This window comes from Mytilus edulis, chromosome 1 (assembly GCF_963676685.1).
Source record: "Mytilus edulis chromosome 1, xbMytEdul2.2, whole genome shotgun sequence".
Lineage (NCBI taxonomy): Eukaryota > Metazoa > Mollusca > Bivalvia > Mytilida > Mytilidae > Mytilus > Mytilus edulis.
The window spans coordinates 54,273,249-54,409,289 of record NC_092344.1 but is presented as its reverse complement, the minus strand read 5'-3'; the positions used below and the strand labels follow the sequence as shown (position 1 = coordinate 54,409,289).

The following is a 136,041-nucleotide window of genomic DNA, read 5'->3' as shown; positions in this document are numbered from 1 at the left end:
CTTCCTAAGTCTATACAGTCCGACCAGGGATCAAATTTCATGTCAGGTTTATTTCAGCAAGTCATGTACCAGTTAGGGATTGCTCAGTATAGATCAAGTGCGTACCATCCAGAATCTCAAGGTGCCTTAGAACGTTTTCATCAAACATTGAAGAACATGATAAGAACTTTTTGTTTTCAATTTGACAGAGACTGGGATGATGGAGTTCACTTTCTACTTTTGCAGTCCGAGAGGCTGTTCAAGAATCCCTTGGATTTAGTCCCTTTGAGTTGGTATTTGACCATACTGTAAGGGGACCGTTAAAATTGATTAAGGAAAAGTGGCTTACTGAACATACTGACTTGAATATTTTAGACTATGTATCTAGATTTAAAGAAAAATTGTATACTGCTTGTCAAATTGCTCAGAAAAACTTAAAAAATGTACAGAACAAGATGAAAATATGGTATGATAAAGATGCCAGGGATAGAGTTTTTGAGCCTGGTGATAGGGTACTTGTATTTTTGCCAGTCCCTGGACATCCTTTACAGGCTAAATATTGTGGTCCTTATACAATAGAGAGTAAAATCAATGATTTGAATTATATTGTAAAAACTCCAGGTCGGCGTAAACAAAACAGAGTGTGTCATATTAATATGTTAAAGCCATATTTTGAGCGTACTAATGAATGTGAGAGTAAACCAGTTGCCACTTTAGACATGGTTAAATTTAAAAACAATCAAGACAATCCAGATGTAATTGAACCACCTTTTAGTTCTAAAACTATGGAAGAGAAGGTTAGATTGAAAAATTCAGAAATTTTGTCAAATTTAGACTCAAAACTTGCACATCTGTCTTTTGATCGTACAGAAGAAATAAAAACCTTTGGTATTTTCTTTTAAAAATCTTTTTTCAGATGTTCCAAACAAAACCACTGCTGTTTGTCATGATGTTGATGTAGGAGATTCTTCTCCAATTAAGCAACATCCTTACCGGCTCAATCCACTCAAACTTGAAGCTATGAGAAAAGAAATTAAATATATGCTTGACAATGATATTATTGAGCCGAGTAACAGTGAATGGAGCTCTCCTTGTCTTCTTGTGCCAAAACCAGATAAACCCTTTCGTTTCGTGACTGATTTCAGAAAAGTAAATTCAGTCTCAAATTCTGATTCCTATCCGATTCCAAGGATAGACGATTGTATTGACAACATTGGTCAAGCAAAATTTGTGAGCAAATTTGATTTGTTGAAAGGTTATAGGCAAGTTCCATTGACACAGAGAGCTCGTGAAATATCAGCTTTTGTTACACCAGATGGTTCATTTCAATATACTGTAATGCCGTTTGGCATGAAAAGTGCACCAGCTACATTTCAAAGAATGATCAATAATGTTATAAAAGATTTAAACTGTTGTTATGCTTATATTGATGATCTAATTGTATGTAGTGATAGCTGGGAACAGCATTTAACACATTTGTATAACACTTTTGATAGATTGTCACAATCAAATTTAACTGTTAATCTTGGTAAAAGTGAATTTTGTCAGGCCACTGTTGATTATTTAGCGCGTACAGTTGGCCAAGGTCAAGTGAAACCTATTATGGCTAAAGTGGAAGCTATTTCCAAATTTCCTCCTCCTACAAATAGAAAACAACTTATGAGATATTTAGGCATGATTGGATTTTACAGAAAATTTTGTTCAAATTTTGCTACTGTGGTCCGTCCAACCATTGACTCATCTTTTACGAAAAGATTCTAAATTTATCTGGAGTGAAAATTGTCAAAACGCTTTTGAAAATAGCAAATCACTTTTAATTAATAGTCCAGTTCTGATTACTCCAGACTTTGAAAAACAATTTAAACTTGCCGTTGATGCAAGCGATGTAGGAATTGGAGCTGTTTTATATCAAGAGACAGATGATAATGTTGAGAAACCTATATCATATTTTTCTAAGAAATTAGATAAACATCAGAAAAATTATTCAACTATTGAAAAAGTGTGTTTTGCAATGTTGTCAGCACTTCAACATTTTGATGTATATTTGAATTTCACTGTATATCCTATTCTTGTTTGTACTGATCATAATCCTCTCACCTTCATACATAAAATGAGAAACAAGAATCAGAGGTTGACGAGGTGGAGTTTATTGTTACAGGAATATGATGTAATTGTAAAACATATTAAGGGTAAAGATAATGTAATAGCAGATGCTTTATCTAGAGCTTATTAAAACACTTTTTATATACTATGCATTTTTGTTCATATTATTTATGATAAGTTTTTGTTACACTAAAACTTCTTTTAAGGGGGGAGGTGTTATGATATTGTAATTATTCTATTTATGTTGGCCTGATTTGTATTGTGTGGCCTGATAGTTGTTTAGAAATCTCTGGAACAATTACAGAATGATTGAAACTTTCCAGAATGATCCTAATAAAAGATGCATTTATATAAACTTCTACATTTTACTAGAAACTTCTGTTGTAACTTTCTAGGATGTTCCATTATAGACTGTTCTAGAATCTTCCATGACAAATATATATATATATATACAGACACTAAAGTTAAACTCACTCTAGAACTCACTCTTACACTTGGACTTAGACATCGATAGACATTAATATTCATAGCATTTGGATTGACATTTTTATTCTAGAAACAACATCATACTGGATTGTGACCTTAGTAGTGAACGTAATATTCAGATTGGATTCCGAAAGATTTCCTGATACAGACAAAGATAAAAGATTGGACTCATATTTTGACAGGTAAGTTGACAGTAATATTTGTGTAATACTTCTTGTAAACTTTTGTATAATAAATATTATTAAATTTTATTATTGATTTGTGTCTTTTGTTGGCTACAATTTAAAGGCGATTTCTGGCTGTAACAGTTGGTTTGTCCACAGGATTGTGCATACGTCTAGTGTGGTAAGAACCATAGGTTCTCTATCACCGCTGGCTAGCCTGCTTTTGCAGGTGAAGAGAAATCCGAGTGAGTAAGTCTTTTTGTCAGTACATAGCCTCTGCATTATTCAAAACTTCTACAATGCCTCCTCGCGACAGCACACGGTAACTAGGCATTGGGTCTAGCATCATAGGCAAAATTGTAGAGGATCTCGGAGCAGCAAGGGCCCCAGAGATGCAGTGTGTAAGCCCGTCTGCGTGTGGACATGCTCTAGCACTCATCAACCTTGCCCCAGCTATGGGCGAATACTAGTAGTTGTTCAGATGAAGATCATAGCTCTGTTAAAGCAGTTCATCTAAGAGAAGGAAATTTCGATACAAAACCAATGGCAAGATGGGAGTCATAAGCTTTGGCTAGCGACGCATCTGGAGGAAGGAAACCTTGATGAATAAATCCCTGGTCCTCCTAGTTAGGGAGTTGTGCGCTGAGCTAGCTACTCAGCCACGGAAAGACACTTATGCTACAGAAACAGAAACAAGAGAAAATCAATTAGTTCGGTGTAGACAGATGGAAACCTCTGCAGGAATGCAGCCTATGACGAGCGACAAGACTCCGAGAAACTTCATTCTGTCTCCTAAACAAACGTTAAAATTTGGTTGTTGGAATATTAGAACTATAAGAACGAAACAAGCAGAATTGCTCAAACAATTAAGGAATTGATATATTGGGTGTTAGTGAATGCAGATGGACTGATTCAGGAAAATTTAAACACAATTCAGGTACAGATATTTTTTATTCAGGACGTACAGATGGTAGACACCAGGAAGGAGGAGCTATTCTATTGAGTAAGCGAACAAGCAAGTCTATTGTAGAATGGATAGCAATAAATTGAAGAATAATGAAAATACGAATGAAGACTAGTTATGGGCACATGACCGTTATCCAATGCTATGCCCCAACAAATGATTATACAGATAATGAGAAAGAGAATTTTTATGATAAATTAAATCAGATCATTATGGACACACCAAAGCATGATGTACTTACCATCTTTGGAGATTTTAATGCAAAAGTAGGTTCAACTAACATAGGTTCAGAAGAAGTGATGGAAAAACATGGGCTTGGATAAATTAACAACAATGGTGAAAGATTAGTAGAGATGTGTACTATGAACAATCTGATAATTCGGGGAACAATCTTTGAACATAAAAACATACACAAAGCCACATGGGTGTCTCCAAATGGGAAAGTAAAAAACCAGATCGATCACTTACTGATTAACAAGAAATGAAGGTCATCATTATTAGACGTGAAAGTGAAAAGAGGTGCAGATGTATACAGCGATCATCACCTAGTCATTGGAAAGATCAGACTAAAATTAAGGAAAAATAAATGCAAAACACCAAGCACGAATATAGACTTTGGAAAACTTAAACAACATGAAATACAACAAAACTTCAATATAGAACTGAAGAACAGATTTGAGGTCTTAAAACTTGAAGAAAATGAGATTGACATAAACTCTAAATGGCAATATATGAGTGAAATTTATTTAAAAAGAAATGAAGACATCTAAGGTTACGAAGATAAAGAAAGAACGGAATGGATATCTGAAAAAAACCTGGGCTCTAATTATGGAAAGAAAAGCATTAAAATCAAAAACCAACAAAGCAACAGGAGAACAACGGAATGAAAGATATATAAATAACAGTAAGGAAAATGAAGTGAAAAAGAATGCAAAGGCAGACAAAAAGGCATACATAGATAAGATTGCAGAAGAGGCTAAAAATGCGTCTAAAGTTGGAGATATGAGAAAGCTATATAACATTACAAAACAACTTAGTAGCAGGGTAAATACCAACAGTACTAACATCAAAGATAAAGATGGTCAGGCAATATGCAAATTTGAGAAACAATTGGAAAGATGGAAAGAGCATTTTGAAGAGGTATTGAATAGGCCTGAACCAGAAATCTCAGTTGACAGGACAGAGGAAGCCCCAGCACCAATAGAAATAGAAATGGGACCCATAACAGATGATTAGATCAAAGTAGCCATTAAAAAACTTAAAAACAACAAGCTCCTGGGGTAGATGTCATACCAGCAGAAGTACTAAAATCAGACATAAATCTCAACGTGAACATCCTGCGTAATTTGCTGAATGAAATATTGGAAAAAGAAATACAACCTACTCAGTGGAAAGATGGTATCATCATAAAACCACCAAAGAAAGGTAACCTTACAGATTGTAACAACTGGCGTGGAATTACTTCACTATCAGTGCCTGGTAAGATACTTTGTAGAATAATTCTAGAACGAATCAAAGACAAAATCGATTCCATTCTACGGGAAGCACAAAGGTGATTTAGAACAAACCGTGCATGTATAGATAACATCCTCATACTGAGAAATATTACAGAACAGGCACTAGAATGGAGGTCGCCCATATATATAAATTATGTGGATTTCGAAAAAGCATTTGAAAGCGTCCATAGAGAGTCACTTTGGTACATCATGAGTATGTATGGAATTCCACAGAAAATAATTAACATCATTATTGAAATGTATGATGGTTTTAGATGTGCAGTCAGACATGATGGAAAACTATCAGATTGGTTTTAAATAACATCTGGAGTAAGACAGCAGGGATGCATAATATCTCCTTTTCTCTTTGTATTGGTGGTTGACTGGGTAATGAAGAAGACAACAACTGAAAATCATGATATACAGTGGGGACTAACAACATTTTTAGAGGACATGGACTTTGCTGATGATATCAGCCTCTTTTCTCATACACATGAACACATTCAGAAAAAGACAGATAAAGTTACATCAGAGGCAGCGAAAGTAGGACTAAAGATTAATGCAAAGAAAACTAAGGTGATGAAGATAGGTACAAAGAACAATAAAGCAATAACAGTGAACGGAAAAGAACTGGAACAAGTAAACTCATTCAACTATCTTGGTAGTAGAGTTAATGCAGAAGGAAATATTGAAGAAGAAATAAACATCCGTATTGGCAAATAAAGCAGCTTTTGCATTCAAAAACCTGAATAACACATGGAAAAACAACAAAATATCCAGAAAGACAAAGATCAGATTGTATGTGAGCAATGTTAGATCAGTTCTGTTGTACGGTTCAGAAACATGGAAAACAACCAAAAAAGTAGAAAGTCGAATTAGAGGATTCGAAGGACGCTGTGGCGTATACAATTATAATCCTGGTACTTTTGATAACTATTTGAGACGAATAATTTACATCAGATGGCCAAGTGTAATTTCAAACAGTGAACTATCAGAAAGAACAGGTGTGAAGAATATAGTGAATGAGATCATGAGAAGGCGGTGGAAATATATTGGACATATACTACGAATGGATAACAACCGGCATGTGAAAAAGGTATTGACATGGACACCACAAGGGACAAGAAAGCCTGGAAGACCGAAAGGCACATGCATGGAGAAGAGATATAGCAGAAGAGATAAAAAGACATGGTTACACCTGGAATCAAATAGAAAAAATCGCGAAAGATAGAACGAGTTGGAGGTCCTTGTTGATGCCTTATGTGTTCAAGAACATGACGAGGATTAAGTAAGTAAGTAAGGTTTATTGCAAATCAGCACTAGTGTGAATCTAGCCGGCGTTAATATTAATGAGGCTAGCCGTCAATAATATTCATGAGATGAAAACCGCGTTCGATGAAATGTTTTGGGTAGTAATGAAAACAGAAAGCAAAAATAATAACAAACAAAGACACATATTAAACAAATAGTACCATACAATCTACTTTATCAATTATGACCGTAGTTTCCTGTTTTCATTTAAGGAGGCTCTAGGGTATAAAAATTTCAAAAAAAAATAAACATTTATTTTTCATTACAAATTTTACTTATTACCTTGAGTAGTTGTTTCTTTACCATATGGTACAAAAATCATTAAAAAAAAATCACGTGTTGGCCCCATATGACTTTTAAAATGTAGATTTCATTGAAAAAGCGCCAAATTATCTCCCTTTGATTCAAAAATGCCATATTTTGCATTAAAATTGAAATATCTTTTTTGACTCATCGGTGACCTATATTTTTTAATATAATTTTCAAATAAGCTGTACTTAAACTAAACTATTGTAAAATTTGAACGATTTCTTTAATTAAGTTCTTTTTTTTAATTTCGATATTATATTGTTATATTATAGTTCGTTTCTGTGTGTGTTACAATTTAACGTTGCGTCGTTTGTTTTCTCTTATTTTTGAGTGTAAATTGACATTGCGATAAGACGTGTCACGGTACTTGTCTATCCCAAATTCATGGATTTGGTTTTGATGTTATATTTGTTATTCTCGTGGGATTTTGTCTGATGCTTGGTCCGTTTCTGTGTGTGTTAGTTACATTGTAGTGTTGTGTCGTTGTTCTCCTCTTATATTTATGCGTTTCTCTCAGTTTTAGTTTGTTACCCCGATTTTGTTTTTTGTCCATGGATTTATGAGTTTGAACAGCGGTATACTACTGTTGCCTTTATTTATCTCTATTTCTCCTATTAGTTCAACATTAAGTATAAGATAAAGTTCATTTATAGAAAAATATAGCGAATTGATTTAGACCCGCGAGCCCCTTTAACAAACAACAAAGTTTTAATAACAAAGTTTGTATTTGCGCCAACTTTGACAAAATCTAATCTTTCTTTTGCGCCACAAGGTTATATTTGTATTGCGCCAAAAATAAATCCTGCATTTGCGCCATTTTACAGGTCACATATAACAAAGAAATTTGAAATATCCATTGCCACATCGTGAATAAGATGAGTTTCTTTAAGTATTCCTCCCTATGTAACTAATTCAAAAAGTTCATACTTATTGTTTAATATAAAACAGCGAGTAACTAAGGTTTTATATTATATAATAGTGTCCACATGTATGAGGTGTTAAGATGGTAAATTCTGGTTAAGTTTCCCGTTAGTTTTCTCATAATTCGACTGTTTTATATTTTTCCTGTTAGTGTCTTTGATAGCTGACTATACGGAATTGGTTTTTGAAGGCTGTACGGTTGTCTGGTGGCTTTCATCCACTTCTTATGAACTTTTGAGATAGTTATTTCATAGCCAATGGGCATACACCGTCTCCTTAAGCATGCCCTCCTTATTTGTAAATACAGGAAATAAATCTGTTATTTTTATGACCACACATATAGGTTATCCAGTGTAAAAAAAAAAGTACATCCGATCCGTTGCTTACAAGTCTTCGTGCCAGAACAAACGTTTGCATGGTTTTACTCCAGTGTAGTCCATTTTTCAGTTTTTATGTTCTGGTCAATTTAGAACAGAACTGTGTTTACACATAATTAAGAAAAGTCTCTGATCAACAATGTATGAATGTCTAGTACTTTCTCAGTCATGTGTGTTTTATTTTTTGGATAAACATAAATTGGCAAAATATTAGCACAAGAATTGCTTCTACTCAACGGATTTCCACAAATCTTTGTACAAATAGCTGATGCTTGTGATATGTTATCTAACTTCACTTCGTGAATCTTCTCACTTTCACAGTCATTTACAGATTGAGACCCATTATATGTGATCTATGTTTTGGTTTTGTTGGTAAATGTGCAAAGCTGTTGGATGATTTGAACTTTTACAAATATGCACATGCTAAAAAACTTTAAAAATTAGTCAAGAGAAAGAAACTTATATTTAAAAAGAACTTATATAAATTAAAAGCATTATCAAATTTGCAAGAAAAGGACCCCCAAAAATATTGGGAACTCATAAAAAAAATAAAAAATGAAGACACTAAACAGGATGCTTGTTCAAATATTAACTTAAATAACTATGAAAAACATTTTTAAAATCTTGGTAAAGCTGAAATTAAAAATATGATAACTCTTTTAAAGAAAAAGTTAAAAAAGATTTAAGAATGCTTGAGAGTACAGCAGAACATAATATTTGTACTGATAGTTCATTTTCAATATCAGAAGTAAACAACTGTAGAAAATAATTGAAATCAGGGAAATGCGCTTGAACTGGCTTAATATCTAATGAAATTATAAAATGTAGTAGCATTGTAACAGTTACAGCCATAGTTAAACTTTTTAATCTTATTTTATCATCTGGTATATACCCCACCAGCTGGAGGAAAGCTTTTATTGTTTTAATCCATAAGTCTGGAGATAAAGAAGACATATGTAACTATATATAGAGGTGTTTCTATTTTAAACTGTCTAGCAAAATTATATAGCTCTATTTTAAATAAAGGACTAATAAAGCATTATGACAATAAGTCATCAATTTGGATTCCGTTCAAACAATAGAACGTCTGATAGCAAATTTAAAAACTCTTGTCACCAAATACTTGAAACAAAATAAGACAAAGCTGTTTGCTTGTTTTGTAGATTTGCGTGGTGCTTTTGACTCTGTTTGGCACAATGGCCTGTTGTATAAATTGATAAATGATGGTGTCGGTGATTTTTTTTATACTACTTTGAAAACTATGTATATAGCTTATCCCAGTCTGCACTAAAGATTGGTAATGAACACTCTTTGTTTTTCTCCAATTATAAGAGGTGTAAGACAAGGGGACAGTTTAAGCCCTACTTTGTTTAATTGTTATATTAATGATTTACATTCAGCTTTTGATGAAAATTGTAACTCTCCAGTTCTTGACACTTCAACTGTCAAACTCTCAGTTACGCTGATGATTTAGTTTTACTGTCTGAGGCACACCAGGGGCTTCAAAATGCGTTAGACAAACTAAATAAATATTGCATTAAATGACAGTTGAGTGTAAATACAAATTAGACTAAAATTCTAGTTTTTCAGAACATTTATAAACAATCCCCTATTGTTCAATAATAAATTTTTGACTGAAGTTATGGACTTTAAAGTTTCTAGGGAATATTATAAACTATCGGGGGAAATTTTACAAAAACTGCTGAAGAGCTGTCTAAAAAAGGTATTAAAGTTTTATTTTTATTGAGAAAATATATGTCAAATTTCAATTTTGTTCCCACTAATTTGTCATGTAAATTATTTGATACTCTTATAATGTAACGTGCAGGGGATCCCACACGCCAGATGGTACTTTGTGTACCCGTAGATCCGTACCAGGGTTACTTCCCTAGATTTGTTGTGTATCGTTGGTTAACCCTTACAAATAGTAACGTGTTTCCTGAACTAATTCAACCTTAGATATAAAAGCCTAATAACAATTAACAAAAGATTACTTCTAGTAAGGAGACAAAATGTAACCCTTAACCTAACAATGGAGTACAACACAAGGGACACTTAATTGGAGCTATGACTTAACCTTGGTTCAAAATTATATATATGACTATTAACCTATTTGCCTTTATACAGTACTTTAGTTCTTGATTCAAAGGTAATATGGAAATATGGTTTCCAGTGCGCCCCTGGTCCTTGTTCAGGGCCAAGGTGTCACTGGTCCAAAGGGACAGTATGACGTTGTCACCTTATTTATTATATACCACAGGACAATATGTCACCACCTTATTCAGATAGTACAATTGGCTCTTGCTTATAAAAGTTTAACCAAAGGTCCTTGGTAAGCTACTTCTTATTCAGAAATAGTAATAATTACCTTTTCTTTAGTCTTCGCTTTAGGAGCTCTGACGACCGAACTGATTAACGTTGGGAGAAACTCTACTTATATACTGGAATAATCTCTAACCAAAATGCATATAATCTCTAAACAGAAATAAATATATTCCGTATTACTGTTACGTTTTAGTATAACGCCTATAGTAATTTAATGTCAAGCACTTACTTTTCAACTAGTTAGGATCGGAACCAGTACCAAAACTTCGGAAATCGTTTTCCGTATTACAACCGTAATTAACGTACTTCATTAAAAAACGAAAGTGAAAGGATTTAAACATTTACCGACTTCCTAACAGATAAACTTAAAACTTCATAACATAATTAAGGTAACTGAATAATTTTCGTCACAATAAGACTTATTTTGACATACAACTCTGAAATTTGGTTTATGGATAATTTTCAGTCAACTTTTATGGCATCTAATAGAGCTGCTGTAATTAATACGTTTTGTGATACTCTTGCATTAACAGAAAAATATTCTTTTGAGAATGTTCATTCTAAATTTTGTAAAGCAGTATTAGGACTGAAAAAGACATCCACTAACATAGCTGTGCACTGCTAGATCAGAATTAGTAGATTTACTTTGGACTCTTATATAAAAACTCAAACACTCATGTACTTTTATAAAATAAACTGTAATGATAATCCCCTGTTTAAAGAATCTCTACAAACAAACATAAATTTACATTCTGCAGGAATTTATTCTTGGTACTCATATGCAGATAAAAAATTTAAAGATGTGAAAATAAACCCAAAAAAACTACTCTAATATCAATGTACCTTTTAAACAATCAAAAAACGTGTGCAAATGTAATATTAAAAAGTGTGTTTTATTTAAAAGTTGCTTATTGGTTTAACGCGCATAAAAAAAGTTATTATCTTGCTGTCTGTTACATCACATATTTCTTCGTGATATAATACTGCCGTCAATTATTCTGAAAAATACCTACTTTTGCACTCAATTCAAAATTACTGAAACATCTGTGTCATGGTTTGGTTCATTCGTGTCATGGTTAAGTTCATGTTGGACATGGTTCAGTTATGCAATTCTTGTCGTGTATAATGAAGAGTTACTATCAAAATTAACAACAATTGTTTCATTTGAAACAGAAAAAGGAAATAAGAACGCACATACAATGTAGTAATATGTTATCAGTAGATGCAATATGATTGCCAATGAGACAACTATCCACCTAAGATCAAATCACGTAGATGTTAGCAACTATATGTCATCAAGAGGCCTTCAACATTCAACAATGAGCAAAACCATACTTCTTAGCAAGTTATAAAAGGCTGCGATAAAATCAATAAGAAAACCACCGGCCTAATTTCTGTTCAAAATAAATAGCAAAATATGATGTACAGTTACAAACGATATTCACGGCATTACAGAAACAGTATATACAAACTATTGCGGAGTTAAACATGTTTGCGGGCTCCCCAACCTCTTCTTCGACTTAACCATGGCAGACATGCAAGATTTACCAGATCGGTTTTAAACAATAAAATCAAGTTGATTTAGTGGGACCTAGTTTCAAACCAATAACAAATTATAAAAAAATCATGATTCCAAGATAGCTTCCTTTTAAATTTCAGGATGGGATTCTGCTGCCAATATTGTGAGCTGTACAATTTAGATATATTTTCAATTCTAGGACACATACTAAATCAATACATAAAAGTAAAATATTGGAAAGAATTAAGTGATACTATACACGATGCATTTATGCAATATTACTGCCATTGTATATAAAGTACGAATCCAGTTTGTTCATTTTCACTGTTATATGCGAGTATTTCTATTGTAGAATAAAGGATGACGGGAAAAACTGCGTTTGTTTACTTTTTGAAAGTACGAAATAATTGAATTCATAATATCGTTGACTGGATGCTATTCATTTCAACTATAATTGCGATCAATTATCACTGAAAGTGCAATCATTTCTGATGTGGAATTTTTGCAGGTGCGATGATTTTTCATTATCATTTTGTATGATAATTCGAAATGCAACAACTGAAAATAGTCTTAAAAAATTACTTTAATACTGATGACATTTAAAAAGCAAGCTTGGTCGTAGATGATCATTTGAATATACACGGGTATAACCAACTTATGGTTGATTTCGGACATCGTGTACTGTTCATCGATATTTTTTCTGTACTAAATTTTATGGGTTTTTTTTCGTCATAGTTCTGTACCGTTCGTAAGTAAAACATCGAGAACATAGTTATGAGAAATGCTAACATATATCAAAGTGACTCGATTGTTGCTGGAACTTTTTTTACTGTATAAGATGAATATAAAATGGCATTACAAAAACTAATTACGCAGCCATCCAGACGTCAAATGTAAAGCAATTGTTTGTGCGAGACGAAAACGCTACCACTCATCAATCGTGAAATGAAGATCTTTATGTGACTTCTCTTTGATTTTCATAGATGCATCCATTAGAGCTATTTTCATAATGCTTGTAGTTAAACGGTTTGGATGGCTTGTTTGCTTTTTTTAGTAGAAATGTGTGCTCTATCTCAATTACAATGCCTAGGCAAACATGAATACAAACCAAGCAAGCAAGTCTTAAGTATGTGCTGTATATTTAGACAAAAATTGTAAACTGCTTTTCCGGTAGCAATATTCGTTTGATTTTCAGGGGAGGAGGGGTTACTTGAAATGGCACATTAGTTTATATATCAACATATTACTTTTTGAAAAAAAAAGAACAATATTAATGTGTTATTGAAGAAAATGAGTATAGTCTAATTTTCAAAATTTTCCATGGGGGGGGGGGGGGGGGGGGGGGGGGGGAGAGGACCCAAACCCTCCTAGCAGAAGTTACTTTGCCTGGAAAAAATTACAGGTTATTTTGAATTTAAAAACATACATTTTACTTTGGTTCAATGTAAAAAAATATCCAAAGCTCCCTCGCTCTCCCCCCCCCCCCCCCCCCCACCTTCCCCCAATCTGAGAATCAAATGGTAGCTACTTTAGCTGTCCAAGTTATATGTATAAAATAATGGCGTGTAAAAGGAAAGGACATATTTCATCTTACATATAGATCTGGGTCTGAACAAATTATCAGAGAATATAGGATTGACAATATAAAAAAAAAAGATGTGGTATGTATGCCAATAAGACAACTTTCCACAAGTGACCTAAATGACACAGACATTAACAACTATAGGTAACCGTACGGTCTTCAACAATGAACAATACATGCCATTTTTACGGCATTTATTGAAATATTACCTCAGACTTTCACGCTCACAAAGTATGCTTACATAATGAATCCTTCTGACTTCATAAATTATGTTAGAGAATCGGCTAAATTACGACTTTATATAATGAAAATTTATTAAAATCCTTCTGTGAAAATGCATCGCATATACAACATAATGAATCGCTCTACAGTGAAAAAGAAATTTATAAATCATTAGTCAACAGTAAACATGAATCGCATCACAAAAACAACAAAGTGGAATTTTGATTCAATATCAACAAGCTGAACAACAAACCCTATTTTAAGTTATACTACATTATTAACCTTGTTAAAACTCTTGTCCGCTCTGTTCGTTAACTATTCTTTATCAATCTGTGTATCAATTTTACACTTAGATGGCTGTAGGGTCCGCATGAAATACATTTATCATGAATTTATGAAAACAGTACGTATTGTATATTATATCTTATTTTATTCAAAAATCGTGAATTTGTCGTCTGTTTATTTATCATTCTACATAAGAAATTCATCACGGATACAGTGAAAATGGCATTTCAGGATCCGCACATTACATACACTGATTACAAATATTTTTATTGATTCGTAATTATAATTGATGAACTTGAACGTTATGTCGGCTTAAATCCAAATCGAAATTGTGATCTTTCATATTTTAAATTCGAACTTTGAAAGCGTTTTTTTTTATTGTAAATTCACATAAAGTTTTAAAACCGATATGTTTTAAAACTGGTGAACCATGTCAATCGCTTAACCAAACCATAGCAGTTCCGATATCTTGCTTATTCTGCATTAATTTCGTGAAACAACAATTCCAATGTAGATCGTTTGACATCCAATACAGATTCAAACATCGTATGTGCCCTTCCTCTGCTTGTGTGAATAGAACTGAGGCAATAGTTTAGAAAAGTAACATAAATTAACCATGTCAAAATTATCCAAACTATGACAAAATCACTGTACTAAACGCTCCTCGATATGACGACCTTACTACCTGTGCAGTTACTCTCAAAATTTAGACTTAGTGATTATTCCCTGGGCATTGAATTGGGAAGGTACAGAAACATTCCAAGAGCACAAGATTATGTAAAAAATGTGGAGTCCTAGATGACGAATTTCATTTCTTGTTGTATTGTGACATTAACATATCATTGGTTCGAATTTTTTGGCTTATCTAAAAGACTATGTACCATCATTCCAACATCTTGATGCATTTAATAAACTAAAACACATTCTAAACCCCATCCCTGAACTTGTTTGGAGTCTTCATTAAGCAGTCTTTAGAACTGAGGGGGTCAGACCCATGTCAGACAAGCTCATGATTGTGTTTTATACATAAATTTATAATTGAACTTTTAGAATATGTTCTATTATATTGTATTGTATTTCATTGTATTGCATTGTATTTAAAATGTATATTTGTTTGTTTGTATTGCTTGACCCTGCTAATTTATATTTATCATATGTTTAGTAGTAAATACAGTAGTTTTGCATATGTGATAAATAGCCTGCTGTTTAATCCATATCGCGCAACTTTGATGCGCACCCTTTATCGCATACCCTTTATCTCACCCCTACCCTTTATCGCCTACCCTTTATCACACCCCTACTTTTTTTTTTTTTTTTTTTTTTTTACATAAAGTCAGTTTTGGTTTTTTTTTTGCTTAAGAAAAATTTTCCTCAAAATAGGTAATTTTTTTGAATGACGTCATTGTTTGGTATGTGACGTCACGAACGTCGAGTTTTCACATTGTATGTGACGTCACGAACGTCAAGTTTTCATATTTTATGAAAAATACAAAACACACAAATTAATACAATAATAAACAAAATATTTTTAATACAACAGCACGCAAATTGTAAGATAACCCAGGTGCTTCGGATAAGTAATTGAGCAGTTCTTTTAAGGCCTTTGAAAGAAGACAAATTTAGTAGAACTGAAGGTAACCCAGTGCTATGGATCAGAAAACAGTTCATATAATATAATACTCTTCTGTTCACATATATGATAAAGCGTATAATACATGGCAAAATCCGTATCACATGCCGTATCACCCTCGACCAATATCATCCCTCGGGCCTAAAGGCCCTTGGGCTGATATTGATGTCTCGGGATGATACGACATATAATACGGATTTTGCCATGTATTATTCTCTATATATATATATAAAATTGAGAATGGAAATGGGGAATGTGCCAAAGAGACAACAACCCGACCATAGAAAAAAAAAACAACAACAGAAGGTCACCAACAGGTCTTCAATGTAGCGAGAAATTCCCGCACCGTCTATATATATCGTTTAGACGAGTTGTATATAGATATATATATATTTCTCTAATTCTTCGTCAATTTATCCCTTTCTGCACCCATTGTATAAAAAAATTTAATCAACCGTGTGGTTCGTTTGATCTCAGTTCTTCATTGTTTAAAATCCGATTGTGACATCGACTTTTAATAAATATTTTGATATGAGCGTCACTGATGAGTCTTATGTAGACGAAACGCGCGTCTGGCGTACTAAATTATAATCCTGGTACCTTTGATAACTATTTCTTGTTTTCCTCTGAATTTCCTTTTCTTTCTATGCGACGTCACGATAGGAAATTCAGAGGAAAACAAGAAAAGTTAACGTCACAATCGGATTTTAACCAATGAAGAACTGAGATCAAACGAACCACACGTTGATTAAATTTATTTATACAATGGGTGCAGAAAGGGATAAATTGAAGAAGAATTAGAGAAATATCTATATACAACTTGTCTAAACATCAACCCAACAATGTTAGATCTGTAAATTCGCTTTCGCAATTTTTGCATGAACCCCCTGAGGGGTTCATGCTTATATATTGGCGAGTTTTGGCTGTGTCTATGGGCCACTCGATATCTCTCGGCCGGAAGTCAGAATAAATTTCTCGGAACGTCTCGAAAGTTTTCGGTTATTTATACAGGTCTTAACAGGTCGTTATCAAGTCTTTGATGTGGTCCCTTGATGGCCCTTGACGATGCAATTATGTTTTAAAACGATCACTGTACACTGTGTGTATCTAGATCAATTATAGCGTGGTAGTGTCTGTTGTCTCGATAACATGTATTAAACTAATTATGTTTGAAGATTGAACCACGGGATATAACTGTGTATTTCATCATAGATTTACGAGAGAGAACATTCTGGTTAAAATATTAATATTAGATCGGAAAACAGAAAGATAATATTCTTATCAAATTTATTTCATTCAATCCGAATCAAAGAAATATATATAAAATATATACTGTCGAAGAAATATATATAAAATATATACTGTCAAAGAAATATATATAAAATATATACTGTCAAAGAAATATGTATAGTTCTGTATTTATGTTTCTGAAGAAACTAACAATGATTGAAATCAGAATGTTTTCAGAGTTGCAATTAAGAAATAAGCATTTTATATGACAAGATACTCTGCTTTGGTATTTTTAAATATTCATTTGTACAGGAAACATACCATTTTGTTATTTGGGTTTTATGAGTAATTATAATTATTTTTTTGTGTATTATTATAGATCCATATAATGTTATACAAGTGGTGAGACTTTAATAAAATATTGAATCTGAATCTGAATCCATAAAAACGGAAAGTAAGATAAATTTGTTAAATATTCAAATTTTAAACGGTCGTGAATAAAAATACTTGTGTGTTTTCAATTCATATTCACATAGTGGAATGTTTGAATTTGAAAATAGATTCATTCGAAAAATAAAATGTCCATCCGTTAATACTTGACGTTCGTGTTTATTGATATTATATATTCAAAGGATTTGAAAAAAAAATACTAACAGGAACGTTAGTTTATTATGAAATTTCAATTCAATTTTTGTTTGTTTGTTTTAATAGTTTAACCTTATAGCATCTACATATTTGTACTATGGTACGGTTTTGAAAATTGTATTCATTGTGTTGACCAGCTATCCGACACGTCTTGATTCATTCACATTATAGATCACATTTCAAAAGCACACTATCAGTTTGCATTCTCAAAAATTCTGGATAAAATGTCAATGAATCCGGAGTCAAAACATTTAATGTACAAAAAATGCAGACCGTTTGACATTCGAATTCAACTATTAGATTTTCCTGAGTATCAGTGAGATGCTTTCTATTTACTATTTAGTGCGCTAAAATACTACTTGCATGCATTACTATTAAATTCACTCGTGAACGCTTATGTTCGTTTTTGTTATCTAAATACAGGACACGGCAGAAAGAGCTTTACATGTGACTTTCAAGCACGGTCATAATTACTAACGGTATTCTGACCTCGAGTTGTTTCTATTTTATTTCTTTTTTGAGTTACTGTTCTATTATAAACTTTGACAAGCTAAGGATTGTCTACCCAAAGAATAGATTCCTTAACTTTGTAACGTACATGTATTTAGACTTTTAACTTTTTCATTCGAGCGTCACTGATGCTTTTCTTGTAGACTTAATTCGTTTCTGGCGAACATCATTTTAATTCTGGTATCTTTTAATATCTACATACCTTTTTATATAAATTGATTATTTCGAAAGTGTGTAAAGGTATTCATAAACTTCTGAATTAAGAAATTCTTCGGCAAAACTAAGTTTCCCTGTATAATGTTTGAATTGATTTAAGTAAAATCAGAAAATCCTTAAAATTTGAGATGTTTTATGAGACCAAAATAAGTCTCTTCATAAGAGGTCACAATCAATTGCATGCCACAGATTTCACCGCATACAACATCTACCATGAGAACAAAACTGAGTGCATAAATTTATATTGCGATAGGTTTGTGCAATTTGCATAAATCATCCGGTCAGTAGAAATTAGGATTTGCCAAAGAGTTATAATCGGAACCATTATGTACATTCCCAAGTAATAAATAAAATAGTCGAGCTTTAAAATAACTATTCAAATAGAAGCTGTAAATATATACTTTCAACTGGCTTCTTCTATTCACAGTCAATTATTTCAATTCAAAAGCAAACACAAATTCAGCAACAATCTTTTTGTGACCCGGCAGTCAGCGGTCTTAGGTTCATGCATTGCTTTTCTTTTTTTAAAGAAAGCAACTTGTTTTATTCCTCCCTCGCATGGAATTCGAACCCATGGTACTGAGTTATCGTGACACAAAATCGCCTGCACTGTAACCGGCGCGCTAGACCACATACGATAAAGATGAAGCTCTCGGTGGAAGGGTGTTACCTTTCCACGTCGGTTTTAATCTAGCGTCGTACTACAGTATATGCTATATAAGGCATGAAGATATTATTTTTTACAGATCAGATAAATTATCTATAGTAAAGGATCCTACAAATTAATGTAAGATACAGTCACAGAAATAAATATATTTATAAGTACGTCTGAGCCAGTGACAACTCTAAAACAGATTTCTCCATCGGATCACCAGCAGTGATGGTGATACATGGCTGTGTATACATTATGTATATAAAACTCGTCTAAACATCAACCCAACAATGTTAGATCTGTAAATTCGCTTCGCAATTGTTTTGTTCTTCCCTCGCCGTGATTCGAACCCATGCTTCTGAGATATCGTGACACCAAATCGCATGCACTGTAGCCATCCCGCTAGACCACACGACCACCTGGGCTTCATAAAAATGGAGCTTTCGGTGGCCGGGTGTTACCTTTCCACGTCAGTTTTAATCTAGCGTCGTACTACAGTACATGCTATATAAGGCATGAAGATGTTATTTTACAGATCAGCTAAATTATATATAGTAGAGGATCCTACAAATTAATGTAAGATACAGTCACAGAAAATAATTATAATTTATAATTACGTCTGAACCGTACTTATATATTTCCCTCCAGTTTATATAATCCGTTCATCCTATTTTGACTCTTTAAAATTCAAGAGTCTATCCTAAATTGAGGTAAATTAAATGGCCTTCCAAATACTTTTCGATCCCTAACATCACTGAAGAGACATTAGTTGTCGAAATACGGATATGGTGTAAAAATTTAGCACCCCGTGTTGTGGTTTACCATCTTTGCCGCAAGTTTATTGTTTCTACTTGGCATTGAATTAATATAGAGTTCCATTTTGTTACACCATGTGATAATTTTTTTCTGCAATCGTCAATGGCAGTCAACAGGGTTTAAGAACATCAGTTGTTCAACCTGTTAGTCAAATGTGTTTTGTTAAATTATATTTTTTCACTCTTTTTGGTCTTTTGGAAATGTTGTAAGGTTTGTGCTGTATTTAGACCCCTCTTAGTTTTCAGAATCCGGATATAGTGTAAATATTTAGCCCCTCATGTTGTGGTTTACTATCTTTGTCGCAAGTTTATTGTTTCTAATTGGCATTGAATTAATATAGAGCCTCCATTTTGTTACACCTTGTGATCAATTTATTTGGCAATCGTCAATGGCAGTCAGCAGGGTTTAAGAACATCAGTTGTTCAAACTGTTAGTCAAGTTCGTTTTGTTAAATTATATTTTTTCACTCTTTTTGGTCTGTTGGATAATGTTGTTTGTGCTGTATTTAGACACCTCTTCAAAGAAATTTGTTACATGGTCCGAGAACACAATTATTTCGTAGTGCATTTCTTTTAGAACATAAATGAAAATAAAAAAAATCCCACCTGCGCTTTCTCAAAGAAACTTTTACAGTGTGTTGTACTACTTTTGGGACAGATTATATCAAAATTATAGAAAACTTCATCGGCTCCAACTCAAAATATGGACAATTTTATGTTTAGGGCGTCTTGAAATCTTTTGACAGCTTCCGAAGTGCTAATTTTCAACCTTTTTCAGCTGGACCAAATCACTACTTTCCTTTAAAATTCTGGACCCAAATTTTTTTACAGCGTAATTTCACCCCCCTACTTGCAATTTGAGCCATTAAACATGGAGAAATAAATTTGGAAGGGGTATAAAAATTAATGGCAAGTAACCCACTGTCAACACTAGGGACTAAAATCAAGGGACGACAATTGTGGTTCTCGTATGAAAATTGCGGTTTTTATTCAACTAAATCATAGGTTTGAACGTTGTTTTCAATTTATACTTTTTATAATATCTTCATGCCTTATATATCATGTACTGCAGTACGCCGCTAGATTAAAACTGACGTGGAAAGGTAGCACACGGCCAGCGAAAGCTCTTATTTTAAGAGCCCAGGTGGTCGTGTGGTCTAGCCGGACGGCTGCAGTGCAGGCGATTTGGTGTCACGATATCACAGTAGCATGGGTTCGAATCCCGGCGAGGGAGGAACCAAAAATTTGCGAAAGCAAATTTACAGACCTAACATTGTTGGGTTGATGTTTAGACGAGTTGTATATATATATATATATATAGTTATAGTTATGTTTCATATACATATTACAAATTGGTATTGGTAAGAAACTTCCTTCGTTATTTTTTCTTTCTTTCAGATACATGTGCGTGTAAAATTTGCAATTTTGTATCAAAAAAATTTGCAATTTTGTATCAAAATGCACTCAATGGTTACTTATTGCTTGATAACTTCAGAATGACCAAAGCATTAATTAACCATATAATTCATAAGCTTAAAGTTAACTAATTTGATATTCGGGTTGTTTTTAAATGTCTAGTTCGATATATAGTACATTTATCTATCGGTTTCAGTTAAAAAGACGACGAATCTTAGTTATATGATGTGCTTATCTAAACATACTTTAATGTGCATTTTTCACTGAACATTTCCCTGTGCGATTAATTGTATTATGTATAAGTTTCATAAAATTTGGTTGAGACAAACTTTAGGCTTTGCTCATTGTTGAAGGCCGTACGGTGACCTATAGTTGTTAATGTCTGTGTCATGTTGGTCTCTTGTGGACAGTTGTCTCATTGGCAATCACACCACATCTTCTTTTTCATACTTAAAAATAAGATAGTGAACGGAAACGAAAAATTTAGCTATTTTTCCATTTGTAAAGGGGCATAATTCTTGCGCGTGTAAGAAGCCAACAAAATCCAAACTTGATCTGTGTTTTGCGGTAATAAGCATTGTGTATAAGTTCCATAATATTTGTTTGAGGCTAGATTAAGGAATCATTAAGTTAGAGAACGGAAATGAAAAATTCAGCTATTTTTCCATTTGTAAAGGGACATAGTTCTAGCCTGTTAAAGTGAATTTGACGCCACCAAAATACAAACTTGATGGTAATAAGCATTGTGTATAAGTTCCATAAAATTTGAGTGAGGCTTGCTTAAGTTAGAGAACGGAAATGAAAAATTCATCTATTTTTTTCCATTTGTAAAGGAGCATATTACTAGAACGGTAAAAGTGACGCCACCAATATCGAACTCCATCTGTGTTTTTGGGTGATAAGAATTTTGTGTAAGTTTCATAACATTTGGTTTAGGGCATTCGACACTCTAGTTGCTTATACGTGGATAAGTTTGGAATGGGAGTATACAAAAGTACAAAAATATGCAGCATAAATATTTAATTACTTTCTCCGTTAAGGAGCACACCAGCACACGATGTCCAACATTTTTTTTCGTAATACGTATGTAACAGTAATATCAGTTGTGTGAACAGTTGTGCATATAAATATAACAGGTTTCACTCACAACGCTTAAAAAAGATAAAGAAGTAAACAAAAATTACACGCTTAGATTGCAAAAAAAAAGACAACTAATGATTATTGGCCAAAAATAATAGAGGGAAAATCACTAAATTGATGTTAAACATATATAAAGCTTGATTTTAGAAATACACTTGGGTTAATTTGAAACATGCACATCTTGATAAAAATCACATCTTGATTTAAGAAGACATAGCTAGATTTTAAAATAATTGCACAACAAAAAAATGATAAAACATGACCAATTCCATACTTTTTATGTTGTTTAAACACTTAAATTACACATGGGATGCAACACGTCTTCCGATTAGCTAAAAGTCTTTTGTCTATCAGCTCATATATTATTTTGTCATGTGACTGTCACGTCATCAACGTTTTTCCATGATGTAAAAATTGGAATTTAAGAATTAAATTAAATACTGATCGATATCAAAGTTCGTTTTAACAAGATTTGTTAGTGAAGTTTGAACTAGCTTTATTAACATCGAATACTCATAGTCCGGTGTTTCGTGTTTTTAGAGCTGTTCCTGTGTGGATCTTATAAGTCATGTCCATTCCAATTGAATTTTACCGTAAATTTTTGGTTCTTAAATTTATCTATAATTGATGTTACACTTCTGTCCCGGATTAGATACATAGGTAAATCCCTCAGAAAAGTGCTTTAGCCTGCGATATTCATTTATGTGCCTGTCAGAAGTCATGAGCCAGTACTCCAGAATTAGCTATTGACTGTTGAGTGCACTGATGGTTTTAGGTCTATTATTTAAGCATACACTATGTCGATATTTTTTTCTCGATTCAATTGGTTTAGCTTTTGTGAGGTATCGCTTCACCATCATAAGAAACATCTATCTTAAGTTTCATGAAATTTGGATAAGCGGTTCTCAAGTTACGGTGCGACATGTGGACGCCGGACAGACGGACAGACAGACAGACGGACGGACAGACGGACGCCGGACATTTGTATACCATAATACGTCCCGTCAATTTAAAAAAAAAAAGCATTTGAATTCGACGAAAATTAATACTTAAAACTTTTATTTTCAGTTTTTGATAATAACTCAAAAAAGCTGCTATTCAAAGAAACATACAAGAAAAGATGAAAGACATTTTCAGTTTTACTCTTTGATTTTCGGTTAATGATATTTGCTTAAACGAAAATCTAGTGAATTACACCGGTAGTTATGTGTTTCTTAGGTATGTCATATGATATATAGATTCAAAAACTGCACCTTTTGTGAGGTTCGATATTGCTTTAACGTCTGATGGCTTTTAAAAAAAGAATAGGCCGTGTAACGTTACATTGCAAAATTTAGATATTGTCCACAATTCAATTATTATTGTACAATTTAGTCAAGTGCAAAAATGTTTCTAATTTTTCATCGAAATTTTAAGATTAAGATAGAAAATAGGCAGGATTGTTAGAATTTTTGTTATTAAATGTATTGCTTGCCGAAGCATAAGCCGGATAGTTTTATTCAGCAAGCTATCGAATGTTGGAACGAATAATATTAAGGACAATACATTATATAGTATTTACACAAAGATCAATTCTCCAAAGACTGACTGAATGCCAAATTTGATGTTTTTATTTCGACCTGAGACATTGCAACTTTTAGCACTATCCTACGACACCTATGCATATATCCTACTTAAGGACTAAATTTAGGAAATATCTTTTCTAAGAAGACTTTTGAAAACCTGACTGATGACTAAGTCATGTCCTAAGACATGATTTAGTCATAGAACAGCTTCGATGACATAGCCCCTGGTACTTAATACGACTGTATACATGTACATATACGAGTCATTTGTATTTAACTTTATTTTTTGTGTTCAGTTCAATTTAACCTACTTTCATGATTCTTATTTGTTTTACAATTGGCTAATTTGTTTATAAATACAAGTAAGAAAGAAAAAAAAACATTTAAAAATCAGTTGTTCATTTTAACTGTAATTTTACTTATATATAGATTCACAGAATAATTTTTCGGGGTTGAAAATTTCCTTTTTATTTTCAAAATCGCACATGTCATTGTATACGACTCTTTCATTCTTACAAACGGCAAAATATGGTGAGCCTTCTCTGCCGGTCCACGGATTTAATCCATTTGGTAATCCTTTACAACTCGGATATCTCACATAACAAGGTACACATCCTTGTGCAGATCTGCATTGATTTTCATCATAGTCGCCTGCAAAATAGTAAAAAAATATAGCGTGAACTCTTTACAAAATTCTTTGATATAACTTTTCTTAATTGAAATACGCAGGGTTTTTTTGTGTCTAGTGTGTTGTTATAGTATACTGTCTACAGTCATAAAAACTGATTGATTTGGAATATAATTGCTTATCTACTGGTGCAGGCATGATCTGTCGTCTCATTAAGATATTTTATCAAATGCACCCTCTAAATTGTGTAACATTCATGTTGCAGTATTACATAGAAATCAAACGTACATTTAAATATAAATTAATCAAGTATTTTTCTTTAACAAGGACACCGCCGAGATTACCTCTTATCTTTTGTAAGAACTAGTAGACATCGTTATCATCAGCTTATACAATAGTTATAGACGAATGATTTGACATTACAAAAGAATCACTTTCTGGGGGTCATCTTATAAAAAGTACAAACTAATAAAAATACAAACACTTACATGGATCTTTGTAAAGTATTCTTGACCCACAATTTGCTTTTTCAGGTTGAACACATCGGCTGATGTTTTCATCAAACAATAAAGGGTACGGACATTCTTCCACACTTTGCGTTGTGCAATCGATATATTTAGAACAACTTTCTTCATAAGTTAAAAATACAGAGTTAGATTTTTCACAGATGGCGACTGGTGAAGCATTGATTGGCAGATCTGACTTCTTGGAACCTACATAAAATTACAAAGAGAATAAACGCTTTCAGTTTAAAGTTTTACTACAGTTTAAAGAAACAAAAACATACCAAGCGCATAATATATTATCGAAAGATCTCGGTTGTTCAGAGCATGCACTTATTTGGCTTTTTTGTGTATTAATAGGTTCTTGAACAGTCCTATTCTTCATAGTCAATATTCATGATCGTTTTATGATATTTGTTGCAATAAGATACGGTCGTTGATTTCACAGATGAAAGAAATACTAATGCTGTTTCTCACATTTTTACTTTTTATTTACAAAGTAGATTTATTACTCTTAATTCAAATATCGAAAATATTCAACTTAGCAACTCTTGCACTGGCATGAACAGATGGATATTGTTTTGATTGAAATTTACTGTTATAAAACTTCGAAAATGATATAAAATTAAGGAATATATGAAAAGCTCTGATTCATTGTCCTGCTTTTGTTATACTTTAGATCATCTCTCAATACTGTATTAGGTTTTTTTTTTTATTATTATTTTGGGTTCGTTCATAACCAAAGAGACATAAAAATGCCGAAACGCGCATCTGGAGCAATAAAATTAGCACCAATCATGTTATTAGATGGGATTCCATTAAGACACTACATTTCAAGAGCAATTTTTGCTAAAGTCAAACAACAGAAATAAAACTAAGGATAGAAGGCAATGCATTTGCCTTATATATATATATTTGTCCAATCGATCTACACATGTGTTACACATGTTACACGCAGTGATTGAAAACAAAAATGTCAAAAACCGACATTTGAATTTCAAATAAAAACAGTGTCTACTTGAAATCTTGAAGTACTTGAGCATAATGAAAAATAAATATTTTTTTCGAAACTCGGTGCCGATATTTGTCGTTATTTTCCGTTAACTAATTCGATCCCTTTGCTCAATAACATGGCATTTTCTCACTTTCAATCTTGTTCAATTTTTCTTAATCGAATCTGCATTTGTTTTGCATTTACTAGTATTAAATTCGAGTTAAAAACTTGTGTATCGTAACTTTGTTAACTAATATATCATACTGAAATTGAGATTAAACTGATGTAACACAGTGGTAACCAATTCATGACAAAATAAACAGCTGCGTCATGAGTGCATGATACGCCCTTCGCCTTGTGTGAGAAGTTTTATGCTGCTGGACGTTTCGTCCCGGAGGGTATCACCAGCCCAGTAGTCAACACTTCGGTGTTGACATGAATATCAATAATGTGGTCATTTTTATAAATTTCCTGTATACAAAACTTTGAACTTTTTGAAAAACTAAGGATTTTCTTATCCCAGGCATAGATTACCTTAGCCGTATTTGGCACAACGTTTTGGAATTTTGGATCCCCAATGCTCTTCATCTTTGAACTTGTTTGGGTTTATAAATATTTTTGATTTGAGAGTCACTGAGGAGTCTTATGTAGACGAAACGCGCGTCTGGCGTACTAAATTATAATCCTGGTACCTTTGATAACTATTTACACCACTGGGTCGATGCCACTGCTGGTGGACGTTTCATCCCCGAGGGTATCACCAGCCCAGTAGTCAACACTTCGGTGTTGACATGAATATCAATAATTTTTATAAATTTCCTGTATACAAAACTTTGAACTTTTTGAAAAACTAAGGAATTTTTTATCCCAGGCATAGATTACCTAAGCCGTTTTTGGCACAACTTTTTGGAATTTTGGATCCCCAATGCTCTTCATCTTTGTACTTGTTTGGGTTTATAAATATTTTTGATTTGAGTGTCACTGAGGAGTCTTATGTAGACGAAACGCGCGTCTGGCGTACTAAATTATAATCCTGGTACCTTTTATAACTATTTACACCATTGGGTCGATGCCAAGTTGCTGGTGGACTTTTCGTCCCCGAGGGTATCACCAGCCCAGTAGTCAACACTTCGGTGTTGACATGAATATCAATAATGTGGCCATTTTTATAAATTTCCTGTATACAAAACTTTGAACTTCTTGAAAAACTATTTTCTTATCCCAGGCATAGATTACCTTAGCCGTATTTGGCACAACTTTTTGGAATTTTGGATCTCCAATGCTCTTCATCTTTGTACTTGTTTGGGTTTATAAATATTTTTGATTTGAGCGTCACTGAGGAGTCTTATGTAGACGAAACGCGCGTATGGCGTACTAAATTATAATCCTGGTACCTTTGATAACTAATTATGCAATAATCATAAATAATTTCTGAGATACGGCGTGACATGTGAAAAAAACCCCGTTGTTTTTACAAAAAAACTCACAACAACTGTAAAATAAAATTTTGAATCGTCACAACAAAATATACAGAGTCTTTAGAGTAATATAACTAATAAGTGTGTAAAGTTTTAAGCAATAGTCATTAATGGTTTTTAAAATACGATGCAACATGTGAAAACCCCCCTCTTTTTAACAAAAAAGTCAATAACTCCAAAATAACATTTGGAATCATCACCAAAAAGTATACAGATCTTTAGATTAATATAACTAAGAAGTGTGTGAAGTTTAAATCAATAATCAGAAATCGTTTTGGAGATACAGCGCGACATGTGAAAATTACACCCCCTCCCCTGTTTTAGTTATAAAGTCCCGTAACTCAAAAAGTTTAAATCCTATTTTCACAAAAAAAAAAAATACAGATCGCTTCACCATCATAAGAAACAACTATCTTAAGTTTCATGAAATTTGGATAAGCGGTTCTCAAGTTACAGTGCGACATGTGGACGCCAGACAGACGGACAGACGGACGGACAGACGGACGCCGGACATTTGTATACCATAATACGTCCCGTCAATTTAAAAAAAAAAAGCATTTGAATTCGACGAAAATTAATACTTAAAACTTTTATTTTCAGTTTTTGATAATAACTCAAGAAAGCTGCTATCAAAGAAACATACAAGAAAAGATGAAAGACATTTTCAGTTTTACTCTTTGATTTTCGGTTAATGATACTTGCTTAAACGAAAATCTAGTGAATTATAGTGATAAATCACACCGGTAGTTATGTGTTTCTTAGGTATGTCATATGATATATAGATTCAAAACTGCAACAAGTGTATTACGATATTTCTCCACTGGAGAGAGTATAATTTTGATATTTAAAGCGCGAGGCTTGTCGAGCTTTTTAAAACAATTAAGATTCAAATGTTGAGAGTGGAGAAATATCGTAATACACGAGTTATAGTGGTGAAATCTGTTTCTGTAATGATTTTTATCCTTCCTTTTCAAACATTTGCAGAAAGTTTTGTTCGTTATAATATATGACGCCATCAGGCATGGTCGCCTTTTTTCATAATGTCACAATAATTCAGAAGAAATAAAGAAAATTTAACATTACAATTAAATTTCAACCAATCATTTGCTGTGAACATATAATTCACTAGTGACGAGGAATGTCATTTTCTCACACCGCTCAGGAAATGTGAAAGTAGCACAAAATTTAGAGAAACTATATCATAAATTGAAAAAATCTTGCTAAACGGATAGTGATCCTAGTTACTTACATTTGTCATGGTCAGAGCCTTTTTCTACACATGTCTTTGTTTCTTCTTCATACACTTGATCTTTCTCACACTTATATTTATGCTGTAAAGTCCCAAAACACAAATAAAATACACCGCAGTCTGATGGATCCCTTTTCCAGTGTACTTTCTTTGACCCATCACAAATATTAGTTGAGCATACGGGAATAATGATGACAGTGAATGCAATGATAGTAAGAGTATTCATCTTTGTTTGTGTTTAAGGTACTTCGACTTTGAATTCAGTTGTTATGAGAATGAACGTACTCTTGATCTCTGTTTTAAACAAGTTAGTCCACCTACTTTCATTAAACAATAAAGCACTAATCATTACAACTACCACGCCAGATACACAAACATGCACATTTACCAAGTATTTAATGGACTCTCTCCCAGTAACATTACTATTTTGCTCGTCTTTTACTTTCATGTTTTATTTCCGTGCTTCTAATTTCTGACATCACAACCTGAAGAAGGGTTAGTCAGGTAATTTATTAAATTAATTGCATCTGTAAATATTTACTTACGATTGGGATGGTCTTACTATTTTGGCGGAAGTAATTTTAACATATAGGGACTGACATTCAAGTTATTTAAAAACAAGTTGCTTTCTTTAAAAAAAAAAAAAGCAAGACATGAACCTTAGAATCGCTGACTGACGGGTCACCAAAAGATCATTGCTGAATTTGTGTTTGCTTTTGAATTGAAATAATTGACTGTGAATAGAAGAATCCAGTTGAAAGTATATATTTACAGCTTCTATTTGAACAGTTATTTTAAAGCTCGACTATTTTACATATTTTTCCCGATGATAACCCATTGGCAAATCTAAATTTCTACTAACAGGATGACTTATGCAAATTACACAAACCTATCGCAATATAAATTTATGCACTCAGTTTGCTTTATAATCTGGAATTCTGGATGCATTTATTTTATCTATCATATCTTTTTATTTTGTTTCCTAAATGAATGCCTTTTTATTCTCAACTTGTATTTGAAGCTATCTTTACTCATGGTAGATGTTGTATGCGGTTAAACCTGTGGCATGCAATTGATTGGGACCTCTCATGAAAAGACTTATTTTGGTCTCATAAAACATCTCAAAATTTAAGGATTTCCTGATTTTACTTAAATCAATTCAAACATTGAGAAACTTAGTTTTGCCAAAGAATTTCTTAATTCAGATGTTTATGAATACCTGTACACACTTTCAAAATAAACAATTTATATAAAAAGGTATGTAGATATAAAAAAAACGCCAGACACGAGTTAAGTCTACAAAAAAAGCATCAGCGACGTTCGAATGAAAAAATTTAAAAGGCTAAATACATTACAAAGTTAAGGAATCTATTCCTTGGAAAGACAATCCTCAGCTTTTTGAAAAGGTCAAAGTTTATAATAGGACAGTAACTAAAAAAAGAAACAAAAGAGAAACAACTCGAGGTCAGAATACCGTTAGTAATGATGACCGTGCTTGAAAGTCACATGTAAAGCTCTTTCTGCCATGTCCTGAATTTAGATAACAAAAACGAAAATAAGCTTCCACGAGTGAATGTAATAGTATTGCATGCAAGCAGTATTTTAGCGCACGAAATAGTAAATAGGCGGCATCTCACTGATACTCAGGAAAAGAATACGCATTTGCGTAATCACATATCTGAATTCGAATGTCCAACGGCCTACATTGAATGTTTTGACTCCGGATTAACTGACATTTTATCCGGAATTTTTGAGAACGCAAACCGATATATATAGCGTGCTTTTGAAATGTGATCTATGATGTGAATGAATCAAGACGTGTAGAATAGTTGGTCAACACAATTAATACAATTTTCAAAACCGTACCATAGTACAAACATTTAGATTAAACTATTAAAACAAACAAACAAAAATTGAATTAAAATTTTATAATAAACTAACGTTCCTGTTAGTAATTTTTTTCAAATTCTTTTTAATATATATAATAAAAATAAACGCGAACGTGAAATATTTACGGATGGACTTTTTATTTATCGAATGAATCTATTCTTAAATTCTAACATTCCACTATGTGAATATATTACCGTGCAAAATATAAGCTAAGACTTCTAAATCCATACTAACAGTATAAAATAATCAACATTTTGGGTTGTAAATTAAATTTTGGTGTAATTATTGTAAATTATTTGTACGGTTGTTGTGAGCTGCAAGGATTTAAAATCATGCTTTATGAATTGAAAACACATAAGTATTTTTATTCACGACCGTTTAAAATGTAAATATTTAATAAATTGATCTTACTTTCCGTTTTATGGATATCATGATGATTACAATACAAAAAAAATAAAAAATAATTACTCATAAAACATAAAAACTTAAATGGTATGAAATAATTAATGTAGAAATATAAGATTATTGTTTATACACATTTTTTTAGGTAGGATGCAAGAATTTATTTAGATTTAATTTTTATGTTTCCTTTACAAATGAATATTTAAAAATACCAAAGCAGAGTTTCTTGTCATATAAAATACTTTAATTGCAACTCTGAAATTATTCAGATCTCAATCATTGTTAGTTTCTCCAGAAACATAAATACAGTATTTATTTTGTATATATTTGTTTGATTCCGATTGAATTAAATACTTTTGATAAAAATATTATCTTTCAGTTTTCCGATCTAAGATTAATATTTTAACCAGAATGTTATCTCCCGTAAGTCTAGTATGATGAAATACACAGTATCCCATGGTTAAATCTTCAAACATAATTAGTTTACATGAGGGTATGGATGGGGGGGGGGGGGGGGGTCTGTTATTCTGTAAACATTTAATTTTCACCCCATTTTTCTCTTATCTTTAAAAAATTAACCCCTTTTTTCTCTAATCTTCCAAAAATTAACCCTTTTATTCTCTAATCTTCTATTTTTTGGCTTATTATTCTCTAATCTTCTATTTTTTGGCTTATTATTCTCTAATCTTCATTTTTTAAGGGCATTATTCTTTAATCATTTAACCCCATCCAAACCCTCTTACATGTTATCGAGACAATACCACGATATAATTGACCCAGATACATACAGTGCACAGTGGTCGTTTTAAAACAAATATAATTGCGTCGTCAAGGGCCATCAAGGGACAATATCAAAGACGTAGATAACAACCTGTTAAGACCTGTATAAATGACCGAAAACTTTAGAGACGTTCCGAGAATTTTATTCTGACTTGCGGCCGAGAGATATCTAGTGGCCCATAGACACATCCAAAACTCGCCAATATATACTCATGAACTCCTCAGGGGGTTCACGCAACAAAAAAAAACTGGAGAGGAAATAATGAAAGATAAACGAACAAATATGTTAGTCGTTGGTTCATGTCTGTCATATTTGTTTTTCGTAAACTATTTTGTTATAAATTAGGCTGTTAGTTTTTTTCACGTTTGAATTGTTTCATATTTTGCATGTCGGGGCCTTTTATAGCCGATCATACGGTATGGGGTTTTCTCATTATTGAAGGCCGAACGGCTGCTTATAATTAATTGCTTTCATATACTTCATTTGAACTTTGGTGGATAGCTGTATCATAGGCCACTTCTCTTTATTTTTATACGAATTTTAATTTCCTTAATTCATACTTTTTTGTTGGTATAATTGCTTGTGTCAAGATTAAGACTGTTTTAATGAATGTGATGTAACATACCATATATTGACCCGAACGATATTAATCGTCTGAACGAAAGTATAAATAGAAACATTTCAAAAGACGAAATTAAAAAATGTATTAAAAAATTAAAAAAAAAACAATAAGTCCCCAGGGGAAGATTTGATTGTAAATGAGTAAATCAAGTCAACAGAAAATATATTCATAGATATTTACGAACAACTATTTATTATCATCTTTGAAACAGGTGATGTCCCAGATAGTTGGCTGATTTAAAATATTAAATCGTACCGTTTTTCATAAACAAAGGTGACAAAATGGACCCAAAAAATTATAGACCAATCACAATTCTGAGTTTCCTGCATGGGGAAACTCTTTACTGCAATTTTGAGTGAGCGATTAACTGAATTTTCAGACGAATTTCTTATCTTAAACGAAAATCAATGTGGATTTCGCAAGGGCTATTCAACAACCGATAATTTGTTTATAATTTTTAACTTTTTTGAAATTCTAAAAAACAAAAAGAAAAAATGTTTTGCTCTTTTATTGATTTTGAAAAAGCTTTCGACAAAGTTTGGCGGGATGGACTATGGTACAAGTTGCTAGTGAATAATATGAATGGTAACATGTATAATATAATTGTAGATATGTATAATGGTGAAGAGTATTGTATTTCTTATAATGATTGTAAGTCAGATTTTCCCCCGTGTAGAACTTGAACGGGGTACGCTAAGCGGAAAATTTATCTCCATTTCTTTTCGCCTTATTTATGAACGACCTCGAGTCATATTTATCAAACTGTAATTCAAATGGTCTGCAAACGATATCTAACGAAATTGAAATCAAACTTAATACATATTTGAAATTATTTGTAATTTTATATGCGATGATACTGTGCTAATGGCTGAATTAGCTGCAGATCTCCAAAGGCAACTTGACTCATTTCAAGATTATTGTACTTTATGGAAACTTAAAGTGAATGCTGATAAAAGTAAAATCATGGTTTTTTCTAAAGGAACACTTCCAAGAAACCTTAATTTCAATTTAAACGGAACAGAATTAGAAATAGTGAATAGTTTTAATTATATAGGGATAGACTTAGCTAGAAGTGGGAATTTTAAGAGAGCGAAACCATCCATAGCTAACAAAACTACGAAGGCTTTCTATGAGGTTCTAGCGTTAGGCAGAAACCACGGCCTTGCAATCAAAACGCAACTAGAATTATTCGATAAAATGAAAAAGCCTATTTTATTGTACGGGTGCGAAGTATGTTTTTATTTTAGCAATAACGAAATCATCGAAAAAGTCCACCTATTGCTTTTACATTTAAAATCTTCTTCACCATCGTATATGATATATGGCGAACTTGGAAGATATCCTCTAGAAAATTGACATAAACAATAAAATGATATCGTTCTGGGGGTAAAATTCTTTCTGGAAAGGAGTCAAAATTGTCAAAAATTGTCTATAACTTATGTTTTCAATTGTCATATGTAAATGGAGATACATGTTTATGGTTAGGGACCGGTCAAAATTTATTGATGCATGGGACCGGTGCAAGCTAATGGTACAAGCACTTTTTGCAGTGTTTACAGGAATGGGACTCAATGTTTCTTTCATTATTGGCAATCATGGGACATGATCTTTTTGAAACAATGTCTGTATATGAAAAAAAAAAAATTTGATAAATATTTAACAAACAAAAATAACATCATGAGCATCTAGCAATTCTTGTTTTTTTAAAAGTTCTTTGAAAAGTGTGAATTTTTGGTCTTTTTATAGTGAAAATTCTGAAAATTTGTGAAAATCTCCATTACATATGCTTTAAATTTTCAATAAAAAGAAATGTGGTGTAACCAGTCATACTTTTTTTTAAAAGAAAATTGACAAAACGGGTGATTTCCATGTACTTTCTTTACAAATTATCTCCCTTGGATGGAAACAGAAATTTTTAAAATGGCCATGCAATTAAAAGTGCAACTATAATTAAACAAAATGAATTGTTTTAATGTTTCATTTTGAGCATGTAGACCATAATTCCTTAAATAATAAAAAAAAATCTAACATGCTAAGAAATGATGGTCAGTGATGAACCCCTGAACTACCTTAATTATAAATGTTATTATCATGATTATGCAAATTCTACAGACATTGTAGAATGAAAAATCTTTTTTTATAAGACATACTGGCTGTAGAAAAAGAAGGTTTGTAGAAATTTACCAATACAGTAGCATACTACCAAAAGAAATGATTTGAATATTCATGCAAAGGTCAGAACAAATCTGGAACCCACACACAACAAGCTCTAAATGGCCAAATCTAAATATATAATCAATCAAGCTGTATATATGTTGAGATAGTAAATTTTCCTTTTTCCCACTTGTTGTAAAAAAAAATGTTTAAAATACAATATTGTTGTGAGTGGAAGTTACAGATGTTCACCTCTTTAATTTTGATGCTATTTTGACATTCCTAACGTTTTAAATTTGAAAATTTAACTGTCTCGAGATGTGCACTTCTTCTGGTATGCCTTTATATTCAAATAATGGGTGATTTGTTTTTAGTTCTAAGCAGAAAAAAAAAATGTTTTTGTAAAAATATTTTTGGAAAATTTACCTTCCCACTGTTAATTTAGAACAGTCAGATTCTAAATTAAGCTGCATAATTTTTGAAAAAAATGTATTGTACCATGATACACTTCATACATGTTAATTGTTTAATATTGCAAGTATCAATATAGTCAATAAAATATTGTCATCTGTTTGGGCTCCTGTGTTGGCAATCAAATATGCTTATCATATGTATTGTTTTGTTTACTTTATAACAGCAATATAGATACAGTTCACACAAAGTAGCACTATTTTTCAGCTATCCAAATGCATTGTAGCATGAAAGGTAGCCACAACTTTGATCATATTTTTGTGCTTTAACATGGGACAAACACTTTTTTTACTAGGTAAAGTACATGGGACAAGCACATTTTTATTCTACCAGTAACCATGGGATCAAGAGAATTATTTCAGACAATTTTCTTTTTGCACCGGTCCCTTATGGTCATGTCATTACAACAGACCTAAACATCGTCGAAGACCGTGAGGTCAAAACTTTTCTTAAGAAAGAACCGAAATATCGTCCTCCATCTATTATAGTTTGGAATCAACGTTGTGAGGTCATTAAAAACTACTGTAAAAGTTAGCGTAAACGTGAAAAATCTCATAAAAAATCCCGAGACAGTTATTCAATAATAATATCTTGAATACTGTTACTATTCGTACCCTGAAAATCTAAATTTGTCAATTTGACCAATTTAATTGGTCATTTTGACTGTCCTCTTGATGACATTGCACTATTATCATTTTGACTATGCTCTTAGTCGTTTGACAAGATGGTTAGTCACATTTGACTAAGTAGGGTGGTAGTTAAGACTATGTTAGGAAGTAAAAATGACCCGAAGTTATTTTATACCCGTTATAACGAATTGGATTGTTTAAATGACTATGCACATTTGTCGTTTTGACAATTGAATTAAGTTCACATGACTTATTGAAATAGCCGGAAGTGACCATGTTGGTTAGTGAACATGATTAATGTGAATAGTCACGACTGTAAGACTGTTATTTTAATTTGTGTTGTCTTTTGTTCTATCATTTCACGTTGTTTCTATCCGTTTTGCACTTTCATGTTTTATTTCATCTTTTATTCTTCTTTTTGTTGTTTCTCTTCCATAGGATTGACAAATACATCTGTAATATAATATCATTAAAAATACCACAGCGTTAATACTAACAATTACAACAGTATAGAACCACAAAGAGCTAAATGTTCAAAACCTTCCTATATCTTAAGGTTTCCATGTGTTACCATTACTCAGTGACATATATTAAAGTCTAATAATCAAATAAAGAAAATATATTTATTATAAACTCATTGTTAATTTGAAGTGTCTATTTCAGATATGTTGTTGGTATCAACTCTGCATGTGTCAGTGTAATATTCTCTCTGGTCAAAAATCTTATATGGCAGCTTTAGCTGGCACTTATGGTAGAAGCATCGTTTTGGAATAAAGAACGATAACTCTCTCTACACGACCCATCTGAAAAGTTTCGTCACTCTCGTTAAATCTCGTACGATTATTTTTTTTAATGGCGGCCGAATTTAACGTTTCAACGCGAGCTTGAAATACGGGACAGATCTGAATAATTTCGATGTTAAAGGGAAACTTCGCAAAAAAAATCAAAAATTGATATTATGTCCATTCTGTATAAAATTTCTCAAATTTATAGATATGAAAGTTTTATTCCGCTAGATAAGAGATCCCCATCGATTTTAAATTTTGAGTATCAATTCTCTGCGTTCCGCCATTTTGTCATCTTCTACGATTATAATCACGATATGTCTATAAACCACAAAGAACCAAAACTACATTAACCGATGTAGTCGTAATTGCGTGTCGATATCTTGTCAATCGTACGGTTGTTTTATCTGACTAACTAACTTGATACGGAAAATGTTCTTATTTTTTTTAAATAACTATAGTCTGTTATTTTTAAATTGTTAATATTGGAATTAGTTAAAAAGTCAAAGTTAAAATCTTAAATAAGTGTTCCGTGAAAATTGTTTTCGAAAATCTAATTCGTTCATAATTCTTTAAAGTAATAAACTTTATTCAAATAAATTCGGATCTTCCCTCATTTAATCACCAACATGGCTAAAGGTATTACTCCCAAATGTATTGTGAGGGGTATGAGGTGACACGTCCAGGTATTCAAGCGATTTCCTGTCGGGCTTGCAAGTTCATGCATCGTTTCACTTCTGTAGGTATTGATCAGTGTACATGGCCGATAACTTATAACTTTCTATTTGGAACTATCAGGTGTATAATATACAACTCTGTCTTGCGTGTCCGAAAGTGAGTCATTACTTAACTCATACGCTTGTTTATAAATAACATTTCTGGTGTAAAGAATATTATTTATAAAAATATATATAATACCCTCCAAAAAAAAGATTTGAAGAAATAAAAATCTATTTACATATTTTTTCCAAGGGTGAATTTGGGAAAATGTAATATATACTCGTTGTCAATAGTAAAGGACAGATTGGAACATACCAGAAATATTGATTTAAAAAATGTACGCACTTTTCAACGATTCGTTTATACGCCTGGATAGCAAGTTACGGAACTATAGCGCAATTTAAAATATATACATGTATTCTTTGAACATAAGAAAGAAACGGACATTTTGTGTAAATTGGGGTAAAAGTTTTGTAAATAGACTAGTCCACGTATGCCAACAGTATGTAATCTACGAATTCGATAGACTATTGTATACCAAAAGAAGAAGAAGAAGACGAAGAGAACAAATTTGATTTAAATACAGGTCGATATATAACTTGCTTTGGTTCATCGAAGTTATGAACATAGTAAAATCACAGATTTATATATCAATTAGATGGTTCTCGAATACAGGAAGAAATTCGTCATTATCACAATTGTTCCGACATTCATGTTATATATATGCAACTGGACGTACACTAATAATCCCAAAGGGATGTGAATATTTTCTAGGAAAACTATTGAGTATTAAAGTTTCAAATCAATTTCGGGATTTATTTTCTTTCTTGATGCTCAATGACAGCAATTTAAAGAATAAACTGTTTGTCCGCTTTAGGGGTATTCTTGCCAGTTGAACAGACTTATCATTACATTCAAAAATAGGGAAAGATGACATTAAATTCGTTGTCTTTTGTTTTTAAACATCGTTGGTCAAATAGCTAAATTATTATACGTTGTGAGACGAAGACTTTTTTAATAAGGACGTTTCCGATTATGAATAAATTTGGTTGACGTTTTTCACACTTGAAAAGAATATCTATTCGTAATTTTTCGATTCCATTCCAAGAAGATCCTTAAATTTCCTGTCAATTTTTTAAAATATCTTTTTTTTTCAAATAGCTGAAGTATTTATGCGTTGTGAGATTTAAAATATTTTGATGAGAGCATAAATAGTTAAATAAAGATCGCTTTGGATGGACTAAATTATATAATTGCACCGTACGACCATCCAATACAAGCAAAGCCCCTACCGCAAAGTCAGCTAATTGGCAATGTAAAACAATTCAAACGAAAAAATTAAGAAAACAGCCTAATTTATTTAAAAGAAAATGAACGAAAAACAAATAGGTAACACATTAAAAAACGACAACCACTGAATTACAGACCACTGACTTAGAACAGGCACATACATAGATATTGTTAGTGGGATCCCAACCCCCCATAACCTTAGACAGTGGTGTCACAGTACAACATATGAACGAACTATACAAATCAGTTGAAAAAGGCTTAACTCATCAGATTGATAAAAATACAAATAGTACTATAAATACAAGTGGAAGTTTTCGTTTTTGCAATTTGAGAGTAAATGATGTATCAAACGTTCAAGCATACGCATGTAATATGTGTCACTGGATATAAAAAAATCATTTTCAACACCTACTTCCGTATGGGACTTCCCCTTTCAGTGTCCTGCAAATTTAACAGATGATACACTTTCTAAGATTTATATGTCCAACAACGACCCACTGCTCTACATGTGTTACTAACAGCCTAAGATAGCAATTCCTTTGTTAGGTCAATTCTCTTTCGTACAATACCAGAAAACATGGTTCTTTAAATTTTGACTCTGGAATTAATACCATTTTTTCGTGCGAGAAACTTTATTTCCGGCGATGAGCAGACATGGGCGGAAAACAATAAAAAGATAGGTTTATTATTTGTTCATTAATTTAACATGTATAATATGAATATCATTTTAGTACACTACGGTCTATACAAATGCAGAATATACCATGATGGTTTGATTTCGTCAAAAGATATAAGAGATCTGACAAATAGATTATCACTTCGATATTGCAAGACACTCATTTATAACTTTGTACTTTTGCATACCAAACTTTCGCAAAAAGATGAGTCATTTGATAAACTTGAATAAGAAGTTGTGGTTTGTTTTCTTGGGAGACACGTACCCAAATGAAGTGGACTTAAGCAGCTATATAAGTCACTGTATGGCCTTCAACAGTGAACAATAGTAAAAGTATATTGTATAATTCAACTAAATGTGAACATGAAAGAATTAAAGCAGACACATATATTTTATCTATACATAAACAAAAGAATATTTTGAGCCTCAAATCTAGCATATGTCTATTTTACAACTATTCCGAGTCTGACGTGTCACTTTCACATTCTTTGAAGCCTTCATAAACACCATCTTGTGACGGAAATGCTTCCCTAATAATGTTAACAACACAAGCTTGAATTTTTGTTTGTTTACAAAATCAAGAATTCAGAAATTTTGGTAACTTGTGTAGCTTATTTAAATTTCGTTGTACCACGGAAATTACCGAAGTTAGGAGAACAACATCTGACGCCATGTTTTTGTCTGCTTCAACTTTCCATTATCAGTGAGGTCAAAACAAATTACTTGAATAATCACAGGTTTTTCATTTAAAAGTCACAAAATCATAATTAACGATAACACATTTAGCGTAAAAGTTCCGTCTAACCATGGGAACACAGAAAAAAACTCTGTTTTGTTTTCTCTCTCTCTGTAAGTTTAATCATAAAAGGAGACTCGAGTCTTAGTAGTACATTTAGTACTGTATATATTGTATGCTCCCATATTGTCCAAAATTGGATTTTATGGGAAGATTATGATAACCCATGAGAATACCATGACTTTGATAGGTACATGTATATACAGGGCATGTTACTTGGAAGTATTTTCTCTCTCACAGAAACACATGAGTTATTTGGTAAATAAAACACTTGTCATTGTTTGAAACTTTCAGTAATAAACATTTAGTTTAGCCTGTTTGAATGTTTCACTTATTGTGTGAAAATTTATCAGAAAATGTACAAAACACTTGATCAAATTTTGCATATCCAAAAGATAAAATCATTTTTGGTGAAGGTCTGGATTCAGAATATTTTTTTTGTCCTCTGCTTGAACAGATTTTTTATTCATCAATTTGGGAATTAGGATTTTTTTTTAGGAAAAATACCATAACCCCTCCTGCCTTTTCAAGTTCAATGATCGTTCCCTAAACAATTTCCATCTGAAATTATCATTTTATATTAGACATAAACAATATGTTAATGTAGCCTGGGACATTCGTTCTGAACATGCATGAAATATTTGCCACTGGACGTTAAACAACCAACAACCAATCAATATATATAGGACATTGTCTTAATATTTGTTTAATAGTTAGCATTACAACTTATAGGTATATCATAAATATGTACATATATTTGTTTAGGGGCCAGCTGAAGGACGCCTCCGGGTGCGGGAATTTTTCGCTACATTGAAGACCTGTTGGTGACCTTCTGCTGTTGCTGTTTTCTATGGTCGGGTTGTTGTCTCTTTGGCACATTCCCCATTTCCATTCTCAATTTTACATGTATAAAGCTGGTATTTAAGGTAGCGCCTTCCTCATATTATAATAGAAAACCACCTTCGTGTAACAGAAAACCACCATCGTATAATAGAAAACCACCTATGTATAATTCGTATAATAGAAAACATCCCTCGTATAATAGAAACCACCTTCGTATAATAGAAAACCACCATCGTAAAATAGAAAATCACCTTCATATAATAGAAAACCACCTTCGTATAATAGAAAACCACCTTCGTATAATAGAAAACCACCATCGTATAATAGAAAACCACCTTCGACCGCTTATAATAAAAAACCACCATCGTATAATAGAAAAGCACCTTCGTATAATAGAAAAGCATCTTCGTATAATAAAAAGGACACGTAAGACAGCTATGGCGTTCCATAGGAGGGTGTGTGCTTGATTTTTATAGGATGAAGACATATTCTTTCAATCAGTTTGATTTAGTTCTGGAGCTGGCATGTCAATAACTACTTGTAGTCCCATGTTAATTTATGTAGCATTGTCATTTTGCTTAGTTTTTTTTGTTGTTACCTATTCTGACATCGGACTCGGACTTCTTTTAAACCGATTTTAACTGTGCGTATTGATGTGTGTTGTTTATTGTTCATTGAATAGATGCATAATGGTAAAATTAAGATCTCACACAATATGTTTAACCCTTGTCGCATTTTTTGCCTGTACCAAGCTAGGGGCCTCTGGTCTTAAACATAATCTGGTATGTTTTATAATTTTAGTTCATTTGTAAGTTGTGGAATTTGGTGTGACGTCCATTTTTACTGAACTAGTTGACACATTTTGTTTAGGGGCCAGTTAAAGTCCGCCTACGGGTGTGGGTTTTTCTCCACGTGTTGAAGACCCATTGGTGGCATTCGGCTGCTTTCTGCTCTTTGATCAGCTTTCTGTCTCTTTGAAACATTCCCTATTTTCATTCTTAATTTTATAAACAGGTCCCGAAATTATTATTATTTAAATTCAAAGTTTTTGTAACAGTAACTGTTAACCGTCAAGTAACATTATATGGACAGTAAAGCCCAAGTATTTCATATTTTTGTAATACTAAACATAGGTACAACAAAACAGAACTATCTCAATCAAACAGAAGATAGTTCAGAAATATACCGCATGTTTGACACATCTTGTCAAATTTTGACTTTTTTCTCCCAACATTTAACATGGACAACTAAACCAAAAACATATATATATATATACATATATATAGTGGTCGTGTGGTCTAGCGGGACGGCTACAGTGCAGGCGATTTGGTGTCGCGATATCTCAGTAGCATGGGTTCGAATCCCGGCGAGGGAAGAACAAAATAAATGCTTAATTTATAGATCTAACATTGTTGGGTTGATGTTTAGACGAGTTGTATATACATAATGTACACAGCCATGTATCACCATCACTGCTGGTGATCCGATGGATAAATCTGTTGTAGAGTTGTCACTGGCTCAGACGTACTTATATATAATTATTTCTGTGACTGTATCTTACATTAATTTGTAGAATCCTTTACTATAGATAATTTAGCTGATCTGTAAAAAATAACATCTTCACGCCTTATATAGCATGTACTGTAGTACGACGCTAGATAAAAACCGACGTGGTAAGGTAACACCCTTCCACCGAGAGCTTCATCTTTATCGTATGTGGTCTAGCGCGCCGGTTACAGTGCAGGCGATTTGGTGTGACGATATCTCAGTAGCATGGGTTCGAATCCCGGCGAGGGAAGAACAAAAAATTTGCGAAAGCCAATTTACAGATCTAACATTGTTGGGTTGATGTTTAGACAAGTTGTATATAGATATTTCTCTAATTCTTTGTCAATTAATCACTTTCTGCACCCATTGTTTAAAAAATTGAATCAACGTGTGGTGTGGCTCGTTTGATCTCAGTTCTTCATTGTTTAAAATCTGATTATGGCGTCGAATATTCTTGTTTTCCTCTAAATTTTCTATTGTGACGGCATAAAAAAGGCGACCATGCCTGATGACGTCACATAGAAAGAACACATCTTTTTGCAGATCAGTCGCAAAAAAGCAATAAGTTTGCCTGCGTATTGTTTGAAAATCATTAGAGAAACAGATTCCACACCAAATCTCGTGTAATACGATATTTATCCACTCTCGACAGTTTAATTTTAAATATTTAAAACGCTCGGCAAGCCTCGCGTTTTAAATTTGAAAATTTAACTGTCTGGAGTGGATAAATATCGTATCACACTCGATGATGCAGTGGTAGAATCTATATTTCTCTAATTCTTCGTCAATTTATCCCTTTCTGCACCCATTGTATAAAAAAATGAATCAACGTGTGGTTCGTTTGATCTCAGTTCTTCATTGGTTAAAATCCGAATGTGACGTCGACTTTTCTTGTTTTTCTCTGAATTTCCTATCGTGACTTCACATAGAAAGAACACATCTTTTTGCAGATCAATCGCAAAGAAGGAATAAATTGCCTGCGTATTGTTTGAGAATCATTAGAGAAACAGATTCTACCACCAAATCTCGTCTAATACGATATTTATCCACCCTCGATAGTTAAATTTTAAATACTTAAAACGCTCGGCGAGCCTCGCTTTATAAATTTGAAAATTTAACTGTCTCGAGTAAATAAATATCGTATTACACTCGATGCAGTGGTAGAATCTATATATCTAACATTGTTTGATTGATTTTTAGACGAGTTGTATATATATATGTATGTCTATATACAACTCGTCTAAACGATATATTTATATTTGTCTAATTCTATGGAAAAATATCCCTTTCCGAATCCGTTGTATAAAAAAAATTAATCAATGTGTGGTTGCCGGTGATCTCAGAAGATGATTGGCTGAGTCAAAGGGTCATAACCTTTCTCAGCTCCCTGAAATTATCAAAATGTTCTAACAGGGCTTCGTTCAATATCATAGAAGCTACGTAGTGCTACGTAGATTTTGACAATTGAATGTGTAGCTTTAGACTAGCTGTAACATAAATAGTGTTAGCCGCTACGTAGCTGCTACGACATTGAACTCGACCCTGGTGTTAATGAAATTGACACCTTCGTGGAAAGTGGAAGGCAGTCGAAGGGGATTTTGGTTTAGAAAAAAGGAGATTTATCTTTTAATCATTAGAGAAACAGATTATTACATAGTAACGCGTGGATTATCGGATTTATCCAATCTCGATAGTTGAATTATAAATTTTAAAGTTCTCGCCGAGGCTCGGACTTTAAGATTGATCATTTAATTATCTCGATTGGATAATTCCGATAATCCACTTGTATCAATGTAATAATCTATATATCTATATACAACTCGTCTAAACATCAACCCAACAATGTTAGATCTGCAAATTTTTTGTTCTTCCCTCGCCGGGATCGAACCCATGCTACGGAGATATCGTGACACCAAATGGCCTGCACTGTAGCCGTCCCGCTAGACCACACGACCACCTGGGCTTCATAAAAATGAAGCTTTCGGTGGTCGGGTGTTACCTTTCCACGTCAGTTTTAATCTAGCGTCGTACTACCGTACATGATATATAAGGCATGAAGATGTTATTCTTACAGATCAGCTAAATTATCTATAGTAAAGGATCCTACAAATTAATGTAATATACAGTCACAGAAAATAATTATAATTTATAATTACGTCTGAACCGTACTGATATATTTCCCTCCAGTTTATATAATCCGTTCTTCCGATTTTGACTCTTTAAAATTCAAGAGTCTATCCTTAATTGAGGTAAATTAAATGGCCTTCCAAATACTTTTCGATCCCTAACATCACTGAATAGACATTAGTTGTCGAAATACGGATATGGTGTAAAAATTTAGCACCCCATGTTGTGGTTTACCATCTTTGCCGCAAGTTTATTGTTTCTACTTGGTATTGAATTGATATAGAGATCCATTTTGTTACACCTTGTGATAACTTTTTTCTGCAATCGTCAATGGCAGTCAACAGGGTTGAAGAACATCAGTTGTGCAACCTGTTAGTCCAATGCGTTTTGTTAAATTAATTTTTTTCACTCATTTTGGTCTTTTGGAAATGTTGTAACGTTTATGCTGTATTTAGACCCCTCTTCGACGAAATTTGTTACATGCACACGTATAAAAATTGCGGTTTTTATCCAAAGCAATCATAGGTTTGAACGTTGTTTTCAATTTAGACTTTTTATTTTTATTTCGTTTGGGCTTGTATCATATTTTTCCTCCGGTTTATATGATCCGTTCATCCTAATTTGACTATTTATAATTCAAGAATTTATCCTAAATTGAGGTAAATTAAATAGCCTTCCAAATACTTCTCGATCCCTAACATCACTGAAGAGACATTAGTTTTCAGAATCCGGATATAGTGTAAAAATTTAGCACCTCATGTTGTGGTTTACCATCTTTGTCGCAAGTTTATTGTTTCTACTTGGTATTGAATTAATATAGGGCCTCCATTTTGTTACACCTTGTGATCAATTTATTTGGCAACCGTCAATGGCAGTTAGCAGTGTTTAAGAACATCAGTTGTTCAACCTGTTAGTCAAGTTCGTTTTGTTAAATTATATTTTTTTCACTCTTTTTGGTCTTTTGGATAATGTTGTTTGTGCTGTATTTAGAAACCTCTTCAAAGAAATTTGTTACATGCACTCGTATGAAAATTGCGGTTTTTATTCAACTAATTCATAGGTTTGAACGTTGTTTTCAATCTATACTTTTTAATTTAAATATACTTCTTAATTTTTTTGGTCTTTTGGAAAATGTTGTTTGTGCTGTATTTAGACCCTTCTACAACGAAATTTGTTTTACATGCACACGTATAAGAATTGCGGTTTTTATCCAACGCAATCATAGGTTTGAACGTAGTTTTCAATTTAGACTCGTTTATATTTTTTCGTTTGGGCTTGTATCATATTTTCCCTCCTGGTTGATATGATCCGTTCATCCTATATTGACTCTTAAAATTCAAGAGTCTATCTAAAAATGAGGGTACATTTTATATGGCCTTCCAAATACCGTTTCGATCTCTAACATCACTGAAGAGACATTTGTTGTCGAAATCCGGATCTGGTGTACAAAAATATATTAACACCTTATGTTTGTGGCATAACATCGTGGCCACAAGTTAATTGTTTTTCTGTTTAGTATTAAATTTGTTACATCTTGTGATCAATTTTATTTGGCAATCGCCAATGGCAGTCAGCAGGGTTAAAGAACATCAGTTGTTCTACTGTTAGTCAAATGCGTTTTGTTTAAATATACTTTTTCACTTTTTCGGTCTTTTGGAAAATGTTGTTTGTGCTGTATTAAGACCCTTCTACGACGAAATTTGTTTTACATGCACACGTATAAAAATTGCGGTTTTTATCCAACGCAATCATAGGTTTGAACGTAGTTTTCAATTAAGACTTGTTTATATTTTTTCGTTTGGGCTTGTATCATATTTTCCCTCCGGTTTATATGATCCGTTCAAACTATATTGACTCTTAAAATTCAAGAGTCTATCTTAAATTGAGGGTAAATTATATGGCCTTCCAAATACCGTTTCGATTCCGAACATCACTGAAGAGACATTTATTGTCGAAATCCGGATCTGGTGTACTTAAAAAATATCGACACCTTATGTTTGTGGCATAACATCTTGGCCACAAGTTTATTTTTTTTTGTTTAGTATTAAAGTTATATTAAGATCCATTCTGTTACATCTTGGTATCAATTTTATTTGGCAATCGCCAATGGCAGTCAGCAGGGTTGAAGAACATCAGTTGTTCTACCTGTTAGTCAAATGCGTTTTGTTTAAATATACTTTTTCACTTTTTTGGTCTTTTGGAAAATGTTGTTTGTGCTGTATTTAGACCCTTCTACGACGAAATTTGCGGTTTTTATCCAACGCAATCATAGGTTTGAACGTATTTTTTCAATTTAGACTCGTTCATATATATATATATATATCAGTCTAAAGATTTGCACAACGGTACTGATATAAGATGTTATAATACGAAAATGTTGTTATTAAATCGTGTTGACAAATATTTCGGCTCAACAAATGGCCTTCTTCAAGTATCACAAGTTTTAACTATACTGATATAATTTTTTCCTTATCTGCATAGTATCGCCTATTCTAGACGATCCGGTACATAGCAAATTTGCTGGTTGGTCTTTTTTATAGACTTTTATATATATATATAGTGTCTTAAAATAGCAACAATCAACATTCAATCTATCTAGGTGTGGATCAGTTTGTAAATAAACTGATGCAGTTACTAAATTAAATTATATAAGTGTCTAAGAATGTAACTTTAACACACTAATGAGTGTTATAAAATTAGTTTGTTATATTTTATATATTATTCACGCAATATTTCGCTAAACAAATTAGCTTCATCGGGCGTGTGCATCTATCTAGGTGAAATCGGATGCATGACAAAAAATATCTTTGTAGCTTGACGGCTACACAAAATTTGTGTAAAAGTTTAACATATTGATTGATGGGGTATATAAAACATATTTTTTCCGTTTATTATACATAACAATTTTTAAATCTAAACAAATAGTTGTTTGAGTTAAATAGAATGAAATTCATGATTTATTCCTTTGGTTTTGGGTAGAACTGTTTTTCATCCCTCTCATTAAGTCCATCAGGTTCAAGAGTACGTAGCTGATGCATCCAGAATCTTTCTCTCTGTGTTCTCCTTTCGGAGTCCCAATTTTGATTTACCTCAATTATTTGAAAGGTGATATTATCAAAAGTATGTCCTGTTCTAAAGAGGTGTCTCGAAATTTGGATGGTTTCTTCCTTTTGTATAGAACGACCGGTGATTGTTAAGTCTGATGTTGAATGTAGTTTCTGTTTCACCAACATACTGCAGCTTGCAAGTTCCACAAGTAAGAATATAAATACTATTTTCCGTTTTGCAATTAGATGTAACATAGATGTTGTATCGCTGCTTTGTTACTGTGCTGCTGAAAGAGTGGTCAGTGTTTGCGGCTTTACAGCACTTACAATTGCTTCTACCGCATTGTTTGTAACACCCAAATTTAGAAGTTTCTTGTTTCTTTACTTTTGATGTCACAAGTATGTCTTTGAGATTTTGGGGTCTACGAGAGGCAATTACAGGAGGTGATGGAAAAATTTCTTTTAAGGAAGAGTCATTTTCGATAAGACGCCAGTGCTTTCGGATAGTAGATGAAATATTTGTCAAATCGGGATGGAAGGTTACGACAAACGGAATTCTATCTGCACGGGTCGTCATATCTTTGTATTCCATGAGGCTAGCTCGATCTTTTTCTTGGGCTTTATCAAAAGCGTCTGTGATGTCTGATTAGTCTGATGGCTTGACTGTAAGGTATACTCCTGGAGCAGTGTTTCGGGTGACAACGTTTTGGAGAAAGGAACTGGTGTTTATCAGTTTTCTTTGTGTGGAGATCAGTTGTCATGACCCCGTTTTTTTACAAATGTGGTGGTGTCGAGAAAAGCAATTTTCTCGCTTGAAAATTCAGATGTAAATTTAATTGAGTGATGGAACTGATTAAAATGATCTAGGAAATCTTGCAAATGTTCTGCAGTATCGTTCCATTTCATGTCAATATCATCAATAAAACGGAGCCATGACAAGGGTTTGTATGGCACACTCAAAAGGATGCGTTCTTCGAGATCCCCCATAAAAATGTTGGCAAAAGAAGGTGCCATTTTTGTTCCCATACTAGTTCCGTCAATCTGTAAAAAGTGCTTGTCGTTGAAAATAAAGTTGTTATTTTCAAGCACTAGCTTGAGCAATTGAACTAGACAGTCAGTTTGGGGATGTTTATCCTTTCGAGTATTCCATGCTTTTTCACACACGGCAATTCCTTCATCTTTTGGAATATTTGTGTATAAAGAACACACATCCATTGAAACCAAAATTCGGAACTTTGTTGGTCTCGTTTGAACTTTTTATTTTGTTTAGCTTTGAAATTTTGTTTCTCTATTCCTTGAATGTCGGATAGTCTTCTTTGAATTGCGTCCATGTCTTCTGGAGTAACAGACAGAGATGTTTTTATATACGTTTCATTTCCGAATTAATTTGTTTGTAGCCGTAGATAGAAAAGGAGAGTAAGAGTTGAAGAAGTCGGAATGACCAATTGAATAAAATATCGTCCCAACGCTTCATAAATCTGCTGGACTTTACACCCGGTGTCTGAGGCGTCAATTTGATATTTGTGTTCTACCCAAAACCAAAGGAATAAATCATGAATTTCATTCTATTTAACTCAAACAACTATTTGTTTAGATTTAAAAATTATTATGTACAATAAACGGCAAAAATATGTTTTATATACCCCATCAATCAATATGTTAAACTTTTACACAAATTTTGTGTAGCCGTCAAGCTACAACGATATTTTTTGTCATGCATCCGATTTCACCTAGATAGATACACACGCCCGATGAAGCTAATTTGTTTAGCGAAATATTGCGTGAATAATATATGAAATATAACAAACTAATTTTATAACACTCATTAGTGTGTTAAAGTTACATTCTTAGACACTTATATATATATGCGTATTGTTATGCGTTTACTTTTCTACATTGGCTAGAGGTACAGTGGAGATCACTTCTAACCTCTCATTAAATCTTTCAGGAGAACTGTTCTAGAACAGTTCGAATCCCGGCGAGGGAAGAACCAAAAATTTGCGAAAGCAAATTTACAGATCTAACATTGTTGGGTTGATGTTTAGACGAGTTGTATATACATTATGTACACAGCCATGTATCACCATCATTGATGGCGATCCGATGGATACATCTGTTGTAGGGTTGTCACTGACTCAGACGTACTTATGAATATAATTATTTTCTGTGACTGTATCTTACATTAATTTGTAGGATCCTTTACTATAGATAATTTAGCTGATCTGTAACAATAACATCTTCATGCCTTATATATATCATGTACTGTAGTACGCCGCTAGATTAAAACTGACGTGGAAAGGTAACACATGCCCACCGAAAGCTCTTATTTTGAGAGCCCAGGTGGTCGTGTGGTCTAGCGGGACGGCTGCAGTGCAGGCGATTTGGTGTCACGATATCACAGTAGCATGGGTTCGAATCCCGGCGAGGGAAGAACCAAAAATTTGCGAAAGCAAATTTACAGATCTAACATTGTTGGGTTGATGTTTAGACGAGTTGTATATACATTATGTACACAGCCATGTATCACCATCATTGATGGCGATCCGATGGATACATCTGTTGTAGGGTTGTCACTGACTCAGACGTACTTATGAATATAATTATTTTCTGTGACTGTATCTTACATTAATTTGTAGGATCCTTTACTATAGATAATTTAGCTGATCTGTAACAATAACATCTTCATGCCTTATATATATCATGTACTGTAGTACGCCGCTAGATTAAAACTGACGTGGAAAGGTAACACATGCCCACCGAAAGCTCTTATTTTGAGAGCCCAGGTGGTCGTGTGGTCTAGCGGGACGGCTGCAGTGCAGGCGATTTGGTGTCACGATATCACAGTAGCATGGGTTCGAATCCCGGCGAGGGAAGAACCAAAAATTTGCGAAAGCAAATTTACAGATCTAACATTGTTGGGTTGATGTTTAGACGAGTTGTATATACATTATGTACACAGCCATGTATCACCATCATTGATGGCGATCCGATGGATACATCTGTTGTAGGGTTGTCACTGACTCAGACGTACTTATGAATATAATTATTTTCTGTGACTGTATCTTACATTAATTTGTAGGATCCTTTACTATAGATAATTTAGCTGATCTGTAACAATAACATCTTCATGCCTTATATATATCATGTACTGTAGTACGCCGCTAGATTAAAACTGACGTGGAAAGGTAACACATGCCCACCGAAAGCTCTTATTTTGAGAGCCCAGGTGGTCGTGTGGTCTAGCGGGACGGCTGCAGTGCAGGCGATTTGGTGTCACGATATCACAGTAGCATGGGTTCGAATCCCGGCGAGGGAAGAACCAAAAATTTGCGAAAGCAAATTTACAGATCTAACATTGTTGGGTTGATGTTTAGACGAGTTGTATATACATTATGTACACAGCCATGTATCACCATCATTGATGGCGATCCGATGGATACATCTGTTGTAGGGTTGTCACTGACTCAGACGTACTTATGAATATAATTATTTTCTGTGACTGTATCTTACATTAATTTGTAGGATCCTTTACTATAGATAATTTAGCTGATCTGTAACAATAACATCTTCATGCCTTATATATATCATGTACTGTAGTACGCCGCTAGATTAAAACTGACGTGGAAAGGTAACACATGCCCACCGAAAGCTCTTATTTTGAGAGCCCAGGTGGTCGTGTGGTCTAGCGGGACGGCTGCAGTGCAGGCGATTTGGTGTCACGATATCACAGTAGCATGGGTTCGAATCCCGGCGAGGGAAGAACCAAAAATTTGCGAAAGCAAATTTACAGATCTAACATTGTTGGGTTGATGTTTAGACGAGTTGTATATACATTATGTACACAGCCATGTATCACCATCATTGATGGCGATCCGATGGATACATCTGTTGTAGGGTTGTCACTGACTCAGACGTACTTATGAATATAATTATTTTCTGTGACTGTATCTTACATTAATTTGTAGGATCCTTTACTATAGATAATTTAGCTGATCTGTAACAATAACATCTTCATGCCTTATATATATCATGTACTGTAGTACGCCGCTAGATTAAAACTGACGTGGAAAGGTAACACATGCCCACCGAAAGCTCTTATTTTGAGAGCCCAGGTGGTCGTGTGGTCTAGCGGGACGGCTGCAGTGCAGGCGATTTGGTGTCACGATATCACAGTAGCATGGGTTCGAATCCCGGCGAGGGAAGAACCAAAAATTTGCGAAAGCAAATTTACAGATCTAACATTGTTGGGTTGATGTTTAGACGAGTTGTATATACATTATGTACACAGCCATGTATCACCATCATTGATGGCGATCCGATGGATACATCTGTTGTAGGGTTGTCACTGACTCAGACGTACTTATGAATATAATTATTTTCTGTGACTGTATCTTACATTAATTTGTAGGATCCTTTACTATAGATAATTTAGCTGATCTGTAACAATAACATCTTCATGCCTTATATATATCATGTACTGTAGTACGCCGCTAGATTAAAACTGACGTGGAAAGGTAACACATGCCCACCGAAAGCTCTTATTTTGAGAGCCCAGGTGGTCGTGTGGTCTAGCGGGACGGCTGCAGTGCAGGCGATTTGGTGTCACGATATCACAGTAGCATGGGTTCGAATCCCGGCGAGGGAAGAACCAAAAATTTGCGAAAGCAAATTTACAGATCTAACATTGTTGGGTTGATGTTTAGACGAGTTGTATATACATTATGTACACAGCCATGTATCACCATCATTGATGGCGATCCGATGGATACATCTGTTGTAGGGTTGTCACTGACTCAGACGTACTTATGAATATAATTATTTTCTGTGACTGTATCTTACATTAATTTGTAGGATCCTTTACTATAGATAATTTAGCTGATCTGTAACAATAACATCTTCATGCCTTATATATATCATGTACTGTAGTACGCCGCTAGATTAAAACTGACGTGGAAAGGTAACACATGCCCACCGAAAGCTCTTATTTTGAGAGCCCAGGTGGTCGTGTGGTCTAGCGGGACGGCTGCAGTGCAGGCGATTTGGTGTCACGATATCACAGTAGCATGGGTTCGAATCCCGGCGAGGGAAGAACCAAAAATTTGCGAAAGCAAATTTACAGATCTAACATTGTTGGGTTGATGTTTAGACGAGTTGTATATACATTATGTACACAGCCATGTATCACCATCATTGATGGCGATCCGATGGATACATCTGTTGTAGGGTTGTCACTGACTCAGACGTACTTATGAATATAATTATTTTCTGTGACTGTATCTTACATTAATTTGTAGGATCCTTTACTATAGATAATTTAGCTGATCTGTAACAATAACATCTTCATGCCTTATATATATCATGTACTGTAGTACGCCGCTAGATTAAAACTGACGTGGAAAGGTAACACATGCCCACCGAAAGCTCTTATTTTGAGAGCCCAGGTGGTCGTGTGGTCTAGCGGGACGGCTGCAGTGCAGGCGATTTGGTGTCACGATATCACAGTAGCATGGGTTCGAATCCCGGCGAGGGAAGAACCAAAAATTTGCGAAAGCAAATTTACAGATCTAACATTGTTGGGTTGATGTTTAGACGAGTTGTATATACATTATGTACACAGCCATGTATCACCATCATTGATGGCGATCCGATGGATACATCTGTTGTAGGGTTGTCACTGACTCAGACGTACTTATGAATATAATTATTTTCTGTGACTGTATCTTACATTAATTTGTAGGATCCTTTACTATAGATAATTTAGCTGATCTGTAACAATAACATCTTCATGCCTTATATATATCATGTACTGTAGTACGCCGCTAGATTAAAACTGACGTGGAAAGGTAACACATGCCCACCGAAAGCTCTTATTTTGAGAGCCCAGGTGGTCGTGTGGTCTAGCGGGACGGCTGCAGTGCAGGCGATTTGGTGTCACGATATCACAGTAGCATGGGTTCGAATCCCGGCGAGGGAAGAACCAAAAATTTGCGAAAGCAAATTTACAGATCTAACATTGTTGGGTTGATGTTTAGACGAGTTGTATATACATTATGTACACAGCCATGTATCACCATCATTGATGGCGATCCGATGGATACATCTGTTGTAGGGTTGTCACTGACTCAGACGTACTTATGAATATAATTATTTTCTGTGACTGTATCTTACATTAATTTGTAGGATCCTTTACTATAGATAATTTAGCTGATCTGTAACAATAACATCTTCATGCCTTATATATATCATGTACTGTAGTACGCCGCTAGATTAAAACTGACGTGGAAAGGTAACACATGCCCACCGAAAGCTCTTATTTTGAGAGCCCAGGTGGTCGTGTGGTCTAGCGGGACGGCTGCAGTGCAGGCGATTTGGTGTCACGATATCACAGTAGCATGGGTTCGAATCCCGGCGAGGGAAGAACCAAAAATTTGCGAAAGCAAATTTACAGATCTAACATTGTTGGGTTGATGTTTAGACGAGTTGTATATACATTATGTACACAGCCATGTATCACCATCATTGATGGCGATCCGATGGATACATCTGTTGTAGGGTTGTCACTGACTCAGACGTACTTATGAATATAATTATTTTCTGTGACTGTATCTTACATTAATTTGTAGGATCCTTTACTATAGATAATTTAGCTGATCTGTAACAATAACATCTTCATGCCTTATATATATCATGTACTGTAGTACGCCGCTAGATTAAAACTGACGTGGAAAGGTAACACATGCCCACCGAAAGCTCTTATTTTGAGAGCCCAGGTGGTCGTGTGGTCTAGCGGGACGGCTGCAGTGCAGGCGATTTGGTGTCACGATATCACAGTAGCATGGGTTCGAATCCCGGCGAGGGAAGAACCAAAAATTTGCGAAAGCAAATTTACAGATCTAACATTGTTGGGTTGATGTTTAGACGAGTTGTATATACATTATGTACACAGCCATGTATCACCATCATTGATGGCGATCCGATGGATACATCTGTTGTAGGGTTGTCACTGACTCAGACGTACTTATGAATATAATTATTTTCTGTGACTGTATCTTACATTAATTTGTAGGATCCTTTACTATAGATAATTTAGCTGATCTGTAACAATAACATCTTCATGCCTTATATATATCATGTACTGTAGTACGCCGCTAGATTAAAACTGACGTGGAAAGGTAACACATGCCCACCGAAAGCTCTTATTTTGAGAGCCCAGGTGGTCGTGTGGTCTAGCGGGACGGCTGCAGTGCAGGCGATTTGGTGTCACGATATCACAGTAGCATGGGTTCGAATCCCGGCGAGGGAAGAACCAAAAATTTGCGAAAGCAAATTTACAGATCTAACATTGTTGGGTTGATGTTTAGACGAGTTGTATATACATTATGTACACAGCCATGTATCACCATCATTGATGGCGATCCGATGGATACATCTGTTGTAGGGTTGTCACTGACTCAGACGTACTTATGAATATAATTATTTTCTGTGACTGTATCTTACATTAATTTGTAGGATCCTTTACTATAGATAATTTAGCTGATCTGTAACAATAACATCTTCATGCCTTATATATATCATGTACTGTAGTACGCCGCTAGATTAAAACTGACGTGGAAAGGTAACACATGCCCACCGAAAGCTCTTATTTTGAGAGCCCAGGTGGTCGTGTGGTCTAGCGGGACGGCTGCAGTGCAGGCGATTTGGTGTCACGATATCACAGTAGCATGGGTTCGAATCCCGGCGAGGGAAGAACCAAAAATTTGCGAAAGCAAATTTACAGATCTAACATTGTTGGGTTGATGTTTAGACGAGTTGTATATACATTATGTACACAGCCATGTATCACCATCATTGATGGCGATCCGATGGATACATCTGTTGTAGGGTTGTCACTGACTCAGACGTACTTATGAATATAATTATTTTCTGTGACTGTATCTTACATTAATTTGTAGGATCCTTTACTATAGATAATTTAGCTGATCTGTAACAATAACATCTTCATGCCTTATATATATCATGTACTGTAGTACGCCGCTAGATTAAAACTGACGTGGAAAGGTAACACATGCCCACCGAAAGCTCTTATTTTGAGAGCCCAGGTGGTCGTGTGGTCTAGCGGGACGGCTGCAGTGCAGGCGATTTGGTGTCACGATATCACAGTAGCATGGGTTCGAATCCCGGCGAGGGAAGAACCAAAAATTTGCGAAAGCAAATTTACAGATCTAACATTGTTGGGTTGATGTTTAGACGAGTTGTATATACATTATGTACACAGCCATGTATCACCATCATTGATGGCGATCCGATGGATACATCTGTTGTAGGGTTGTCACTGACTCAGACGTACTTATGAATATAATTATTTTCTGTGACTGTATCTTACATTAATTTGTAGGATCCTTTACTATAGATAATTTAGCTGATCTGTAACAATAACATCTTCATGCCTTATATATATCATGTACTGTAGTACGCCGCTAGATTAAAACTGACGTGGAAAGGTAACACATGCCCACCGAAAGCTCTTATTTTGAGAGCCCAGGTGGTCGTGTGGTCTAGCGGGACGGCTGCAGTGCAGGCGATTTGGTGTCACGATATCACAGTAGCATGGGTTCGAATCCCGGCGAGGGAAGAACCAAAAATTTGCGAAAGCAAATTTACAGATCTAACATTGTTGGGTTGATGTTTAGACGAGTTGTATATAATATATATATATATATATATATAACAGATCTAACATTGTTGGGTTGATGTTTAGACGAGTTGTATATACATTATGTACACAGCCATGTATCACCATCATTGATGGCGATCCGATGGATACATTTGTTGTAGAGTTGTCACTGACTCAGACGTACTTATAAATATAATTATTTTCTGTGACTGTATATTACATTAATTTGTAGGATCCTTTACTATAGATAATTTAGCTGATCTGTAACAATAGCATCTTCATGCCTTATATATCATGTACTGTAGTACGCCGTTAGATTTAAACTGACGAGAAAAGGAAACACACGGCCACTGACAGCTTTATTTTTGTAGAGCCCAGGTGGTCGTGTGGTCTAGCGGGGCGGCTGCAGTGCAGGCGATTTGGTGTCACGATATCACAGTAGCATGGGTTCGAATCCCGGCGAGGGAAGAACCAAAAATTTGCGAAAGCAAATTTACAGATCTAACATTGTTGGGTTGATGGTTAGACGAGTTGTATATATATATATATATATATATATAAGAAAATTATTAAAAGATAAAAACGGTTTCAATGCATCACTTTTTTACTAGTACTTTCACTGCTTCCGCAGATCTTCAGGTAATGTGACTTGTATATAAATAAAACAATTGATTGACGTTAACAATAGTATGACGTAAACAAATACAAGGGAGACTACTAATGTCATTTTAAGACTTTAAAATGTTACGTTAAAATTAGAATATCATTTATCATTTAATCCCGGGTTGAGAATGTTTATGAATAATTCTTCCTTCTTCCTCCGGAGAAAATCATTTTGACGATTGACCATATACAATGGAAATATTTTAAATCGTCCATTAGAACAACGATGGAAATGGTCGTTTGCCCTGATGAGTGTTAAATCTTCATGGTTGGTTTGCTGTCTATGTAAAGTCATTCTAGTCCGCAGTTCATTTTTTGTCTCTCCAACATAGAATTCCTCACAATTTGAACATATGAGAGAATAGATGACGTTTGAACTTTTACAAGACATATTTTGCCTCACATATATATATATGCCATTCGTAATTTTGAGGTTGAAATTAAACTTTTGAAAAATAAAGCTAACAGATATGAACATAACTACAAACAAATAGATGAAGAAATGTTCGAAACTTTTGTTGCAAAATTTAACGCCGAAATCACAGAAAGTATTAACAATTTATGGAGATCTGATTGTGAAAAAGAAGAAATTAAATCTGTACAAATCTGGGAAAGGAAACAGCTATGGCTTGAAGAATACGAAGACCATTTTGGTGATTTATTCGTTACTGAAGAAAACACACAGGTTGGTGACGCATATAAAAAGAAAACCTTTCCACGTAAAGAAAGGAAAGTACAAAGAAATTATCCCGGAACTTCACACAATACCGATGATAACTTAACAAATCAAGCAGTAGTACATGTATCACATACTCCGCACACAAATATCCAGCCCCGGAATAAACCAAAGTGTCATCAAAATCAAAACCGTTATTCTAAACAAACAACAAATGCGAATCAAAATAACTATAATTTGAGATTACGAAGAAATCCTGAACCACATAGAAGACAACAAAATTTTGTAAATGATAATGGTACTATATACATAGGACAAAACGTACAGAACCATTTTTTAGGACAACGCAGGATGAACGACAAAGGGGGAGGGACAACAGACCGCAGTATCCGGAACCAAATTCAATCATCAGTCAACACGAATTACGAGGAGACATTCCCGAAGGAAATAGCCTAACAAACACGGATAAAATTCACCCTAGAATCATAAACTTGTCGCATAGAAAATTACAATTAAGGGAAATAAATCTTTTAAAAAGAGGATTAAAATTTACACCAACACCTAATGAGGATAAAACACAACTTGGAGCCGACATTGATGAATTTGGCAGAAGATTGAGGATAAATTATATTTTTTGTAAGGATAATGAAGAAAACGAAGAAGAAGAAAATAAACCACTGGTAAGAAATAAATCAGACTGGATTCCAAGACCAACAAAAGATAAAGATTTAGAAGAAACTATTAAAACATTAAAAACAAATTCACTTACAAGCAATAAAAATGTCAAGGACAATTTAACCCGAGAGGAGAAAACAGCTTTACAAAATTTAAAATCAGATAAATCAATAATAATAAAAGAAGCGGATAAAGGTAATGCAGTTGTAATCATGGACCGTGAGTATTACAGAGATAGTATTTTAAATATGTTACAAGATGAAATGTCTTATGAGGTGACAGATAAAAAATTGGACCGACAAACAAGTACAATGATTAAGAAATTACTAAAGAAACATGAAACGGAATTGTTTAAAGAAGAGATAGATTACATTTCAAATTCTAAATTTTCAGAAAGCTATTTCTATGGTTTACCAAAAATTCACAAAAGTGAGGAAATTTCAAATGCGATATCAGAACAAAACAGTGAATACATCGAACTTTTAACACCAAATGATTTAAAATTTCGACCAATTGTGGGTGGACCCAACAGTGTTACACAGAATTTAAGCCATTTTATAGACATTGTGCTTAAACCTTTATGTCGTGAAGTTCCAAGTTTTATACGAGACGATTTGGAATTTTTAAATCATCTACCTAAAACTGTAAACCCGAATTCAGAACTCATTACTTTTGATATTGTCAGCCTATACACAAATATTCCTCATGACTTAGGAATTACAGCCGTAAAATATTGGTTAGAAAATACGGAAAACGTCATTGAAAACAGATTAACAAAAGAATTTATCCTTGCATCTTTGAAACTTATACTAGAAAGAAATATTTTTTACTTTAACGGAACATACTATCATCAGAAAAAAGGAACAGCTATGGGTACTAAAATGGCGCCTTCATATGCCACTTTGGTACTTGGATATTTGGAACAATTATTATACGAAAAAATGAGTCACAAGTACGGAAATGAATTTGCCATTTACATACGTCAAAACTGGAAACGATTTCTTGACGACTGTTTTATAATTTGGAATTCGGATATATCTGTCTCAGATTTTCATTCTGATTTAAATTCTTTAAATCCATATATTCATTTCACTATTAACAGAAATGTCAGGGAAATGCCGTTTTTGGATATTTTGGTCATTATAACGGAAGACAATGAAATTGTCACAGATATCTTCTCTAAAGACACTGATACACATATGTATTTAAATTTTTACTCAAACCATCCAAAACATGTTAAATTAAATATACCTTTTAATCTAGCGTCAAGAATAATCACTATTACAAGCACAGACATATTACGCAATAAAAGACTGGAAGAATTAAAAGCGTATTTAAAGAAGCAACACTACCCGGAACAAGTAATAAATTACGGAATTCAAAAGGCACTGACAAAAGGACCAATTGTTACAGAATCACGGCGATCCGAAACTACCGAGGAATCATCGAACAATTTAAACAAAATTATTCCGTTTGTCACAACTTATAATCCGCGAGATTATGACATTTTTAGTTTCATGCGACAAATTGAAACAAATTTACACAAAAGTGAAAGAATGGACAAGGTCTTACAGAAAAAGAAGATTATCAACAGCAAAAGACAGTCGAAAAGTCTGAAACGATATTTAACATCTTCAAAATTTGACTTTAATGAAACTGTGCCAATTGTAAAAAAATGTACCGATAAACGATGTATGACTTGTCCAAATTTAATAGAAGAAAGTTCAATTTATTTCAAAAATGGAAAGCATTTTACTGTGAGGCAAAATATGTCTTGTAAAAGTTCAAACGTCATCTATTCTCTCATATGTTCAAATTGTGAGGAATTCTATGTTGGAGAGACAAAAAATGAACTGCGGACTAGAATGACTTTACATAGACAGCAAACCAACCATGAAGATTTAACACTCATCAGGGCAAACGACCATTTCCATCGTTGTTCTAATGGACGATTTAAAATATTTCCATTGTATATGGTCAATCGTCAAAATGATTTTCTCCGGAGGAAGAAGGAAGAATTATTCATAAACATTCTCAACCCGGGATTAAATGATAAATGATATTCTAATTTTAACGTAACATTTTAAAGTCTTAAAATGACATTAGTAGTCTCCCTTGTATTTGTTTACGTCATACTATTGTTAACGTCAATCAATTGTTTTATTTATATACAAGTCACATTACCTGAAGATCTGCGGAAGCAGTGAAAGTACTAGTAAAAAAGTGATGCATTGAAACCGTTTTTATCTTTTAATAATTTTCTTATATGTTACCAGCATACGGACTTTACTTAACTTTTTCTTATATATATATATATATATATATATATTATGTATATATAGTTATAGTTATGTTTTATATACATATTACAAATTGGTATTGGTAAGAAACTTCTTTCGTTATTTTTCTTTCTTTCAGATACATGTACGTGTAAAATTTGCAATTTTGTATCAAAATGCACTCAATGGTAACTTATTGCTTGATAACTTCAGAATGACCAAAGCATTAATTAACCATATAATTCATAAGCTTAAAGTTAACTAATTTGATATTTGGGTTGTTTTTAAATGTCTAGTTCGATATATAGTACATTTATCTATCGGTTTCAGTAAAAAAAAGACGACGAATCTTAGTTATATGATGTGCTTATATAAACATACTTTAATGTGCATTTTTCACTGAACATTTCCCTGTGCGATTAATTGTATTATGTATAAGTTTCATAAAATTTGGTTGAAACAAAATTTGGGCTTTGCTCATTGTTGAAGGCCGTGACCTATAGTTGTTAATGTCTGTGTCATTTTGGTCTCATTGGCAATCATACCACATCTTCTTTTTTATATTTAAAAATAAGTTAGTGAACGGAAACGAAAAAAAGAGCTATTTTTCCATTTGTAAAGGGGCATAATTCTTGTGCGTGTAAAAATGAGTTTGAAGCCAACAAAATCCAAACTTGATCTGTGTTTTGCGGTAATAAGCATTGTGTATAATTTCCATAATATTTGTGTGAGGCTATAGATTAAGGAATCATTAAGTTAGAGAACGGAAATGAAAAATTTAGCTATTTTTCCATTTGTTAAGGGGCATAGTTCTAGCCTATTAAAGTGAATCTGACGCCACCAAAATACAAACTTGATCTGTGTTTTGTGGTAATAAGCATTGTGTATAAGTTCCATAAAATTTGAGTGAGGCTTGCTTAAGTTAGAGAACGGAAATGAAAAATTCATCTATTTTTTTCCATTTGTAAAGGAGCATATTTCTAGAGCGGTAAAAGTGACGCCACTAATATCGAGCTCCATCTGTGTTTTTGGGTGATAAGAATTTTGTGCAAGTTTCATAACATTTGGTTTAGGGCATTGCTTATACGTGAATAAGTTTGGAATGGGAGTATACAAAAGTACAAAAATATGCAGCATAAATATTTATCTCCGTTAAGGAGCACACCAGCACACGATGTTCAACATTTTTTTTCGTGATACGTATGTAACAGTAATATCAGTTGTGTGAACAGTTGTGCATATAAATATAACAGGTTTCACTCACAACGCTTAAAAAAGATAAAGAAGTAAACAAAATTACACACTAAGATTGCAAAAAAAAGACAACTAATGATTATTGGCCAAAAATAATAGAGGGAAAATCACTAAATTGATGTTAAACATATATAAAGCTTGATTTTAGAAATACACTTGGGTTAATTTGAAACATGCACATCTTGATAAAAATCACATCTAGATTTAAGAAGACATAGCTAGATTTTAAAATAATTGCACAACAAAAAAGTGATAAAACATGACCAATTCCATGTTAAATAAGAATCAAGAGCTATATCTATAGTCATTTTAACTAACATTCAAATCAATGTTCATTCTTTTTATGTTGTTTAAACACTAATAATTAAATATGGGATGTAACACGTCTTCCGATTAGCTAAAATGTTTGTTTTTTTTTTTTTATATCAGCTCATATATTATTTTATCTTGTGACCGTCACGTCATCAATGTTTTTCAATGGTGTAAAAATTGGAATTTAAGAATTAAATTAAATACTGATCGATATCAAAGTTCGTTAAAACAAGATTTGTCAGTTAAGTTTGAACTAATTGAATTTTACCGTAAATTTTTGGTTCTTAAATTTATCTATAATTGATGTTACACTTCTGTCCCGGATTAGATACATAGGTAAATCACTCAGAAAAGTGCTTTAGCCTGCGATATTCATTTATGTGCCTGTCAGAAGTCATGAGCCAGTACTCCAGAATTAGCTGTTGACTGTTGAGTGCACTGATGTTTTAGGTCTATTATTTAAGCATACACTAGGTCGATATTTTTTCTCGATTCAATTGGTTTACCTTTTGTCAGGTTCGATATTGCTTTCACGTCTCATGGCTTTTAAAAAAAGATTGGCTAGGCCGTGTAACATTACATCGCAAAATTCAGATACTGTCCACAATTCAATTATTATTGTACAATTTAGTCAAGTGCAAAAATGTTTCTAATTTTTCATCGAAATTTTAAGATTAAGATAGAAAATAGGCAAGATTGTTAGAATTTTTGTTATCGAATGTATTGCTTGCTGAAGCATCAGCCGGATAGTTTTATTCAGCAAGCTATCGAATGTGGGAACGAATAATATTAAGGACAATAAATTATATAGTATTTACACAGAGATCAATTCTCTAAAGACTGACTGAATGCCAAAGGAGTAGGTCCGGTAAGGGCCGATTTTGGCCCCAAATTTCAGTTTCATCTAACGAGATATTTAGGACACTTTTTAAACACTTAAGTGTCTATTTCAATTGATTCGATTAGTTTATGTTAAAGATTTTAACTGATTCAGTCATTAAAAACGCTCCGATTGAAGCTTAAATATGAAAAATATATCAAATATGCCAAAAAACGTCACTTTAAGTTTTCAGATGGTTTTCGTCAAAAATGAAAGTGGCCGCATCCGTGTTCATCCTCAAACTTTATATATGTTATGTATTATCATCAAATACTACTTACATTTCAATATTATGAATGAATACGAATGCGGCCACTTTCATTTAAGACGGAAACCGTCTAAAAGTTTACTAAAATGCTATAATTGTGAAGATTTCAGTAATTTAGCATGACTTCATGATGCTAGTACACGATATATGTGCATTGTATTGTCAAAAACAGCACATATGTATGTAGCAGAAGCATTCTACTTTCTAAAAAATAGCTAAAAGATTACATTTTCACAATTTTGCAAAACTGCTTAATTTTGGGGCCAAAAAGGGGTCTTACTGAACCTACTCCTTTGTTGTTTTTATTTCGATCTGAGACATTGCAACTTTTAGCACTATCCTACGACACCTATGCATATATCCTACTTAAGGACTAAATGTAGGAAATATGGCATGATCTAGATATAGGACAGCTTCGGTGACATGGTCCCTGGTACTTAATACGACTGTATACATGTACATATACGATTCATTTGTATTTAACTTTTTTTTTGTGTTCAGTTCAATTTAACCTTCTTTCATGATCCTCATTTGTTTTACAGTTGGCTAATTTGTTTATAAATACATGTAAGAAAGGAAAAAAAACATTTAAAAATCAGTTGTTCATTTTAACTATAATTTTACTTATACATAGATTCACAGAATAATTTTTCGGGGTTGAAAATTTCCTTTTTATTTTCAAAATCGCACATGTCATTGTATACGACTCTTTCATTCTTACAAACGGCAAAGTATGGCGAGCCTTCTCTGCCGGTCCACGGATTTAATCCATTTGGTAATCCTTTACAACTCGGATATCTCACATAACAAGGTACACATCCTTGTGCAGATCTGCATTGATTTTCATCATAGTCGCCTGCAAAATAGTAAAAAAATATAGCGTGAACTCTTTACAAAATTCTTTGATATAACTTTTCTTAATTGAAATACGCAGGTTTTTTTGTGTCTAGTGTGTTGTTATAGTATACTGTCTACAGTCATAAAAACTGATTGATTTGGAATATAATTAAGAGATAACTGTATTGTATTTGAAGCTTTAAGGACGTCCATCGGTAGTTTTACTGTCGCAAATTTAGTTTACCTGGCGACGCGGAGCGGAGACAGGTAAACGGGTATTTGCGACAGTAAAACTACCGATGGACGTCCGCAAAGCTTCAAATACAATACAGTTATCTCTATTCTAATGCAAAACAAGTTTATAATTAAATTTCAATCATTATTTCAGTGTAAAATGTTCATTAAAGAAAATTCCGCGAAAAGATGTTATGTTCTTTGGTCCCTACACTAGGTGACGTCATATGTATTCTTCCGGCGTCAAACATAAACACCGGCCGTTTTCTGGCTTCTGTGCCGCTTCAGAATGTAATAAAATTTGATAAAAAGAAGATTTTTAGGCGCAACAAGTGAGTTGTTTGTTTATTATTGTAGAAATAACATGTCAATACATTCCGAAATTCAAAATGTCGGCTTCCTTAGTTACTGACAAGGAGATAGAGAATTTTACGCCTGCTGTTATCCAATCAGAACAATTGTTACAAAATAATTGCATTAGAATTGCTTATCTACTGGTGCAGGCATGATCTGTCGTCTCATTAAGATATTTTATCAAATGCACTCTCTAAATTGTGTAACATTCATGTTGCAGTATTACATAGAAATCAAACGTACATTTAAATATAAATTAATCAAGTATTTTTCTTTAACAAGGACACCGCCGAGATTACCTCTTATCTTTTGTAAGAACTAGTAGACATCGTTATCATCAGCTTATACAATAGTTATAGACGAATGATTTGACATTACAAAAGAATCACTTTCTGGGGGTCATCTTATAAAAAGTACAAACTAATAAAAATACAAACACTTACATGGATCTTTGTAAAGTATTCTTGACCCACAATTTGCTTTTTCAGGTTGAACACATCGGCTGATGTTTTCATCAAACAATAAAGGGTACGGACATTCTTCCACACTTTGCGTTGTGCAATCGATATATTTAGAACAACTTTCTTCATAAGTTAAAAATACAGAGTTAGATTTTTCACAGATGGCGGCTGGTGAAGCATTGATTGGCAGATCTATCTTCTTGGAACCTACATAAAATTACAAAGAGAATAAACGCTTTCAGTTTAAAGTTTTACTACAGTTTAAAGAAACAAAAACATATCAAGCGCATAATATATTATCGAAAGATCTCGGTTGTTCAGAGCATGCACTTATTGTTTTGTGTATTAATAGGTTCTTGAACAGTCCTTTTCTTCATAGTCAATATTTATTGACAACGTAGTCATGGGCAAAAACATTACCATCGGCCTAATGTAAAAAAGTCTTCCAAATCTAGATCACCATCTGGGAGCTTTGATGACCTTCTTTCACATCTTCATCATCCACTAGGGTTACATTACATAAGAACTATTCTCTTCTCACTGCCAGTTAATTTTCTAAAACGTTTGAGAGATTATGCACTTGACAAAGGAGGCACCAATACATTTTCTGCAACATACAGACTAGTCAGTATTATTTGTGATGTAGCTCTTTTCCGCCTTTTCAAACCAGTAAGATCGGAACCTTTACACGAGGAAAAGAGGAGATTCCTTCCTGTTGATTTTGCCAATAGAGGAATTGATGCAATCAATATCTGCAACGTTCTACATCACAAGGAGGTAACATCTAAAATTCCTATTTATTTTCAAAATCAGTCTGTTCCTATTGTATCCTACAGTTACACCAAAACCATTGCACCTAAAATATTTAACTATAAACAAGCATTGCAGGACCTTGACTTAGAACAATACCTAAAAAAAACCTCCGACATGTGACTGTTTCCACTCGCCTTATAATTACAGCCCCTCTGGTCATGTTATTACTGTAGGGGGGTCTAAACATAATTCAACATGAAAATCTCATAATTAAATTATTACACGTGTCTAAACCAATCCAAGGAGTAATCAAGCATTTCTATAATGTCTTCGTTTTTTGGAAGACATTTTGCAGTTTTCTGTTTATTATAATTTGTCATGAGGGTTTGATTTTGACACTCGTTGTGTGTTCCCAAGTGTATTGGTGTCATGTAATTATTTAAGTATTCTTTCTATTGTGTTGGATTAAATGTTTTATTGTTTTCATTCCGCATGGTGTTTCGGATATCAATTTAGGTCATACTCGGACCAAGGCCGTTCATCCTCATCAGGTGCTCTGGCCAATACTTAAATTATTTATTTGATCTATTAATATGCTTGCATTTTATATCGGATGCGATAAGTTTAGAGAACCCCAACACATCAATTGGAACCATAACTTCAAAATAATTATGGATTCCATTGAGGACTACGCCAGAGCATGGGCTAAGCGAGAAGAAGTTGAACTGGATACTTTGTCAGAATGGGTTAAAACTATTAGGTCTCTGATAAAACGTCGCGTTCACAAGTTGAAAAACTGTGTGAACGATCGACCAAAGTCCGTTTTCAGAGACAAAGAGGCCATGAAATGTCTATCAACTCTTCATGATAAGTATGTTGTTGTTCCTGCGGACAAAGCCTCAAATAATATTGTCTTTGTATGTAAATCGTATTACTACGAATGTCTTGTAAAAGAATTGGGTATAAAGGAGCACTCAGGTAATCCCACATACAAAGACATATCATTTGACAAGGATGAGATTTTAGCAAATCATAAGTCCTTCATGGCTTCAATAAACATTGCATTGAACACCAAATCGGAGGACTTACCTTGTTTGTATTGGATACCAAAGCTTCATAAAATTCCGTACAAACAACGGTATATTGGGGCTCATCTTCATGTTCTACTAAAGAATTGTCCATTAGATTGACTAAAATTCTGTTCGCAGTGAAAGAGGGTCTTCAGAAATACTGTAAAACTGTTTACTCGCGTAGTGGTATTAATCATATGTGGATTCTTAAAAGTTCTAAAGAACTTCTAGACAATTTTAAATCTCGGTCTTTTTCTGAAATTAGTTCCATCAAAACTTTTGATTTTTCAACCCTGTATACCACCATTCCCCATGTGAAATTAAAAAATCGCCTAAAAGAAACAATCCACAATGCCTTTCAACATAAAAATGGTAGCATACGCTATAAATTTATTACTTTGGGATTTCATAAGGCACATTTCGTAAATAGTGACAAACAAAAAGGTAAAATATGCTACACAGAAGAACAAGTGGTCAGTATGCTGGAGTTTCTTATCGACAACATATTTGTTGAGTTTGGAGGTAGACTTTTCCAACAAATTGTCGGCATTCCTATGGGAACAAACTGTGCGCCTCTTCTTGCCGACCTCTTCTTATTTTCATATGAATCGGAGTTCCTCCAGACACTTGTAAAAAACAAGAGAATCAAAGAAGCCAGATTATTTAATTTCACTTTCAGATATATTGATGATGTTCTTTCCATAAACAATCCGAACTGTTCTGATTGGGTTCCATTAATATATCCCCCAGAACTAGAGATTAAAGAAACAACAGACACGGCTTCCTCCGCCTCATTTTTAGACTTATATCTCGAATTTTAAATTGTCCTGCTTTTGTTATACTTTAGATCATCTCTCAATACTGTATTAGGTTTTTTATTTTTATTTTTATTATTTTGGGTTCGTTCATCACCAAAGAGACATAAAAATGCCGAAACGCGCATCTGGAGCAATAAAATAAGCACCAATCATGTTATTAGATGGGATTCCATTAAGACACTACATTTCAAGAGCAATTTTTGCTAAAGTCAAACAACAGAAATAAAACTAAGGATAGAAGGCAAAGCATTTGCCTTATATATATATATATTTGTCCAATCGATCTACACATGTTATACGCAGTGATTGAAAACAAAAATGTCAAAAACCGACATTTGAATTTCAAATAAAAACAGTGTCTACTTGAAATCTTGAAGTACTTGAGCATAATGAAAAATAAATATTTTTTTCGAAACTCGGTGCCGATATTTGTCGTTATTTTCCGTTAACTAATTTGACCCCTTTGCTCAATAACATGGCATTTTCTCACTTTCAATCTTGTTCAATTTTTCTTAATCGAATCTGCATTTGTTTTGCATTTACTAGTATTAAATTCGAGTTAAAACTTGTGTATCGTAACTTTGGTAACTAATATATCATACTGAAATTGAGATTAAACTGATGTAACACAGTGGTAACCAATTCATGACAAAATAAACAGCTGCGTCATGAGTGCATGATACGCCCTTCGTCTTTTGTGAGAAATTTTATGCAATAATCATCAATAATTTCTGAGATACGGCGCTACATGTGAAAAAAAACCCGTTGTTTTTACAAAAAAACTCACAATAACTGTAAAATAAAATTTTGAATCGTCACAACAAAATATACAGATCTTTAGATTAATATAACTAAGAAGTGTGTAAAGTTTTAAGCAATAGTCATTAATGGTTTTTAAAATACGATGCAACATGTGAAAACCCCATCGCTTCACCATCATAAGAAACAACTATCTTAAGTTTCATGAAATTTGGATAAGCGGTTCTAAAGTTACGGTGCGACATGTGGACGCCGGACAGACGGACAGACAGACAGACGGACGGACAGACGGACGCCGGACATTTGTATACCATAATACGTCCCGTCAAATCTTTTTAAAAAGCATTTGAATTCGATGAAAATTAATACTTTTTTTTTAAACTTTTATTTTCAGTTTTTGATAATAACTCAAGAAAGCTGCTATTCAAAGAAACATACAAGAAAAGATGAAAGACATTTTCAGTTTTACTCTTTGATTTTCGGTTAATGATATTTGCTTAAACAAAAATCTAGTGAATTATAGTGATAAATCACACCGGTAGTTTCTTAGGTATGTCATATGATATATAGATTCAAAAACTGCAACAAGTGTATTACGATATTTCTCCACTGGAGAGAGTATAATTTTGATATTTAAAGCGCGAGGCTTGTCGAGCTTTTTAAAACAATTAAGATTTAAATGTTGAGAGTTGAGAAATATCGTAATACACGAGTTATAATGGTGAAATCTGTTTCTGTTATGATTTTTATCCTTCCTTTTCAAACATTTGCATTTCGTTATAAGTGACGCCATCAGGCATGGTCGGCTTTTTTCATAATGTCACAATAATTCAGAAGAAATAAAGAAAATTTAACATTATAATTAAATTTCAACCAATCATTTGCTGTGAACATATAATTCACTAGTGACGAGGAATGTCATTTTCTCACACCGCTCAGGAAATGTGAAAGTAGCACAAAATTTAGAGAAAACTATATTATAAATTGAAAAAATCTTGCTAAACGGATAGTGATCCTAGTTACTTACATTTGTCATGGTCAGAGCCTTTTTCTACACATGTTTTTGTTTCTTTTTCATAAACTTGATCTTTCTCACACTTATATTTATGTTGTAAAGTCCCAAAACACAAATAAAACACACCGCAGTCTGATGGATCCATTTTCCAGTGTACTTTCTTTGACCCATCACAAATATTAGTTGAGCATACGGGAATAATGATGACAGTGAATGCAATGATAGTAAGAGTATTCATCTTTGTTTGTGTTTAAGGTACTTCGACTTTGAATTCAGTTGTTATGAGAATGAACGTACTCTTGATCTCTGTTTTAAACAAGTTAGTCCACCTACTTTCATTAAACAATAAAACACTAATCATTACAACTACCACGCCAGATACACAAACATGCACATTTACCAAGAATTTAATGGACTCTCTCCCAGTAACATTACCATTTTGATCGTCTTTTACTTTCATGTTTTATTTCCGTGCTTCTAATTTCTGACATCACAACCTGAAGAAGGGTTAGTCAGGTAATTTATTAAATTAATTGCTTCTGTAAATATTTACTTACGATTGGGATAGTCTTATTATTTTGGCGGAAGTAATTTTAACATATAGGGACTGACATTCAAGTTATTTAAAAACAAGTTGCTTTCTTTAAAAAAAAGAAAAGCAATCCATGAACCTAAGACCGCTGACTGCCGGGTCATCAAAAGATCATTACTGAATTTATGTTTGCTTTTGAATTGAAATAATTGACTGTATTCTGAATAGAAGAAGCCAGTTGAACGTATATATTTACAGCTTCTATTTGAATAGTTATTTTAAAGCTCGACTATTTTATATATTACTTGGGAATGTACATATTTTTTCCGATTATAACCCATTGGCAAATCCTAATTTCTACTAACCGGATGACTTATGCAAATTGCACAAACCTATCGCAATATAAATTTATGCACTCAGTTTGCTTTATAATCTGGAATTCTGGATGCATTTATTTTATCTATCATATCTTTATATTTTGTTTCCTAAATGAATGCCTTTATATTCTCAACTTGTATTTGAAGCTGTCTTTACTCATGGTAGATGTTGTATGCGGTTAAACCTATGGCATGCAATTGATTGGGACCTCTTATGAAGAGACTTATTATGGTCTCACAAAACATCTCAAATTTTAAGGATTTCCTGATTTTACTTAAATCAATTCAAACATTATACAGAGAAACTTAGTTTTGCCAAAGAATTTCTTAATTCAGAAGTTTATGAATACCTGTACACACTTTCAAAATAAACAATTTATATAAAAAGGTATGTTGATATAAAAAATGCCAGACACGAGTTAAGTCTACAAAAAAAGCATCAGTGACGTTCGAATGAAAAAATTTAAAAAGGCTAAATACATTACAAAGTTAAGGAATCTATTCCTTGGGTGGGTAGACAATCCTCAGCTTTTTGAAAAGGTCAAAGTTTATAAAAGGACAGTGACTCAAAAAAGAAACAAAATAGAAACAACTCGAGGTCAGAATACCGTTAGTAATGACTTGAAAGTCACATGTAAAGCTCTTTCTGCCGTGTTCTGAATTTAGAAAACAAAAACGAAAATAAGCTTCCACGAGTGAATTTAATAGTATTGCATGCACGCAGTATTTTAGCGTACGAAATAGTAAATAGGCGGCATCTCGCTGATACTCAGGAAAAGAATCTTAATCTAAATTAGTTGAAATCGAATGTCAAGCGGCCTACATTAAATGTTTTGACTCCGGATTAACTGACATGTTATCAGGAATTTTTGAGAACGCAAACCGATATATATAGCGTGCTTTTGAAATGTGATCTATGATGTGAATGAATCAAGACGTGTAGAATAGTTGGTCAACACAATTGATACAATTTTCAAAACCGTACCATAGTACAAATATTTAGATGATATAAGGTTAAACTATTAAAACAAACAAACAAAAATTGAATTAAAATTTTATAATAAACTAACATTCCTGTTAGTATTTTTTTTTCAAATTCTTTTGAATATATATAATAAAAATAAACACGAACGTCAAGTATTTACGGATGGACTTTTTATTTATCGAATGAATCTATTTTTAAATTCTAACATTCCACTATATATAAATCGATAAATAAAAAGTCCATCCGTAAATATTTGTACTATGGTACGGTTTTGAAAATTGTATCAATTGTGTTGACCAACTATTCTACACGTCTTGATTCATTCACATCATAGATCACATTTCAAAAGCACGCTATATATATCGGTTTGCGTTCTCAAAAATTCCGGATAACATGTCAGTTAATCCGGAGTCAAAACATTTAATGTAGGCCGCTTGACATTCGATTTCAACTAATTTAGATTAAGATTCTTTTCCTGAGTATCAGCGAGATGCCGCCTATTTACTATTTCGTACGCTAAAATACTGCGTGCATGCAATACTATTAAATTCACTCGTGGAAGCTTATTTTCGTTTTTGTTTTCTAAATTCAGAACACGGCAGAAAGAGCTTTACATGTGACTTTCAAGTACGGCCATCATTACTAACGGTATTTTGACCTCGAGTTGTTTCTATTTTGTTTCTTTTTTGAGTCACTGTCCTATTATAAACTTTGACCTTTTCAAAAAGCTGAGGATTGTCTACCCACCCAAGGAATAGATTCCTTAACTTTGTAATGTATTTAGCCTTTTTAAATTTTTTCATTCGAACGTCACTGATGCTTTTTTTGTAGACTTAACTCGTGTCTGGCATTTTTTATATCAACATACCTTTTTATATAAATTGTTTATTTTGAAAGTGTGTACAGGTATACATAAACTTCTGAATAAAGAAATTCTTTGGCAAAACTAAGTTTCTCTGTATAATGTTTGAATTGATTTAAGTAAAATCAGGAAATCCTTAAAATTTGAGATGTTTTGTGAGACCAAAATAAGTCTCTTCATAAGAGGTCCCAATCAATTGCATGCCATAGGTTTAACCGCATACAACATCTACCATGAGTAAAGACAGCTTCAAATACAAGTTGAGAATATAAAGGCATTCATTTAGGAAACAAAATATAAAGATATGATAGATAAAATAAATACATCCAGAATTCCAGATTATAAAGCAAACTGAGTGCATAAATTTATATTGCGATAGGTTTGTGCAATTTGCATAAGTCATCCGGTTAGTAGAAATTAGGATTTGCCAATGGGTTATAATCGGAAAAAATATGTACATTCCCAAGTAATATATAAAATAGTCGAGCTTTAAAATAACTATTCAAATAGAAGCTGTAAATATATACGTTCAACTGGCTTCTTCTATTCAGAATACAGTCAATTATTTCAATTTAAAAGCAAACATAAATTCAGTAATGATCTTTTGATGACCCGGCAGTCAGCGGTCTTAGGTTCATGGATTGCTTTTCTTTTTTTTAAAGAAAGCAACTTGTTTTTAAATAACTTGAATGTCAGTCCCTATATGTTAAAATTACTTCCGCCAAAATAATAAGACTATCCCAATCGTAAGTAAATATTTACAGAAGCAATTAATTTAATAAATTACCTGACTAACCCTTCTTCAGGTTGTGATGTCAGAAATTAGAAGCACGGAAATAAAACATGAAAGTAAAAGACGATCAAAATGGTAATGTTACTGGGAGAGAGTCCATTAAATTCTTGGTAAATGTGCATGTTTGTGTATCTGGCGTGGTAGTTGTAATGATTAGTGTTTTATTGTTTAATGAAAGTAGGTGGACTAACTTGTTTAAAACAGAGATCAAGAGTACGTTCATTCTCATAACAACTGAATTCAAAGTCGAAGTACCTTAAACACAAACAAAGATGAATACTCTTACTATCATTGCATTCACTGTCATCATTATTCCCGTATGCTCAACTAATATTTGTGATGGGTCAAAGAAAGTACACTGGAAAATGGATCCATCAGACTGCGGTGTGTTTTATTTGTGTTTTGGGACTTTACAACATAAATATAAGTGTGAGAAAGATCAAGTTTATGAAAAAGAAACAAAAACATGTGTAGAAAAAGGCTCTGACCATGACAAATGTAAGTAACTAGGATCACTATCCGTTTAGCAAGATTTTTTCAATTTATAATATAGTTTTCTCTAAATTTTGTGCTACTTTCACATTTCCTGAGCGGTGTGAGAAAATGACATTCCTCGTCACTAGTGAATTATATGTTCACAGCAAATGATTGGTTGAAATTTAATTATAATGTTAAATTTTCTTTATTTCTTCTGAATTATTGTGACATTATGAAAAAAGCCGACCATGCCTGATGGCGTCACTTATTATAACGAAATGCAAATGTTTGAAAAGGAAGGATAAAAATCATAACAGAAACAGATTTCACCATTATAACTCGTGTATTACGATATTTCTCCACTCTCAACATTTAAATCTTAATTGTTTTAAAAAGCTCGACAAGCCTCGCGCTTTAAATATCAAAATTATACTCTCTCCAGTGGAGAAATATCGTAATACACTTGTTGCAGTTTTTGAATCTATATATCATATGACATACCTAAGAAACTACCGGTGTGATTTATCACTATAATTCACTAGATTTTCGTTTAAGCAAATATCATTAACCGAAAATCAAAGAGTAAAACTGAAAATGTCTTTCATCTTTTCTTGTATGTTTCTTTGAATAGCAGCTTTCTTGAGTTATTATCAAAAACTGAAAATAAAAGTTTAAAAAAAAAAAGTATTAATTTTCATCGAATTCAAATGCTTTTTAAAAAGATTTGACGGGACGTATTATGGTATACAAATGTCCGGCGTCCGTCTGTCCGTCCGTCTGTCTGTCTGTCCGTCTGTCCGGCGTCCACATGTCGCACCGTAACTTGAGAACCGCTTATCCAAATTTCATGAAACTTAAGATAGTTGTTTCTTATGATGGTGAAGCGATGGGGTTTTCACATGTTGCATCGTATTTTAAAAACCATTAATGACTATTGCTTAAAACTTTACACACTTCTTAGTTATATTAATCTAAAGATCTGTATATTTTGTTGTGACGATTCAAAATTTTATTTTACAGTTATTGTGAGTTTTTTTGTAAAAACAACGGTTTTTTTTTCACATGTAGCGCCGTATCTCAGAAATTATTGATGATTATTGCATAAAATTTCTCACAAAAGACGAAGGGCGTATCATGCACTCATGACGCAGCTGTTTATTTTGTCATGAATTGGTTACCACTGTGTTACATCAGTTTAATCTCAATTTCAGTATGATATATTAGTTACCAAAGTTACGATACACAAGTTTTAACTCGAATTTAATACTAGTAAATGCAAAACAAATGCAGATTCGATTAAGAAAAATTGAACAAGATTGAAAGTGAGAAAATGCCATGTTATTGAGCAAAGGGGTCAAATTAGTTAACGGAAAATAACGACAAATATCGGCACCGAGTTTCGAAAAAAATATTTATTTTTCATTATGCTCAAGTACTTCAAGATTTCAAGTAGACACTGTTTTTATTTGAAATTCAAATGTCGGTTTTTGACATTTTTGTTTTCAATCACTGCGCGTAACATGTGTAGATCGATTGGACAAATATATATATATATATAAGGCAAATGCTTTGCCTTCTATCCTTAGTTTTATTTCTGTTGTTTGACTTTAGCAAAAATTGCTCTTGAAATGTAGTGTCTTAATGGAATCCCATCTAATAACATGATTGGTGCTAATTTTATTGCTCCAGATGCGCGTTTCGGCATTTTTATGTCTCTTTGGTGATGAACGAACCCAAAATAATAAAAATAAAAATAAAAAACCTAATACAGTATTGAGAGATGATCTAAAGTATAACAAAAGCAGGACAATTTAAAATTCGAGATATAAGTCTAAAAATGAGGCGGAGGAAGCCGTGTCTGTTGTTTCTTTAATCTCTAGTTCTGGGGGATATATTAATGGAACCCAATCAGAACAGTTCGGATTGTTTATGGAAAGAACATCATCAATATATCTGAAAGTGAAATTAAATAATCTGGCTTCTTTGATTCTCTTGTTTTTTACAAGTGTCTGGAGGAACTCCGATTCATATGAAAATAAGAAGAGGTCGGCAAGAAGAGGCGCACAGTTTGTTCCCATAGGAATGCCGACAATTTGTTGGAAAAGTCTACCTCCAAACTCAACAAATATGTTGTCGATAAGAAACTCCAGCATACTGACCACTTGTTCTTCTGTGTAGCATATTTTACCTTTTTGTTTGTCACTATTTACGAAATGTGCCTTATGAAATCCCAAAGTAATAAATTTATAGCGTATGCTACCATTTTTATGTTGAAAGGCATTGTGGATTATTTCTTTTAGGCGATTTTTTAATTTCACATGGGGAATGGTGGTATACAGGGTTGAAAAATCAAAAGTTTTGATGGAACTAATTTCAGAAAAAGACCGAGATTTAAAATTGTCTAGAAGTTCTTTAGAACTTTTAAGAATCCACATATGATTAATACCACTACGCGAGTAAACAGTTTTACAGTATTTCTGAAAACCCTCTTTCACTGCGAACAGAATTTTAGTCAATCTAATGGACAATTCTTTAGTAGAACATGAAGATGAGCCCCAATATACCGTTGTTTGTACGGAATTTTATGAAGCTTTGGTATCCAATACAAACAAGGTAAGTCCTCCGATTTGGTGTTCAATGCAATGTTTATTGAAGCCATGAAGGACTTATGATTTGCTAAAATCTCATCCTTGTCAAATGATATGTCTTTGTATGTGGGATTACCTGAGTGCTCCTTTATACCCAATTCTTTTACAAGACATTCGTAGTAATACGATTTACATACAAAGACAATATTATTTGAGGCTTTGTCCGCAGGAACAACAACATACTTATCATGAAGAGTTGATAGACATTTCATGGCCTCTTTGTCTCTGAAAACGGACTTTGGTCGATCGTTCACACAGTTTTTCAACTTGTGAACGCGACGTTTTATCAGAGACCTAATAGTTTTAACCCATTCTGACAAAGTATCCAGTTCAACTTCTTCTCGCTTAGCCCATGCTCTGGCGTAGTCCTCAATGGAATCCATAATTATTTTGAAGTTATGGTTCCAATTGATGTGTTGGGGTTCTCTAAACTTATCGCATCCGATATAAAATGCAAGCATATTAATAGATCAAATAAATAATTTAAGTATTGGCCAGAGCACCTGATGAGGATGAACGGCCTTGGTCCGAGTATGACCTAAATTGATATCCGAAACACCATGCGGAATGAAAACAATAAAACATTTAATCCAACACAATAGAAAGAATACTTAAATAATTACATGACACCAATACACTTGGGAACACACAACGAGTGTCAAAATCAAACCCTCATGACAAATTATAATAAACAGAAAACTGCAAAATGTCTTCCAAAAAACGAAGACATTATAGAAATGCTTGATTACTCCTTGGATTGGTTTAGACACGTGTAATAATTTAATTATGAGATTTTCATGTTGAATTATGTTTAGACCCCCCTACAGTAATAACATGACCAGAGGGGCTGTAATTATAAGGCGAGTGGAAACAGTCACATGTCGGAGGTTTTTTTTAGGTATTGTTCTAAGTCAAGGTCCTGCAATGCTTGTTTATAGTTAAATATTTTAGGTACAATGGTTTTGGTGTAACTGTAGGATACAATAGGAACAGACTGATTTTGAAAATAAATAGGAATTTTAGATGTTACCTCCTTGTGATGTAGAACGTTGCAGATATTGATTGCATCAATTCCTCTATTGGCAAAATCAACAGGAAGGAATCTCCTCTTTTCCTCGTGTAAAGGTTCCGATCTTACTGGTTTGAAAAGGCGGAAAAGAGCTACATCACAAATAATACTGACTAGTCTGTATGTTGCAGAAAATGTATTGGTGCCTCCTTTGTCAAGTGCATAATCTCTCAAACGTTTTAGAAAATTAACTGGCAGTGAGAAGAGAATAGTTCTTATGTAATGTAACCCTAGTGGATGATGATGATGTGAAAGAAGGTCATCAAAGCTCCCAGATGGTGATCTAGATTTGGAAGACTTTTTTACATTAGGCCGATGGTAATGTTTTTGCCCATGACTACGTTGTCAATAAATATTGACTATGAAGAAAAGGACTGTTCAAGAACCTATTAATACACAAAACAATAAGTGCATGCTCTGAACAACCGAGATCTTTCGATAATATATTATGCGCTTGATATGTTTTTGTTTCTTTAAACGTAACTGTAGTAAAACTTTAAACTGAAAGCGTTTATTCTCTTTGTAATTTTATGTAGGTTCCAAGAAGATAGATCTGCCAATCAATGCTTCACCAGCCGCCATCTGTGAAAAATCTAACTCTGTATTTTTAACTTATGAAGAAAGTTGTTCTAAATATATCGATTGCACAACGCAAAGTGTGGAAGAAGGACCCTTTATTGTTTGATGAAAACATCAGCCGATGTGTTCAACCTGAAAAAGCAAATTGTGGGTCAAGAATACTTTACAAAGATCCATGTAAGTGTTTGTATTTTTATTAGTTTGTACTTTTTATAAGATGACCCCCAGAAAGTGATTCTTTTGTAATGTCAAATCATTCGTCTATAACTATTGTATAAGCTGATGATAACGATGTCTACTAGTTCTTACAAAAGATAAGAGGTAATCTCGGCGGTGTCCTTGTTAAAGAAAAATACTTGATTAATTTATATTTAAATGTACGTTTGATTTCTATGTAATACTGCAACATGAATGTTACACAATTTAGAGAGTGCATTTGATAAAATATCTTAATGAGACGACAGATCATGCCTGCACCAGTAGATAAGCAATTCTAATGCAATTATTTTGTAACAATTGTTCTGATTGGATAACAGCAGGCGTAAAATTCTCTATCTCCTTGTCAGTAACTAAGGAAGCCGACATTTTGAATTTCGGAATGTATTGACATGTTATTTCTACAATAATAAACAAACAACTCACTTGTTGCGCCTAAAAATCTTCTTTTTATCAAATTTTATTACATTCTGAAGCGGCACAGAAGCCAGAAAACGGCCGGTGTTTATGTTTGACGCCGGAAGAATACATATGACGTCACCTAGTGTAGGGACCAAAGAACATAACATCTTTTCGCGGAATTTTCTTTAATGAACATTTTACACTGAAATAATGATTGAAATTTAATTATAAACTTGTTTTGCATTAGAATAGAGATAACTGTATTGTATTTGAAGCTTTGCGGACGTCCATCGGTAGTTTTACTGTCGCAAATACCCGTTTACCTGTCTCCGCTCCGCGTCGCCAGGTAAACTAAATTTGCGACAGTAAAACTACCGATGGACGTCCTTAAAGCTTCAAATACAATACAGTTATCTCTTAATTATATTCCAAATCAATCAGTTTTTATGACTGTAGACAGTATACTATAACAACACACTAGACACAAAAAAACCTGCGTATTTCAATTAAGAAAAGTTATATCAAAGAATTTTGTAAAGAGTTCACGCTATATTTTTTTACTATTTTGCAGGCGACTATGATGAAAATCAATGCAGATCTGCACAAGGATGTGTACCTTGTTATGTGAGATATCCGAGTTGTAAAGGATTACCAAATGGATTAAATCCGTGGACCGGCAGAGAAGGCTCGCCATACTTTGCCGTTTGTAAGAATGAAAGAGTCGTATACAATGACATGTGCGATTTTGAAAATAAAAAGGAAATTTTCAACCCCGAAAAATTATTCTGTGAATCTATGTATAAGTAAAATTATAGTTAAAATGAACAACTGATTTTTAAATGGTTTTTTTTTCTTTCTTACATGTATTTATAAACAAATTAGCCAACTGTAAAACAAATGAGGATCATGAAAGAAGGTTAAATTGAACTGAACACAAAAAAAAAGTTAAATACAAATGAATCGTATATGTACATGTATACAGTCGTATTAAGTACCAGGGACCATGTCACCGAAGCTGTCCTATATCTAGATCATGCCATATTTCCTACATTTAGTCCTTGAGTAGGATATATGCATAGGTGTCGTAGGATAGTGCTAAAAGTTGCAATGTCTCAGATCGAAATAAAAACAACAAAGGAGTAGGTTCAGTAAGACCCCTTTTTGGCCCCAAAATTAAGCAGTTTTGCAAAATTGTGAAAATGTAATCTTTTAGCTATTTTTTAGAAAGTAGAATGCTTCTGCTACATACATATGTGCTGTTTTTGACAATACAATGCACATATATCGTGTACTAGCATCATGAAGTCATGCTAAATTACTGAAATCTTCACAATTATAGCATTTTAGTAAACTTTTAGACGGTTTCCGTCTTAAATGAAAGTGGCCGCATTCGTATTCATTCATAATATTGAAATGTAAGTAGTATTTGATGATAATACATAACATATATAAAGTTTGAGGATGAACACGGATGCGGCCACTTTCATTTTTGACGAAAACCATCTGAAAACTTAAAGTGACGTTTTTTGGCATATTTGATATATTTTTCATATTTAAGCTTCAATCGGAGCGTTTTTAATGACTGAATCAGTTAAAATCTTTAACATAAACTAATCGAATCAATTGAAATAGACACTTAAGTGTTTAAAAAGTGTCCTAAATATCTCGTTAGATGAAACTGAAATTTGGGGCCAAAATCGGCCCTTACCGGACCTACTCCTTTGGCATTCAGTCAGTCTTTAGAGAATTGATCTCTGTGTAAATACTATATAATTTATTGTCCTTAATATTATTCGTTCCCACATTCGATAGCTTGCTGAATAAAACTATCCGGCTGATGCTTCAGCAAGCAATACATTCGATAACAAAAATTCTAACAATCTTGCCTATTTTCTATCTTAATCTTAAAATTTCGATGAAAAATTAGAAACATTTTTGCACTTGACTAAATTGTACAATAATAATTGAATTGTGGACAGTATCTGAATTTTGCGATGTAATGTTACACGGCCTAGCCAATCTTTTTTTAAAAGCCATGAGACGTGAAAGCAATATCGAACCTGACAAAAGGTAAACCAATTGAATCGAGAAAAAATATCGACCTAGTGTATGCTTAAATAATAGACCTAAAACATCAGTGCACTCAACAGTCAACAGCTAATTCTGGAGTACTGGCTCATGACTTCTGACAGGCACATAAATGAATATCGCAGGCTAAAGCACTTTTCTGAGTGATTCACCTATGTATCTAATCCGGGACAGAAGTGTAACATCAATTATAGATAAATTTAAGAACCAAAAATTTACGGTAAAATTCAATTAGTTCAAACTTAACTGACAAATCTTGTTTTAACGAACTTTGATATCGATCAGTATTTAATTTAATTCTTAAATTCCAATTTTTACACCATTGAAAAACATTGATGACGTGACGGTCACAAGATAAAATAATATATGAGCTGATATAAAAAAAAAAAACAAACATTTTAGCTAATCGGAAGACGTGTTACATCCCATATTTAATTATTAGTGTTTAAACAACATAAAAAGAATGAACATTGATTTGAATGTTAGTTAAAATGACTATAGATATAGCTCTTGATTCTTATTTAACATGGAATTGGTCATGTTTTATCACTTTTTTGTTGTGCAATTATTTTAAAATCTAGCTATGTCTTCTTAAATCTAGATGTGATTTTTATCAAGATGTGCATGTTTCAAATTAACCCAAGTGTATTTCTAAAATCAAGCTTTATATATGTTTAACATCAATTTAGTGATTTTCCCTCTATTATTTTTGGCCAATAATCATTAGTTGTCTTTTTTTTGCAATCTTAGTGTGTAATTTTGTTTACTTCTTTATCTTTTTTAAGCGTTGTGAGTGAAACCTGTTATATTTATATGCACAACTGTTCACACAACTGATATTACTGTTACATACGTATCACGAAAAAAAATGTTGAACATCGTGTGCTGGTGTGCTCCTTAACGGAGATAAATATTTATGCTGCATATTTTTGTACTTTTGTATACTCCCATTCCAAACTTATTCACGTATAAGCAATGCCCTAAACCAAATGTTATGAAACTTGCACAAAATTCTTATCACCCAAAAACACAGATGGAGCTCGATATTAGTGGCGTCACTTTTACCGCTCTAGAAATATGCTCCTTTACAAATGGAAAAAAATAGATGAATTTTTCATTTCCGTTCTCTAACTTAAGCAAGCCTCACTCAAATTTTATGGAACTTATACACAATGCTTATTACCACAAAACACAGATCAAGTTTGTATTTTGGTGGCGTCAGATTCACTTTAATAGGCTAGAACTATGCCCCTTAACAAATGGAAAAATAGCTAAATTTTTCATTTCCGTTCTCTAACTTAATGATTCCTTAATCTATAGCCTCACACAAATATTATGGAAATTATACACAATGCTTATTACCGCAAAACACAGATCAAGTTTGGATTTTGTTGGCTTCAAACTCATTTTTACACGCACAAGAATTATGCCCCTTTACAAATGGAAAAATAGCTTTTTTTTTCGTTTCCGTTCACTAACTTATTTTTAAATATAAAAAAGAAGATGTGGTATGATTGCCAATGAGACCAAAATGACACAGACATTAACAACTATAGGTCACGGCCTTCAACAATGAGCAAAGCCCAAATTTTGTTTCAACCAAATTTTATGAAACTTATACATAATACAATTAATCGCACAGGGAAATGTTCAGTGAAAAATGCACATTAAAGTATGTTTATATAAGCACATCATATAACTAAGATTCGTCGTCTTTTTTTTTACTGAAACCGATAGATAAATGTACTATATATCGAACTAGACATTTAAAAACAACCCAAATATCAAATTAGTTAACTTTAAGCTTATGAATTATATGGTTAATTAATGCTTTGGTCATTCTGAAGTTATCAAGCAATAAGTTACCATTGAGTGCATTTTGATACAAAATTGCAAATTTTACACGTACATGTATCTGAAAGAAAGAAAAATAACGAAAGAAGTTTCTTACCAATACCAATTTGTAATATGTATATAAAACATAACTATAACTATATATACATAATATATATATATATATATATATATATATATACAACTCGTCTAACCATCAACCCAACAATGTTAGATCTGTAAATTTGCTTTCGCAAATTTTTGGTTCTTCCCTCGCCGGGATTCGAACCCATGCTACTGTGATATCGTGACACCAAATCGCCTGCACTGCAGCCGCCCCGCTAGACCACACGACCACCTGGGCTCTACAAAAATAAAGCTGTCAGTGGCCGTGTGTTTCCTTTCCTCGTCAGTTTAAATCTAACGGCGTACTACAGTACATGATATATAAGGCATGAAGATGCTATTGTTACAGATCAGCTAAATTATCTATAGTAAAGGATCCTACAAATTAATGTAATATACAGTCACAGAAAATAATTATATTTATAAGTACGTCTGAGTCAGTGACAACTCTACAACAAATGTATCCATCGGATCGCCATCAATGATGGTGATACATGGCTGTGTACATAATGTATATACAACTCGTCTAAACATCAACCCAACAATGTTAGATCTGTTATATATATATATATATATATATATATAAGTGTCTAAGAATGTAACTTTAACACACTAATGAGTGTTATAAAATTAGTTTGTTATATTTCATATATTATTCACGCAATATTTCGCTAAACAAATTAGCTTCATCGGGCGTGTGTATCTATCTAGGTGAAATCGGATGCATGACAAAAAATATCTTTGTAGCTTGACGGCTACACAAAATTTGTGTAAAAGTTTAACATATTGATTGATGGGGTATATAAAACATATTTTTGCCGTTTATTGTACATAATAATTTTTAAATCTAAACAAATAGTTGTTTGAGTTAAATAGAATGAAATTCATGATTTATTCCTTTGGTTTTGGGTAGAACACAAATATCAAATTGACGCCTCAGACACCGGGTGTAAAGTCCAGCAGATTTATGAAGCGTTGGGACGATATTTTATTCAATTGGTCATTCCGACTTCTTCAACTCTTACTCTCCTTTTCTATCTACGGCTACAAACAAATTAATTCGGAAATGAAACGTATATAAAAACATCTCTGTCTGTTACTCCAGAAGACATGGACGCAATTCAAAGAAGACTATCCGACATTCAAGGAATAGAGAAACAAAATTTCAAAGCTAAACAAAATAAAAAGTTCAAACGAGACCAACAAAGTTCCGAATTTTGGTTTCAATGGATGTGTGTTCTTTATACACAAATATTCCAAAAGATGAAGGAATTGCCGTGTGTGAAAAAGCATGGAATACTCGAAAGGATAAACATCCCCAAACTGACTGTCTAGTTCAATTGCTCAAGCTAGTGCTTGAAAATAACAACTTTATTTTCAACGACAAGCACTTTTTACAGATTGACGGAACTAGTATGGGAACAAAAATGGCACCTTCTTTTGCCAACATTTTTATGGGGGATCTCGAAGAACGCATCCTTTTGAGTGTGCCATACAAACCCTTGTCATGGCTCCGTTTTATTGATGATATTGACATGAAATGGACGATACTGCAGAACATTTGCAAGATTTCCTAGATCATTTTAATCAGTTCCATCACTCAATTAAATTTACATCTGAATGTTCAAGCGAGAAAATTGCTTTTCTCGACACCACCACATTTGTAAAAAAACGGGGTCATGACAACTGATCTCCACACAAAGAAAACTGATAAACACCAGTTCCTTTCTCCAAAACGTTGTCACCCGAAACACTGCTCCAGGAGTATACCTTACAGTCAAGCCATCAGACTAATCAGACATCACAGACGCTTTTGATAAAGCCCAAGAAAAAGATCGAGCTAGCCTCATGGAATACAAAGATATGACGACCCGTGCAGATAGAATTCCGTTTGTCGTAACCTTCCATCCCGATTTGACAAATATTTCATCTACTATCCGAAAGCACTGGCGTCTTATCGAAAATGACTCTTCCTTAAAAGAAATTTTTCCATCACCTCCTGTAATTGCCTCTCGTAGACCCCAAAATCTCAAAGACATACTTGTGACATCAAAAGTAAAGAAACAAGAAACTTCTAAATTTGGGTGTTACAAACAATGCGGTAGAAGCAATTGTAAGTGCTGTAAAGCCGCAAACACTGACCACTCTTTCAGCAGCACAGTAACAAAGCAGCGATACAACATCTATGTTACATCTAATTGCAAAACGGAAAATAGTATTTATATTCTTACTTGTGGAACTTGCAAGCTGCAGTATGTTGGTGAAACAGAAACTACATTCAACATCAGACTTAACAATCACCGGTCGTTCTATACAAAAGGAAGAAACCATCCAAATTTCGAGACACCTCTTTAGAACAGGACATACTTTTGATATCACCTTTCAAATAATTGAGGTAAATCAAAATTGTGACTCCGAAAGGAGAACACAGAGAGAAAGATTCTGGATGCATCAGCTACGTACTCTTGAACCTGATGGACTTAATGAGAGGGATGAAAAACAGTTCTACCCAAAACCAAAGGAATAAATCATGAATTTCATTCTATTTAACTCAAACAACTATTTGTTTAGATTTAAAAATTGTTATGTATAATAAACGGAAAAAATATGTTTTATATACCCCATCAATCAATATGTTAAACTTTTACACAAATTTTGTGTAGCCGTCAAGCTACAAAGATATTTTTTGTCATGCATCCGATTTCACCTAGATAGATGCACACGCCCGATGAAGCTAATTTGTTTAGCGAAATATTGCGTGAATAATATATAAAATATAACAAACTAATTTTATAACACTCATTAGTGTGTTAAAGTTACATTCTTAGACACTTATATAATTTAATTTAGTAACTGCATCAGTTTATTTACAAACTGATCCACACCTAGATAGATTGAATGTTGATTGTTGCTATTTTTAGACACTATATATATATATAAAAGTCTATAAAAAAGACCAACCAGCAAATTTGCTATGTACCGGATCGTCTAGAATAGGCGATACTATGCAGATAAGGAAAAAATTATATCAGTATAGTTAAAACTTGTGATACTTGAAGAAGGCCATTTGTTGAGCCGAAATATTTGTCAACACGATTTAATAACAACATTTTCGTATTATAACATCTTATATCAGTACCGTTGTGCAAATCTTTAGACTGATATATATATATATATATGAACGAGTCTAAATTGAAAAAATACGTTCAAACCTATGATTGCGTTGGATAAAAACCGCAAATTTCGTCGTAGAAGGGTCTAAATACAGCACAAACAACATTTTCCAAAAGACCAAAAAAGTGAAAAAGTATATTTAAACAAAACGCATTTGACTAACAGGTAGAACAACTGATGTTCTTCAACCCTGCTGACTGCCATTGGCGATTGCCAAATAAAATTGATACCAAGATGTAACAGAATGGATCTTAATATAACTTTAATACTAAACAAAAAAAAAATAAACTTGTGGCCAAGATGTTATGCCACAAACATAAGGTGTCGATATTTTTTAAGTACACCAGATCCGGATTTCGACAATAAATGTCTCTTCAGTGATGTTCGGAATCGAAACGGTATTTGGAAGGCCATATAATTTACCCTCAATTTAAGATAGACTCTTGAATTTTAAGAGTCAATATAGTTTGAACGGATCATATAAACCGGAGGGAAAATATGATACAAGCCCAAACGAAAAAATATAAACAAGTCTTAATTGAAAACTACGTTCAAACCTATGATTGCGTTGATAAAAACCGCAATTTTTATACGTGTGCATGTAAAACAAATTTCGTCGTAGAAGGGTCTTAATACAGCACAAACAACATTTTCCAAAAGACCGAAAAAGTGAAAAAGTATATTTAAACAAAACGCATTTGACTAACAGTAGAACAACTGATGTTCTTTAACCCTGCTGACTGCCATTGGCGATTGCCAAATAAAATTGATCACAAGATGTAACAAATTTAATACTAAACAGAAAAACAATTAACTTGTGGCCACGATGTTATGCCACAAACATAAGGTGTTAATATATTTTTGTACACCAGATCCGGATTTCGACAACAAATGTCTCTTCAGTGATGTTAGAGATCGAAACGGTATTTGGAAGGCCATATAAAATGTACCCTCATTTTTAGATAGACTCTTGAATTTTAAGAGTCAATATAGGATGAACGGATCATATCAACCAGGAGGGAAAATATGATACAAGCCCAAACGAAAAAAATATAAACGAGTCTAAATTGAAAACTACGTTCAAACCTATGATTGCGTTGGATAAAAACCGCAATTCTTATACGTGTGCATGTAAAACAAATTTCGTTGTAGAAGGGTCTAAATACAGCACAAACAACATTTTCCAAAAGACCAAAAAAATTAAGAAGTATATTTAAATTAAAAAGTATAGATTGAAAACAACGTTCAAACCTATGAATTAGTTGAATAAAAACCGCAATTTTCATACGAGTGCATGTAACAAATTTCTTTGAAGAGGTTTCTAAATACAGCACAAACAACATTATCCAAAAGACCAAAAAGAGTGAAAAAAATATAATTTAACAAAACGAACTTGACTAACAGGTTGAACAACTGATGTTCTTAAACACTGCTAACTGCCATTGACGGTTGCCAAATAAATTGATCACAAGGTGTAACAAAATGGAGGCCCTATATTAATTCAATACCAAGTAGAAACAATAAACTTGCGACAAAGATGGTAAACCACAACATGAGGTGCTAAATTTTTACACTATATCCGGATTCTGAAAACTAATGTCTCTTCAGTGATGTTAGGGATCGAGAAGTATTTGGAAGGCTATTTAATTTACCTCAATTTAGGATAAATTCTTGAATTATAAATAGTCAAATTAGGATGAACGGATCATATAAACCGGAGGAAAAATATGATACAAGCCCAAACGAAATAAAAATAAAAAGTCTAAATTGAAAACAACGTTCAAACCTATGATTGCTTTGGATAAAAACCGCAATTTTTATACGTGTGCATGTAACAAATTTCGTCGAAGAGGGGTCTAAATACAGCATAAACGTTACAACATTTCCAAAAGACCAAAAAGAGTGAAAAAAATTAATTTAACAAAACGCATTGGACTAACAGGTTGCACAACTGATGTTCTTCAACCCTGTTGACTGCCATTGACGATTGCAGAAAAAAGTTATCACAAGGTGTAACAAAATGGATCTCTATATCAATTCAATACCAAGTAGAAACAATAAACTTGCGGCAAAGATGGTAAACCACAACATGGGGTGCTAAATTTTTACACCATATCCGTATTTCGACAACTAATGTCTATTCAGTGATGTTAGGGATCGAAAAGTATTTGGAAGGCCATTTAATTTACCTCAATTAAGGATAGACTCTTGAATTTTAAAGAGTCAAAATCGGAAGAACGGATTATATAAACTGGAGGGAAATATATCAGTACGGTTCAGACGTAATTATAAATTATAATTATTTTCTGTGACTGTATATTACATTAATTTGTAGGATCCTTTACTATAGATAATTTAGCTGATCTGTAAGAATAACATCTTCATGCCTTATATATCATGTACGGTAGTACGACGCTAGATTAAAACTGACGTGGAAAGGTAACACCCGACCACCGAAAGCTTCATTTTTATGAAGCCCAGGTGGTCGTGTGGTCTAGCGGGACGGCTACAGTGCAGGCCATTTGGTGTCACGATATCTCCGTAGCATGGGTTCGATCCCGGCGAGGGAAGAACAAAAAATTTTCAGATCTAACATTGTTGGGTTGATGTTTAGACGAGTTGTATATAGATATATAGATTATTACATTGATACAAGTGGATTATCGGAATTATCCAATCGAGATAATTAAATGATCAATCTTAAAGTCCGAGCCTCGGCGAGAACTTTAAAATTTATAATTCAACTATCGAGATTGGATAAATCCGATAATCCACGCGTTACTATGTAATAATCTGTTTCTCTAATGATTAAAAGATAAATCTCCTTTTTTCTAAACCAAAATCCCCTTCGACTGCCTTCCACTTTCCACGAAGGTGTCAATTTCATTAACACCAGGGTCGAGATCAATGTCGTAGCAGCTACGTAGCGGCTAACACTATTTATGTTACAGCTAGTCTAAAGCTACACATTCAATTGTCAAAATCTACGTAGCACTACGTAGCTTCTATGATATTGAACGAAGCCCTGTTAGAACATTTTGATAATTTCAGGGAGCTGAGAAAGGTTATGACCCTTTGACTCAGCCAATCATCTTCTGAGATCACCGGCAACCACACATTGATTAATTTTTTTTATACAACGGATTCGGAAAGGGATATTTTTCCATAGAATTAGACAAATATAAATATATCGTTTAGACGAGTTGTATATAGACATACATATATATATACAACTCGTCTAAAAATCAATCAAACAATGTTAGATATATAGATTCTACCACTGCATCGAGTGTAATACGATATTTATTTACTCGAGACAGTTAAATTTTCAAATTTATAAAGCGAGGCTCGCCGAGCGTTTTAAGTATTTAAAATTTAACTATCGAGGGTGGATAAATATCGTATTAGACGAGATTTGGTGGTAGAATCTGTTTCTCTAATGATTCTCAAACAATACGCAGGCAATTTATTCCTTCTTTGCGATTGATCTGCAAAAAGATGTGTTCTTTCTATGTGAAGTCACGATAGGAAATTCAGAGAAAAACAAGAAAAGTCGACGTCACATTCGGATTTTAACCAATGAAGAACTGAGATCAAACGAACCACACGTTGATTCATTTTTTTATACAATGGGTGCAGAAAGGGATAAATTGACGAAGAATTAGAGAAATATAGATTCTACCACTGCATCGAGTGTGATACGATATTTATCCACTCCAGACAGTTAAATTTTCAAATTTAAAACGCGAGGCTTGCCGAGCGTTTTAAATATTTAAAATTAAACTGTCGAGAGTGGATAAATATCGTATTACACGAGATTTGGTGTGGAATCTGTTTCTCTAATGATTTTCAAACAATACGCAGGCAAACTTATTGCTTTTTTGCGACTGATCTGCAAAAAGATGTGTTCTTTCTATGTGACGTCATCAGGCATGGTCGCCTTTTTTATGCCGTCACAATAGAAAATTTAGAGGAAAACAAGAATATTCGACGCCATAATCAGATTTTAAACAATGAAGAACTGAGATCAAACGAGCCACACCACACGTTGATTCAATTTTTTAAACAATGGGTGCAGAAAGTGATTAATTGACAAAGAATTAGAGAAATATCTATATACAACTTGTCTAAACATCAACCCAACAATGTTAGATCTGTAAATTGGCTTTCGCAAATTTTTTGTTCTTCCCTCGCCGGGATTCGAACCCATGCTACTGAGATATCGTCACACCAAATCGCCTGCACTGTAACCGGCGCGCTAGACCACATACGATAAAGATGAAGCTCTCGGTGGAAGGGTGTTACCTTACCACGTCGGTTTTTATCTAGCGTCGTACTACAGTACATGCTATATAAGGCGTGAAGACGTTATTTTTTACAGATCAGCTAAATTATCTATAGTAAAGGATTCTACAAATTAATGTAAGATACAGTCACAGAAATAATTATATATAAGTACGTCTGAGCCAGTGACAACTCTACAACAGATTTATCCATCGGATCACCAGCAGTGATGGTGATACATGGCTGTGTACATTATGTATATACAACTCGTCTAAACATCAACCCAACAATGTTAGATCTATAAATTAAGCATTTATTTTGTTCTTCCCTCGCCGGGATTCGAACCCATGCTACTGAGATATCGCGACACCAAATCGCCTGCACTGTAGCCGTCCCGCTAGACCACACGACCACTATATATATGTATATATATATATATGTTTTTGGTTTAGTTGTCCATGTTAAATGTTGGGAGAAAAAAGTCAAAATTTGACAAGATGTGTCAAACATGCGGTATATTTCTGAACTATCTTCTGTTTGATTGAGATAGTTCTGTTTAGTATTACAAAAATATGAAATACTTGGGCTTTACTGTCCATATAATGTTACTTGACGGTTAACAGTTACTGTTACAAAAACTTTGAATTTAAATAATAATAATTTCGGGACCTGTTTATAAAATTAAGAATGAAAATAGGGAATGTTTCAAAGAGACAGAAAGCTGATCAAAGAGCAGAAAGCAGCCGAATGCCACCAATGGGTCTTCAACACGTGGAGAAAAACCCACACCCGTAGGCGGACTTTAACTGGCCCCTAAACAAAATGTGTCAACTAGTTCAGTAAAAATGGACGTCACACCAAATTCCACAACTTACAAATGAACTAAAATTATAAAACATACCAGACTATGTTTAAGACCAGAGGCCCCTAGCTTGGTACAGGCAAAAATTGCGACAAGGGTTAAACATATTGTGTGAGATCTTAATTTTACCATTATGCATCTATTCAATGAACAATAAACAACACACATCAATACGTACAGTTAAAATCGGTTTAAAAGAAGTCCGAGTCCGATGTCAGAATAGGTAACAACAAAAAAAACTAAGCAAAATGACAATGCTACATAAATTAACATGGGACTACAAGTAGTTATTGACATGCCAGCTCCAGAACTAAATCAAACTGATTGAAAGAATATGTCTTCATCCTATAAAAATCAAGCACACACCCTCCTATGGAACGCCATAGCTGTCTTACGTGTCCTTTTTATTATACGAAGATGCTTTTCTATTATACGAAGGTGGTTTTCTATTATACGATGGTGGTTTTTTATTATAAGCGGTCGAAGGTGGTTTTCTATTATACGATGGTGGTTTTCTATTATACGAAGGTGGTTTTCTATTATACGAAGGTGGTTTTCTATTATATGAAGGTGATTTTCTATTTTACGATGGTGGTTTTCTATTATACGAAGGTGGTTTCTATTATACGAGGGATGTTTTCTATTATACGAATTATACATAGGTGGTTTTCTATTATACGATGGTGGTTTTCTGTTACACGAAGGTGGTTTTCTATTATAATATGAGGAAGGCGCTACCTTAAATGCCAGCTTTATACATGTAAAATTGAGAATGGAAATGGGGAATGTGCCAAAGAGACAACAACCCGACCATAGAAAACAGCAACAGCAGAAGGTCACCAACAGGTCTTCAATGTAGCGAAAAATTCCCGCACCCGGAGGCGTCCTTCAGCTGGCCCCTAAACAAATATATGTACATATTTATGATATACCTATAAGTTGTAATGCTAACTATTAAACAAATATTAAGACAATGTCCTATATATATTGATTGGTTGTTGGTTGTTTAACGTCCAGTGGCAAATATTTCATGCATGTTCAGAACGAATGTCCCAGGCTACATTAACATATTGTTTATGTCTAATATAAAATGATAATTTCAGATGGAAAATGTTTAGGGAACGATCATTGAACTTGAAAAGGCAGGAGGGGTTATGGTATTTTTCCTAAAAAAAAATCCTAATTCCCAAATTGATGAATAAAAAATCTGTTCAAGCAGAGGACAAAAAAAATATTCTGAATCCAGACCTTCACCAAAAATGATTTTATCTTTTGGATATGCAAAATTTGATCAAGTGTTTTGTACATTTTCTGATAAATTTTCACACAATAAGTGAAACATTCAAACAGGCTAAACTAAATGTTTATTACTGAAAGTTTCAAACAATGACAAGTGTTTTATTTACCAAATAACTCATGTGTTTCTGTGAGAGAGAAAATACTTCCAAGTAACATGCCCTGTATATACATATACCTATCAAAGTCATGGTATTCTCATGGGTTATCATAATCTTCCATTAAAATCCAATTTTGGACAATATGGGAGCATACAATATATACAGTACTAAATGTACTACTAAGACTCGAGTCTCCTTTTATGATTAAACTTACAGAGAGAGAGAAAACAAAACAGAGTTTTTTTCTGTGTTCCCATGGTTAGACGGAACTTTTACGCTAAATGTGTTATCGTTAATTATGATTTTGTGACTTTTAAATGAAAAACCTGTGATTATTCAAGTAATTTGTTTTGACCTCACTGATAATGGAAAGTTGAAGCAGACAAAAACATGGCGTCAGATGTTGTTCTCCTAACTTCGGTAATTTCCGTGGTACAACGAAATTTAAATAAGCTACACAAGTTACCAAAATTTCTGAATTCTTGATTTTGTAAACAAACAAAAATTCAAGCTTGTGTTGTTAACATTATTAGGGAAGCATTTCCGTCACAAGATGGTGTTTATGAAGGCTTCAAAGAATGTGAAAGTGACACGTCAGACTCGGAATAGTTGTAAAATAGACATATGCTAGATTTGAGGCTCAAAATATTCTTTTGTTTATGTATAGATAAAATATATGTGTCTGCTTTAATTCTTTCATGTTCACATTTAGTTGAATTATACAATATACTTTTACTATTGTTCACTGTTGAAGGCCATACAGTGACTTATATAGCTGCTTAAGTCCACTTCATTTGGGTACGTGTCTCCCAAGAAAACAAACCACAACTTCTTATTCAAGTTTATCAAATGACTCATCTTTTTGCGAAAGTTTGGTATGCAAAAGTACAAAGTTATAAATGGGTGTCTTGCAATATCGAAGTGATAATCTATTTGTCAGATCTCTTATATCTTTTGACGAAATCAAACCATCATGGTATATTCTGCATTTGTATAGACCGTAGTGTACTAAAATGATATTCATATTATACATGTTAAATTAATGAACAAATAATAAACCTATCTTTTTATTGTTTTCCGCCCATGTCTGCTCATCGCCGGAAATAAAGTTTCTCGCACGAAAAAATGGTATTAATTCCAGAGTCAAAATTTAAAGAACCATGTTTTCTGGTATTGTACGAAAGAGAATTGACCTAACAAAGGAATTGCTATCTTAGGCTGTTAGTAACACATGTAGAGCAGTGGGTCGTTGTTGGACATATAAATCTTAGAAAGTGTATCATCTGTTAAATTTGCAGGACACTGAAAGGGGAAGTCCCATACGGAAGTAGGTGTTGAAAATGATTTTTTTATATCCAGTGACACATATTACATGCGTATGCTTGAACGTTTGATACATCATTTACTCTCAAATTGCAAAAACGAAAACTTCCACTTGTATTTATAGTACTATTTGTATTTTTATCAATCTGATGAGTTAAGCCTTTTTCAACTGATTTGTATAGTTCGTTCATATGTTGTACTGTGACACCACTGTCCAAGGTTATGGGGGGGTTGGGATCCCACTAACAATATCTATGTATGTGCCTGTTCTAAGTCAGTGGTCTGTAATTCAGTGGTTGTCGTTTTTTAATGTGTTACCTATTTGTTTTTCGTTCATTTTCTTTTAAATAAATTAGGCTGTTTTCTTAATTTTTTCGTTTGAATTGTTTTACATTGCCAATTAGCTGACTTTGCGGTAGGGGCTTTGCTTGTATTGGATGGTCGTACGGTGCAATTATATAATTTAGTCCATCCAAAGCGATCTTTATTTAACTATTTATGCTCTCATCAAAATATTTTAAATCTCACAACGCATAAATACTTCAGCTATTTGAAAAAAAAAGATATTTTAAAAAATTGACAGGAAATTTAAGGATCTTCTTGGAATGGAATCGAAAAATTACGAATAGATATTCTTTTCAAGTGTGAAAAACGTCAACCAAATTTATTCATAATCGGAAACGTCCTTATTAAAAAAGTCTTCGTCTCACAACGTATAATAATTTAGCTATTTGACCAACGATGTTTAAAAACAAAAGACAACGAATTTATGTCATCTTTCCCTATTTTTGAATGTAATGATAAGTCTGTTCAACTGGCAAGAATACCCCTAAAGCGGACAAACAGTTTATTCTTTAAATTGCTGTCATTGAGCATCAAGAAAGAAAATAAATCCCGAAATTGATTTGAAACTTTAATACTCAATAGTTTTCCTAGAAAATATTCACATCCCTTTGGAATTATTAGTGTACGTCCAGTTGCATATATATAACATGAATGTCGGAACAATTGTGATAATGACGAATTTCTTCCTGTATTCGAGAACCATCTAATTGATATATAAATCTGTGATTTTACTATGTTCATAACTTCGATGAACCAAAGCAAGTTATATATCGACCTGTATTTAAATCAAATTGTTCTCTTCGTCTTCTTCTTCTTCTTTTGGTATACAATAGTCTATCGAATTCGTAGATTACATACTGTTGGCATACGTGGACTAGTCTATTTACAAAACTTTTACCCCAATTTACACAAAATGTCCGTTTCTTTCTTATGTTCAAAGAATACATGTATATATTTTAAATTGCGCTATAGTTCCGTAACTTTCTATCCAGGCGTATAAACGAATCGTTGAAAAGTGCGTACATTTTTTAAATCAATATTTCTGGTATGTTCCAATCTGTCCTTTACTATTGACAACGAGTATATATTACATTTTCCCAAATTCACCCTTGGAAAAAATATGTAAATAGATTTTTATTTCTTCAAATCTTTTTTTTGGAGGGTATTATATATATTTTTATAAATAATATTCTTTACACCAGAAATGTTATTTATAAACAAGCGTATGAGTTAAGTAATGACTCACTTTCGGACACGCAAGACAGAGTTGTATATTATACACCTGATAGTTCCAAATAGAAAGTTATAAGTTATCGGCCATGTACACTGATCAATACCTACAGAAGTGAAACGATGCATGAACTTGCAAGCCCGACAGGAAATCGCTTGAATACCTGGACGTGTCACCTCATACCCCTCACAATACATTTGGGAGTAATACCTTTAGCCATGTTGGTGATTAAATGAGGGAAGATCCGAATTTATTTGAATAAAGTTTATTACTTTAAAGAATTATGAACGAATTAGATTTTCGAAAACAATTTTCACGGAACACTTATTTAAGATTTTAACTTTGACTTTTTAACTAATTCCAATATTAACAATTTAAAAATAACAGACTATAGTTATTTAAAAAAAATAAGAACATTTTCCGTATCAAGTTAGTTAGTCAGATAAAACAACCGTACGATTGACAAGATATCGACACGCAATTACGACTACATCGGTTAATGTAGTTTTGGTTCTTTGTGGTTTATAGACATATCGTGATTATAATCGTAGAAGATGACAAAATGGCGGAACGCAGAGAATTGATACTCAAAATTTAAAATCGATGGGGATCTCTTATCTAGCGGAATAAAACTTTAATATCTATAAATTTGAGAAATTTTATACAGAATGGACATAATATCAATTTTTGATTTTTTTTTGCGAAGTTTCCCTTTAACATCGAAATTATTCAGATCTGTCCCGTATTTCAAGCTCGTGTTGAAACGTTAAATTCGGCCGCCATTAAAAAAAATAATCGTACGAGATTTAACGAGAGTGACGAAACTTTTCAGATGGGTCGTGTAGAGAGAGTTATCGTTCTTTATTCCAAAACGATGCTTCTACCATAAGTGCCAGCTAAAGCTGCCATATAAGATTTTTGACCAGAGAGAATATTACACTGACACATGCAGAGTTGATACCAACAACATATCTGAAATAGACACTTCAAATTAACAATGAGTTTATAATAAATATATTTTCTTTATTTGATTATTAGACTTTAATATATGTCACTGAGTAATGGTCACACATGGAAACCTTAAGATATAGGAAGGTTTTGAACATTTAGCTCTTTGTGGTTCTATACTGTTGTAATTGTTAGTATTAACGCTGTGGTATTTTTAATGATATTATATTACAGATGTATTTGTCAATCCTATGGAAGAGAAACAACAAAAAGAAGAATAAAAGATGAAATAAAACATGAAAGTACAAAACGGATAGAAACAACGTGAAATGATAGAACAAAAGACAACACAAATTAAAATAACAGTCTTACAGTCGTGACTATTCACATTAATCATGTTCACTAACCAACATGGTCACTTTCGGCTATTTCAATAAGTCATGTGAACTTAATTCAATTGTCAAAACGACAAATGTGCATAGTCATTTAAACAATCCAATTCGTTATAACGGGTATAAAATAACTTCGGGTCATTTTTACTTCCTAACATAGTCTTAACTACCACCCTACTTAGTCAAATGTGACTAACCATCTTGTCAAACGACTAAGAGCATAGTCAAAATGATAATAGTGCAATGTCATCAAGAGGACAGTCAAAATGACCAATTAAATTGGTCAAATTGACAAATTTAGATTTTCAGGGTACGAATAGTAACAGTATTCAAGATATTATTATTGAATAACTGTCTCGGGATTTTTTATGAGATTTTTCACGTTTACGCTAACTTTTACAGTAGTTTTTAATGACCTCACAACGTTGATTCCAAACTATAATAGATGGAGGACGATATTTCAGTTCTTTCTTAAGAAAAGTTTTGACCTCACGGTCTTCGACGATGTTTAGGTCTGTTGTAATGACATGACCATAAGGGACCGGTGCAAAAAGAAAATTGTCTGAAATAATTCTCTTGATCCCATGGTTACTGGTAGAATAAAAATGTGCTTGTCCCATGTACTTTACCTAGTAAAAAAAGTGTTTGTCCCATGTTAAAGCACAAAAATATGATCAAAGTTGTGGCTACCTTTCATGCTACAATGCATTTGGATAGCTGAAAAATAGTGCTACTTTGTGTGAACTGTATCTATATTGCTGTTATAAAGTAAACAAAACAATACATATGATAAGCATATTTGATTGCCAACACAGGAGCCCAAACAGATGACAATATTTTATTGACTATATTGATACTTGCAATATTAAACAATTAACATGTATGAAGTGTATCATGGTACAATACATTTTTTTCAAAAATTATGCAGCTTAATTTAGAATCTGACTGTTCTAAATTAACAGTGGGAAGGTAAATTTTCCAAAAATATTTTTACAAAAACATATTTTTTTTCTGCTTAGAACTAAAAACAAATCACCCATTATTTGAATATAAAGGCATACCAGAAGAAGTGCACATCTCGAGACAGTTAAATTTTCAAATTTAAAACGTTAGGAATGTCAAAATAGCATCAAAATTAAAGAGGTGAACATCTGTAACTTCCACTCACAACAATATTGTATTTTAAACATTTTTTTTTTACAACAAGTGGGAAAAAGGAAAATTTACTATCTCAACATATATGCAGCTTGATTGATTATATTTAGATTTGGCCATTTAGAGCTTGTTGTGTGTGGGTTCCAGATTTGTTCTGACCTTTGCATGAATATTCAAATCATTTCTTTTGGTAGTATGCTACTGTATTGGTAAATTTCTACAAACCTTCTTTTTCTACAGCCAGTATGTCTTATAAAAAAAGATTTTTCATTCTACAATGTCTGTAGAATTTGCATAATCATGATAATAACATTTATAATTAAGGTAGTTCAGGGGTTCATCACTGACCATCATTTCTTAGCATGTTAGATTTTTTTTTATTATTTAAGGAATTATGGTCTACATGCTCAAAATGAAACATTAAAACAATTCATTTTGTTTAATTATAGTTGCACTTTTAATTGCATGGCCATTTTAAAAATTTCTGTTTCCATCCAAGGGAGATAATTTGTAAAGAAAGTACATGGAAATCACCCGTTTTGTCAATTTTCTTTTAAAAAAAAGTATGACTGGTTACACCACATTTCTTTTTATTGAAAATTTAAAGCATATGTAATGGAGATTTTCACAAATTTTCAGAATTTTCACTATAAAAAGACCAAAAATTCACACTTTTCAAAGAACTTTTTAAAAAACAAGAATTGCTAGATGCTCATGATGTTATTTTTGTTTGTTAAATATTTATCAAATTTTTTTTTTTTTTCATATACAGACATTGTTTCAAAAAGATCATGTCCCATGATTGCCAATAATGAAAGAAACATTGAGTCCCATTCCTGTAAACACTGCAAAAAGTGCTTGTACCATTAGCTTGCACCGGTCCCATGCATCAATAAATTTTGACCGGTCCCTAACCATAAACATGTATCTCCATTTACATATGACAATTGAAAACATAAGTTATAGACAATTTTTGACAATTTTGACTCCTTTCCAGAAAGAATTTTACCCCCAGAACGATATCATTTTATTGTTTATGTCAATTTTCTAGAGGATATCTTCCAAGTTCGCCATATATCATATACGATGGTGAAGAAGATTTTAAATGTAAAAGCAATAGGTGGACTTTTTCGATGATTTCGTTATTGCTAAAATAAAAACATACTTCGCACCCGTACAATAAAATAGGCTTTTTCATTTTATCGAATAATTCTAGTTGCGTTTTGATTGCAAGGCCGTGGTTTCTGCCTAACGCTAGAACCTCATAGAAAGCCTTCGTAGTTTTGTTAGCTATGGATGGTTTCGCTCTCTTAAAATTCCCACTTCTAGCTAAGTCTATCCCTATATAATTAAAACTATTCACTATTTCTAATTCTGTTCCGTTTAAATTGAAATTAAGGTTTCTTGGAAGTGTTCCTTTAGAAAAAACCATGATTTTACTTTTATCAGCATTCACTTTAAGTTTCCATAAAGTACAATAATCTTGAAATGAGTCAAGTTGCCTTTGGAGATCTGCAGCTAATTCAGCCATTAGCACAGTATCATCAGCATATAAAATTACAAATAATTTCAAATATGTATTAAGTTTGATTTCAATTTCGTTAGATATCGTTTGCAGACCATTTGAATTACAGTTTGATAAATATGACTCGAGGTCGTTCATAAATAAGGCGAAAAGAAATGGAGATAAATTTTCCGCTTAGCGTACCCCGTTTCTACACGGGGGAAAATCTGACTTACAATCATTATAAGAAATACAATACTCTTCACCATTATACATATCTACAATTATATTATACATGTTATCATTCATATTATTCACTAGCAACTTGTACCATAGTCCATCCCGCCAAACTTTGTCGAAAGCTTTTTCAAAATCAATAAAAGAGCAAAACATTTTTTCTTTTTGTTTTTTAGAATTTCAAAAAAGTTAAAAATTATAAACAAATTATCGGTTGTTGAATAGCCCTTGCGAAATCCACATTGATTTTCGTTTAAGATAAGAAATTCGTCTGAAAATTCAGTTAATCGCTCACTCAAAATTGCAGTAAAGAGTTTCCCCATGCAGGAAACTCAGAATTGTGATTGGTCTATAATTTTTTGGGTCCATTTTGTCACCTTTGTTTATGAAAAACGGTACGATTTAATATTTTAAATCAGCCAACTATCTGGGACATCACCTGTTTCAAAGATGATAATAAATAGTTGTTCGTAAATATCTATGAATATATTTTCTGTTGACTTGATTTACTCATTTACAATCAAATCTTCCCCTGGGGACTTATTGTTTTTTTTAAATTTTTTAATACATTTTTTAATTTCGTCTTTTGAAATGTTTCTATTTATACTTTCGTTCAGACGATTAATATCGTTCGGGTCAATATATGGTATGTTACATCACATTCATTAAAACAGTCTTAATCTTGACACAAGCAATTATACCAACAAAAAAGTATGAATTAAGGAAATTAAAATTCGTATAAAAATAAAGAGAAGTGGCCTATGATACAGCTATCCACCAAAGTTCAAATGAAGTATATGAAAGCAATTAATTATAAGCAGCCGTTCGGCCTTCAATAATGAGAAAACCCCATACCGTATGATCGGCTATAAAAGGCCCCGACATGCAAAATATGAAACAATTCAAACGTGAAAAAAACTAACAGCCTAATTTATAACAAAATAGTTTACGAAAAACAAATATGACAGACATGAACCAACGACTAACATATTTGTTCGTTTATCTTTCATTATTTCCTCTCCAGTTTTTTTTTTTGCGTGAACCCCCTGAGGAGTTCATAAGTATATATTGGCGAGTTTTGGATGTGTCTATGGGCCACTAGATATCTCTCGGCCGCAAGTCAGAATAAAATTCTCGGAACGTCTCTAAAGTTTTCGGTCATTTATACAGGTCTTAACAGGTTGTTATCTACGTCTTTGATATTGTCCCTTGATGGCCCTTGACGACGCAATTATATTTGTTTTAAAACGACCACTGTGCACTGTATGTATCTGGGTCAATTATATCGTGGTATTGTCTCGATAACATGTAAGAGGGTTTGGATGGGGTTAAATGATTAAAGAATAATGCCCTTAAAAAATGAAGATTAGAGAATAATAAGCCAAAAAATAGAAGATTAGAGAATAAAAGGGTTAATTTTTGGAAGATTAGAGAAAAAAGGGGTTAATTTTTTAAAGATAAGAGAAAAATGGGGTGAAAATTAAATGTTTACAGAATAACAGACCCCCCCCCCCCCCATCCATACCCTCATGTAAACTAATTATGTTTGAAGATTTAACCACGGGATACTGTGTATTTCATCATACTAGACTTACGGGAGATAACATTCTGGTTAAAATATTAATCTTAGATCGGAAAACTGAAAGATAATATTTTTATCAAAAGTATTTAATTCAATCGGAATCAAACAAATATATACAAAATAAATACTGTATTTATGTTTCTGGAGAAACTAACAATGATTGAGATCTGAATAATTTCAGAGTTGCAATTAAAGTATTTTATATGACAAGAAACTCTGCTTTGGTATTTTTAAATATTCATTTGTAAAGGAAACATAAAAATTAAATCTAAATAAATTCTTGCATCCTACCTAAAAAAAATGTGTATAAACAATAATCTTATATTTCTACATTAATTATTTCATACCATTTAAGTTTTTATGTTTTATGAGTAATTATTTTTTATTTTTTTTGTATTGTAATCATCATGATATCCATAAAACGGAAAGTAAGATCAATTTATTAAATATTTACATTTTAAACGGTCGTGAATAAAAATACTTATGTGTTTTCAATTCATAAAGCATGATTTTAAATCCTTGCAGCTCACAACAACCGTACAAATAATTTACAATAATTACACCAAAATTTAATTTACAACCCAAAATGTTGATTATTTTATACTGTTAGTATGGATTTAGAAGTCTTAGCTTATATTTTGCACGGTAATATATTCACATAGTGGAATGTTAGAATTTAAGAATAGATTCATTCGATAAATAAAAAGTCCATCCGTAAATATTTCACGTTCGCGTTTATTTTTATTATATATATTAAAAAGAATTTGAAAAAAATTACTAACAGGAACGTTAGTTTATTATAAAATTTTAATTCAATTTTTGTTTGTTTGTTTTAATAGTTTAATCTAAATGTTTGTACTATGGTACGGTTTTGAAAATTGTATTAATTGTGTTGACCAACTATTCTACACGTCTTGATTCATTCACATCATAGATCACATTTCAAAAGCACGCTATATATATCGGTTTGCGTTCTCAAAAATTCCGGATAAAATGTCAGTTAATCCGGAGTCAAAACATTCAATGTAGGCCGTTGGACATTCGAATTCAGATATGTGATTACGCAAATGCGTATTCTTTTCCTGAGTATCAGTGAGATGCCGCCTATTTACTATTTCGTGCGCTAAAATACTGCTTGCATGCAATACTATTACATTCACTCGTGGAAGCTTATTTTCGTTTTTGTTATCTAAATTCAGGACATGGCAGAAAGAGCTTTACATGTGACTTTCAAGCACGGTCATCATTACTAACGGTATTCTGACCTCGAGTTGTTTCTCTTTTGTTTCTTTTTTTAGTTACTGTCCTATTATAAACTTTGACCTTTTCAAAAAGCTGAGGATTGTCTTTCCAAGGAATAGATTCCTTAACTTTGTAATGTATTTAGCCTTTTAAATTTTTTCATTCGAACGTCGCTGATGCTTTTTTTGTAGACTTAACTCGTGTCTGGCGTTTTTTTTTATATCTACATACCTTTTTATATAAATTGTTTATTTTGAAAGTGTGTACAGGTATTCATAAACATCTGAATTAAGAAATTCTTTGGCAAAACTAAGTTTCTCAATGTTTGAATTGATTTAAGTAAAATCAGGAAATCCTTAAATTTTGAGATGTTTTATGAGACCAAAATAAGTCTTTTCATGAGAGGTCCCAATCAATTGCATGCCACAGGTTTAACCGCATACAACATCTACCATGAGTAAAGATAGCTTCAAATACAAGTTGAGAATAAAAAGGCATTCATTTAGGAAACAAAATAAAAAGATATGATAGATAAAATAAATGCATCCAGAATTCCAGATTATAAAGCAAACTGAGTGCATAAATTTATATTGCGATAGGTTTGTGTAATTTGCATAAGTCATCCTGTTAGTAGAAATTTAGATTTGCCAATGGGTTATCATCGGGAAAAATATGTAAAATAGTCGAGCTTTAAAATAACTGTTCAAATAGAAGCTGTAAATATATACTTTCAACTGGATTCTTCTATTCACAGTCAATTATTTCAATTCAAAAGCAAACACAAATTCAGCAATGATCTTTTGGTGACCCGTCAGTCAGCGATTCTAAGGTTCATGTCTTGCTTTTTTTTTTTTTAAAGAAAGCAACTTGTTTTTAAATAACTTGAATGTCAGTCCCTATATGTTAAAATTACTTCCGCCAAAATAGTAAGACCATCCCAATCGTAAGTAAATATTTACAGATGCAATTAATTTAATAAATTACCTGACTAACCCTTCTTCAGGTTGTGATGTCAGAAATTAGAAGCACGGAAATAAAACATGAAAGTAAAAGACGAGCAAAATAGTAATGTTACTGGGAGAGAGTCCATTAAATACTTGGTAAATGTGCATGTTTGTGTATCTGGCGTGGTAGTTGTAATGATTAGTGCTTTATTGTTTAATGAAAGTAGGTGGACTAACTTGTTTAAAACAGAGATCAAGAGTACGTTCATTCTCATAACAACTGAATTCAAAGTCGAAGTACCTTAAACACAAACAAAGATGAATACTCTTACTATCATTGCATTCACTGTCATCATTATTCCCGTATGCTCAACTAATATTTGTGATGGGTCAAAGAAAGTACACTGGAAAAGGGATCCATCAGACTGCGGTGTATTTTATTTGTGTTTTGGGACTTTACAGCATAAATATAAGTGTGAGAAAGATCAAGTGTATGAAGAAGAAACAAAGACATGTGTAGAAAAAGGCTCTGACCATGACAAATGTAAGTAACTAGGATCACTATCCGTTTAGCAAGATTTTTTCAATTTATGATATAGTTTCTCTAAATTTTGTGCTACTTTCACATTTCCTGAGCGGTGTGAGAAAATGACATTCCTCGTCACTAGTGAATTATATGTTCACAGCAAATGATTGGTTGAAATTTAATTGTAATGTTAAATTTTCTTTATTTCTTCTGAATTATTGTGACATTATGAAAAAAGGCGACCATGCCTGATGGCGTCATATATTATAACGAACAAAACTTTCTGCAAATGTTTGAAAAGGAAGGATAAAAATCATTACAGAAACAGATTTCACCACTATAACTCGTGTATTACGATATTTCTCCACTCTCAACATTTGAATCTTAATTGTTTTAAAAAGCTCGACAAGCCTCGCGCTTTAAATATCAAAATTATACTCTCTCCAGTGGAGAAATATCGTAATACACTTGTTGCAGTTTTGAATCTATATATCATATGACATACCTAAGAAACACATAACTACCGGTGTGATTTATCACTATAATTCACTAGATTTTCGTTTAAGCAAGTATCATTAACCGAAAATCAAAGAGTAAAACTGAAAATGTCTTTCATCTTTTCTTGCATGTTTCTTTGATAGCAGCTTTCTTGAGTTATTATCAAAAACTGAAAATAAAAGTTTTAAGTATTAATTTTCGTCGAATTCAAATGCTTTTTTTTTTAAATTGACGGGACGTATTATGGTATACAAATGTCCGGCGTCCGTCTGTCCGTCCGTCTGTCCGTCTGTCTGGCGTCCACATGTCGCACTGTAACTTGAGAACCGCTTATCCAAATTTCATGAAACTTAAGATAGTTGTTTCTTATGATGGTGAAGCGATCTGTATTTTTTTTTTGTGAAAATAGGATTTAAACTTTTTGAGTTACGGGACTTTATAACTAAAACAGGGGAGGGGGTGTAATTTTCACATGTCGCGCTGTATCTCCAAAACGATTTCTGATTATTGATTTAAACTTCACACACTTCTTAGTTATATTAATCTAAAGATCTGTATACTTTTTGGTGATGATTCCAAATGTTATTTTGGAGTTATTGACTTTTTTGTTAAAAAGAGGGGGGTTTTCACATGTTGCATCGTATTTTAAAAACCATTAATGACTATTGCTTAAAACTTTACACACTTATTAGTTATATTACTCTAAAGACTCTGTATATTTTGTTGTGACGATTCAAAATTTTATTTTACAGTTGTTGTGAGTTTTTTTGTAAAAACAACGGGTTTTTTTTCACATGTCACGCCGTATCTCAGAAATTATTTATGATTATTGCATAATTAGTTATCAAAGGTACCAGGATTATAATTTAGTACGCCATACGCGCGTTTCGTCTACATAAGACTCCTCAGTGACGCTCAAATCAAAAATATTTATAAACCCAAACAAGTACAAAGATGAAGAGCATTGGAGATCCAAAATTCCAAAAAGTTGTGCCAAATACGGCTAAGGTAATCTATGCCTGGGATAAGAAAATAGTTTTTCAAGAAGTTCAAAGTTTTGTATACAGGAAATTTATAAAAATGGCCACATTATTGATATTCATGTCAACACCGAAGTGTTGACTACTGGGCTGGTGATACCCTCGGGGACGAAAAGTCCACCAGCAACTTGGCATCGACCCAATGGTGTAAATAGTTATAAAAGGTACCAGGATTATAATTTAGTACGCCAGACGCGCGTTTCGTCTACATAAGACTCCTCAGTGACACTCAAATCAAAAATATTTATAAACCCAAACAAGTACAAAGATGAAGAGCATTGGGGATCCAAAATTCCAAAAAGTTGTGCCAAAAACGGCTAAGGTAATCTATGCCTGGGATAAAAAATTCCTTAGTTTTTCAAAAAGTTCAAAGTTTTGTATACAGGAAATTTATAAAAATTATTGATATTCATGTCAACACCGAAGTGTTGACTACTGGGCTGGTGATACCCTCGGGGATGAAACGTCCACCAGCAGTGGCATCGACCCAGTGGTGTAAATAGTTATCAAAGGTACCAGGATTATAATTTAGTACGCCAGACGCGCGTTTCGTCTACATAAGACTCCTCAGTGACTCTCAAATCAAAAATATTTATAAACCCAAACAAGTTCAAAGATGAAGAGCATTGGGGATCCAAAATTCCAAAACGTTGTGCCAAATACGGCTAAGGTAATCTATGCCTGGGATAAGAAAATCCTTAGTTTTTCAAAAAGTTCAAAGTTTTGTATACAGGAAATTTATAAAAATGACCACATTATTGATATTCATGTCAACACCGAAGTGTTGACTACTGGGCTGGTGATACCCTCCGGGACGAAACGTCCAGCAGCATAAAACTTCTCACACAAGACGAAGGGCGTATCATGCACTCATGACGCAGCTGTTTATTTTGTCATGAATTGGTTACCACTGTGTTACATCAGTTTAATCTCAATTTCAGTATGATATATTAGTTAACAAAGTTACGATACACAAGTTTTTAACTCGAATTTAATACTAGTAAATGCAAAACAAATGCAGATTCGATTAAGAAAAATTGAACAAGATTGAATATTGACTATGAAGAATAGGACTGTTCAAGAACCTATTAATACACAAAAAAGCCAAATAAGTGCATGCTCTGAACAACCGAGATCTTTCGATAATATATTATGCGCTTGGTATGTTTTTGTTTCTTTAAACTGTAGTAAAACTTTAAACTGAAAGCGTTTATTCTCTTTGTAATTTTATGTAGGTTCCAAGAAGTCAGATCTGCCAATCAATGCTTCACCAGTCGCCATCTGTGAAAAATCTAACTCTGTATTTTTAACTTATGAAGAAAGTTGTTCTAAATATATCGATTGCACAACGCAAAGTGTGGAAGAATGTCCGTACCCTTTATTGTTTGATGAAAACATCAGCCGATGTGTTCAACCTGAAAAAGCAAATTGTGGGTCAAGAATACTTTACAAAGATCCATGTAAGTGTTTGTATTTTTATTAGTTTGTACTTTTTATAAGATGACCCCCAGAAAGTGATTCTTTTGTAATGTCAAATCATTCGTCTATAACTATTGTATAAGCTGATGATAACGATGTCTACTAGTTCTTACAAAAGATAAGAGGTAATCTCGGCGGTGTCCTTGTTAAAGAAAAATACTTGATTAATTTATATTTAAATGTACGTTTGATTTCTATGTAATACTGCAACATGAATGTTACACAATTTAGAGGGTGCATTTGATAAAATATCTTAATGAGACGACAGATCATGCCTGCACCAGTAGATAAGCAATTATATTCCAAATCAATCAGTTTTTATGACTGTAGACAGTATACTATAACAACACACTAGACACAAAAAAAACCTGCGTATTTCAATTAAGAAAAGTTATATCAAAGAATTTTGTAAAGAGTTCACGCTATATTTTTTTACTATTTTGCAGGCGACTATGATGAAAATCAATGCAGATCTGCACAAGGATGTGTACCTTGTTATGTGAGATATCCGAGTTGTAAAGGATTACCAAATGGATTAAATCCGTGGACCGGCAGAGAAGGCTCACCATATTTTGCCGTTTGTAAGAATGAAAGAGTCGTATACAATGACATGTGCGATTTTGAAAATAAAAAGGAAATTTTCAACCCCGAAAAATTATTCTGTGAATCTATATATAAGTAAAATTACAGTTAAAATGAACAACTGATTTTTAAATGTTTTTTTTTCTTTCTTACTTGTATTTATAAACAAATTAGCCAATTGTAAAACAAATAAGAATCATGAAAGTAGGTTAAATTGAACTGAACACAAAAAATAAAGTTAAATACAAATGACTCGTATATGTACATGTATACAGTCGTATTAAGTACCAGGGGCTATGTCATCGAAGCTGTTCTATGACTAAATCATGTCTTAGGACATGACTTAGTCATCAGTCAGGTTTTCAAAAGTCTTCTTAGAAAAGATATTTCCTAAATTTAGTCCTTAAGTAGGATATATGCATAGGTGTCGTAGGATAGTGCTAAAAGTTGCAATGTCTCAGGTCGAAATAAAAACATCAAATTTGGCATTCAGTCAGTCTTTGGAGAATTGATCTTTGTGTAAATACTATATAATGTATTGTCCTTAATATTATTCGTTCCAACATTCGATAGCTTGCTGAATAAAACTATCCGGCTTATGCTTCGGCAAGCAATACATTTAATAACAAAAATTCTAACAATCCTGCCTATTTTCTATCTTAATCTTAAAATTTCGATGAAAAATTAGAAACATTTTTGCACTTGACTAAATTGTACAATAATAATTGAATTGTGGACAATATCTAAATTTTGCAATGTAACGTTACACGGCCTATTCTTTTTTTAAAAGCCATCAGACGTTAAAGCAATATCGAACCTCACAAAAGGTGCAGTTTTTGAATCTATATATCATATGACATACCTAAGAAACACATAACTACCGGTGTAATTCACTAGATTTTCGTTTAAGCAAATATCATTAACCGAAAATCAAAGAGTAAAACTGAAAATGTCTTTCATCTTTTCTTGTATGTTTCTTTGAATAGCAGCTTTTTTGAGTTATTATCAAAAACTGAAAATAAAAGTTTTAAGTATTAATTTTCGTCGAATTCAAATGCTTTTTAAAAAAAATTGACGGGACGTATTATGGTATACAAATGTCCGGCGTCCGTCTGTCCGTCCGTCTGTCTGTCTGTCCGTCTGTCCGGCGTCCACATGTCGCACCGTAGCTTGAGAACCGCTTATCCAAATTTCATGAAACTTAAGATAGATGTTTCTTATGATGGTGAAGCGATACCTCACAAAAGCTAAACCAATTGAATCGAGAAAAAAATATCGACATAGTGTATGCTTAAATAATAGACCTAAAACCATCAGTGCACTCAACAGTCAATAGCTAATTCTGGAGTACTGGCTCATGACTTCTGACAGGCACATAAATGAATATCGCAGGCTAAAGCACTTTTCTGAGGGATTTACCTATGTATCTAATCCGGGACAGAAGTGTAACATCAATTATAGATAAATTTAAGAACCAAAAATTTACGGTAAAATTCAATTGGAATGGACATGACTTATAAGATCCACACAGGAACAGCTCTAAAAACACGAAACACCGGACTATGAGTATTCGATGTTAATAAAGCTAGTTCAAACTTCACTAACAAATCTTGTTAAAACGAACTTTGATATCGATCAGTATTTAATTTAATTCTTAAATTCCAATTTTTACATCATGGAAAAACGTTGATGACGTGACAGTCACATGACAAAATAATATATGAGCTGATAGAAAAAAGACTTTTAGCTAATCGGAAGACGTGTTGCATCCCATGTGTAATTTAAGTGTTTAAACAACATAAAAAGTATGGAATTGGTCATGTTTTATCATTTTTTTGTTGTGCAATTATTTTAAAATCTAGCTATGTCTTCTTAAATCAAGATGTGATTTTTATCAAGATGTGCATGTTTCAAATTAACCCAAGTGTATTTCTAAAATCAAGCTTTATATATGTTTAACATCAATTTAGTGATTTTCCCTCTATTATTTTTGGCCAATAATCATTAGTTGTCTTTTTTTTTGCAATCTAAGCGTGTAATTTTTGTTTACTTCTTTATCTTTTTTAAGCGTTGTGAGTGAAACCTGTTATATTTATATGCACAACTGTTCACACAACTGATATTACTGTTACATACGTATTACGAAAAAAAATGTTGGACATCGTGTGCTGGTGTGCTCCTTAACGGAGAAAGTAATTAAATATTTATGCTGCATATTTTTGTACTTTTGTATACTCCCATTCCAAACTTATCCACGTATAAGCAACTAGAGTGTCGAATGCCCTAAACCAAATGTTATGAAACTTACACAAAATTCTTATCACCCAAAAACACAGATGGAGTTCGATATTGGTGGCGTCACTTTTACCGTTCTAGTAATATGCTCCTTTACAAATGGAAAAAAATAGATGAATTTTTCATTTCCGTTCTCTAACTTAAGCAAGCCTCACTCAAATTTTATGGAACTTATACACAATGCTTATTACCATCAAGTTTGTATTTTGGTGGCGTCAAATTCACTTTAACAGGCTAGAACTATGTCCCTTTACAAATGGAAAAATAGCTGAATTTTTCATTTCCGTTCTCTAACTTAATGATTCCTTAATCTAGCCTCAAACAAATATTATGGAACTTATACACAATGCTTATTACCGCAAAACACAGATCAAGTTTGGATTTTGTTGGCTTCTTACACGCGCAAGAATTATGCCCCTTTACAAATGGAAAAATAGCTAAATTTTTCGTTTCCGTTCACTATCTTATTTTTAAGTATGAAAAAGAAGATGTGGTGTGATTGCCAATGAGACAACTGTCCACAAGAGACCAACATGACACAGACATTAACAACTATAGGACACCGTACGGCCTTCAACAATGAGCAAAGCCTAAAGTTTGTCTCAACCAAATTTTATGAAACTTATACATAATACAATTAATCGCACAGGGAAATGTTCAGTGAAAAATGCACATTAAAGTATGTTTAGATAAGCACATCATATAACTAAGATTCGTCGTCTTTTTAACTGAAACCGATAGATAAATGTACTATATATCGAACTAGACATTTAAAAACAACCCGAATATCAAATTAGTTAACTTTAAGCTTATGAATTATATGGTTAATTAATGCTTTGGTCATTCTGAAGTTATCAAGCAATAAGTAACCATTGAGTGCATTTTGATACAAAATTGCAAATTTTTTTGATACAAAATTGCAAATTTTACACGCACATGTATCTGAAAGAAAGAAAAAATAACGAAGGAAGTTTCTTACCAATACCAATTTGTAATATGTATATGAAACATAACTATAACTATATATATATATATATATACAACTCGTCTAAACATCAACCCAACAATGTTAGGTCTGTAAATTTGCTTTCGCAAATTTTTGGTTCCTCCCTCGCCGGGATTCGAACCCATGCTACTGTGATATCGTGACACCAAATCGCCTGCACTGCAGCCGTCCGGCTAGACCACACGACCACCTGGGCTCTTAAAATAAGAGCTTTCGCTGGCCGTGTGCTACCTTTCCACGTCAGTTTTAATCTAGCGGCGTACTGCAGTACATGATATATAAGGCATGAAGATATTATAAAAAGTATAAATTGAAAACAACGTTCAAACCTATGATTTAGTTGAATAAAAACCGCAATTTTCATACGAGAACCACAATTGTCGTCCCTTGATTTTAGTCCCTAGTGTTGACAGTGGGTTACTTGCCATTAATTTTTATACCCCTTCCAAATTTATTTCTCCATGTTTAATGGCTCAAATTGCAAGTAGGGGGGGTGAAATTACGCTGTAAAAAAATTTGGGTCCAGAATTTTAAAGGAAAGTAGTGATTTGGTCCAGCTGAAAAAGGTTGAAAATTAGCACTTCGGAAGCTGTCAAAAGATTTCAAGACGCCCTAAACATAAAATTGTCCATATTTTGAGTTGGAGCCGATGAAGTTTTCTATAATTTTGATATAATCTGTCCCAAAAGTAGTACAACACACTGTAAAAGTTTCTTTGAGAAAGCGCAGGTGGGATTTTTTTTATTTTCATTTATGTTCTAAAAGAAATGCACTACGAAATAATTGTGTTCTCGGACCATGTAACAAATTTCTTTGAAGAGGTGTCTAAATACAGCACAAACAACATTATCCAACAGACCAAAAAGAGTGAAAAAATATAATTTAACAAAACGAACTTGACTAACAGTTTGAACAACTGATGTTCTTAAACCCTGCTGACTGCCATTGACGATTGCCAAATAAATTGATCACAAGGTGTAACAAAATGGAGGCTCTATATTAATTCAATGCCAATTAGAAACAATAAACTTGCGACAAAGATAGTAAACCACAACATGAGGGGCTAAATATTTACACTATATCCGGATTCTGAAAACTAAGAGGGGTCTAAATACAGCACAAACCTTACAACATTTCCAAAAGACCAAAAAGAGTGAAAAAATATAATTTAACAAAACACATTTGACTAACAGGTTGAACAACTGATGTTCTTAAACCCTGTTGACTGCCATTGACGATTGCAGAAAAAAATTATCACATGGTGTAACAAAATGGAACTCTATATTAATTCAATGCCAAGTAGAAACAATAAACTTTGGATGGTAAAGATGGTAAACCACAACACGGGGTGCTAAATTTTTACACCATATCCGTATTTCGACAACTAATGTCTCTTCAGTGATGTTAGGGATCGAAAAGTATTTGGAAGGCCATTTAATTTACCTCAATTTAGGATAGACTCTTGAATTTTAAAGAGTCAAAATAGGATGAACGGATTATATAAACTGGAGGGAAATATATAAGTACGGTTCAGACGTAATTATAAATTATAATTATTTTCTGTGACTGTATCTTACATTAATTTGTAGGATCCTCTACTATATATAATTTAGCTGATCTGTAAAAATAACATCTTCATGCCTTATATAGCATGTACTGTAGTACGACGCTAGATTAAAACTGACGTGGAAAGGTAACACCCGGCCACCGAAAGCTCCATTTTTATGAAGCCCAGGTGGTCGTGTGGTCTAGCGGGATGGCTACAGTGCATGCGATTTGGTGTCACGATATCTCAGAAGCATGGGTTCGAATCACGGCGAGGGAAGAACAAAACAATTGCGAAGCGAATTTACAGATCTAACATTGTTGGGTTGATGTTTAGACGAGTTTTATATACATAATGTATACACAGCCATGTATCACCATCACTGCTGGTGATCCGATGGAGAAATCTGTTTTAGAGTTGTCACTGGCTCAGACGTACTTATAAATATATTTATTTCTGTGACTGTATCTTACATTAATTTGTAGGATCCTTTACTATAGATAATTTATCTGATCTGTAAAAAATAATATCTTCATGCCTTATATAGCATGTACTGTAGTACGACGCTAGATTAAAACCGACGTGGAAAGGTAACACCCTTCCACCGAGAGCTTCATCTTTATCGTATGTGGTCTAGCGCGCCGGTTACAGTGCAGGCGATTTTGTGTCACGATATCTCAGTACCATGGGTTCGAATTCCATGCGAGGGAGGAATAAAACAAGTTGCTTTCTTTAAAAAAAGAAAAGCAATGCATGAACCTAAGACCGCTGACTGCCGGGTCACAAAAAGATTGTTGCTGAATTTGTGTTTGCTTTTGAATTGAAATAATTGACTGTGAATAGAAGAAGCCAGTTGAAAGTATATATTTACAGCTTCTATTTGAATAGTTATTTTAAAGCTCGACTATTTTATTTATTACTTGGGAATGTACATAATGGTTCCGATTATAACTCTTTGGCAAATCCTAATTTCTACTGACCGGATGATTTATGCAAATTGCACAAACCTATCGCAATATAAATTTATGCACTCAGTTTTGTTCTCATGGTAGATGTTGTATGCGGTGAAATCTGTGGCATGCAATTGATTGTGACCTCTTATGAAGAGACTTATTTTGGTCTCATAAAACATCTCAAATTTTAAGGATTTTCTGAATTTACTTAAATCAATTCAAACATTATACAGGGAAACTTAGTTTTGCCGAAGAATTTCTTAATTCAGAAGTTTATGAATACCTTTACACACTTTCGAAATAATCAATTTATATAAAAAGGTATGTAGATATTAAAAGATACCAGAATTAAAATGATGTTCGCCAGAAACGAATTAAGTCTACAAGAAAAGCATCAGTGACGCTCGAATGAAAAAAGTTAAAAGTCTAAATACATGTACGTTACAAAGTTAAGGAATCTATTCTTTGGGTAGACAATCCTTAGCTTGTCAAAGTTTATAATAGAACAGTAACTCAAAAAAGAAATAAAATAGAAACAACTCGAGGTCAGAATACCGTTAGTAATTATGACCGTGCTTGAAAGTCACATGTAAAGCTCTTTCTGCCGTGTCCTGTATTTAGATAACAAAAACGAACATAAGCGTTCACGAGTGAATTTAATAGTAATGCATGCAAGTAGTATTTTAGCGCACTAAATAGTAAATAGAAAGCATCTCACTGATACTCAGGAAAATCTAATAGTTGAATTCGAATGTCAAACGGTCTGCATTTTTTGTACATTAAATGTTTTGACTCCGGATTCATTGACATTTTATCCAGAATTTTTGAGAATGCAAACTGATAGTGTGCTTTTGAAATGTGATCTATAATGTGAATGAATCAAGACGTGTCGGATAGCTGGTCAACACAATGAATACAATTTTCAAAACCGTACCATAGTACAAATATGTAGATGCTATAAGGTTAAACTATTAAAACAAACAAACAAAAATTGAATTGAAATTTCATAATAAACTAACGTTCCTGTTAAGATATAAAAGATCGAAAGTGAAAAAGGTACAAAGTTGTACAGCACTGAAGATAAAAAGTTGAAAAGGTTTTGCCAAATACGGCATTGTTTTTATGCCCAGGATAAGAACATCCTTATTATATAGAACAATTCATGCTATTGCAAACAGTAAATTTTAACAAATGAATATGAAAGAGATATACATAATGAAACTGAAGTATTAACTAATTACAGAAAACTAAACCCGAATACATAATGCTATTAAAGTTTAACACAGAATAGACACACCCGAATCAGTCCAGGCGTCAACGTAATTAAAAAAATGTGACGTCACATACGATGGCGAAAAGGCACAAACGTTATGCCACATTTGAATTTATGAAATTTAGAAACAGTTTGACGTCACATATGAAAAACTATCAAAGTGAGATAGAATTAGGATTGATTTAAGATTATATTAGAACTAAATACTGATAATTCATTTAAACAAAATGCATATTGTAATACTTATTAATAACAGTTAACTGTAATATATATATGTCCAGTTTGTTATGAATCCAACTTCAAACGTAAATAATCGTACAAAATTTAATATAATTAATAAAGGCGGTGATTAATTTTTCTATCCGTAACACCTAAATATAATAAAAAGACGTCAACACATTTGACAAAATCCGATGAGAATTACAAATATAACATTAAACATGTAAACTAAATACATGAATTTGGGATCAACAAGTACAGAAACACGTCTTATAGTAATGCGAATTCACATTCAGCAAAACAGTCACAATCGGGAATAAGTCACTTTAGTAATTAAAATATTAGACGACATAATGACAAACCACAATCTACCATGTGATAAAAATGTCCTTAGCTAGTTTGGTTAAAGAGACATCATATGGATCCACCAATTCGTGATGGTGTCCATAAAATTTACGGAGTGTCAATTTTAATCTGTCCTCCTCATAACTTTGTTGGAGCAGTTTCTCCGTAAGGAGCACACTCCTGTATATGAAGTCCGTATAGTGTGAACAAGCACGTAAATAACGTATCAATTGTGATATGTAAACACCATACGAAGGGGCAGAGGGTATGTTACTGCTGAGAAATGGGAAATTGATAATTGGGAAGTTGAAATCGTCCCGTTTATCATAGATTTTCGTGTGAAGTCGTCCATCTACGTCAATATTGAGGAAAAGATCAAGGTATGAAGCAGTCCTTCTAGTATCAGTAGTATCCTTAATTTCAAGTTCACTGGGATATATGAGATGTAAGTGTTGGCTGAAGTATGGGTTGTTCAATGATAAAACATCATCAATATATCGGAAAGTAAAATTAAAGAATTTCGCAAGGTGCTTTTTCTTTTTGTCTTTTAGAAGGTTCTGAATAAATTCTGCTTCATACGAATACAAAAACAAATCAGCCAGCAGGGATGCACAATTAGTACCCATTGGAATACCGACTGTCTGTTGAAATATAAATCCTCCAAACTCAACAAATATATTGTCGATCAAAAAGTCCAGCATTTTAATAATATCATCTTCAGTATATTTTCTGGAAGATTCAGTGTGATTCTTAGCAAAATATGAATTATTGTATCCCAAAACAAGAAATTTGTATCTACGATTCCCATTTTTATAGAAAAAGCTATGTTTTATGAGATGGTGAAGTCGATCTTTCAACTGAGCATGGGGAATAGTAGTATATAGCGTAGAAAAATCAAAAGTTTTTATGTTGCTGCAAAATTGCAAAGATTGTGATCGAAGGTTAAGCAGTAGATCTTTCGAATTTTTGACAATCCACATCTGGTTAACACCACTGGTAGAATATATCTCCTCACAATATTTTTGAAGCCCATCTTTAACTGTAGAAAGAATAGTAGTCAAATTATACTTTTAATAATAATTAGAAAGATGTTTAGTCGAACATTTTGAAGACCCAGCTATGTATCGTTCTTTATATGGAGTTTTGTGTACTTTAGGTATCCAGTATAATGAGGGCAAGTTTTCTTCGTTTTCTTTGATGTTGATACCAAAAGAAAGAAGGACAGATTTATGATTTTGTAAAATTTCATCCTTGGTAAATGATGTTAAAGAATATGTAGGATTACCAGTAGTTTTATCAATTCCAAGCTCTGTTGGCAAAGTATGAACAAATTCTATCATTTTTATTTTAGACTCCCATACCACCTTAAGATGCTAATGCTTATTCAACAGATTAGTAAGTTTTTGCGCATGTATTTGAAAGGTGGTCATAGAAGCTATTGCGCATGTATTTGAAAGGTGGTCATAGAAAGAACAGAAGTGTTCCGAATAACATCCGGTGTTCCGAAAGACTACAGATATCGTCCAATATATACTGCGTAAACCCTCAGGGGTTTACGCAAAAAACTGGAGAGGAAATAATGAAAGATAAACGAACAAATATGTTAGTCGTTGGTTCATGTCTGTCATATTTGTTTTTCGTAAACTATTTTGTTATAAATTAGGCTGTTAGTTTTTTCTCGTTTGAATTGTTTCATATTTTGCATGTCTGGGCCTTTTATAGCCGATCATACGGTATTGGGTTTTCTCATTATTGAAGGCCGAACGGCTGCTTATAATTAATTGCTTTCATACACTTCATTTGAACTTTGGTGGATAGCTGTATCATAGGCCACTTCTCTTTATTTTTATACGAATTTTAATTTCCTTAATTCATACTTTTTTGTTGGTATAATAGCTTGTGTCAAGATTAAGACTGTTTTAATGAATGTGGTGTAACATACCATATATTGACCCGAACGATATTAATCTGAACGAAAGTATAAATAGAAACATTTCAAAAGACGAAATTAAAAAATGTATTAAAAAATTTAAAAAACAATAAGTCACCAGGGGAAGATTTGATTGTAAATGAGTATATCAAGTCAACAGAAAATATATTCATAGATATTTACGAACAACTATTTATTATCATCTTTGTAACAGGTGAGGCTTGTTTAGGGGGTATCAATATCCCATATTCCATTAAGTTTTTATCCCAATATCCCGTATCCCTATAATGTTTACCCTTAATATCCCAATAAATATTTTTTACAAATATCCCATATCCCTAAAACTATTTTGAAATATCCCAAAAAATCATTATAAATTCATTCCCAAGCCCATTTTTTTCCTCATCATCACAACGTCAACAATTTTGACTCTGGGAAAACAAACTGTGTTAAAGGAAATTTAGTGCATACTTCTAGTGTTAAATAAGAATATACAATGTATGTGTCCAAAAGATGAAGTGTTCCATCATAGAGCCTTGTATAACAATCTCTTGTTATGTGATGTTAAACGATAAATTTAGCGTAAGGGGTCTAATTTCAGACTTTTTTTTTAATTGTTCAAACCGTGATGCATATGACTGTAAAATATAATTTTGATAGCATTCTTCTTTCATTGATAAGCAACTTCATCCTACACGTTAACCTATGTTGGAAAGAAGGACTCAACCCTGTCTCTTGTCCGAGATTGCTCTGACATCCAATGGCTGTTTTGCCAGACAAGCTGAGACTGTGGGACGTCAGAGCACGTCCATATCAAAAAGTGGATATTTAGCATGCAAGTTCAATAACTCAAAATTTAACACAAGAAAGCATTCTGCTAATGTACCTACATTACACTTAACTGTTCCAATATTTTTACAGCAGGCAAAATTTGCACAGCCCTTGTTTTGCAAAGAAATAACACAACATTTGACTCTGTGATCTTGAACTTTATGAATTACATAGATCCCAATATTTGTGTTACTTTTTTTTAATTTCCTTCCTCACAACACCAGTAATAGAAAGAAAATATATTAATTTACGTTGATTATTTAGTAATTATTTGTTATTAACATAGTTTATACAGCGAAATATCTACTTTTTGATATGGGACGTGCCCTGACGTCCCTCGGCCCCAGCTTGTTGCACATCAGAGCAATCTGTGAAACGCGGAGACCTCTGAAGATCCTCGCAACGCCACGTAAAAAATAAGAGGTAAAACACTGGCAAATATCCTGTAATCATATAAAGCATCAAAACAAATAAAAACATTGACAACAATAAGGCTTTAATCATCTAACAAAAATCTATGATTATTTCAAGAAAATTATCAATGCATATGAGCACATAATATAAAAAAAGATGTGGTATGATTGCCAATGAGACAACTCTTCACAAGAGACCATGTGACACAGAAATTAACAACTATAGGTCACCGTACGACCTTCAACAATGACCAAAGCTCATACCTCATAGTTAGCTATAAAAAGACCTGAAATGACAAATGTAGAACAATTCAAACAAGAAAACTAACGGCCTAATTTATGTATAAAAAATGAACAAAAAACAAATATGTAACACAGCAACAAACGACAACCACTGAATAAAAGACTCCTGACTTTGGACAGGTACATACATACAGAATGTGGCGAGGTTAAACATGTTAGTGGGATCCCAACCCTCCTCTTAACCTGGGACAGTGGTGGAACAGTACAACATAAGAACGAACTATACAAATCAGTTGAAAAAGTCTTAACTCATCAGATGGATACAAATAGAAATACATCTAACAAAAACAGAGAGTGGACGTGACCGAGTACTTGTACATCCCATCAACAAAAAGACACTAAGTACAGATCTGAGAGTACTTGCAGTTACTGACAGCTAGTTCAAATCCAATTACAACTAATAAAATCCAGAAGTTATAAAGCAAACTTAAATTTATATTGTAATTTGTTTGTGCGATTTTCATTATACATCCGGTTTGTTCAAACTGGGATTTGCAATAGGTTTATGAAAAATTGATGTACAATCCCAAGCTACAAATGAAATAGTCGATATTCAAATAGTAGCTGTATATATACATATTTCTATTCACAAAAATCCAACATTACTTTCAACTGACTTTTGCAAGTATATCCACACTATTTCATATTTTAAATAAATGTAGTTTAACCTTATCTTCTTCTATTCACAATTATTTCAATTCAAATGGAAACAAAAATTCAGCAACAATCTTTTGGTGACCAGTCAGCGGTCCTAAGATTCACCTATTGCTTTTCTTTTTTAAAAGAAAGCAATTTGTTTTCAAATTCAAGGGGCTAAAAATGTGACATAGGTACAAAATTCGACAATCGATTGAATAGACATTATGGACAACTTTATCTATCATAATATAGTATTTCATAGTGAATCGAGTAACGAACAGTCTCCGGGACAAGTTTACAATTCCGCTGAGTGCAAAAGTTGTCACCTTAATTTTTGGAGTTAAGTCAAAATGAAGTTGGTTGGTATTGGTTCCCTGATATTTGTCCTAAAAAGTTTTGGCTCTAGCACCACTGTTGAAAAAGTTATGCCCCTTTTTTCAACAATTTCCTCAGAACAGAGGAAAAGTAGTTTTCCTCAAGGGAAAAAGATTTCTCTTAGGGAATTTGCTGCATGAATATTTCCTTTGAGGAAATTTGCGTCTTCAAATTTTCCTTTGAGGAAATTCTATTTCCTTTGAGGAAATTCTATTTCCTTTGAGGAAATTTGCGGCTTCAAATTTTCCTTTGAGAAAATACTTTTCCTGTGAGGAAATAAGCAGCTTCAAATTTTCCTTGGTTCTTTTTCCTAGTTAATAGAAACAAATAAAATGAAAATTTTCTGCTTAATTACGAAGTATTTTATTTTAAAAACACCATTTGCATAAGTTTTCAGTTTATTTATTACAAAGTTAAGCAGAACAAATAGATATCAAGTCGACGAAATGGGTATCTAACAATTTGGATGTAGAAAATGCATAACCATGTTTTTTTTACCACGGACGGAGAACAACATATCAATCTATTAGTTCAGTGATTTTCGTGTCTGTCCTTCAATTATGTGACTCAAGAAAAAAAATCAAAAAAAATGGGTAACAATTGTATCGAAAAGAGAAAATCGAGTGTACCTTTCTATGTTAGTGCGTGTTTGAGTTGATTATTTCGTCTTGAAAACGTATAAAGCAAGAGTATTTGTTTAAACTTCACGAGAGTAAGCAAGGACATTTTAAAAGGATTTCTTATGTTTTAGGCTTAGTTTTATATGGAATGATAAAATGTATATGGATAACAATAAACTCAAGTCTATTCTAAAACAGAATTTGACTGATCAATTTATTCAAAATTGGTTCTCGCAAATTAATAGCTCATCTAGGGGGGAATTTTGTGGACTTTTTAAACATGAATTTAAACTGGAACCATATCTACTTAGATTGGCTGTATCTGATAGATTATATATGTGCAAGTTAAGGTTCATCATAAGGAATTGAAAAATATGGCCGTGTTTACACCTCCAAAATTACTATGAGTACAGACAAACTGGTACATCCAGGAAGGTTTTAAGGCATCCCCTTTTGATGTTCATTTTTTTCCAGTCTGCAGAAGATAACAAAATAAACAAACACCCGAGTTTCATTTGATACGGTCCACTCAGTTACACAGTTTAAACCTGTTAATAAATAACCTATTGTTTACAGGTGTCTATAATTGTCCATCTATTGTCCATTTAAATCAATACTACTCACAACATTGATTATATGAGGGGAGCTTCTCAATCGTTTTCACTACTTAGTTAATTTTTGCACCTTCTGCCGGAACGAAAAAAAATGGATAGCAAAATCTAGAAAAGTTTATAATTTTCTGAAACATAAAATGCATTTAAAATTTATATATCTAGTTCCTGCCATCTCTTAAAACTGTTGCAGGTGTATAGGTTAGTCTGTACTCAGAGTAAAATTTGGGGTGTAAATACGGCCATTTTAGCCAAAAGGTTATGATGAACCTTAAGATGCTCAAATTTAAAATTTCCTATAGAGATGGGAAGATGGGCAAAGATCCCTAAACATAATAGAATTTGTCATTTATGTAACTTTAATTGGTAACGAATATCATTATATGTTTACTTGTCCATATCGACAAATCGTGGACCTGCGCAAAAAATGTATCCCACATTATTACAATACAAATCCATCAGAGATCAAAATGATTGGAATGCTGTCAAATTGCAACGTAAAATTATATCGTATATTTGTAGATTCTTAAAAAACATAATCAAATATCTATAATCATTCACTTTTTAATACATATGTAAAAACTCATATATTCATGACATTGTGTTAAATCCAAATGATATAGACTGACTGTATATATATGTTCCGGACCATATGAGTATTTGGACCATACGCGTATGGTCATGACCATATGGGTATATACTCATATGGTCGGGGTAATTAACACGTTTACTGTTAAGACTTTACTTTTAATAAGGTATGATCCTTCTAGTTGTCACGTCATTGAGAAGACGCTATCAAAGGTCGATTAATTAATTAATTAAACAATTATCTTAATAAAAATAAACAGTTTCATATAGTAAATTTTACTCACTGGTCAATACTATAGTAAACACATTTTATACCAGTCCTATGGTCATTACCGATTTATTGTTACAATTGAATGGCAATATGTCGTCTTGGGAAGATAACTTTCAAATATTTCTGAATGAACTTTTACAAGAGAAGTCAACTGTTTTACTAACTGATGAAAAGGTTGAAAGGATAAAGAGTCTTATAATTGACACTAAAGACGGACAGAAAACAGATACACCCAGATTTCGGCAATATGTCAAAGACAAAGGATTCCAACTTGTAACTTGTGCCGTTTTAGGTTTAGAGAATGAGCTGTGTGTTCCAACAAAAGAGGTTAGAATTCTACATATTATGGCTTTGATTAATTTTTAATCTTTACATAAATCAGCATTAGCAGTTCTTTAGCAGCGCAATATTCAGAATTTTCCTATATGTGTTTTTGTTTTTAATTGCTGTCATCGCATCTTATATGGTTTTTAATAGTTGTAAAATAAATAGACGTTTTTTAGTTAAAAATGTTATTCCAAAAATCAGAATATGCATATGGTATGACTGTCAATGACACAGCTCTCCAATGACTCACAGACCGACATAGACCTACAGACGGACAATGATTCACAGCACGACATTGACGCACAGAAAGACATAGACTCACAGATAGACAATGATTCACAGACGGATAATGACGCACATACAGACATAGACTCACAGACGGACAATGACTCACAGACGGATCATGATTCTGTTGCAAAACGTAGGCAGTTTGATATAGAGGCAGATATTGATTGCATAATCCTGCATGATCTTTCGACAGAAGAAACTGATACAGTATCAGAAACATTGTCGTTGACAAGTGTCGACTCAACACATGACAAAATAAGGCAAATAGTGGAGAAAAATTATAAACACTCTGTTCAAAACACCATGCGTAAGTACAATAAGAAGATGACAAAATCGAATGCCCATATCGTAAAAGGCTGTTTTGTTACTGTGCGTATACCGGTAGTTGATAGGGCGTCTGGTGATTTTCCACGTTTATTATGCAAAGTAGATGACGTCACCGGCAAAGACCAAACTTTATTTAAGTTGTCCTGTCAATATGGTATATTGCAATCTTATTATGATATTGGTGATCTAGATCTTCTGCATAACACCGTAGACACATCAGAGTGGTCCACAACCTCAATATCTCTGCACGCAGCTGCTAAGAAGGCTAGCTTTTCCCTTGCTAGCAAACGGTGTAATTGCAAAGGTTCACCACTGGGTCGATGCCACTGCTGGTGGACGTTTCGTCCCCGAGGGTATCACCAGCCCAGTAGTCAGCACTTCGGTGTTGACATGAATATCAATTATATGGTCATATTTATAAATTTTCTGTTTACAAAACTTTGAATTTTTCGAAAAACTAAGGATTTTCTTACCCCAGGAGTAGATTACCTTAGCCATATTTGGCACAACTTTTAGGAATTTTTTATCCTCAATGCTCTTCAACTTTGTATGTATTTGGCTTTTTAACTATTTTGATCTGAGCGTCACTGATGAGTCTTATGTAGACGAAACGCGCGTCTGGCGTATACAATTATAATCCTGGTACTTTTGATAACTATTTACACCACTGGGTCGATGCCACTGCTGGTGGACGTTTTGTCCCCGAGGGTATCACCAGCCCAGTAGTCAGCACTTCGGTGTTGACATGAATATCAATTATATGGTCATTTTTATAAATTTTCTGTTTACAAAACTTTGAATTTTTCGAAAAACTAAGGATTTTCTTACCCCAGGAGTAGATTACCTTAGCCATATTTGGCACAACTTTTAGGAATTTTTTATCCTCAATGCTCTTCAACTTTGTATTTATTTGGCTTTTTAACTATTTTGATCTGAGCGTCACTGATGAGTCTTATGTAGACGAAACGCGCGTCTGGCGTATACAATTATAATCCTGGTACTTTTGATAACTATCATGCACCACTAGAACGTGCAAATGCAGAAAAGCAATGGTACCGTGTGGTAGCAAATGCCATCCTAAAACTATTTGCAAGAACACAATAAGTGATGATAACTAACTCGTGTAACTGTGGCTTCAATATGTAGTGTTTATGTATAATCATGTAACCTTTGAATTATAAAATTAATCTATTTTCATGTTACCAAGGTTGTGTTTTTTTATGGTAAAGTTTATTGTACAATTTCAACGTTTCTTGTACATATTTGTAAAATACCTATATGGTCCAAATACTCATATGGTCCGGCCCGTTTACAACCAAACGAGTATATACTCATATGGTCCGACCATACGTGTATGGTCGGACCATATGAGTATACCCATATGGTCATGACCATACGCGTATGGTCCAGATACTCATATGGTCCGGAACATATACATGAAAGTGCCACGAGAATCACGTGCATGATTGTTTATTGTGTGTTAGCTCCTGTTGTCGTATGTTTATCATAATTGTATTGTAATTACTGTATAGATATTCCGTCTATTTATGTATGTATGTATATTGACCTCTTGTACACTGTTGTGTCTGAGGATAATAAAACTTTGAATCTTGAATCTTGACTTTATAACATAAGAAATTCACAGTACTAAAAGATGAAATATATGGATCAAGTTAAATACCTTTCGATGGAATCACAAAAACAGAGTAGGTGTGTTCGAATAGCTAATTTTTACTAAAAGTACTTGACGACAGTCTTATAAGTTGGATGGTAAAAATGCATATTTTCGAAAAAAACATATGTTTGTGTGTGTGATAATTAAGGTTTGAAGTCTTCAATCACTGAAAATATTTAGTCTGCCCTTCCACGAAATATTTAATTAGAATTGTTTTAAATGTTTATGAATTTTCAAAAATTCCACCTGACAACCGATCAGATAATAGTTTTAAGTTGACTCAATGCAGACAAGAACATTAACTAATGCTCATTAGCTAGTAGATACATTTGTCTTTTAAAATACAACTGACATATAAGGATTGTAATGGTGCTATGTGGATAAATTTATCGGTTTTCAAGAGCTAAATTGACAGCGCGTCATCCCTACAATGGCTCCCATTTCTACGATTGTAAAAATGAACTAGCGTAATGGGGAGATAATTGTGACGAAGAAGAATCAACAAATGGAAGTTTTGAACGACCTTGACTGGCTATAGTAGAATCCTGACTGTAGTATACTATGAAGCGAATGAGTCCTCAATTTGTAATGCAAACTTGTAGACAAGTAATTTTTTGGCTCAAAATGGTCTTACTATATTTCTTTACCCAAAAGTTTCTTTTCTGCAAAGATAATTGTTTAAAGAAAACAATGACATCAAAAGAACTATTTTTTGTCGGAGCAGGGTTAATTTTACGTTAATTGGAGGGAGTGAATTGGCGGTCTGACACATTTATAGATTACTTTTCCGCGTTGAATGTCGTCCTGTTACCCATAATTGCTTACTTTACTAGATAGTGTTTTTGATGGATAGATGTTTCATTACAATTTGCCACCGGGCGTTAAGCAACCAACAATCAATCAATATTATACTTCTATATACAAAGTACGTTTTAGAAAAAAAAATTGGTCAACATGGTACACACTATGCTACGGAGGATTTAAATAATTAAAGATATTGCACGTAAGTCAATATAACAGCAGCCTAACGATAAAAATACCTCTTGAAATTAAGAAGTGTTGTCAGTGCCGTGTTTTTATGTTTTTCAAAGCACCAATTGTTATGGAATGGATATGAAATATCCAAACTAAGCATACTATATATATATTGATAGACGTGTAACCCATTTCTTCAAAACGTTTTGACAGGTTTAAAAGACCTCAAATGATTTTTGTACTGGACAGTGGTCACTTCATTGAAAATTTCATTGTTTCACGTAGAATCAATGGAAAAAAAACATGTTCGAAAACGGCAAATAAGAAAATCGAATGGCCAGTAAACAATTTTTTTTTTAATCTGAGCATACAAATTGAATATTATGTTACATATATATTTTACATTAAACACATTCGCTGAACAAAAACATTTATAAGAGTCCCAGCAGACACTATATCAGTTAAGAAATAATTGATGCAAGCTATACTTTATTGTAGTTTTACCATGGGTATGCATTATATTCGTGATAATTTTTGCCCGAGCGATAGTGACAATAAAGTATACCTTGCATCAATTATTTTGATTCTGAATAGGACAATTAAGGTAATTTCTATGTCCGATAAGTATAATTGTAAAGGCGTTTGTGAAGGCTCTTCCATAAACCTCCCTTTTTTGTTTGTAAAGAAGTAAACGGGTGACACTGTGATTTTTTGGAGGGAGGAGTTTGAACAGCCAGCATTAACGGTTGTCGTATCTAGGTCAAATATGTCAATTTCGGAATGCAACACATTAGTCATATTAAATAAATGAATTAGTAACATCATGTGCACCATTTAAGAGTTTGAAAGTGTTTTAAAGTTAAGGAAATATATTAAGTGCATGATAATTTGATAAAGTTCATTATTCTGAAGAAGTCAATATACGCACGAGAAAACAAATTTTATTGGATTCAGAGCATGGGTTTGTTCACAAAGCGAAAGAAATGTCATTTTAGAATTAACAGTTTTCCCACTAATTCCACGTTTTTCAAGTGATAATAAACTTGTAGTAGCCCAACATGCAGTGTAGTTAGTTTGGGTCGATTGGTCAGTCTTTTCAGGCTATGTGTACCTCCTTTTTGGGAAATTACTATATGCAAATATATTCTAACGTGTTCCCGACCTGTTTAAATTGTACAATTTACCCGGCATACCTTTCAGTTTTAGTTGGTGTACAAAATGCATCATCACCGATTAGCACAATTTGTTCATCTATGGTAGCATTTCAAATTCAAACTTGTACTTTTTTCTAAATGGATATTTTCCTTCGGTTTTCAATACACAGGCGGAAGGCACCGAAAAAGTATGTGATAACGTTAGACATGTTTAATCTAAAAAAAACACCATTGTATGAACAAAATTCTCAAGTACAGGTAGGAGATGAAAGAAATGTTGACAACGGATTTCAAAAAGCGTTAAAACTGTTTCAAACTAAGATAATACTTTACACGACCTAAAAGTGTGTACCTATAAGTGTCACCGGCCGCGGTTGTCCTTGTACTTGAAGCTTTCTTCTTGATGATTTTGATTTCAAAATTTTTGGGTTTGATGGCGAACTAGAAACGTCAGTCATCCTATCACGACCACTGGTTGAAAGAAAACTGAGTCTTTGAATCAAGTCAGAATATCTATGACCTTTTCTACTGTAGATCTGTTTAATTGTATTTGGAACTTCATGTTTAGATAACGCGTTTTGAAAATATATTTCACTCACTGCCTTTTGGGTACCCTTTAAATGTTTATCGTGATGGAGCTGAACAGGTAATCTCAGTTTTTTTTGTCTGTTTAAATATTTTGTCTTGTCCGTAGATAATTCTGGCCTTGAGAATTTTTCACTTATATAATTATGCTGATTTTGATTTGTACCTCTCAGTAAAAGTTTATTCTGCCTTAGCATTTCATTTTGTCTTCCATTATGAGCTTCTGCTATATATGGAGCGCTATCAATCGCAATGTTTTGTGATCGTGACACTATATTTTCAAAGTCTGAAACATGTTTATTTGATAAGTACTTCTGGCTTGGGACATCCGAAAATGTTTGGAAAACACGTCCTGTTTTTCGGGTTTTATCCGCGAAAAAAAACTTCGGCTTTAGTGTCCAATCATTTTTATCTGGTTGAATATTGCTTTGATTGACCATTGCTGGAACATTTGATGGTAGATCACTTGGTTTGACAGTTGATTGATTTTTAGATAACATGTCCTGTTCATCTGTATTTTGTCTACTAGTATTTGTTGAAGAATTTTCATTTATCTGCTGATCATCTATTCTTAAAGACATCTTATTGTGGATATTAATAGCTTTAAAAACCACTGAAATGTTACTCACATTGACTACGTCTTTATCATATAGAGATATATTTTTCTTCCCAACTACAGGCTGACGGTTTGATGTTATATTACTATGTTGAGTGGTATCTTGTCTAGCTGATGACATGCTATTCTGGTTAGTTGCATAATTATTATTTGATTCAATAGTACCTTGCTCAATTGCAGCTTGGTTTAATGATAACCTGTTTCTTTTAACATTCAAAGGTTGACTATTTGGAGACACGTGAATTGGTTTGCCCATCGTATTGTTGTTCAAATCTAATCTTTTTGTGATAGTGAAGACCTTTAACTTTGGAATTCTCTGGTTATTAGTTTTCTGTTCGCCAGATAACAACATTAATAATTGTTTTGATGCAGACGTAAAATTGATCTCTTTAGCTTTGTTTATATTTTGTTGTTGCTTCAGGTGAGGATTTACACCTCTTTCAATTGTATCGTTAAATGTAAAATTTACTGAATTAATTTCTTTTGATTTATTATTGTCAATATTGTGATTTACTAACATAAGTCTAGATAATACAGCAGGATGCACATGTTTTAGAGAGCTCGTTTTAACTTCTTTCTTTGTAGATGCCGCCAATTGGTTTTCTGTCTGTTTATCATAACTGACTGTTACTTCATTCTGTTTTGAAACCAAAGATTCAATATGATTTATGGATGGCGATGAATGCACAGACTTTGATTTTGCCGTTATACTTATCAGGTCATTGATTGCATAACCATTCTCATTTGATATATTAATCGGATTTATTTTAGTATGCTCTATTTTGTTGGGAACATCATTTGCTGATGTGCCAGTTTTCTTGTTTATAGTAGTTGTATATTGTAAAGGCACGAAGCTGTTATCATGAGCCGGTGTATATTTTGTGAGATTCATATACGAGTTAACGGTACTATTTGGAGTAATCAATAAACTTTTAGGTGGTAAGACATTAGCATCTTGCGTTGAACTATATCCTTTGGTAAGATTAGCTAGCATGTCATTTCTATTCATAGATTCACTCTTAAGCTTTATTAGTATCATTGACGAAAATGGGATGATTGGAAATGATGTCTTTTCTGAGTTATTAATTTTTATTCCAGGCAGTTTTGAATAAACATTTCCTTCAACTGGTGTAGATTCTTGCTGTTGTGTTGGGCTATACAAAACCGAAGGTGGGATTCTTGCATTTTGATGTGGTTGATTCTGTGGGATAGGATCCAATTGATCTGCAAATCTTAACACCGGATCAGTTACATTTTGTTCAAGTTTTGTTGCAGGTGGTTTTGTATGTTCTTGTAGTTTGTTGATATTATCATGCAGGAAATTATCTTGTTGTGACAATACATCTGAATTTGAAGACTTTTTGTGATGACTTTGTGTATTTCCTGTTTCCATTTGTTGTTTTTGTATATGGATCAAATTTTGTACAATCTTATGTTGCTGTCCTTCATTTGTCAAATGTAGTGAAGGACGTTGTTCTATCGCCTGAGGTAGTTTTAAGGAAGAAGACACATTAAACAAGGTGACATTATCAAAATTGTCTATTGATGAAGCTTCTGTTATATTTATCTTCTGTGTTATATTAACGACACTTTTAGGTTGCACATATTGTTTTGATTTCCTAGCCGTCCAAGCTGTTGATATATCAACACACGTTTTTAACATCGGACTAAATACCATATATTGACCAGGAGTCGTTGACTGGCAGCGCCCATGAAAGGTAACTCTTTGACTCTGGCACACGATGAAATATGATGTTAACTCTCTACCTCTCCACTGATGAAGCCCATCTGGTAGTCCACGACATGTAGCAAACCGAATATGACATGGCACGCAGTGTGCAGATCGACATTGGTTTTTTAAGTAATCACCTGAAATATTAACCAGTCGTGTTATAATCGTTAAAATCCTTGACATGAAATACATTTCAATGATTCATAAGATGAAATAACTATAGATATACGATAATGCATTACAGATGGAGCCAAATAATTATGATTATTACTTATTCAAAAAAGGTATAAGTTTGTCGTGTCAGTAATATCTCAAATCTTTAGGTCCATAGAACATGATACTTGTGGCAAACTACGTATTCGAACTTAAATATATTTGATTAACTTAATAACGAACTCATCATAGTTACCAGGACCGAAACTCCACATTTGCGCCAGACGTGCGTCTCAACCACAAAAGACTCATCAGTGACGCTCGAGTCAAAAAATGTTAAAAGGCCAAATTAAGTACGAAGTTGAAGAGCATTGAAGACCACAAATTCCTAAAATTTTCCCAAATACAGCCAAGGTAATCTATTTCTGAGGTAGAACAACCTTTGTATTTCAAAAATTGAAAGGTTTGTAAACAGTTAATAAAATTAACGGTACCAATTTTCTTGCACCAGATGCGCATTTCGACAATACATGTCTCTTCAGTGATGCTCATGGCCAAAATATTTGAAATCCAAAGCTTATATAAAAGATGAAGAGCTATAATCCAAAAGGTCCGAAAAGTATAGCCAAATCCGTGAAAGGAATCAGAGCTTTGCATGAGGGAGATACATTCCTTAATTTATAATAATTGCTATCATTTTGTAACAGTAAATTTTAATAACACAAAAAATCCGTATTTTCATGACAGTACCGAAGTACTGGCTACAGGGGTGGTGATACCCTCGGGGACTAATAGTCCACCAGCAGAGGCATCGAATATATATAATTATGAACATATAAATGATAACTCAAATCAACTCAAAAGTGCTGGCTACTGTGCTGGTGACACCTTCGGGGAATTAAAACTCCACCAGCAGTGGCATCGACCCAGTGGTTTTAAACAGACAAGATATCTCATACAATTTATAAGATATCTGATATAGATTTTAAGATATTTCACATAGTTTATAAGATATCTCATACAAGATACCTTATATATTCTAAAATAAGATATCTCATATAATATATTTTATTAAGATATCTTATTTATTTTTAGATAAGATATATCATATAATATATAAGAAATCTTATATATTTTGAAATAAGATATTTCATATAAACTATCAGATATCTTAAATATTATATGAGATATATAATATATATTTTCTTTATAAGATTTCTTTTATAATTTTCTTCATAAAATATCTTATAAACCAAGCTGGCTATTGGATCTTTGTGTACAATTATACAATATTAAATCAATAATTCCTTGAGTACAAAATTCAATTATTTTTTCTATGGCTGTATTCATTACTTCTTTTTTCTATGGCTGTATTCATTACTTCTTTTTTCTATGGCTGTATTCATTACTTCTTTTTGCTGTATTCATTACTTCTTTTTTCTATGGCTGTATTCATACACATGCCTTTTATTCGTGTATCAGAGAAGTTCTGATTATTATTAAAGGCTTGTATTTAAAATGTTAATCTATTTGTATATGTCTCTATAACATTGTACTTTGGTTTACGAGAATAAAGATATATATATATATAATATATACAACTCGTCTAAACATCAACCCAACAATAATAGACCTGTAAATTTGCTTTCGCAAATTTTTGGTTCTTCCCTCGCCGGGATTCGAACCCATGCTACTGTGATATCGTGACACCAAATCGCATGCACTGCAGCCGTCCCGCTGGACCACACGACCACCTGGGCTCTCAAAAAAAGAGCTTTCGCTGGCCGTGTGTTACCTTTCCTCGTCAGTTTTAATCTAGCGGCGTACTACAGTACATATAAATATAATGATAAAAAACAACTAAATTGATAGATATACGTAGCAAAGATAAACACTTTTGAAATTAAGTTACAAAGCAAATTGAAACTGACCATATTTCGATGTAAAAATACTAGAAGATCGCACTTACATTACGTACATTATGTACAAAAAACTACCTATGTTTGAAATATATAAAAAAAACTTTTTTTTTTAACAAATTACCTACTTTGTAAAAATTTTAAATTTGAAAATCAAACACCTTTCATTGGCAGAAATCTATCGTATCACACTCGATGCCGTGGTAGAATCTATATATATTTGATTAATGGTTTTATACATACATGGATCCATAGGTTGTTGGCGTGAATTACAGCGTACAGCTGCAATTGAATCGCATTCGTGTGTGCTCTCATTGAAGACTTCAGGGTATGGACATTCTCTGAGGTTTTGACCCCACCATTCAACAGCCATTGTTTTGTCGCAATCATAAAACTGAGCGCACCTAGTTGGATGAGCATGTCTACCAACATCTCCTGGTGGACAAAAGAATTTAGCTGACCATCTGTCCATCGAAGATGATATATAAGGAGACGTCAGAGGCGGTTGAAGTAGTTTAGAGGTATGGGAATAAGAAAGTTCCTCATTTTCAGTCAAAAGCTTCTCTTTGTAATGTTGCAAGGCTGAAATAGAGGTCAATTATTAGCATGCCACCTAAATATACTGCCTAGCGTACATTTGTTATCACTTTTGTGTTTTGTGGTGACACAAAGATATTCGAACAAATGAAGTAGAAACAAATATGTTTTCATGCTGGTACACGAATATGCATCTTGTATTTGTTCACGCCGGAGAATGAAGAGTTGTTTTGCGTCCGATAGACCAAGGACAGAACAGAATTTTAAAAACAACATGATTTTATTTTCGATATTCATGAATAGTACTACGTACAAAACAAATGTAAAAAGAGACGGAAGATACTATGAGGGGTACATTCAAAACTCATACAAGTCGAAGAGAAACTGACAACTCCGTGGTTAACAAGTGTGCAAACGTTGAAATATCTCTCCTACTTTTCTCATGATGGTTGAATTTTTATTGTAAAGCTTAGATAAAAAGCTTATACAGTGAGCATTACACAAAATTAATATTGTCGACAATCCAATTATACGGACGCCTTACATTCATTCCATTCACCAATTTTGCATACTGTTTATAGTGTATCTGTGACCATGGAAATGACCTGTCGGGCATACAATAACATGTACACCTTACAAGCAATCCATACATCAAATATAGTTGAGTTAAGGACATTACTTTGATTACCGATTCATCAAATTATTCAGAGTTCAGATAAACCCTGTCTGACGGAAAAGTTGGCCGTAAAAATATTATAGAATAAAATAAGAATATGTTCATAGTACACGGATTCCCCATCTGCACTATCATTTTCTATGTTCAATGGACAGTGAAACTGGGGGGTAATCTCTGATTTGACATTAAAAGTGGAAAGATCCTATCATAAGGAACATGTATACTAAGTTTCAAGTTGATTGGACTTCAACTTCATCAAAAACTACCTTGACCTTAACCTAAAGCTGGACGGACGAACGAACGGACGGACGAACGGACGAACTAACGGACCCACAGACCAGAAAACATAATGCCCATAAATGGGGCATAAAAATACATTGTCTCGAAATATAAACTATTTGTAAAAGGCTATAAGAAACAGGTAAAATGCGATGCTTTGTCGAGGATTTCCTTTTTAGTTTCGAGGAAAGTACAAGGCTAAGAAACAGGTAAAATGCGATGCTTTGTTACCAGTTGCTTTGTTGAGCATTTCTTTCTAGTTTTGAGGAGAGTACAAATAACAATTATAATTTCAGAAAATGCATGGTTATTCTCTTTTTTCTGCATGCAATTCTTACAAATGTTCCAAATAAAATATTGTTTATAACACACTCATCAATATTAAATTTGAACGGACGATGTAAAAACTCTGCGAACCTGTATATATAGAATAATACATGGCAAAATCCGTATCGCATGCTGTATCATCACGAGAAACCAATATCAGTCCCGAGGGCCGAAGGTCCCGAGGGCTGATATTGGTCGAGTGGTGATACAGCATGCGATACAGGATTTTGCCATGTATTATTCTGTTTATCATATAATTTTACAGAATCAGATTCATGCAATATCCGCTTTTTTTTTAAATCGTCCGAAAATATAAGGAAGAAAAGAACATTATGATTTTCCTGTATTTTTTCAGCTGCCCTTTTCTTTTACAGTTTTTACAGCCATTTCTACATCTTATTGAATTTTTTTTTTATGAAAATCGCTAGTGTTGACGTCATTCGAATACGGGGTATGCGATACGGGTTTAGCCATGCGATACGGGGTATGCGATACAGGGTAGGTGATTCAGACTAGAAAAAAGAAAAAAATCAATTGTGATACGCTATTTATCTACTCGAGTCAACTAGTTAAGTTTTCAAATTTAAAACGCGAGGCTCTCCCAGAAATTATCTCAAATTTAGCTGTCGAGAGTGGATAATACCATATGGCACTAGATTTGGTGGTGTATATAAAGAAGGAAGATGTGGTATGATTGCCAATGAGACAACCTTTCACAAGATACCAAATGACACAGAAACTAATAATTTTAGGTCACCGTACTTCCTTCAACAATGAGCAAAGCAAATACCTCATAGTCAGCTATAAAAGGTCCAAATGACTAAATGTAAAACAATTCAAACGAGAAAAATAACAACCAAATGTATGTACCAAAAAATGAACGGAAAGGTTTCTCCAGTGATTTGTAAACGATATACAGGCAATCTTTTAAAATCATTCTTTTCAAATATTCTGAAAAAAAAATATGTGCTGATTTACAATGTATGTGTTGTCATCAGACATGGTCGCCATTTTTCATTAGTTGCACTAGAGGTTTCCCGATTTTCCGGTGCAATTTCAGGGGGGGGGGGGGGGGTCTAAACTGTAAATAATTATAGTTGAAACGGTTACTTGCAACGGTTTGTTGAAAGCATAATCGAGTACACACAATAGTGTTTGTTAACATATCTACATGAAAGTTATACCAAGTTGTAGCTTAAAATCATCCATATAGTTTTGATAATTACTAGTATTCATAAAAGATGCTTTGACCACAGACATTGACATTAAGGGCATTGATGAGAATCAATTTCAAAAGTTCAATGACGGCTCCCAGTCCGTACTACGGTTGATATGGTAGCTAATCGGGAAACCTCTAATAGGATATTTATAAATACCACGAAAAGTTATCCTTTAAGGAGGCTCGAGAGTACAAAAATTTCAGGAAAAATTTAAATATTTTTTTTTTTCATTTCAAATTTTATTTATTACTTTATTAGTTGTTACTTTATAATATGGTACAAAAATCAACAAAACAAATCATTTCTTTTGGCCCCAATGGACTTTTAAAATGTATATACCATTGAAAAAGCTCAAAATTATCTCCCTTTGGTGCAAAAATACCATTTTTTTTTGCATTAAAATTGAAATATTTTTTTAACTCATCGGTGACCTATTTTTTTATTATGTTTTTTTCAAATAAGCTGTACTTAAATTAAACTTACTATTGTAGAATTTAAGTGATTTCTTTTATTTAGTTCTTTCTTTATTTCGATATTAAATTTTTTTCTCCTATTAGTTCAACAGAAAAAGAAATACCTTTACCAAAATGAATGCTTTTTTCGAAGGCATGTGTGAGCTTAAATGATCGGTGACACTATTTTTCTATTATTTTTCTATTAAGTATATGATAAAGTTCATTTATAAAAAGATATAGCGAAATCCTGTATATATACCTTCGAGCCTCCTTAAATCATAATAAGTTTAAAATTCCCATGACGATGACTTGTTTTTTTCTAAGCAGTCTATGAACCATGAAAAATGAAATAAAGGAAAATGAGCATAACAATAAACAAACATTTAAGGATTTAAATTTAAAGCGTTAAACGAAGGACATTTTGTATGAAAAGCGGAAGCTTATATACCGATATGTAATATTATTGGAATGAGTCGTCTTAAAATTCTATCTAACGCAATCATAATATGTCATTAAAAGGGGCACTAGCTACGAGATATATTAAACTAGAGGCTCTATAGAGCCTGTGTCGCTCACCTTGGTCTATGTGAATATTAAACAATGGACACAGATGGATTCATGACAAAATTGTGTTTTGGTGATAATGATGTGTTTGTAGATCTTACTTTACTAAACATTCTTGCTGCTTACAATTATCTCTATCTATAACAGTACTTTCTGTGGAAAATGTTATTGAAAATCTTCAAATTTTAAGAAAATTGTTAAAAATTGACTATGAAGGGCAATAACTCCTTAGGGGGTCAATTGACTATTTTGGTCATACTGACTTATTTTTAGTTCTTACTTTGCTGTACATTATTGCTGTTTACAGTTTATTTCTATCTATAATAATATTCAAGATAATAACAAAAAAACAGCAAAATTTCCACAAAATTACCAATTCAGGGGCAGCAACCTAACAACCGATTATCCGATTCATCTGAAAATTCCAGGGCAGATAGATCGTGACCTGATCAACAATTTTACTTCCTGTCAGATTTGCTCTTAATGCTTTTGTTTTTGAGTTATAAGCCAAAAACTGCATTTTACCCCCATGTTCTATTTTTAGCCATGGCGGCCATCTTGGTTTGTTGGCCGAGTTACCGGACACACTTTTTTTAAACTAAATACCCCATTAATGATTATGGCTAAGTTTGGTTAAATTTGGCCCAGTAGTTTCAGAGGAGAAGATTTTTCTAAAAGATTACTAAGATTTACGAAAAATGGTTAAAAATTGACTATAAAGGGCAATAACTCCTAAAGTAGTCGACTGACCATTTTGGTCATTTGACTTATTTGTAGATCTTAGTTTGCTGAACATTATTGCTGT

General features: G+C 33.2%; 5 protein-coding genes and 1 long non-coding RNA gene across 6 annotated transcripts in view; 3 read left to right on the top strand and 3 right to left on the bottom strand.

Annotated features, from left to right (window-relative positions):
• Nucleotides 1-24,157: 24,157 nt before the first annotated feature.
• Nucleotides 24,158-29,023, bottom strand: LOC139484984 (uncharacterized). Its single transcript, XM_071269064.1, has 3 exons — nucleotides 28,715-29,023; nucleotides 24,979-25,203; nucleotides 24,158-24,513 (listed from the first exon to the last, which is right to left on the bottom strand). The coding sequence occupies exons 1-3, from the start codon at nucleotides 28,938-28,940 to the stop codon at nucleotides 24,278-24,280; spliced, it is 687 nt and encodes a 228-aa protein (XP_071125165.1). The 5' UTR covers nucleotides 28,941-29,023; the 3' UTR covers nucleotides 24,158-24,277.
• Nucleotides 29,024-33,273: 4,250 nt separating this feature from the next.
• On the top strand, nucleotides 33,274-60,243 carry LOC139522571 (uncharacterized). Its single transcript, XM_071316071.1, has 2 exons — nucleotides 33,274-33,551; nucleotides 57,822-60,243. Exons 1-2 carry the CDS (start codon nucleotides 33,274-33,276, stop codon nucleotides 60,241-60,243), a joined length of 2,700 nt encoding a protein of 899 aa, XP_071172172.1.
• A 3,528-nt stretch (nucleotides 60,244-63,771) lies between these two features.
• On the bottom strand, nucleotides 63,772-69,816 carry LOC139484981 (uncharacterized). The gene is made up of 3 exons (XM_071269051.1): nucleotides 69,490-69,816; nucleotides 65,045-65,269; nucleotides 63,772-64,032 (listed from the first exon to the last, which is right to left on the bottom strand). Exons 1-3 carry the CDS (start codon nucleotides 69,713-69,715, stop codon nucleotides 63,797-63,799), a joined length of 687 nt encoding a protein of 228 aa, XP_071125152.1. The 5' UTR covers nucleotides 69,716-69,816; the 3' UTR covers nucleotides 63,772-63,796.
• An 8,073-nt stretch (nucleotides 69,817-77,889) lies between these two features.
• Nucleotides 77,890-79,249, top strand: LOC139484972 (uncharacterized). Its single transcript, XR_011655217.1, has 2 exons — nucleotides 77,890-77,976; nucleotides 78,989-79,249. It is a non-coding gene; the product is annotated as an uncharacterized lncRNA (long non-coding RNA).
• Nucleotides 79,250-103,137: 23,888 nt separating this feature from the next.
• On the top strand, nucleotides 103,138-109,423 carry LOC139484964 (uncharacterized). Its single transcript, XM_071269033.1, has 3 exons — nucleotides 103,138-103,628; nucleotides 106,384-106,608; nucleotides 107,074-109,423. The coding sequence occupies exons 1-3, from the start codon at nucleotides 103,403-103,405 to the stop codon at nucleotides 107,307-107,309; spliced, it is 687 nt and encodes a 228-aa protein (XP_071125134.1). The 5' UTR covers nucleotides 103,138-103,402; the 3' UTR covers nucleotides 107,310-109,423.
• A 16,946-nt stretch (nucleotides 109,424-126,369) lies between these two features.
• The window catches only part of LOC139514062 (metacaspase-2-like), a 13,293-nt gene continuing 3,621 nt past the window's right edge, over nucleotides 126,370-136,041 (bottom strand). Inside the window, exons 2-3 of the mRNA XM_071302864.1 lie at nucleotides 131,422-131,760; nucleotides 126,370-129,243 (exon numbers count right to left, since the gene is read on the bottom strand). Coding sequence (XP_071158965.1) covers nucleotides 126,512-129,243; nucleotides 131,422-131,760 — 3,071 coding nt within the window. The 3' untranslated portion in view covers nucleotides 126,370-126,511. The remainder of the gene's footprint in view (nucleotides 129,244-131,421; nucleotides 131,761-136,041) is intronic.

Coding starts and splice junctions, on each gene's coding strand:
- LOC139522571 (XM_071316071.1), top strand. CDS start 33,274: ATGGCTGAATTAGCTGCAGATCTCCAAAGGCAACTTGACTCATTTCAA. Junction 33,552..57,821: donor GCTTTCTATGAGGTTCTAGC/GTTAGGCAGAAA, acceptor CTATATACATAG/GACAAAACGTACAGAACCAT.
- LOC139484984 (XM_071269064.1), bottom strand. CDS start 28,940: ATGAATACTCTTACTATCATTGCATTCACTGTCATCATTATTCCCGTA. Junction 25,204..28,714: donor AGGCTCTGACCATGACAAAT/GTAAGTAACTAG, acceptor AATTTTATGTAG/GTTCCAAGAAGTCAGATCTG. Junction 24,514..24,978: donor AATACTTTACAAAGATCCAT/GTAAGTGTTTGT, acceptor ACTATTTTGCAG/GCGACTATGATGAAAATCAA.
- LOC139484964 (XM_071269033.1), top strand. CDS start 103,403: ATGAATACTCTTACTATCATTGCATTCACTGTCATCATTATTCCCGTA. Junction 103,629..106,383: donor AGGCTCTGACCATGACAAAT/GTAAGTAACTAG, acceptor AATTTTATGTAG/GTTCCAAGAAGTCAGATCTG. Junction 106,609..107,073: donor AATACTTTACAAAGATCCAT/GTAAGTGTTTGT, acceptor ACTATTTTGCAG/GCGACTATGATGAAAATCAA.
- LOC139484981 (XM_071269051.1), bottom strand. CDS start 69,715: ATGAATACTCTTACTATCATTGCATTCACTGTCATCATTATTCCCGTA. Junction 65,270..69,489: donor AGGCTCTGACCATGACAAAT/GTAAGTAACTAG, acceptor AATTTTATGTAG/GTTCCAAGAAGATAGATCTG. Junction 64,033..65,044: donor AATACTTTACAAAGATCCAT/GTAAGTGTTTGT, acceptor ACTATTTTGCAG/GCGACTATGATGAAAATCAA.